General features: G+C 44.6%; 7 protein-coding genes across 12 annotated transcripts; 2 read left to right on the top strand and 5 right to left on the bottom strand.

The window, feature by feature from the left end:
* Positions 1 to 8469: 8469 nt before the first annotated feature.
* Positions 8470 to 10240, top strand: pou3f2b (POU class 3 homeobox 2b). The gene is given in 1 exon segment (XM_036539207.1): positions 8470 to 10240. A coding segment is annotated over 1 exon segment (1329 nt). The 3' UTR covers positions 9799 to 10240.
* Positions 10241 to 23893: 13653 nt separating this feature from the next.
* Positions 23894 to 34114, bottom strand: fbxl4 (F-box and leucine-rich repeat protein 4). The gene is made up of 8 exons (XM_036539395.1): positions 34034 to 34114; positions 31987 to 32583; positions 31289 to 31607; positions 30240 to 30484; positions 28804 to 29017; positions 27494 to 27565; positions 26383 to 26695; positions 23894 to 24358 (listed from the first exon to the last, which is right to left on the bottom strand). Exons 2-8 carry the CDS (start codon positions 32487 to 32489, stop codon positions 24195 to 24197), a joined length of 1830 nt encoding a protein of 609 aa, XP_036395288.1. The 5' UTR covers positions 32490 to 32583; positions 34034 to 34114; the 3' UTR covers positions 23894 to 24194.
* A 14780-nt stretch (positions 34115 to 48894) lies between these two features.
* On the bottom strand, positions 48895 to 57924 carry faxcb (failed axon connections homolog, metaxin like GST domain containing b). The gene is made up of 6 exons (XM_036539260.1): positions 57467 to 57924; positions 54538 to 54673; positions 54234 to 54430; positions 52580 to 52797; positions 52022 to 52138; positions 48895 to 50347 (listed from the first exon to the last, which is right to left on the bottom strand). The coding sequence occupies exons 1-6, from the start codon at positions 57724 to 57726 to the stop codon at positions 50046 to 50048; spliced, it is 1230 nt and encodes a 409-aa protein (XP_036395153.1). The 5' UTR covers positions 57727 to 57924; the 3' UTR covers positions 48895 to 50045.
* Positions 57925 to 59891: 1967 nt separating this feature from the next.
* On the bottom strand, positions 59892 to 68303 carry coq3 (coenzyme Q3 methyltransferase). The gene is made up of 6 exons (XM_036539567.1): positions 68176 to 68303; positions 65514 to 65666; positions 63806 to 63905; positions 62746 to 62988; positions 61130 to 61289; positions 59892 to 60819 (listed from the first exon to the last, which is right to left on the bottom strand). The coding sequence occupies exons 1-6, from the start codon at positions 68301 to 68303 to the stop codon at positions 60584 to 60586; spliced, it is 1020 nt and encodes a 339-aa protein (XP_036395460.1). The 3' UTR covers positions 59892 to 60583.
* A 568-nt stretch (positions 68304 to 68871) lies between these two features.
* Positions 68872 to 76242, bottom strand: pnisr (PNN-interacting serine/arginine-rich protein). 5 transcript variants are annotated; one of them, XM_036539234.1, is made up of 12 exons: positions 76192 to 76242; positions 74449 to 74564; positions 73958 to 74137; positions 73494 to 73726; positions 73177 to 73330; positions 72732 to 72925; positions 72418 to 72561; positions 72197 to 72296; positions 71558 to 71611; positions 70942 to 71136; positions 69700 to 70780; positions 68872 to 69246 (listed from the first exon to the last, which is right to left on the bottom strand). In XM_036539234.1, the coding sequence occupies exons 2-12, from the start codon at positions 74534 to 74536 to the stop codon at positions 69216 to 69218; spliced, it is 2454 nt and encodes an 817-aa protein (XP_036395127.1). In that variant the 5' UTR covers positions 74537 to 74564; positions 76192 to 76242; the 3' UTR covers positions 68872 to 69215. The 5 variants fall into 5 exon arrangements, with proteins under 5 accessions (XP_036395127.1, XP_036395131.1, XP_036395128.1 ...); XM_036539238.1 differs by having other exon boundaries at positions 69700 to 70777; XM_036539235.1 differs by lacking the exon at positions 76192 to 76242 and adding an exon at positions 76045 to 76185.
* Positions 76243 to 80583: 4341 nt separating this feature from the next.
* usp45 (ubiquitin specific peptidase 45) lies at positions 80584 to 116503 on the bottom strand. Of its 2 annotated transcripts, none has more exons than XM_036539129.1 (18): positions 116246 to 116503; positions 114703 to 114814; positions 114352 to 114521; positions 114173 to 114273; positions 111539 to 111639; positions 101293 to 101441; positions 97358 to 97453; positions 96956 to 97086; positions 88967 to 89054; positions 86902 to 86983; positions 86534 to 86625; positions 86174 to 86230; positions 85901 to 86035; positions 84846 to 85419; positions 84449 to 84549; positions 84213 to 84299; positions 83895 to 84036; positions 80584 to 81853 (listed from the first exon to the last, which is right to left on the bottom strand). In XM_036539129.1, the coding sequence occupies exons 2-18, from the start codon at positions 114803 to 114805 to the stop codon at positions 81723 to 81725; spliced, it is 2340 nt and encodes a 779-aa protein (XP_036395022.1). In that variant the 5' UTR covers positions 114806 to 114814; positions 116246 to 116503; the 3' UTR covers positions 80584 to 81722. The 2 variants fall into 2 exon arrangements, with proteins under 2 accessions (XP_036395022.1, XP_036395023.1); XM_036539130.1 differs by having other exon boundaries at positions 84449 to 84546.
* Positions 116504 to 117245: 742 nt separating this feature from the next.
* tstd3 (thiosulfate sulfurtransferase like domain containing 3) lies at positions 117246 to 119441 on the top strand. Its single transcript, XM_036539464.1, has 4 exons — positions 117246 to 117479; positions 117816 to 118001; positions 118291 to 118450; positions 119007 to 119441. The coding sequence occupies exons 1-4, from the start codon at positions 117344 to 117346 to the stop codon at positions 119071 to 119073; spliced, it is 549 nt and encodes a 182-aa protein (XP_036395357.1). The 5' UTR covers positions 117246 to 117343; the 3' UTR covers positions 119074 to 119441.
* The last annotated feature ends 1682 nt before the right edge of the window (positions 119442 to 121123 follow it).

The following is a 121123-nucleotide window of genomic DNA, read 5'->3' as shown; positions in this document are numbered from 1 at the left end:
CACTTTTATCATTTCATTAAAACTCACCATGACAAAATGTAATTACTCAGTAAGCTCTTTTTTTCAGTTTTCCAGAAAGGAAACACAGTTTAATCAAGCCTCTTAAACTCAATCAGAGATTCAGAATGAGGATCACAGGGGTTCTTCTAAATTATTCAAGTGTTGCTTGATTGACAACTATTTACTGCCAAAACAAAACAAAAAAAATGAACATATGACGAGTTTGTGCAGAACTGTCCCTTCACTCCTCAGCTCTGTGAGGAGCCAGTGCCTACACCCCTATGCCAGCTTTCATCTCGACACCTCTGTGTGTCTGTGCTACAGTGGACATGGAGTGGAGTCATCCTCATCTCTGGGCATGAAGATTAATTTTTGAAAATATGGCATTATTGCACATTTGAACACCAACTCCATTGTTACTCCATATCAGACACCCAGTTTCCCAATCACAGAACCTCCGTCTTCAGCAGAACGACCATTTCCCAAATCACGGCCCCAGGTTTAGCTCTGTGAAAGGTCACACACAAAGCTTCCTACTTTACACTGAGGTCATACAGACAATATCTTTGATATCAATCAATCGGTCCATTCAAATTTATTTGTTACTGTGCATTTTTACAGTGAAAAAAATGCCTTTTTCACAGGGAATTGGGGAAAAAAACAGAGAACCCTAATACTTAATATTGAACGCCAAACATTAGCATATAGCATCCATACAGAACACCAATACTAACAATCAATGTTGAACAGCCACCCTGAAAATCACTAATGAAATTCAGAACATAAGCACTGGGACATTGTTATCTTGTGTGATAAATTATATTGCAACTATTATGTAACTGTATATCACTGCAAGCATCAATGACTGCGGGGGCCAAGACCACAATGGTCATAAATAGGTCAGACTTTTGTCATAGGTGTGATGCGTAAAACATGTTCTGCAATTTTCTTAATTACGCATGTAAAGCCCTATGCAGACAGGAGTAGGGCAGTTGCCAAGAGCTGGGGCTGTTGACTGGCACTCATGCCAAAGAGGCATGCCCAGAAGAATTTTCACATGTTGACAATTTTGACTTGCTGGCACAAGTGGTGTTCACACACATGGTGCAAATGGATAGTGGTGTGAGAATACATCTAATGATTTAAAGGTGTAAGGAGAGTGTGGCAGTGCCCTGGCCATGCACCATTACCTTTAAATAAAGAGCCAGTACCAGTTACTTCAGGTGTAATGGGAGATGGCGCAGAACTTGAATACCATATATGCACACCCTGCCGATTTGTTATAGCGAAAATTTATTAGATGAACTAGTGCAATAAATTGTAAAATTGTAAAATGTGACACTCCTCTTGTGAAAGTATAAAGTGGAGCTTTATAAGTCAAAACACAAGTCAAAACACAAAAATGTTACAACACCCCCTCTACTGTGAAAGGGTTGCAGCGTCTTCAATTATAAACATGCAGTGCTATCTCCAAAGCCATTTGTTGATCAATATTAGGGCAGTTTGCATTTTGTCTGGCATGTTCTGACACAACAGGCTTTTTTTTTTTTTTTTTTTTTTACAAAATATTAATATTATCCTTAGCTGCAAATAAATCATTAAACACAAAACAAAACTAAATATTTCTATAATGGATTTATGTAAAATATTCTTACTACAGTAGTATCTGAATGTGGATAGCTCCTCCTCAATGGCCATTTCAGTATGTCCTTTTTGGTCTCATAACAGCCCCTTGTCAGACTTATGCTATTACCAATGCACTTTGCATTTGCATTAAAAGTACCTTTTACCTGGCCAATCTTTTGGACCATTTAAATATTTCTGCTCACTGCAATCCATGCCATATGGATGGTTGGATATTGATATTTCAATTAGAATAATGTCACATACCACAGCCATGTAACGCAGTCAGACTCCAGCCATCTGTTAGGAATCTCTGGTGAGAAGGCAGGTTGATGTGACTCTGATGGAGCTGTGTGCAAGTAGCAGGTCATGTGACTCCGATCGGGGCTGTGTGTGCGAGTGTGGGGCGCTGGCTCCCTCACAAAGCCCCCCGGTCCTCCGTCGCTCTGATCCAAAACGTCCTCAGCGGTGACGTTTGTTTGGTCCTGCTCCTCTGAAAAGACCATCAGTGGGTTACCATGTCAACAGGGGAGGCTCACACAGATGTTTGTGAAACTCTTTAAAAGAGCATCTGAAAAAAAGGATGCAGGATCCTTGCCTGCCGGAACGTTTCACCCTTGGTATCACACAGTGCGTGTCACCATCGTCTGCCAAACACAGAATCGGAGACATAGTTCATTGGATTATGTTGTTAATCTGTTGATGCCATTAAGTAGCATTGCAGATGTTTGTGTGTCGATTTGAGTGGTAATCTGCATTAAACGCTTTCAGGAATGAGCAGAGGCCAGATGCCAATTTTTTTTCCAAATCAGACACTTGCTTTAGAAACAGAGTTTTGAGGGTTATTTCAGTGCTTGATCCAGTGTGTAATGTGATGGGAACAGTGACTGGTGAAATGGTTTAAAAGACCCGTTCACGGTGAGTTCCTTCCTGCTGCAGAGATTCAGACCTGCAGTTTTTTGTTTTTTTTTTGTCAGGAGATAATACACATTTCACCACAATCAAAGTGGAGCTTCCTCGGGATTACAGCTTTAACAAGGGCTTTGTGTGGCCTAATTGCATTTGAATACAGGTCTCTGAGAACTGCTGCTCATCAGTCAGTTCTGAGGAAGGGTAGCCCCCAACACTGAGTCACAAGTCATACACATACATTACGGAGAAGGAAAGAGAAATGTAATGAGAGGGATACAGAGAAACAGACAGAAAGAATGAAACACAGAGATTAAAATGCATACATATGCAGGCGGAGGGTGAGAACCACACAAACAGCCACGCTGAAAAACAGGAACAAGAACAGTTGCACACACACTCCAGGTGCAGGATTAGAGCTGTAATGTAAATAATGTAAAGTATTACGTCACTGTGCACAACGAAGATGTGTTGTGAATAACCGCCACATTGATTCGTGTACATTTACATTCTTTTGGATTCTCGTGCCGGGGCGTACGCAGACAATTTTAAAGTGAGCGGGAATCGCCAAAAAACTGCATTTTTAGCAGAGCATGGAAGGAGTTCCTACTGATGGAAATGACAACTCAGAAATACAGCAATTGTGATGGCGTTGGTTGAAGAAACGAAAATTTGTCCTATTGGACGTTTTCTTGTCTTGTGACAAGTAAACATCGGCTGCTGCGCTTCGGAAAGGAAAACGAAGATTTTTTATATATATATATACGAGGTGCATTAGAGGTTACAATAACGCAAAAGTGTGAATATATGAAATGCTACCATTTGCGTAGTTATATATCTTTTTAGCACCAGGGGGAATCTAAGACTGTCAATAAACCGCTCTTACTAAGGAGTATGCTCTGGCCAACTCCGCCCACGGTCTCAGTAGCAGTCCCAGTGTACCAGATAAATTAAGGGCCCAGACATTTCACATTATGTATCAGCACAGCAAGATTTCACCATAGTGGAAACACAAGTGAATGGAGACCGTTAACAAAGCGTAAACAGTCAGTGCCCGCTGACGGCCTTATCCTCGCGAAGTCAGTGAGCATGCATGAAACCTGATGACGTGTGCACGTCTGTTACCTGTCATTATAAAACACAAATATATGTGTGTGTGTGTGTGTTATTATTGTTATTAGGACCGGTATAATAACACACTAACAGGGGGCTCTTGGGCTGGATAAAGCAAAGGGGGATTGAGATGGGTTTAAACGACCCATAGCTCAAAGTAGGTCTATGTTAACGTGTGATTAGTCATCATTTAAACCGCGCCTCCATAAAGTACAATTAATTCGATTTTACCATATTTGAATATGACCGTGTTTTAGTCTGAAAATTCACAGAGGGGAAGTGGGCTGATGTATGGGGAGACAGTTACCTAATTAGACTGTAAGAAATTGAATCTTTACAGCATACGGGTCATATAATTAATGTTAATTTAACGCTCAGGTTCTCCGTCATTAATTTTTATTCTTTTAAATGTAGTTTGGCAGCAGCTCCTGAGCCGGGGAAATAGAATTTACTGTATGTGAAAGCGCTCTGGTCCTTTGAGTGAATTACCACGGACCTTGCAGTCCAAATAACAAGACTCGCATCGTTTATGCGTTGTTAAGCCGTGTAATTGAACGACCCATAGTTTGCATATTACACTATTAAAGTAATGGGCTTTGTGTTTCTCCTAACACGTCTGTTTAAGCCTCTGCGGCGATGTGGTAATTCTTCGAATTACAGCCTTAATTACCACAAATGTTCTTTTGATTTGGGTGATTTCAGTGTTACGCCACGACGATGTCCAAAATTACGTTGCAAAATTGCCTAACAATTGCTTTAAACTTTTTAACTTTGAGCTTAAGCCTCATGTATTATTATTTAGCGTATTGCTGTACATCTGTAGGCTCCAACATAGACCAGATCTTATTACATCAATTTTCTGCATTGAACAGGATGCATGTTCCCTTACTAATGAACCATATGTGTAAGAATATAATATCGGACATTAAACGAATATATTTAATGCCTCAGTACCCATGTCACTAGCATATTTTTCTGTGGGCAGTGTCGACATAGCAGGGTCATTATAGCTCAATGTGTCTATTTTTTCTGATATTAATAGAGGTAGACTTAGTTTGACCTATATACGTATTACAGTGTGAACGCAAATGATTAGGCCTGTAAAGGAAAGAAATATATTAGCCATATTTTGCACTGGAAGTTGCTTCCTAAGAAGGATATGATGTTCATAACGCATAGTGTCCATGGATCCACGGTACTTGATACAAAAATACTATGGTCTAGACTCTAGAACAATAAATATCTTGTTATTCCTGAGTTTCAGTTTGGCATGCCATCCAGCTGGGCTATGACAGGTATCATTTATACATCAAATTATTCTTCTTTTGGCAAGTTATTGAATTTGATTTGATATTCAAGTATAGCTTGATGGCGTGCCGTTCATGCAGTGATGACATCATTTTAGTGGTACACTCTCGTCAAGATAGTACCGTTGTTTTGATTTTAGGCCTGGTAACTTTGACTCAGTATTCAATCCAACCGCAGTGCATTTTGTCCTTGAATTACAACGAATTTAGTAAAGTCTTCTGTTTTCAATGGACTCCCAGTACATTTCGTTGCGTAAGAAACTTTTTTTTTTGTTGTTTTGCTGAAGCCCCTCATTTAAAAAAGGACAAGGATGGAAGTAAGATTAAACTGAGTTTTCTGATGTTTCTTTTGCATTTTATTTTCATGTATATAATACGTTTCAATTTAATGTCCTGTTTCATGCTCTTAAATTTGCGTTTTCCCTCATCGCCTTTATCGAACATATGCTACACAATAACAGACGTAAAGTTTAAATTGTATGGTACGCTTCTTCCGATCCATGTCAAAACAAACGGTCCAAGTCTTGCGCACAGATTTGTATATAAAACTTAGAAATGAAGTGCTCGTTTTAACGCGGAACTGGAGTCCAAGGTGGTAGCAATAATGAACGATACGCAGACACGGCAGGGGGTTAAATGTCCTTCCTGAATGTATATCAGCCTGTATTTTTGGAATGTTTTGTCGTTGAAAAAAATACTTGTGTAACTCCGGGTGGGGAAAAAATCGGCAATCACAGGCTCCATTCCGACACTGGCAGTCCCAGTAAAGTCTTTCTTTAAGGACCCACACGGAGACTGTGGGTGCGTGCTGGGGTAACTATTTACTCAGGGCCATTCCTAACTCTGTAGCCAGTAATTCCCATTCCTCTCTTTCGCCCCCTTTCTGTCTCTCTCTCTCTCTCTCTCTCTCTGCCTCCCTCTGCCTCTCCCTCTCTCTCTCTCTCTCTCTCTCTCTCTCTCTCTCGCTCTCTCTCTATCTCTCACTACGGCTTTGTCCTGTCAGCGAGCCGTTCAAATGGGTCTTTAGATATAAGAAGAGGCGAAAGCAGCTGTGACGTGAGCTCTGTTGTTTCATTTACTCCTCTCTATAGCAACCGGCAGCGGCCCGGGAAAAATGCCCTTTCTGTGGACAATGTCGCATCCTTCAGAGCTGCACAGAAAGCGGCAGCTGTGGCGTCCCTGACACCGCACAGCAGAACACGTACTGACACGTGAGGCGCTAATACATTTCTCTTTACGGGTGATGTCTTCAACGTTCACTGTTTGAATGAATACATATATGTATATTGAAAACCAACGCAAGAAATGCTTAAACTATTTTACCCCAAAATTTGACAAGTTGAGGTTTAAAACTGGTGAGATTTGTATTTGCGTAATTTTTATTTACAACGTAATTTTATCAGAAAATTGATGAAATGAAGAGAACAGTCCAACATCCTTCCAGAACTAGGAAGTTGTCTAAAACAGCGGCCTAATCTCTATCAATGCAGTAATAAAATCTTTATATTGTAATTTAACTCCTTAGCGTACAGTGACCAATAAAGTCCCTGTTTTCTAATTGGCAAAGCAGCCATGAACAAAATTCGGTTTAAATCGGTTTTTTGACTTAGGAAATATTTAATATTGGGGACAGTTCTGAGGCACTGAACTCTAAGTTAAGTGATAGAACTGAGCATCCATTTAATTTGAGTACAATTCATTGAGAAAATATTAAGAAGCTGGACATATCTTCATTGTCCAATCAATCAGTGTGCCTGTCTGTGTCAAAATAGAAACCTACTTTACAATAAATTATTACCTCTATAAAATTGTTGGGCTGTCAAGCGAAAGCACTTGGCGGACCACCAACGTGGCATTGTGGCCTGTGTTTACAAGGCCTTCTTGACGCATCTGAATGTATTGTGATCTTATTTCATATATTTTATTTCTCCCTTAATGGAATGTGTTGTCTTTAGAACACAACAATGACCTAGCCTAATAAATCAAGGATGACGTCAGTGCGAGCCGTCACTTTACAAACCGGAGCGTTATTCCAGATGAAGCAAAATAACCTTGATTATCTCACTGATGGACATTAAAGTTACGTCTAAAGAATGTAAATTATGTTAACTGTTTTGTTTTAATTGTAATAAAATTATGTGGATAAACGTGATTCAGCAACACTGCACCAATAACTGAATGTTAAAAAAAGATTAACCGCCTACGTACCCAAAAGAAATTGACGTATTCTTATGAAAAATAGTTAGAACATGAATATGTTTGGGGCACAGTTGTCATGGTATTGTTTTTCAAGGGTAGCACAATAAAGTTTTTGTTGGGGAGATTCGTGTAACTGAACCCCCCCAACCAACCCCCCCCCCCCCCCCCAAAACCATCCCAAACATGCTTAAACAAGGAACACGCGCAAACTCTCAATTGGATCAGAGCTTCCAACGATGACATCATCTTTCAAAGCTTTTCTGAATAGAAGACTAAGACTTGTATCACAGATTTTGTGAACTTACTGAGGACGCATGTTCTGTTCTGTTTTTCCCGTCAATACACAACACGAAATATCGTATACATTATCGTAATATCAGTACGCCCATGGGTTTTATCTTCATATTATTTATTATTAGTGGAGAGATAAAGGTGCACTTTTTATAATCCAACGGCGGTCATTTGTCTACATCAAAAGCAATTGTCAGATAACAATTCGATAGGTTATAATTCCTCAGTTGTAGCAGTGGAGTTGGGTCTCCCCATCACCCCCGAAAATAGTTATTTTTCATATTGTATTTTCGTATTTCGCAAATATGACAAGCATAAGTCTCTGCCCCGAAGATCTATTTCCACAAGTCGCTAACCCTTTCGGCGTCAAATCTGAAAAGTTTTGAAGGAGTTAAATCAATGCTTTATCGCTGTGTCTTTCATAAAACTGTTGTTCTGTTAAGCACACTTTCTTTATGGCTAGTGAAATGAATTTCTGCAACCCTAGTTAGAAATAAAGTTTCGATCACCATATTTACAGGTACATCATGTACATCCTCTACAACAGCAAAAATATATGCCACAAAATGAAGGACCGTTTTTGCAAATTTGGCGCACACAACTAAATTGACACTGCAAAAGGCGATTGACATTTAGAAAAGTCATGCGAAAAATTCAGGAATTTGAAATGGAAACAGTACAGGTGCATAGATTTCCAGGTGTCCAAACCTCATTTTTACGCTGGTGTCCAGGAAACACGAGTTATATCCTAACAGTTACGCGAAATCGTACATACTCTACTGCGCGTATTCACTCACAAAACCAATATGGTTTAGTATTGTTTAGTACAGTACCAAGTTCTGTTTCTGTTGTGATGGTGAAAATGTCGCTTTTCTTTTTTCAACGAAACGTTCTTTTTTTCCTGTGAAAAAGACTCCTCTGCTAGTCTCCAGCGCCGCTTATGTTTATCACGTTTCAAAGACGCTGCAGACCTCGCTGTACTGTTGAGGAGAATGGTAGAGGTTTGTAAAGAAATCCCCAGCAGCCAATGGACGGGCAGTTGTGAGGGGCAACAACGTCTATCAACCATTTGTAGCCAATGAATTGCGGAGCAAGGCGGAGCTCAGGTGCGCGCCGCTGCGTCCACTTGGCGAAGAGCCTGGGAGACGCCTGTGGCAAAAAAGTAACTGTCAAATGCGCGGCTCCTTTAATAAGAGCGATCAGTCCGGCTCCGAGAGTCATGGCGACCACAGCGTCTAATCATTACAATATCCTCACCTCCAGCTCGTCCATCGTGCACTCGGAGCCCGGGAGCATGCAGCAAGCGACGGCTTACAGAGACGCACAGACTCTGTTGCAGAGCGACTACTCACTGCAGAGTAACAGTCACCCGCTCAGCCACGCACACCAGTGGATAACGGCGCTGTCACACGGAGAGGGGGGTCCGTGGTCCTCCAGTCCTCTTAGCGAACAAGACATAAAGCCCACTGTGCAGAGCGGTAGAGAGGAGCTGCACAACTCCAGCAGTTTGCAGCACCAGCCGCGACCGCCCCATCTTGCGCACCAGCCGCATGGGACCCACCAGGACGCGCGGGCATGGAGAACGACCTCAGCTGCGCACATACCGAGCATGGCAACCCCTAATGGACAGAGCCTTATCTACTCCCAGCCTGGCTTCAGCGTGAACGGCTTGATTCCGGGAAGCGGACAGGGAATGCACCATCACACCCTCAGAGACTCCCACGAAGACCATCACAGCCCGCACCTAAGCGAGCATGGACACCAGTCCTCTCAGCATCAGCACCAGCAACACCAGAGCCACCACGAACACTCCGATGAGGATACGCCAACCTCGGACGACTTGGAACAGTTTGCCAAGCAGTTTAAACAGCGCAGAATCAAACTGGGCTTCACGCAAGCGGACGTCGGACTAGCTTTGGGCACACTATATGGAAACGTGTTTTCGCAGACCACGATCTGCAGATTCGAGGCCCTACAGCTGAGCTTTAAGAACATGTGTAAGCTCAAACCTTTGCTGAACAAGTGGTTGGAGGAAGCGGACTCTACCTCCGGGAGTCCGACCAGCTTGGACAAGATCGCTGCGCAGGGCAGAAAGAGAAAGAAGCGGACCTCCATCGAGGTGAGCGTGAAGGGGGCTCTGGAGAGTCATTTCCTAAAGTGCCCCAAACCAGCTGCTTCGGAGATTACTTCACTGGCGGACAGTCTTCAGTTGGAAAAGGAGGTGGTTAGGGTTTGGTTTTGTAACAGAAGACAGAAGGAGAAACGGATGACGCCTCCCGGCGGACCGCTCCCGGGTAACGAGGATGTGTATGGAGACACGCCGCCACACCATGGGGTCCAGACACCGGTCCAGTGAATAAATACGCACTGCTCAAACTGTTTTTTGACTGTCTCTGTTTTGATTCCTCCTGTAATGAACTCTTAAGCACTGGACTATCCTGAGCGAAAGCGGGTGCTTTGTGTTTGACTGTACACGGGAAGCCCACAAGCAAAGTGAGTATCACAACAAGGTAAATAACAACAGCCACTGAGATGTTCGTGTTCCTAAAAAGCTAGGACCAGACGTTGTGTAACGATATGCCTAACACTGTGACACCGCACGGTTTTAAGGTGTAGCCCCATTGTGGAAAGAACACTTTGCGTGTGGGAAGTAACGCCTAGAACAGCCTCGAGGTACCTTTACGGTTTACATATCTTGCTTTTAATCGTTGCATAATTTTGTACAGAATCCAAATCCGTGACCTGTTCAGTCAAAACGGCCGCAGGAGCCGCATTCGGTAAATAACCCCCATCTTTTCAAATCAACTTGTGCAAGTAGGGTTGCGCGTTGCACCTGCCAGTCATCTGTCCCTAGTAACCATCCTATCAACCAGAGAGAGAATCGGAGATGCTTTTAAACAGAATGTATTATTATTATTATTATTATTGTTGTTATTATTATTATTATTATTTTATTTTCGTGTTGTTAAATTCAGATTTATCGGTTCATTTCGTATTCTGTCGAGTCGTTCCAGATAATTCATTTCAGACTAGGGGTGCGCAAACACTGAGCCATCGAGTCAAAACAAACGCCAACCTCTATTTCAGAAATATCAGCTCGCACAGTAATAAAACACACAAAGGCTGCCAACGCCGAGCTCCGCGCCACGCGCCAGCAGCTCGAGACAGGTCACGCAGGGGCTACGTGGCGACGGAAACATGGCTCTTTCACGTGCAGAATATTTCACAACACAGAATTTTCACAGAACGCTGTAATCAATTTTGTAAATATTGTATATTTTTCAAAAAAAAAAAAAAAAAAGTCATGGCTTCGTTTCCTTTTCACTGGGGCACTTTTTTTCTTTAAATGATTTTTAAAACGACAGATTTTAGCGATTCGATTATTTTTTTATCCAAAAATGGTTTGACATAATTTTCTATTCGGTTTTAATACATATTTTTTATTTATGGCAATTTATATCAGTAACAGTGCTTGTTATTTCAAGTATAATATGTTGCCGCTGCGGTTTGTTTTGTTCGACTGAATTCCTGAAAAGGGAGTAATGGCTTCTCTGTTAATGCTCCTGTCACTCATATTCATGATACTACGAGGGCATTATCTGTGTAGATTAAATTGTCGTTTAAACCTGAAGTTTACAGAGAAAATGGTAGAATGATTTTCAATGATTGGCAACAAAATATTGATGTAAGAAAGCCGCTGTGTTGCAGTGTATCTCTAATTAAAATGTAAGCGTTTTCAAATTACTCCTTTACAAAAGGAAATATATTTTATTGTATGTCCAAGTTTTTAATGCCTGGTACCATGGTATTATTATAATTATTATTATTTCTTGAATTATACTGCCATTTTACTCATTTTTTCCGTACTGATGCGTTACGCGGAGCAAGTCGTTTTCTGTTAATAAGATTGTAATTTATTTAAATAGCTTTTAGAAGTAAAATCAGGTCCAGTAGGTTGTTACGAAAACGGATTGACCACGAATAGGATTATGAGGGAGTAGGTTTAGAAAAGAGGATCTATTTTCTTTTCCATTGTTACATGACGAGCGGGGTCACCATCACTGCTATGTGTAAATTTGTATTTTCAATCACGCTCTAAATGGTTGTTTGTATATTTCTTTTTTCCACAATATTTCCCAAGGAGATATGTTCATATCATATTAAGGTGACTTGCCTCGTGCTACTTCTTTTAAAGAGAAGCAAAACAAAAGGGACATGTGTACCGTCTGGCACCGGTTCTCTCATCTGTAGCTTTAATTAATTATTCGATTAATTCATTCGTTAAAAATCCTGTGGGTGTATTTTTTCCTTGTTGGTGGTGTTTTTTTTTATTTGTTTTTATTTTTGTTTTGCTTTGCTTTTTTGTTATTTTCTATCAGACTTTGTTTGATCTGGATGAACTTGTGGGGAAATAAAAGTCGCAGAGTCATTCATGATAGATCTATGTTTAAGTAATATTTTATTACATACATGAACCAAGAATTGCACATTTTATGGTCTTGACATTAAAAGGCTTTTTCATTAAGTATATGTGAACTGCATATTTTATTCAAGTGCATAAAGAAAATAGAAATTAAGGACAAATGGTTAAGCTCTGCCATATTATTGTCATTGATATCTGAATTAGTAATATTAACACTGATGGCTGGAATAAAATTGTGATATTGGTGTGACAGACAAAGAAGGAAGCGCTGGCAATGTTAGGTCGACTTTTGACTCGATAACACATCCTGGGTGAGAATTCGGAGATTTTCTTTTATTTGCAGGACAAATAATGTAAATACTATATCCATTTAATTTACTCACCTGCATTTGTACATACACACTTGTACATACACGCACGTATGTATATATGTTACCTTTGACAGTAAAGCAAACACTAGCAACAAACACTATTCCGTGGATTTAATCCATAAATATACCAAATTAATCACATAAGGACGTTGTCATGTTTTGTAGTAAGTTCGTATTGCACTACACATCGTTAAGATAACCTAGAGCAATTTACTGTGCAGAACAAAATGCCTCGTGCACGGCACATTCCACGCTGTATCTCGCCTGCTCAACGGGTCAGATGAATTACAGGGTCAATACTGCAGAGTGAGCTGTCTATGAGGGATCCGATAGAATTGGTCAATACGTCAATCCAAAGGCTCATTTCGAATAAGAAATCAACTGCCCTCTGCCGGCCATAACTTTGGCCTTCGTGGCCCTTCCTGGTTTTGCCTGTTTTCAGTGTGTCGACATCAAAACAAAAATCCAAAACTCCGCAATTCACACACATTCCAGGAAAGGCCGCGTCAATATTCCAGGCCAGATTCAGATCATCTTCGTTATTATCTTCTGGCTCTACATAACAAGATCAACCAAAACGCTTCCATTCTGTGGCTACGTTACCTGAGTCTATTTTCCTCTGACAACGTGTTCTGAAACATATCGTTTACAATGTTAAACTTAGAATGGGTACGATATTTTATATCAGTTTTAAAAGCCTGGTTTTAAAACAAGGAGATGTTTGTATCACCTTTGACAATCATATTTTTACATGTAGAACAATGCTGTATTATTAGAGTATCACTGCATGCTCGCGCGAATGTTTCATTGAATTTCTCGTGCTGTTGCTCACGTTTATAACATTATATTGCACTCGTGAAATGTTTTTGAAAAGTCTATAAATCTGTTCATTTTCAATGCATTTCATCAAAACAATACATTGTACATTGTATGGGCTGCGTGGTGTCTATTCATAGTTCTTTCTCGGCGGAACTAACGATGGTACAAGTGTACGCTAGTCAACATGACCTTATAGCTTTTCAGAATATTTTGCATAGCATTTAAACTAAAATACAAAGCATTGCATTCTGTTTAAAATGTAAGTAAAATTTTTGGAATGTTTGTATCAGTTTGTCCTGTACGTGCCATTAATCTATTTAGGCCTATGTATTTTTATTTCGGTGACACAAGGGTCGTTTTACTCAGCTGAGGTCACTTGCTGCCATAGCATTTTAGTCATAATGTACAGCATAATGCAATGTTGTAGGCCTATGACTAAAATCAAAACTATGAAAAATGCAATACAAATGCAATTCATGTGTAATCAACTTCATATTCACGTGAGGGAATAAACCCTGGGCTCTGAGAAAGACAGGGTGTCCCAGGGTCGATCTGCTGATCGACTTCAAATTGATTTGTTGTTGATAGCTTGAGAGCCTGAAATTGACTGAATATTTAAAATAGGTTCAGGGACAGAGGTGCATATCTACAAGACACTGTACTGTGTCTACGTGCACTGAGCAGGGTTTCTTCTCGCAGACAGTAATAGGCTATCAGGCTTTAAAGTAAGCACTGAGCAGGAGATTTGTCGCGTTCTGTTCGTTCTGCTGTTCTGTTGACTGCACAGAATCGTTGACGTACTGATTAATGGGGTGGGGACAGGTAACCTTATTGCCCCTTGTATTTAATTACTGACGCGTCACTAACTAACATTAAATACACGTTTGTTTGTACACAGTGCTGTGGACATGCAAGCAATCGAGTATTGCTCTAAATAGCAGTAATTGAATTAACTGCTGGTGTGCTTTCAGTTGTTGGGGTTGTAGGTCGCTCACTATGTCAAGCCCGTGCTTTTGAACCTTGCCATAAATGAAATCAAATGCCATTGTTGTTGACAAAGGATATATCATTCTTGTAAATACAACTGAGTCGCTATCCTAAACAATATAGTCATATAATGCATAGCCATTATTTAGGCTATAATGTACACTTATGACACTAACCATTTAAATTAATAAAGGACAACGATTTATGGTTAATCTTAATATTTGAATATTTGTGTTTTGTTGACTGGAGACTGGAGTATGTATTTTGGTGCGTGTGTGTATATATACACACACCAAAATGTTTTATATTTATACAGGTCAATTTTTAGATCTGTTGTATAATCTCTCTAATATTAAACCATGCTTCGGGACATTATGGTTTTAGGTATTAACATGTTTTGTTTTCATTGAAAAGTATTGAGTGTATGTTACTACATTGTACATGCATTGTTAATTGTACATACATTGTTAGTTGTACATACTACAATTGATCTTATTTCTGGTGGCGGTCTGCAGTTTTTTTTTTTTTTTTTTTTTTTGCCCAAAAAAGATGGTGTTGGCGCGCGTTTCTTCTTCAGTTCCGTGAAACTGTCATTTCAAATGTTACAGGACATTGTCGCGGGCGGAAAGACCTGATTCCTCTCCCCGCATGCAGCGATTCCTACTTATGAGAAGTGCGCTGTTGTACATTTCATTCGCTTGACGGAATTAATAGCGCCGCATGTTAATTACATCTTCTTTATTTAGGTAAGTTGAATTTTCCCTTTAGGACTACACAGGACGTCTAAATGACACTGATCCTCCATCGGCAGTCACCGCGTGAGAAATAATGTCCACGATAATCCTTTAGTGCCATCTAGCGACCTTTGAAAGAGGACGCTCTCTGGCTGGTGAGCTAGAGCCGAATGGGACCAGCCTAATGTACTGTTAGTAAAAACAGTTTGGAACCTAACTTTTACTTATTATCCACCGGTTCAGTTAAATGGCCAAAAGTGGCTTCTGCATATTTACGGATAAGTTTACTATCGGCCGATGAAAGATAACACATTCTATAACAACAGAACCCCGGACAAATATTTCTTACTTTACTTACTTTATAGGTAATTGCAGACATTTTCTCATGGATACTATAAACCGGCAGTAATAATTTTATTTTCTACTATTCAAAGCTAGTCCCATTAAGAATAAATATTTTAAAGAGAAACATAAACGCATTGTATCAAAAAATCTCATATTTAATAACACAAACCAACGCATTTTGCAGTTTTACATAAGCTTACCGTGTTATTGGCATTGCTGTTTTTTAACACATTTCTATATCTGTGATTTCTACCCACTTATGAATTGCTATTAATGAGAATCTGCAAACATCTACACCCTATAAATGTTCTCAACTCTTTTTCGCCGAGTTTTTTGAGGCCATGCTCATATATGCACATTTAATTGGTCTCTTGTCTTCGAACTCAATGGAATAATGTGCTGAATTTAATGCTTGATTGCACTTTTAAAAATATATATTTTATGGTACCCATTGTAATTCATTCTACTCTTCCCCGCTCTCTTCTCAAGCTAGCTAGGTGCTCTTGTTCAGAGGGGTAGTTCTTTCGTTTCAGCAGCATATATTCAATTAGCGGTGGAGATCACGTTATGCCTTGAGTTCATTACAGCTGAATAATTTCTCCGCTGTTGTGATATTAAAAATACCCGATTTAATTCACGCTCAAAATTTAAATGCATTTCAGTTTGCAGATGCAGGCGTAAGTCCGAACACCAACGCAGGGAAAATCACAAGTAAACAAACGAGGCATAGTACATAGGGCCTAATTGATTTTATCATTTTCTCAAGAATCGGGTAGAATAGTTCTCAGCTCACAGACGTCGGAGAGTCCGACAGTACCACGTAAATAGGGCGTCGTGGGCATGGGCCACGATCGAATTCACTTTGAGTTGTGTGCAGGCACGTCATTTGGAGGTAATAAAAACACGCCTCCGTTTTCGAGGGCAATGTCAAATACACTTGGAATGGTATAGGGCCTATATGTGAGGACGGACAGAATTGCATTTTGGATTAATTGTTATCCCCATAACTGCAAGGTGCTTTGAGATATTTGTAAAGGGGGGAAGCTGCTACATCATCGTCGTCATAAATAATAGACATATAGACATACATACAATACCACTATGCTATGTGACAGATGTGTATGTATTAAAATGGTTTATTTATTTTCAAGAAAGTGTGTGCTTTAAAAAATATATTTTATCTAGCAGGATAAATTGAGTTCAGTAAACGAATATTTCAATGTATAAATTAAGGATCTTTAATAATATAGCATCATTGGGGCATAAGGCAAAGGACATGGTGGGTGACATGCTTTTTTGATTTTTTTTTAAATTCCCCTAATGGTAGTGGGTCAGTGGCAGCACGCCATGGACGTTTGACAGGCCAGAGAGACATGGCGTGTCCTTGAAAACTATGCATTCATACACGGAGAGGGCGCTTTCGGGGAGAAAGCTCAGCGTTATTTCGGACGGCCCGTGTTAACGGGCAGCGCCACAGAGCGCGGAGCTGCTGATGTCAGCCCCGGCCGTTTGAAGTGCCTGTAACGAGCCTCTCCGCTCAGGTGAGGGGAGATTACTGCAGGCTTTACCGCCGACTTTTCTCCCCCACAACTCTTCATTGACTTTCAAGTAAGGTCCCCAAACAGCAGAATTAATTAGATGAAAATGAACACCCTTTTGGGGATACCGAGCGGATGCTGGAAAGCCGACTTTACTTTCCTGTGATATTCTCCACGCTTCTGGATTCCTTGTTTAATTGCTGCCGTCTGTAAAAATATTTTGGGGTGAAAACACTCCCAGGGTTATATGAGTTCTTCATTTCTAAGGGGCAAACAGCATTTGATGTGTATGTAGTCATAATAATCAAGATGAAGTGTTATTCACTTGATATACCTGTTGTTTTAGAGTAGGAAGAGTATACATCACCTGCCTACACTAAAACAGCTCACAGGTAAAGTGCAAAGATGAAAAGAGGCGTCATCATAAGCCCATTCTATGTTTGAGTGCAGTCTCATGTGAAGTAATGTGTGTTAATCCTACAGTTAAATTGTGGAGTTGTTTGTAATAATCCCACAGGTGAAGAGTGGAGTTTGGTGCTTTAATTCTACAGGTAAAGTGTTGAGTTGGGTGTTTGTATCCCAGAGGCTGCAGTTTTTGCTTTTCCTCCGGTCAAATGTCAGGCTGATGACAGGCGTCTGTCACCCCCTAGCCTCATAGCAGGACTAGAGGAATTGATCCAATAAGACAAACATGCTGATGTGACAGATCATATCAGTCATGTACTCCACAGGGTGTACATGCATATATAATAATCTTCTGTTCAGTACACTTCAAATGAAAATGCTGCACCCCACAGATGCCAGTTTCTTTTGCAAAACAAAATAAATGACGAAACAGCAGAAAATTATAATTGACATGAACAAAAAATTGACACTGGGGATGACTGATCAATCCAGTACTCTTATGCCAACTAAAGCAAGTCTGCTTGTCAGAGCAGCAGATCACTCTGGTTTAAAGGTTTCACTGTCCATGAGGACACATGGCATTAGAAAACATTACAAGACTATATCTGACACAGATTTTTGAGGTTGTTTGGGACACAAACAGAAAGAATTTGAGTGACAAATGAATGCGAAGTACAAACATCTGAACACTTACAAGATAGAGTTTCGGTAAACTATTTAGACTATTGCTTTTTTTCTTCGTGTCACAGTGATGTGCTAATGATTAACAGACCCTGAAAAAGGAGGCCAGAGCAGGCAGCAGAGATCGCACTGGCAATGCATGACAATACAACTATCCTTTCCACCTAGTCTGGGAGGATGCCTGGACCAAGCGGGGGGTGGGGGGGTACTGACCATGAATCAAAGAACCATCACAGTGAGTCAGCCCCCTCCTACACACCAGTCAGACCACTGATGACAGTAACCCCACTCCAGCACACCAATCGGAACAATTCTATCATTGGTAACAGTAAGTTCCCTGTTCCCCTGTAACACCGCATGCAGACTGACTGTGCGACAGCTAATGGGCTGGGGCTGTCATGTAGCAGGGCTTGTATCCCAAAGATTGCAGGTTCACGTCACAGGCTGGCTCTGTTGTTGGTCCCCTGGCCAAGGTAATCTACCCACTTTGCCTCGGTATATGTGTATCTGTATAAATGACAGCTACATGACAAATTTAAAGATATGTAAGCCTCTCTGCATTAGAACATCCACTGAGCAAAAATACTGTGTAATATATAATAAGGTTCCTGATTCTACCACTGTTAACCATAAGGTACTCTAAAACACACACCAATCAAATATTCTACAGCTGATGACAGCTTCACTGAAACCCCTCATACAGTCCTGCAGCTGAGCCAGCAGACACACTGTATGAATCCTGTTTAAAGACAGGTTGTAATACCTCTGCATCACCAAGGGCTCTCAGTTCAGTATTAATATCCTATTGCTGTAGGCACACACACACACACACACACAGAAATGGAAACACACTCGCTTATTTCTGCGCACACGCGCGCACGCAAGCGGACGCAGACACAAGCCACACGGTGACAGAATTGCAAAAGAGCTTTTACAAATCATGTAATTGCACTGTTTAACATTACTGTTTACAATCTCATTCAGATGCATCCGAGCTAATTACAGCCAGCACACTTAAGTACACAAAACGCCCGTGTTCATTCGGTTGTAAACAAGTTATTGTTAATTATAACTTTGTCTGAACTTGGCTGATCAGTGGTCTGTATCGCGTCTCTCACTCAGGCTATAATTGAGCAGGTTGTGCGGGGCGCAGCGCTGGGCTTTCAGTAGGACTATCTCACATGTCGCTGGCTGTCACTTTTTAATAAAGCTTTTCAAGCTTTAAAAGCTCGCAGTTCACAGTTTTTTTTTCTTCTCTGCCACTGAGATAAATATACATTTATTCTGATGAAACATCAGCACCAATTTCCATTCTGACCACTGCAACGAAGCAGAGCTACACACCTGCTCCTGATGGATGGAGGGATGGGAGTGGGAGTGGGTGGCGGGGCTGCCTTACGGAAGCTGCTTCTGTTCAATCACCGGGTTTTGTTTTTAGCAGGAGGTACACAAAATGGCAGCTTACACAGTAAGCTGCTGATGTCTTGATTTGGGCTTCTGGTGGGGCGATTTTAGCCGGTCGGTTACAGGTCATCTTTAATCCCTAAACGGCCTCTGCCAGGGAAAGAGCTCTTTAAAGACCTTCACTGATGTTGATTTGTGCATGAATTTAACATTTCTTTGTTATTATTCTTTTGAATGTTTTGTTCTTTGCAATTTCACCATTTCATCCATACATAATTTCACATTTACCTGGAATAAATGTGCTCCTCTGTCATAGTCTGTGTCCACTGCTGCTGTTTATTCCATCCACCAAGGTCACTGTCACAGTAACATTAAGTCTTATGTAAGAATACTCACAAAATCAAAGAAATCTCACATCAAAGAATACAGATTGCTCAAATATATAATTGTACCAATACTATGATTGTAATATAAGAAAACAGCTCACAAAATAACTAAATAATAATACATTAAATTGCTCATTTTGATAGGTCAATTTTGAGATATGCATGTGAATTTCTCAAGCCCTTGTTTTACTTTGTTTTAAAATGGATGCTTGAACAAACCTTTAAACTAAACCATGTTCACAGACTGCATGTCAGAGTCATTACCATGAGCATGCCAGTTTTGCTGATTTCCAGCTTTAGGCGATATGATTTTCCAGGCACGTTTTTTAGCGCTGAGCAGGAGTTTTGTGGGTTATTCTGTGGGTCAGTCTGTACTTGTGCCTCTTCCGCTGATTTTCATCAATATGCGAGAATGAGTCAGTGTGGTGAATAGGCCGTACCACGGCTGTTAATTTACTCCAATACTGAACAACATTATGGGTAAACCTTTCTCTTATATCGTATATATCTAAATAAACTATCAAGTGGTAAATGATAATGCTATCTTTTGTGCTTACAGGCAGTCATTAGCATTTTGGTTTGTGGGAGAGAAACAGGCAAATGTCAAGGGAATTTATTTCTAGTTATATTTGTGGAATAAAACTATACTGTGTGGTTCATATCCATGAATTTGGGAAGAGGATTGTACAGCACAGTACGCAAGCTGTATGTATTACATAAATACATAGTAATAACACATGTCATGTCATGTGTAATGGTACATATATTGTGCACTAGCCACGTTACACTAGCACTAACACACTTGTGTGATTAATTAAAGTCCTAAGCTTTGGTGTGAAGTTTAGGGATTGATGAGGTTTATGTTAATGACTTATTTGGTATATTCACATAAACTACAACCTTATGGTCTGGATTAGGGTCTGTGTTTACGATATGTATATATAATAGGACATAGATATTATTTATGTAATTAGGGTGAAATCAGATAGCATTCTACTGGTACAATATAAAATGTTTATAAGTGTTTTGCTTTTATGCTGTATGCTCTGTGTTAATGGGCATGTCAGTGTGAGGCTTTTCTGTAGAATGCTTTCTTGGTTCGAACAGTTCTGCTTGTAGAACAAACGGTACAATTTCAGGTATTTATCAGTGCCGAAGATGTTAAAAACATCTATCTACAAAATCAAGGCACCACCCCACCCCTACCCATTGTGCTGCTTCAAAAATAGTACTAATTAAAAAGATTACGGGCATATTTATACTATAACACCACTCTCGTTGTACTGGAATCAGAGAAGACATATAAGCCCACACAATGATGCCTGTCATCTTGAGGTCTGTCCTCGGGCGCGATGGTGGGTTAGGCGTCTGTCTCCACCGTGGTGCGAACGTGAGAGAGCTGCCAAGCTGTCGAGTCCCAAAGATGGCACATGTTATTGTAACTGTGAGGAATACCGGGCCAAACCACAAGGCAGAAGTGTTGAGTAATTTGTCTTTCCCCAGGGTATCTGTTGTTTTTAGTCAGTGAACCATAGATAGGGGGAGAGAGTGGGCAAGAGATATTTTTTTTTTCCCACCAATGCCGGTATTTCTGAAGTACAGTATATACACCGTACACACCCTAATATACAAGCATATTCCACTGAAATAGGTGAATATCTGTTTTATTGACTTTTTTTGAGAAAGCTGATACCATTCGGCTTTGGCTTTTAAATGTTTAAATTAAAGTTATTCAAAGTGGTCTGTGGGGAAAAAGTATATATTGCTTCAATCTGGGACACAATGAGTGTAGAAAGAAAACCAATTATTCACAAAAAAGAGACCTGAAGTTTCAGTCCAAGGCTGTTCAAAATAAATCACAGCTTTTCAGTCACTAGTTTCAGTCTATTATAAAGATATAAAATTTCTTGCTCAGTGTAAATGAACTGGTTGTGCTGTCACCCACCGAACATGGGCTGCAGCAGAATCTGACATGGTTTGTGCAGTACTGTCAGACCTCGACTGTGGCTAATAAAAAAGGTTTAAAAGATTAAAAAAAAGGCAGAAGGCAAATTCTAAGGGAAGCAGTTACCCCACCCTTCGTAACAGAGTATTGGAGCATACAGCAAATCTCATTTAAAAACATAATCCAGAGCATGTTACGCAAATTAAATTTTTCAAAACATTTTACTAAAATCACACCAACCATCAGAATATAGCTGAAGTAATGAGTTATCAGGTCCACTAGAGGTATACTTGTTACACAAAAATGTAACAAATGTTACGCAGAAAGCATTACATGTAGAGAAAGGAATCAATATAAAGCCTTCCTATTCCCAGAGCTCCAATAAGAGTCCTCCCAATGAGCTGTCTCTATAAAACCCATTGACCAGTTAACCAATTATTTTCACATTCCCCAGCCTTTCATTTCTGCTCCAGTAATACTCAAATTATAAATCAAATAACTGTTATATGGAAATTTGGGATTAAGCACAATTACTGTAACAATTATTATGATGCTACTGTTTGTTAGAACATTAGTGTAACATTTACAGTGCCACAGAATATCTGCTAAAACATCACTGTCAGATAATGCAGATGACATTTAAGTGGAAGTATTTTTTGTTGTGTTATTACTGTTGGTTAGAATATTAATAGCACCATTGTTACTGTTGTCACAACTATACATTGCTGTATTTATTTGCTATAAATAAGTGCTTTGTTAGTATAAGTATTCATATATAAGTACTGCTTGTGTAAAACCTTCATACCACACTGATAAGGTCAGTTGGTGTTGGGTGAGTTGAGCACCTTGTATGGTAGTATATTAAAGCTCTTCTTCATCATCATTATCACTGTCACCTTGACACAGATTTAAAACTGACAGGCATGGTGAGAGAGAATGAGAGGGTGACAGAGAAATGCAAACTGAAAGAGTGGAAAACGTTGCTTGCAGAACGTTGCTTGCTGGAAATTATGAACCTGAAGTGAACACAGAAGGTGACCAAACGAAGAAGACAGTGAATATTCACTGAGTCACTCTTAATGAAGACGTCTGTTAAATATGTATTAACTACAAAAAAAAAAAAATGGGTCAAGCACACAAAGATTAGCACCGCTCCTCGAAGAGAATTATTCAAGAGCATGAATCCAAACACACTCTGGTGAGTGACTGTGCATGAAGTCCCACTCCACGCAGACGGGGGAGAGTGCACCTCTTACCCCACGGGGATTGTCTGAGGACTGAATCCAAGAACATCTGCTCCCGAGGCCCACAGAGAGAGGACACGCTCAGAACCTGAGATGCTGAGACAATCGCCAGCCTCCATTTTATTAATACCAACGACGTGACCCCAAAGTTGACGCTCAGCTCTTGAAGTGCTTTTGAGGGTGGACTGCGATGACTGTGGACCATCCTTCATTTGTGTACTTTAAAGTCAAATTAGATCACTTCCTGTCCTACAAATGGCACAACAGATTTTTACACACCCAAAAACATACAAGGAGAGAAATTACAATCATTGCAACAGTGGATATAAATAGAATAAATTTCCCTATTTAAAATCAAAGAATTGTGATCCAATAAAAAAGTTCTCTTTTTATGACTTGTAAACCCATTGATTGCATTTAATGAGTTTTGAACGCACGTATATCTGTGATTTGTGAACCTCTTTGTTGCTGTGTGTGTGTCTGTGTGCATGTGGTTTCCACATTCCTGTATACCTGAGGAAATAAACTCAACACACTCCAGTTTTCTTTCACAACACACTAAAAATGCTTATGAAGTCAGAGGACCCACGAGACAAAGGTGGGACTTCCAGGCTCAGTCTATTCTAATGGACAGTGGTGGAGCTCATTTCTAACAATAATTAGATATCCTGCATAGGCAGTCTGTGATGCCGGTTTTGCATGCTGTTAGCAATATTTTTGTCTGTAGATGAGGCCCTTGGAGAAGTGTGACCTGCCTATTGCTTTGGTTGAGTGTAGGGCAGTCTTGTTGCTGTGTAATGATGACTACAAGCAGACAGAAATACTCCACTACAATCTGTCAGAAATATAAGGCACCAGAACACATCATAACAGCAGGTCACAGTAGCATTTGCACTTCCGTCTCTGTACATAGATGTGCAAGAAGCCATTACAAGATTAATAAATAAACATTATAGCAAAGTGTTTTGTATAATTTCACACCCACTAGGTAAATTATATATATTTAACGTTTTACATTTAATGCAAGTGCTAAATTTCAAAAGGAATAATCACATCTCTGAACTCCATGTTCTTCATCACGTAAAAAAAAAATTGCTGTAAAAGATCAAAGTGTAATGGGTAAACTGACAAGACTCTCTCTGAGAGACAGAGTGAGTGAGGCTGTGTGCTCTGCGTAAAAAAAAAAAAAAAAAAACACAGACAAACAGTAAAAACAACCCTGAGATTCAGATCGGTATTCACTTCAAAAACATGGAGCAGAAATGAAACCTTGGAGGCTGAGCTGCGTGTCCGTGTTGGTGAGTGAAAAAGAGTCAAGTCACCCGGCGTGCTCCTCATCCTCTGAACCTTTAATCAGCTGATCCCAGACTCTGAAACCGCTCTCAGTCGCAGGGGGGGGGCGTGGCTCGGCCCTCCTCAGGCTTCGGGGAGTCCCCGCCTGGTGTCCCTGCGCGGGGAGGGTGGGCGTGGTTACTGCGTGAAGCTCTTCTTGATGGCCACGCTGGGGAAGAGGGTGCTGAGCTCCTGAACGGTGCGCGCGTCGATCTGGGAGCAGAAGGAGACGTCCAGCAGGAGGAGCTGCGGGCAGGAGCGCAGCAGCTTCCGCAGAGACGCCGCGCTGACCATCCGCGTGCCTGTTACACACACAGCCACCAGTAATCATTAATAACAGTAACCAATAATCAATAACACCATCCGCGTGCCTGTTACACACACAGCGACCAGTAATCATTAATCAATAACAGTAACCAATAATCAATAACACCATCCGCGTGCCTGTTACACACACAGCCACCAGTAATCAATAATCAATAACAGTAACCAATAATCAATAACACCATCTGCGTGCCTGTTACACACACAGCCACCAGTAATCAATAATCAATAACAGTAACCAATAATCAATAACACCATCCGCGTGCCTGCTACACACACAGCGACCAGTGATCATTAATCAATAATAGTAACCAATAATCAATAACACGATTTGCGTACCTGTTACGCACACAGCGACCAGTAATCATTATTAAATAACAGTAACCAATAATCAATAACACCATCCGTGTGTCTGTTACACACACAGTGACAAGTAATCAATAACACCATCCGCGTGCCTGTTACACACAGCGACCAGTAATCATTAATAACAGTAACCAATAATCAATAACACCATCCGTGTGTCTGTTACACACACAGCAACAAGTAATCAATAACACCATCTGCGTGCCTGTTATACACACAGCAACAATTAATCAATAACACCATCTGCGTGCCTACACACACAGCGACAAGTAATCAATAACACCATCTGCGTGCCTACACACACAGCGACAAGTAATCAATAATCAATAACACCATACGCGTGCCTGTTAAACACACAGCGACCAGTAATTAATAACACCATCTGCATGCCTGTTACACACACAGCGACAAGTAATCAATAACACCATCTGTGTGCCTGTTACACACACAGCAACAAGTAATCAATAACACCATCCGTGTGCCTGTTATACAGACAGCGACAAGTAATCAATAACACCATCTGCGTGCCTACACACACAGCGACAAGTAATCAATAACACCATCTGCGTGCCTACACACACAGCGACAAGTAATCAATAATCAATAACACCATACGCGTGCCTGTTACACACACAGCTACCAGTAATCAATAACACCATCTGCATGCCTGTTACACACACAGCGACAAGTAATCAATAACACCATCCACGTGCCTGTTACACACAGCGACCAGTACTCAATAACACCATCTGCATGCCTGTTACACACACAGCGACAAGTAATCAATAACACCATCTGTGTGCCTGTTACACACACAGCAACCAGTAATCAATAACACCATCTGCGTGCCTGTTACACAGCGACAAGTAATCAATAACACCATCTGCGTGCCTGTTACACAGCGACCAGTGATCAATAATCAATAACACCATCCACGTGCCTTACACACATAAATCAGTAATCAATAATCAATAACACCGTCTGTTTGCCTGACACACAGACATAGGTAATCAATAATCAATAACCAATACAGAATCAGTAACAAACATATAAACAATCAATGATTAGTGAATAGTCAATATAAAATAGAGCTTGAATAGTGTTATGCTCACACTCACTGGTCTGGGAGTGTTGTGAGCCTGGTCTGGTGCTCGTTTAAATTGAATGGATCCAGTTATGTTCAACTGTGATGGAAGTGGTTCTGCATAAGGGTGTCTGCTAAATGCTTGTAATGTAAAATGAATTATACCATCTACCTGCCTGAGACACAGTAATGAATAATAAATAACTGATACACAGTCCATAACACCAGTCATTCAAGTAACACAGAACAATCAATACTCCACTATGAATACAGAATCAATGACATTCATGTCCTGACGCTTTCAGCTATCCACTTGAAGTGATCATTTGTCAATAATCAGTAAAGAATAACTTCCTCTATGTGTCCAAAATATAGTACTCACAAATCAATAGCCAAAACAAAATTGATAACACCATCCATATGCCTGACACGCAGTAAGCAGTTCAATCAGTGAAGAATCTATACCATCATCTGTGTGCCTGAAACACCGAATCATCAATCGACGATCAGACGGTCAACGCGGCACGTCAACAGAAGCGCCCCCTCCCTCACCCAGGATGTCGAGGTGCTGCAGGGCGGGGCAGTGGGCCGCCAGCTCCTCGATGTCCGAGTCGCAGACGGTGCGGTTGGCGGTGAGGAAGAGCTTGCGCAGGCGGGGCAGGCTGCGCGCCAGCTGCAGGAAGCAGCCGGAGCTGCTCTGCAGGGTGGAGCACCAGCCCAGGTCCAGCTCCTCCAGCAGGCGGCAGCCCGTCACCAGCTCCGCCAGGCCCCGCTCCGTCAGGTTCTTGCAGCGCCACAGGTCCAGGGAGCGCAGCGAGCGGCAGCGCACGCTCAGCATGCTGGCCACCACGTCGTAGTCCTCGATCTGCGGGGAGAGCAGCTGAGCCACCTGTCCCCTGCGTACCTCACGTTGCGCTCACACACCGTTCTGTCAGTCAGGACGGGGCGCGAGCCTGAACATCACTGTTTTACAGTATGCATGCAACACTATGTTGCATACGTGTGAGTGCATGCAATACATAATGGAATGTAATGTAATGTGCGTGCATGCATACGTGTGGGAGTACATGTGTGTGTGTGTGTGTGTTTGTGTGTGTGTGTGTGTATGTATACATGTGAATGAGCGTGTGCATAAATGCGTGTCAGTGGGTGCGTGCAAGTGTGTGAATTTGTATGTTAGTACATGCGTATGTGTGTAAGTGGTTGTCTGTGTATGAATCCGTGTTTTGCATGTGTGAACATGCCTATGTGAACGTACATCCATGTGTGACTGTGAATGTGTGTGTGTGTGTATGTGTGCGTACATGCGTGTGTGTGTGTGTGTGAATGTGTGCGTGCGTGCATAAGTGTGCGTGTGCGCGTGTCTGTGTGTGTGCACGCGCACGTGTGTGTGTGTGTGTGTGCGCGCGCGCGTGTGTGTGTGTGTGTGCGCGTGCCCACGTGTGTGTGTGTGTGTGTGTGTGTGTGTGTGTGACTGTGTGTGCGCGCGCGCGTGTGTGTGCGTGTGTGTGTGCGTGTGCGTGTGTGTGTGAGACTGTGTGTGCACGCGCGCGTGTGTGTGTGTGTGTGCGCGTGCCCACGTGTGTGTGCGTGTGTGTGTGTGACTGTGCGCGTGAGTGTGTGCATGCCTTTGTCCGTGCACGCTTGTGTCTGTGCTTCTCACCATCACGCAGCTCCCCAGGTTGAGGTGCTGAAGTTCAGCGCAGAAGGTCAGGATGCTGAGCAGGGCGGTTTGCTGCGGACAGAGCCGGGCGAGGCAGGCATCCAGGGGAGAGGGCCGGGGAGAGAGGTGCAGAGTGGGACATGCCTTTGTTTGTTACAGTGCTCTGACCTTAAAAACACTCAGTAAAATAAGACTGAGGAATGTGTGCAGTATTAACCATGCTGACAGCGGAGCCATGTTATTTAATATCCTCTCCTGTTTTCATATACAAAATTAAGAGAGAAAAAAAAAACATTGTCGTGAAGCTATGAAATGGTTTAATGTTTTGTGTGGCGTTTGGCACACATGACTAACTAGCTCAAGAGTAATGCGGGAGTATCATATTTCTGCCGGCAGTGTTTATTATGAAACTATTAGTGCTAATTTAGGTCTCAGTTGGAGCACCCAGGAGAACACAGGTATTACGTCTCACCTGGAAGGAACAGGAGAGAATGCCGCTATTGTTTCTCTGACACCGCTGAGCTGGAGGTGGTTTTGAGCACCGCGCAACTTCAGGTGTGACACGCTATCTCTCTGGTGACAGGAGAGGAGCGTGTGACTGTGTGTGTGTGTTTGGGGTCTCGTTCTGGCTCGGCGTTCCATCTTTAAAGAGCAGAAACCATTTTAATTACGGCCCTGACAGTTTAATGACAGCGCGCGGCACAGGGGCGTCGGCACACGCACAGTCTGAGGTGTGTGGGTTTCTAAACCATCCCAGCGATGCTCACCGCAGAAAAACTACACCTCAGAGGACAGCGCCGGTCACCACTTGCCTGCTCGTGATGACACATCTCTCTCTCTCTCTCACACACACACACACACACACACATGCGCGCACACACCACACTTGTGTAAAATGTGTTCTGTTCAGGTAGAGACCTGAGCAGCCTTGGTGTGGACTCACATCAGAATTAAAAGACTACATGGTGTTCCCTTCTGCAAAGAGGGTGCCAAGCCAGTAATTTCATTGCTCCCGCATTAGACAGAACGCTTTTTGTTTTCAGTTTGGTGCGCAGTGAGGTCCATGAGACTTTTCCAGCTGCAAACAAGCTGGCGCAGTGGTGTCTGTGATCTTGGTTCCAGGACAGATCTTAATCATTACATTTGGAGCCGCTGATTGGAATGGAACCTGAAACCCCTGTTTTTATCAGGTGTCAATCAGCTGCTGAAGCAGCATCTCTAGAACCTTCGGAACCTCCAAAACCATGGGGAGACAACAACAGTGCTAGTGTGTCACATATGCTACTCAATACCAAGAAACATGCTCTCACCTCAATCTTAGTGCGGTAGAGGACGAGCCGGCGGAGGGCGGTCAGCTGGGAGATGTGCCCGAAGGCCTGGGGGTGGAGCCGGTCACAGGAGGACAGGTTGAGCTCCTGCAGGCCAGGGCAGGTCTGAGCGATCACCTCTATACAGGCCTCCGACAGGAAGTGACAACACGCCAGCTCCAAACACACCAAGCCTGCGCCACAGGCCTTCACAAAACTGCACCAGCAGGAAGAGGAGAGCAGAGAACGCAACAGCCTCAGCTGTCAGACACAGTGTAGCATAATATCTACAGATTCAACTGTCAGACACAGTATAGTATAACATCTACAGATTCAACTGTCAGACACAGTGTAGCATAATATCTACAGATTCAACTGTCAGACACAGTATAGTACAACATCTACAGATTCAACTGTCAGACACAGTGTAGTATAATATCTACAGATTCAACTGTCAGACACAGTGTAGTATAATATCTACAGATTCAACTGTCAGACACAGTGTAGCATAATATCTACAGATTCAACTGTCAGACACAGTGTAGCATAACATCTACAGATTCAACTGTCAGACACAGTGTAGTATAATATCTACAGATTCAACTGTCAGACACAGTGTAGTATAACATCTACAGATTCAGCTGTCAGACACAGTGTAGTATAATATCTACAGATTCAACTGTCAGACACAGTGTAGTATAACATCTACAGATTCAGCTGTCAGACACAGTGTAGTGTAATATCTACAGACTCAACTGTCAGACACAGTGTAGTATAACATCTACAGATTCAGCTGTCAGACACAGTGTAGTGTAATATCTACAGACTCAACTATCAGACACAATGCTGTATACGGGCTCTCCTGTGAGACACACAGTAATCTAAAGCCCACAGGCTTACCAGTCATACACACTACTATAAAATGTACAGGCTCTACTGTCAGACATTCTATACCATAATATGTACAGGCTTAATTGCTAAACACACTGAACTATAAAATCTACAGACTCAGCTGACCCACAGTATTATCTACAGGCTCTAGACACAATGCTCTACAACAAAAAGCCAGATTTTATCTACATAAAGTTCAGGCAGAAAGATGTTTTTATATGTATTGCGTGATATTATGCCCTAAAATGTTAACTTTGATAAAAGGAATACATTAGAATACTAATTAAGTGGGATCACTCTATATAAATAGACTCCTGCACTCTCACAGAAACTGCCAAGTCCAAACAACCCTCCTCACATACTTATAGTATAGTATAGTACAGCACAGTATAGTATATGATAGTACAGTTCAGGATATACGCCTGCCCACACACACTCACACGCGAGAGACCCCATAGAGAGCACCCCTGAAACAGATCCTGTCTCACTTTCTACAGCTGCAGTCAGGGCAGTGACCTCTGACCCCACTGCCATGGCGTATCCCTGACCTGCAGAAGCCAGTGGCAGTGACCGCTCCACGGTTGCCAGTCCAGGACAGGCTGAGCCTCTGGACGAGGGTGCAGCGGCTCTGGAGGTAGCCCAGAGAGGCGTCCGTCAGCCGGGCCCAGTACGGCTGCAGACTCAGCTGGATGTACTGCAGAGGGTCGTAGCAGTGCTGCTGCAGCAGCTTGCAGCTCTGGGCCAGCCGGCACAGGTCCGGCAGGGTCAGGTGGCTCACAATCAACTGAATGAGCTGCAGTGAGTGGGAGACAGAGCCAGAGAGAAACTTTTACCCAGAATCCTTAGCAGGCAGCAGAAAATAAAGACCGATGTGGTAATGAAGTTGTAAGATACCGTCTTAAGGTCAAAGGGTATCTAGTACACAAGGGACTGGTGTCAGGCTTCACAGGTGAGGTGTGTGTGTAATTGAGGCAATGCGTGCGTGTGTATTCCTTGTGTTTGCAGCACAGTATCAGTAGACAAACAACCTCATTGTGTCATAGACAGCTGTGATTATAGGAGAGCCAAGTGACAGCGGTTTGGAGAGAAAACAAGATGAGTAACACTAGAGGAGAGAAGGAGAGGGAAGGAAGGGGGGAAGGCAGACAAAAAGAGAACAAATTGGATCTGTATTTTTAAAGCTGACTAAGAAAACATGGAAACTTCTTTCTGCTTAATAGAAATTACCCTCGAATAATAATATAAGCAAGACTGTTTCCAGCCAGCACACCAATTCAATTGGAGGATGGTCAGGGTACCAGGGTCAAACACACAAATTGGTAGCACCTCTCAGGCGCTTTGCAAAAAACACATTTCTTTACGTTCGCTTAGTAGACACTAATGCTATCCAGACCAACTTACTCAGCTTACAATTTCTGCATGTGATTCATTTGCACAACTAGATATTTACAGAGGCAATTCAGGTTACATGCCAAGGGTATAACAGCAGTGGCCCTCCCGGGAATTAAACTGGCAACCTTTGAGTTACAAGCCCTGCTCCTTACCACTGCAACACACTGCTGCCCACAGCTTACCTGTGTATGTATGCAGCACGTACCTCATAGGGTAGCTTGTCGAAGGAGCCGTTCCCCGTGCTGTTCTTCTGGCTTCCGGAGTCGGCCACCTCCCTCTCGTCCTCGCTGTCGCTCAGGTCGCTGATGTCGATCATGGGCATCTTGTAGAGGGACAGGATGGGCCTCTGCTTGACGCCCCGCAGGATGACTGCGTCCAGCTCGGTGTAGTACTCCAGCAGGGAGCTGTTCACCTCCAGCCGGATCAGGTTGGTGGCAAAGCTGATCTGCTTGATGCTGGGGGAGAACTGCCTGGCGTAGGGGGTCAGCGCCTTGGACGGCTCCCCTGACCACAGCACCTCCCACCTGCGCACAGCAACGCCAACACTGCGTCACGCTCGGGGGTTACAGGGCCAGGCTTGAGAGGTATAGGGTAATGTAGTGGCCCTACGGGGTAACTCTAGAGTTTCTAAGGGGATTGCTAAAGATATTCTGAATATGGAACACTATGGGTCGTGACAGGCAAACGTTGACCAATGCAAGCGATAACATGACAAAGCTTGATGATACAGGCTGTAACAGAACTATGTCGGTGGACACAGGGTGAGGTTGTGCAATGTAGGTTGCAGCAAGGCAATGCTGGATGATGTAGACTAAAACACGTGACATTGTGCAATGCGGTTTGAAGCAGGGAGGTGTCAGGCAGTCGCAGGCTGTAACAGGCCGCAGCTTCCAGGCGCGATACCTGACATCGGCCGGCGGGTTCTGGGAGAACGGGTTGAGCGAGCAGGCGAGGATCTGGATGATGGCGCCCGGGTGGTAGGTCTCCAGCACCTCGACGGCCGTGGGGTACACGGGCTCCTCGAAGGCCAGCTCGATGTAGTCCTGGCTGTGGAAGGACAGCGCCGTCCGGCGGAAGGGCAGAGGCGCGCTGGCGCACTGCTCCCACCACTGGCCGTACGCGCGGAAGACGGCCGTCTGCGTGAAGTCCCCCGAGCTGGGGAAGACGTTGGGCATGCCCGCCAGGTTCCACATGGTGTAGGACATGCTGTTCTCGCTGCCGTAGTGGGAGCTGAAGTCCAGCACCTCCTTGGCGTACTGCTCCACCTCCACGCTCAGAGGCAGAGCACGCTGGCTGGACTCCATGGCCCGCCGGCTGTTCAGAACCTCTCCCCGCGTCCCGCTCCTGGACCGGCGCCGCAGACAGATATAGTAAAACATGCTCAGAACGGTTAGCATAGGGAACATTGGGCTTGGACCGGGTCGGGTCGAAAGCACCAGCAGCACCAGGCTGGGTTCTGCTCTACACAGCGCAGGCTACAGGCCCAGCCACATGCATGACCTGTGGGTTCGAGGGAGAGAGACACACAGAGCGTGAGAGCAGCAAGACATCTGACCTACATTCTCCTGCAGACAGCAGAGCTGATAACCTGCATCAAACATCAATGTCGCCATGACCCATAAATGTAGACTGATATTTACCTAGATGTGATGTAAGATATGTATGACATTACTAGAAACAGCATTGCATCTTTATCATCATACTGATGATATGAAAAAATTCTTAACATCCAAATAACACAGGAGGTGGAGAGAAAACAATTGCATGTTTCTGAGGTCCAGTCCTGATGATGTCACGGAGGGACCGTGGACAGTAGTACCTACATGACTCAGTTTAGCATTTCAGAATTTATACACCTCTGTTTCATGACACCTGTCACATGTTAGAGACTGTTAATGTAGTGCAAATATCAATAATGGTATACATATTAGGTCAATACAGTGATCTGCTTGTCTTTCCTTTTAGCTTCTTTTAATGCAATGCATGTAATTTTTCAGCTGTCAACCCCCCCACGCTATCAGTTTCACAGCACAGAGGGAATTATTTCAACAAATTAATATCCTGAGATAAAGGCTAATAACTTGCATTTTATCAGACAAACATATTTTGTGCAGTGTTTATACAGTCAAAATGCAAATACCAATATGACACGAACACAAAATATGAAATATCTTCCATCTATCTAACGAAGCAGCATCTCAAAACGGCTACAGCGTGGGACAGATAGCGCCTTATCTCCAGTGCAATTAAGTTTATGCTTTTAGTTTGCTTTTTCGCTAGTTTGTCATTATGTGCATGTTCTTGGTCAGCCAGAAATGAGACATCCTCTCTCTTTGTGTCACAAAGTAAGCACAGAAACAAACTCAAGCATGCTTATTACTTAATTTATTACATAACTGGCTATATCAGAAGGGACCCCCTGAACTCCGGTACTGTCATTTACTTAAACGCTTTGTTTTGTTGTACAATCATCCTTCCAAAAGCCAAAGATGACCTTGCTACTCCCATTGAAATCCCGATAGATGGCCCCACCCATCACAGCTCAAAATCGCTGGCAACCATCAGCTATCTGGGCGAAGTCCAGGAGAGCGACCTAGCTAATACACTGTAGCTAGCTAACTTTGTAGATAGCTGACATACAGTGACTGGCTGTTGCAATGTTAACCAGACTTAGTCGTGTAGCTGTGTATAGATACATAATTACCTAGCTCACGTTAGCTCATTCTGTCCTACTAGGATGCTGAATTTACAGCGCCCGTGCAATCTGTTTGATATGAATACACACATGCACACAAACAAACTCGTATAACCAACTAGCTAGCTTGTTACTGTTCCCAGTTTGACAGCCGGTCCATCCGGGTCATTCTTTGACGAGTGAAATGATGGCCATCTAGTAAGCCAGATGAAGCCACATAAAGCCACACAATGTTTCTTATTCGCTGGTACTTACGGTATTTGAAAATACCCGTTAGAATTGCGAAACTGTCTTCTTGCCATTTCAGAAATGATCTCAGGAACCCTTGTAGCTGCAGGCTCCCATTTCTGTTTACCTCGAGTATCAACATCCGGTTGCAGTCGATTACTGCTGGACGCAGGGTACTATGGGTATTGTAGTGAAAGTATCATCGACTCGTCTCGTAGAAACGTTTTCTCCGCAGATAGCTATTGTCTATCGCAGAATATTGCATAGGTGGTTATACTCATGATTACGGCGCCTGTTTTCGACTGTTTGATGCAAGTATTATATAATTTTATAATGTAAGTACATACATAAACACTTCTAACGCATATATTCATATCTTCTTGTAGATGAAGTTTGTTGTGATTTTGATGTAGGAGTCACTACTTAGTGAGGTCTGTGAAGTCAAAAGGAGATGACAGTGACCTTCCTTAGGGCATGACTTTGACGACAAGGCTTTAGTGAATGCCACAGATGGAGAAGTTCAAACGTGGTGTTTAATGTGCACAAATCTCGAGGCATCATTAACAAGTATTTTTCATATCATGAGTGCAGAAGGTCATTTACTCGGTTGCATACAGGATCCTATACAGTGGCCACAGTGGGGTCCACACTTTCTTGCGCTCTTTCTGTTAAAAGATTATCCAGGTTGTATATAAATATGTTGAATGCTTGCAGCTCTTCCTGCCTCCACCCAAAGGTCCTTCAAAACACCAATAAAATTTAATTTCAGAACACGAATTATCTCTGATTTGGAAAAAAAAAAGAATACGATTGTTTGATTTGTTGAATAAAACATTTGTCAGTCAGTGCAGCGTGAGAGTGAGGCCATGTGACATTTATTCTGTAATAAACGAACGCGCTCCCTGGAGGCCCACTGTCCCCCTCTCCGAGGAAGAGCAGCTCGGGGCGCGTCGTGCTCGGAGGGGGCGAGCTGAAGGCCATCCGTCACACGGGCTCCGCGCTCGCCGCGATGAAGAGCGGACGCGTGTGACCGCTCTTGGCTGGCATTTGCATAGATGAATGATTTGTCCAGCCACTCGCTTCCCCTCGGTGATTTGAGCTGCCATTGTCAACACAAAGAGCATCCGGTCCCCGCGGAGCGCTCGCTGGCCAGTCGTCCATTAGCCGGCAGCCAGTGCCGCGGAGAGAGCAGATAATTACCTTTGAGTAACAGCTCTCCCTCTCTCGAAAAACACCCGCACAGCGCAGGTCCTCTCAACGAGGTGCAGCTCGTGTGAATTTGCTAACAGCCATAAATGTCACGCAGATTTTTCTCTCTAATCACAAAGTGGCAAAAACCGACCGGCTTCTGACCGGATTGTTGTTTCATTATTATTCTTGAATTGAACGTTTGAAGGATTTTGTCTTGCTTAATCGGGTTCTTTCTGATATCTTTAAAGTAACAAAACAACAAGGCTGTACTTAACAAGTGATGACAATACAGGCTACAGAGAATTGCCAGCAAGAACGAACTGACTGGTCAACTCAACAACTCGGAATGTTTTTCAATACATGCATGCAATTTTAAAAGTTGTTTCAAATAACTTTGAAATAAACAAGTGTACAAAAGTATAAAAGTTATATAACCAATATTTGGAGATTATAAACATAAGTCATCTTCTTTATCCATGGTGGAATTTCAGAGGAGATTTGCATTGCCATGTCCAATTAGCATACTATCAGCTGTCAACTCTGAGAAGATTGTACTGATGAATAATCATGAATAAATAAGCAATATTCATTAGGATGTTGAGTGAACTGCATTATTTATAATCAAAGTTGCTAATATTTTCACCAGCGACAGCTTTCAAAACAAGAGCAGACATACAGAAAATGTTTTTTTTAATTAGAATGAAATCTCAAAGTTAGAAACTTGAAAGATAAAAAAGAGCTTGTGCAGGAACTATAAAAATCTAGGCCAATTATTCCTTCTTGAGGGGCATATTCTAAAAGAAATAGCCAATGTCCATCCCATCACAGCATTAATAAGACAAGAAAGTGGTCATCGTTGAGTGTCAGTTCATTTCCAGTGTGGCCTAGTGCCTTGACTGATATATCTTTTAAGCACCCCCTACTAATTCATGTAGATACAGACAGACTTTCTTTCTCTCTCTGTCTCTCTCTCTCTCTCTCTCTCTCTCTCTCTCTCTCTCTCTCTCTCTCTCTATCTATCTATCTATCTATCTATCTATCTCTAACACACACATAAACACAGATATGTGTACACCTTCACCCACATTCACGTACAGGTCCTTAGGGAGACACACATATGTGCAAAGATGTATGCAAAAAGATCCTCATATACACACAAACACACACATGCATGCAACCACAAAAACATGCATGCACACAGACACACACACAGACACAGACACACACACACACACACACACACACGCACGCACACACGCACCGGTACATCACCCTGCCTCAGCCGGTAAAACTGGTGCTAAATAATGAACATGCCCCTGCTTGGCTTTTCAGAGTAGCTGGGTAGGGAGACAGTGTGCAGCAGCAGAGAGGGGAGCCCACCACCGTCCTCATTAAACACTGAAGTCCAGCAGACTCCACTGCTCCACTCACCACGGAGACAGGAGCTTGGAAAGGAAGGCATTACACAGCATACACCCAAACACGCAAACACACACTCCACTTAAAACCCCCAGCAAATGATGTCACAAGCACAACCTTCCAGAAATGCGATATTTGATTAGCGCACAGAACAGTTTATTATTTACTGCAATTTCAAAGGGCAATAGTGTTACCATTACAAAAATCCAATCAAATATGTTGATCGTGTTGATTACCCAATTTTTGTGGCTTTTGTCTAAATGACAGAATCTGCAAATATAATTAGTGCTGTAATAAATAGAGTGAGATAGCGGAAAACCAGTTGTCTCTGTTTGCCATTGTCTCCTGTGGTAAGTCCTCCAGCTGAACTTCAGCGCCGACGTGAATTCATTTAAAATGTATTGCAGAGCTGAATGATTAACAGTCCCTACCTCGATCTTTTCTCTTGATAAGTGCAGATTTTCAAATGCATGCAAATACAGGGGGGAAAGGGCACCTAAAGAACAGTAGATAGCTTTGTTTTGTGTATTCAGGTCTGATTAGAGATGTTTAATTAATGGATCTGCATTGAGGACTTCACAGATAGAGAGCAGATAGAGACAACTTTTTATGCATTTGTTTTACAGGCTACATCTTTCTGCATAAACAGAACAAAATATGTATAGATATATATAGCCAGGAGCCATACCAACTCATGTCTCGGGCTGGGTTCAGGTAGTACTGATTCGGTCTTGGTGTGTACTTCCAGTAATTTTAGGTGAAACTGGTGGATGTGCCGTTGGTATCTAAGTAGGGGGTAGTAATGCCTCTCTCAGTTCCCCAGTGTTGTGATAGAGACATTGTCATGTACAAGAATCCTTCAGATGAGACATTCAAGCAAAACCTTGACTGAATATGGTCATTAAGTCTACCTTGGTCCTCACAAAAATTTGGAAATTCCTCAGTGTCCTGTAGAAATTCCCACTCTTACTCTCTAAATCTGTCGATTGAATCACTGTCCAGTTTTAACTGTGTAATAGATTCCCTTCCTCTCCACCTTAGCTGATGCACAGTGAGCCTTCTCTCATGAAATGGCTACCCTGCCTAAATCAGGTGAGTGTTGAGTGATCATGTTGAGCACAGTGTGAATGGATAACATTGTAACCTATGCAAGTAAGTCTAAATAAAATGATCTGCTAAATGACAATAACGTGATGTAGTAAAAAGTTCTCAATACATACATGCAGACACAATTCATAATGAATGTTAATTTTTTATATTTATTCAATGAAAATCCATGATTTTGCCTCAATATCCATGTTCACATCTCTTTACACAACCAGCTCTTCCTCCTGCTTGAAAATCCTGAAGTTATTCTCCCATTTTATCTCATAAGACAGCAAAGGGGTACTTTGTGTACAGGTTAAGGGAGATGCACAGGTAACATTTACATTTACATTTATTTATTTAGCAGACGCTTTTATCCAAAGCGACATACAAAAGTGCATACAGTAAGTACAGCAACAGTACGGGGACGTACGGGTAACCATACCTCTTGTATATGTAGCTCTTCCTGTATGTTTGGATCTGTAAGCAAGACTGAGTGCTGGACTGGCACATGATGGACTGGCATGGCACACATCAAAATCAATCTGAGAGAAGTGGGCCGATGCAGCTCTTCAAACTGAACTGTGAGGAATGTTAGTGACACCCACTCTGCTTCTCTCTCTTTCCCTCTCTCTCTCCCTCTCTCTCTCTCTCTCTCTCTCTCTCTCTCTCTCTGTCTGTCTCTCTCTCTCTCTCTCTCTCTCTCTCCCTCTCTCTCTCCCTCTCTCTCTCCTCTCTGCAGTCCTGACACGCAGTGCCTTGTGTGTGTGTGCCAGCTCGGAGATGCGCTTATCTCTCTCCCACAATCCCTCTTGGCACTAAGGTCGACTCCCTGTGCCTTTCACACCTCCCGGCATGGCGTCCCAGCGGAGCTGCAGGGTTTTGCACATTCCGCCTCGCGCTGTTCGCCGGGGCGATATCTCTCCCCCCCCCAGCCCTGACAGGGCTGCATAATTCTGCTCCTCATGCATGAATATTTCACTCCTGGGTCTGTGAGACGGTTGTAATGAGAGCCCACACCGCAGCGGTGAGCCACCATGGCAAACAGAGCGCTGCTCTCCCCGCGCCTCTCCTCCAACCAAGTTCACTGGCGAAAGCCCGCAATCTCACATCCCTTGTAAGTTATATGAAAGACATACGAAATAGAACAGGCAGAATGACAACACTATGAGTTCACTGTAAGCAAACAATCCTGTGGAATAGCTCGCCATTTCAACTCCATCCCTTCTCTGTCCCTATAGCTACACACAGGGGTCAGAGCCGTAGTGAGAAGCAATGGTCAGAGCAGCGGGGTTTGGAAACAGTCAGGGCATTAATTCATAAATGCATTATTTAGTTATGACTCATGTATTCTAAAAAATGAAATGATAACCTGCATTATACTACCACTTTCAAAGGGAAGCTTAGCCTACATTTGAACTGTTGATTCAGTTTGCATTTCTGCTATGGATCTAATCTATGTTTCAAGTATTGATAGTCTTAATTCTCCTGTGGATCTGGTCCACATTTCTGGTGAGGATATAACGTACATTTCAGCTGTGGATTTTGTCCACACTTCCGCCACTGATTTAGTCCAAATTCCACCCACGCCCCTTCCTCCTCCCTTTCTTTTAAGGGTTCTGCAGAATATATTCAAATACTGACACCGCCACCCCACCACCCCCACACCCCCCAACATCCCCACCCCCAACACACACACACACACACGTGCACACACCTCTGAGAGACAATGGTCTCCAGCACTAGCCGCTGAGCTCAGACAGTGGAGGGCCCTGCCCTGCTGATTTGCCCACAGCAGAGACCCACTTAAATCTCACTCACCACAAACCAGACGCTGTGAACACAGTGCATTCATTTTGAGAATGCGAGGTATGTGTGATCCAGGCAAGTGCAATGGCAGCATGACTGCTTAACAGCCTCTGGCACTACAGCATTAGTTTTGAGTGTTTCACATTAATAGTGCTTCTTATTTTGTGTTCACACAAAAAAAAAAAGAAAAGAGAAAAGGTTTCCAGTGCGAAAATGTTTCCAAAATGATAACGGTGCTCTTTTTCATATAGCTCTGAGGTAAATAAAATGAGGTGTTTTAAAGCATTCAGGGGACGTTATTTAAATGCTGTCTGTCAGAGAAGCCTCCTCAGAAACTGCTAGTACCAGAGCGCTGCATTTGACAACAGAGCGGCTGTTTGAATAATGCCCCTCGTTAGCTAGCGGAGGGTATTTTTTCACCTGCGCCTGTCCCTGGTCATTTTGCACTGCAGTGATAGAGGAACATCTCTCCCGAGCATGAAGGTGGTCATAAATCTAAACATTCTAAAGTCTGTCCCCATGAGGCCAACACCCTCCTGTTTCCACTGATAGAACAGACTCACTCTGTATCCCGCACAAACCCCACTCCTAATACAGTTCTAAAGAACGCTGTATAAATAAAACTAATCCTTTTTTGTTGGTTTTTTTTTTTTTTTTTTTTTAAAGCAAAACCATTTCCAGTGCCAATTTTCTCGGTCAACAAGTAGAATAGTTTAGCTTTAAGACACATCCCTGTGGACAAACATTGTCTTTCAAAAAAAAAAAGAATAATAGTAGAAAATAAATTTAAAAAGCAGAGATTCATATTTTCCTTGCTCTCAGGAAGCCTTCATGGTTGCCGTGGGAGACTCGGTCGGGGTGTGGGCCCGTCAGCTTTTGTGACAGAGGTGCGGTGGCACGCGCCGGCCCCCCTGCAGCCGAGGCCCCCGCCGACGGCCCATCCGTCACTGCCAGCGAGTGTAAACACGCGGCGCAGAGAGGCGGTCTGCGGGAATTCGATAACGGAGAGTTCTCTCCTCCGCAGGCGTTCGGCGGGAGTGCCCCGTCACAGCTCAATCTTCCTCATCCCTGCTCCCCTCCTCCTGCGCTCCCGCTCTGTCCCGCGTCAGGGGGGTCAGCCTCTGCCGTGAGGATCGCCAGGACAGCCTCGTTACTGGATGCTCTCCTGGCCGCACTTTTGGTGACAAACTGAAGTTAAGCTTAAATAAGCCTTACAGGGTTTTGTCAGTGGGGAACTGGCCTATCTCTCTGTGAACGTGTCTGGCTTCAAAAGTAGGTAAAGTCTGCACTCCTCTTTCATTCTGGTGTCGCAGGACAAAGCAGAAATGAGCTCTTCTGAATAAAGGATAGCTATATGTGAACTGATTTGGGATCTATTTACAGATACCCTGCTGACAGAGAGTACACTATGCCAAATCAATCAGCTGACCATCACCACCAATTTCACGAAGAGCCAACCAGATAGGAGCAGAGTGTTTTATGTGAGGCGCTGTGTCCTGGAATCAAACAGGTGATGCATCAAAATGACAAATCACTTCAAGTTCCACTTGTTGATTGATTCCACCCACAAAATCACATTAGATTTAGTCATCACTGTGTTTGTGCCACTCATTGACCCTCATTATGTTTATGAGAATTTGTTGTGGCTATTTTACCACTTGAACACCAGCATGAAATATAACATATCCTTGTATTTTTTCGTGACAGTTGACAGAGGCTACTATATCTGCCTCTGTCAGGCACACACATAAAACACGCACACATACGCTCTGCACAGACACAAACACACACACACACGGACACACACACACACAAACTCAGGCTGTTCCATGGCCTGATCGGCGCAACATGTTTCTTGAGAAGCTGTGCATTGAAACGGGTTGCTATGGGGACTTGTGTAAGGGGCAGTCGCGGGGCAGAAATGCGCCGATCCCGTTTGCGACCCCTCCCCACCGGAAGTCAGAATTCAATTACTCCTCTGCAGCCCGGGTTTACCCGCAGGAGTAGGATCAGTGACATTTAAAAGTATGATTACTAATAAAACTAATAACATTTTGACTCCTTGGTAATGGACCAGTAGATTAGAAAATTTAGATTGCATTTAACTGCCTGTGGATTCTCATTAAAACAGTTGGAACTAGTTAGAAACAATAGGTAATTAAGAGTTTAATGAAGCATTCCACCGTTAGCGCGAGTCGACTGTTTCCCTCTCTGCTGGGACCCGCTCTTACTTTGCACTTATCCTACAGCAAAGCGACTCCAGCGTCTCGTTTGGGCAATAGGACATATTTAATTAGATTAATGAATTTTTACAGGCTCTCCAAGGATTTGGTGTGCTCCTCGCGATGACAGAGGAACAACAGATTATATATTAGAGGCTGGTGCTGCTCCAGGCAGCCCCGCGCACACTCGCGGGAGAGAGAGAGATGAGCGCGCCATTTGACAGGTACTGAGCAACCTGTCTCTGGAATTCTTCAAATTAAAATCTGGGATTGCATTTATTTATTTATTATTTTGACAAATTAGTATTTTGGGTTTACGTTTTGAGAGAACGCTACACTTGCATGTATGTATTTAAAACTCTGTTTAAAAATTCATGGACCCTTTTAACATGTGATCTTCGAGACAGTCAAGGAGAAGCCACCTATAAGCATAGCAGGGTTTTCCGGCAGCTGATCAGTACCTGCCAGAGACACACTGAAATGGAGTTATTACAGGACTCACTGCAGTAGTCATTCCAGCTTGCTTGCAGCTGCTGACCCGCACTGTGATGTATTCACCGAAACAGCTTCAGGGCTGTAATTTCTGAGTAAAATGCAGCGGCAAATCAGTGGTGCAAATTGATTCATATGTTTAAAACAAGCCGCATTCCGCTGTGAGCCCATAACAGCTTCACTGGAGCACTCGTATTATAAAAAAAAAGCTTTTTGTGGTCGTGCCCCTCTTCTCGAATGACGCGAGAGTAGAGAAACAAAGGCAATTAAAGTCACAGGTAAACCCTCTTGCATGATTACACAGCTCAGGTTCTTCATATAAAATACACAAATGTAGAAAGCACCTCCATTATTGGAAACGATTTTGCATGCAGCTAAAAGTCAATCATTTGTGTGGTCATCATAAGGATATTTTGAGGGAAAGGAGAAGGCACATGCAAACCTCTCATCTTTCCCTGAACCCCTGCTATGGGCAGTTTCTGCCACATGCAGACACACAGAGCACAATGGCACTTGAACATTGCACAACACTTCCCCAGATTCTGTGACTTTCCCCGAGAGGTCATTGTGACTTCATAGGACTGTCAACACAACACAGTGACCCAAAGTGGTTGTGCTGGGGCGGAGGCTGTGGCTATATCAGTGTAATATCTGCTCACTCATCATTTGCTGCTAGACACTAATTAATTACTGTTTTTTCTGCTTTTCTCCCCCTTTTTGACCCTGACTTTGGACTCTCAAATTAAACACATTAAGCTTGCCTCACGACAACATCATTTGCATTTGTGCAGGAGCATTAAAACACAATGAATTCAATTAAGATACACTGGTATACAGACAATGGCCTTTTCTCACTGCAGGTCCCATAATGCATCACAGAAGAGCAAATGCCAGGCATCTACCACTGATGTTACCTGAGGAAGTTAGGGGAGCCTGATGAGCCATTAGAGGGCGCTATTAATCAGTGTGACAAGGAAGCCCTGGCCAACGTACGCCACTCTCTCCTGGCAAAACAGAGCTCATTATGATGCACCAATATGCACTAGTGATCATTGTCTGCTAATGAATTAATGAATGATTTAATTGATTTTTTCCATGATTGGTAGAAATATGGATATTTTATTTAAGGATGTTGACACACTTTGATTCAGTGGAATGGTTCCTAAATCACAACAAAATCGGCATTTAGCTTTAAAAGTACCTCACAGAGTTTGATATCATATACATTTCGCACCTTAGTCCACTGTGAAGGTGAACATAATATTGTAATAATAATAATAATAATAATAATAATAATGTTTTTCCATGAGACTAGTTTTCATGTGGTTTAACACTGCCCTCTTTGGGTCTATATGCAAAAATGCTCAAATACTGTTTGGTTGAGGTACATGTATAAACACTCTCTTGTGTTTATACTCTCTCTCTCAAACATACACACACACACATACACGCACACACACACACATGAACATTTACAGCACTGGGCACCTGCACTGCCGTGGATGTACAGGTGAAGTGCAGGGCTGGTGAAGGGTTTATCAGCAAAGCAGGCAAGCCAGGGGAAACAGAGATAGTTGGTGCATAATAAGTAAGCACAGTGGAAGCAGGTACCAGAACACACTGGGAGACCTAGGCGACTGAGATCCCTGTATCATTATCACAATGATGTAAGTAGTAGAGGGTGTACACCCAGGTATTGATCCTGAATCAGCTTTTAAAAAAAGAAGTAGGAAAGTGTTGGTGTGCACTACTATGTTTACCTAGAATGCTGTAGGAATATTGAGAACTTAAGCGCAACATTACTGTAACCATACTGATAATATACAGATCTGACTTGCTAAACGCCTGTCTCAAATGTTCTAACGATCTACCATGCTTGATAATCATCTCATTGGTACCTCACCACAGTTGTTGATCAGTTACGCTTTCAGTTTTTGATCTTAAGGAAAATATGAGACATTCATATCCTCTTACTAATTGATGGCATCATTGCCTCAGTTTCTGAAACAAAGACATGAGTTGAAGCATTGTTTTCAATGTAAACTTTGAGTCTCCAGAAACAACACAAAGTCAAATGATTTTCTTGTAGTTTACAAACAACTGAATGAATGCACAATCCATGGGTCTGCTGATCTGTGTGTGTACCCAGATTACAGAGGTTCACCAACAATGATGCCGAAAACCTTCCACCAAGGGGCACCCCCTTCGGATGGAAGGGCAGTGTTTGCATGTGTATGTGTGCATATGTGTAGTTGCGCATTTGTGTGTGTGTGTATGTGTATGTGTGACAGAGAGCAAGTGTGTGTGTTTGTGCGTGCTGATGAAGAACTGAGCCAAATTCAAATCCACAGTGACGGGGATGAGTGACAGATGGCTGTGTGGAGATAGTCAAAACTCTGCTCTGAGCTCCAGACAAGGGGGCCTTGCCCTGCCCCCCCTTCCCCCCCAAACTGTGTTGTTGTGCAGCGTGCAATCCGTCCCCAATGAGCCCCGCTTTATGGTGTCCATGTCCTGGTCCCTTTGTCTCACTGTTTCTCATTTCTAAATGCAATCAAGTGTGACATGAACTACTTACCCTGGTGTCTGCTGCATCCGGGAGAAGCGGGCAGAATCTGAGCACAATAATCCAGCCTAATGCCAAGGAGTTTAGAGAGGCTTTGCCAACATCCCACCTTCTCTGAGAGAAAGGGGAAGATAAAGAGAGAGGGAAACAGAAGAAAGGAGCTCTTAAATTCATCCAGTCTCATTGGGATTGCTTAAGATTGTTTTAGAGCAAAACAATTAGGGTATTAAGGTATAAGCTGCCGAAGATCCGCAGAAATGAATGAAAGAGTGGTGGGTGAGATAATGGAAGGAGAGGAAGGGGAGTTATGACAGGAGCGGGAGGTGAGTCTGTCTGCTCTCAGAGCAACGTCAGTGCGGTGTGGTGAGTCTGTCTGCTCTCAGAGAGGTAGCAGAACAGTGTAGTAAGTCTGTCTGAGAGGTAGCAGAGCAGTGTGGTGAGTCTGTCTACTCTTCCTGAGGTACCAGAACAGTGTAGTAAGTCTGTCTGCTCTTTCTGAGGTACCAGAACAGTGTAGTAAGTCTGTCTGCTCTTTCTGAGGTACCAGAACAGTGTAGTAAGTCTGTCTGCTCGTTCTGAGGTACCAGAACAGTGTAGTAAGTCTGTCTGCTCTTCCTGAGGTACCAGAACAGTGTAGTAAGTCTGTCTGCTCTTTCTGAGGTACCAGAACAGTGTAGTAAGTCTGTCTGAGAGGTAGCAGAGCAGTGTGGTGAGTCTGTCTACTCCTCCTGAGGTACCAGAACAGTGTAGTAAGTCTGTCTGCTCCCAGAACGGTACCAATGCAATATGTTCAGTCTGTCTACTCTCCAGAAGTACCAAACAATGTAGTGAGACTGTCTACTCTCCAGAAGATACCAGAACAGCGTAGTGAGTCTGTCTGCTCTTCCTGGGATACCAGAACAGTATGGTGAGTCTGCCTGTGCAGTGCAGTGGGTCTATCCCAGCCCCAGGTCACACAGAGAACCTGCCACAAGCTTGGAGTGATAGCAGGAGCAATGGGCATGAGAGCTGCTGCTGGGCTGCTGAGGTTTGATTAACTGCGCTTACAGGCACGCTGTGCGAACACGCTGCGGACAACCTGCCTCGCTGCTTCTGAGTGAACAGGGCTGACATTCACGACTAATTTCTTTTTTATCGTTAAAATAAACAGTAAATACACAACATTCCAAGTAATGGCCATCACTGAACGATGAAAGATTTAATAAAAAAGGGTTTTAATGCCTGCTATGAGCTGAGAAGACTGACTGCTGAGATTTTACCACAGACAAACAGTCTGTGAACGTGTGATAATAGAGAAGTCAGTCCTGGGTTTAAGCGTAGAGAAGCCGTCTGTAAAGGTTTGACTATAGAGATGCAGTCTCTGAAGGTATGACCATAGCGAGCAGTGTGTTAAGGTTTGACCATAGAGAGCAGTTTGTGAAGGTTTGTCCATAGAGAGCAGTCTGCTGTGAAGGTTTGACTGTAGAGAAGCAGTCTGAAGGTTTGACCATAGAGAAGCAGTCTGGTGGTAGACACTGGCTGTGGTCCAGGCTGCAGGCAGCTGGAGAGGGTGAGGGCAGCTGGAACTCTCTGGATGCCAGTGACTGAGTAAAGATGTAATTAGTAAAGAAAACAGCATCACCTGCCTGCACAGGCCCCCTGAACCCCGCCTTCGCCGGGTGCGTCTGATCCCGGGCGCGCGGCTTCTGCTGGTCCACAGGTCTGCAGAGCCCGTCTGGCAGCAGAAGGCCGGTTCTGCTGGGTGATCAGATGACCTGTAGGTCACAGTGCAGTTGCCCTGGGGGAGGAAGGCAGCGTGGAGCAGATGGAGGCACTGTGTCTGCCAACCAGCCAGGGGCGTATGCACACACACACACACACACACACACACACACACACACACACACACACACACACACACAAACATACAGTGTATGACACACACACACGCATGCACGGACGCATGCACGGACGCACGCACACACACACAGTCATGACAGATCATGACATATACACACACGCACACATATGCACACACTGACGTGTGCCATTTGTATTTTTGCTCGTTAACAAAGCTCTCAGGGTGTATGCAAAAGCATTTAGCTTGACTGATAAATGGTTCACTATTGTGAAGCAAACAAGCTTGTAGCAATTATTTTAATAGTGATAGTTTAGTGAATCCATTCTATGTCAGTGATTTTATTTCATACACCTAGGCTTCTTACAGAATGCTACCATTTCTACATTCAGCACTGCTAACTGACCTTTGACCCCTGAGAGGGAAGGTTGGGCTGTGAGAGAAATAGCAGGAAGATGTGATCTGAAATTTCTGCTGACATTATAACAGAGTAATATCACAGCGTGCATTCTAAACAGTGAAATAAGAGTGTGAATTCTGAGCAAAGCAATATCACAGTGTGAATTCTGAAGAGTTTAATAAGACTGAGTGTGACTTCTGAGCAATACAATATCACAGGATGGATTCTGAACAGTGAAATAAGACTGAGTGTGACTTCTGAACAATGCAATATCACTGTGTGAATTCTGAACAGTTTAATAAGACTGAATGTGAATTCTGAACAGCAAAATAAGACTATACTAAGAAATTGGAAATAGAATGTGAAATCTGAAACACATCAATACCAAATTCCTCATGGACTGGTGACTGAAAAAAACAGCCAATCAATCCCCGGAAACCAACAACAAATCTCCTATCGACAAATTGATCAACTGCCATTTACAAATAGTGCAAGATAATCACTTCTGATTAACCTTAAAACTGATACAAACGTACCGTTTTCTGAAACACTACACTACACACCCCGAGAGCAGGTACACTCAGAGAGTGTGTGTGAGTGTGAGTGAGTGAGTGTGTGAGTGTGTGTGTACACATAACGGTGGCAGTGTTGGTTGCCACCATCTCCTCCAGGCCAGATTGACAGATGCTGCAGTGTTTATCTGTTGACTTGGTGTAATTTGTTTGCTCTAATTTGTTTTGATACCAGGGGACTTTCCTTTTTAATTTCGCTCTCTTTGCCCCTTAGTGCGGAGCTCAGAGAGAGAGAGAGAGAGGAAGGGAGAGGTGGGGCGAGCACAAACCCAAATTAAAAAGAGCTGCAGATTGTTTTAAGCTCTGGCTGCCCTGTCGGGCCCAAAGGCCTCGCTCACAGGCTGCACCTGCTCCGTCCCGCGGGACCCTGGTTCCTGATCCGTGGCCCTCCTTCTCCCTCTCCCTCTCCCCGCGCAGTGCCGCCGTCTCCCGCTCCATCACGCCTCCAGCGCCTGGCAGCCCCTTAATCAGCTGGACCACTGCCATTCGTCAGCATGGAGCCCGGCTCAGAGCGCGCACACACTGCACACACACGCACGCCCTGCATGCTCTAAACACACACACACACAATGTGCACACACGCACACACTACACACTACACACACACACACACACACACACACACACACACACACACACACACTATGCATGCTCTACACACACAATACACGCACATATTCACACAAACACTATACACATTCCACACAGACACACACACACATACACACAGACTTATACTGAGGCACACACATTGAAGCAAATTAAAACACTCACATATACAAGCACTTTCATATGAAGCACACACACATGCACACAGACATAGACAGGCAGACTATAGATCATATACATTCAATCATGCACAAATACACAATCACACACAATCAAACAGTAAAAAGGTAGACATTAGTAATCTCACAATAATCTCACAATATTAAACATATTAAGTACAGCCCATCAGCCGTCAGGAACTATTTTTCACCATACTATTTCTTATGGATAACCTTAAAAACAATAAATCAGTGCGCTTCAGAAAGCAAATATTAAAAACCATGCAGTCTTGGTAAAATTGCCACAGCTATGTTTAATTAAATAGCTACCAGATATTTTTACACAGTCTTAATCTCTGGTTGTGGTACATTCATTATAATTCATTATTACATCTTATCTTACAAGGGTTTCATTTAATGTACAGTTTTGTACACCTATGTACAGTACAGTGCTGTGACAGACACAACACTGATTGTGTGAAAAGGCTCTATAAACTAGTAGACCTGTCATGTACACGATTTGATGGGTGGAAACAGTATTAGAAAGAAGACTCCAGATTGTATCAGCTGCCTCTAACTGAGACACTCACAGGGCGTGCCTACATGACATACAGACATACAGGAACCTACAGGGGTCAGAATAATAAGAGTTCTGCTCATAGGCTCTTAGATTCACAATGAAAATATTTAATATGAAAACATATGCTGTAGCACACACACATACACTCTGATGTTTTTTTTTTTTGAGTGACTGGTCTATCTGGCATAAGGCCTTCTCTCCATCTCATGTCATTAACACCATAGGAGATGGAGAAATAAAACTAGAAAAATATAATTTGAACAAACATTTCTATCCCCAGTGTAATAATGGTAAACTTAACAAAGCGAGTAATTAGCAAATCAGTACATAGAAACACTCTGAGAAGTCAAGTAAAAAGGCAGTTGTATTGACTGGTTTCTGAGGGGTGTGCATGCATGCATCCCTCAGTAGAAACACAGGGGGAAACATTATGGTCACTCACAGTCACAACTAAAGAGCAACATTAAAAGTACGTCGACCCAGTGACTCACAACGTTAACTGCATATTTAATATCTTCCTGAATGTGTGTGGTTAATGTCACACTGAATGCATATTTCACATCATTCTGATTGTGTGTGGTTACAGTTACAGTAAATATAGGGTCACGGTTACCCTACATTTAACATTGTTCTGGCTGCAAGTGTTTCAAATCATTCTATGTGTTTACTCTCACTCTGAAAGTGTGTGTTTAATGTCACACTGACCGCGTTACATTGTTCTAACCATGTTTGTTTAGCATTACACTGATCATTTTCATAACAATACTCTGAACGTGTGTAACGTTACTCTGATCGTGTATGTTTAACTTGTGTTTGTCTCTCTTATGGGAATGTGCCGTATGTTTCACATGCCGCCACATTCACTCTGTGATTCCAGTCAAAGGACTACAGTACCTGAAGCTGTGGAAAAATATCATAATATTGCATCATTTTCATCGTTGTATTAATTTTGCAACCAGACAGCAGTGACCCCTCCTCCTGACCTCTCACCCTGCCCTGGTGTTGCTCAGTGGCACACACTGATTGGCTGAGAGGGCTTGTCCCACCTCTGGGTAAGTGACCCAAGCCCAGTGGCAGAGGGCGTGGCCAGCAGGGGTGGGGTTAACACTTGCACAGATCCTGGTCAGAGCTATCCGTGTCGGTATCCGCGCCGGTATCGGAGTTGGACAGCGACGGCCCGCTGCAGTCTGTGTCCGTCGTGTGGGAGCAGGAGGTGCTGCTCTCCGCCGTCTCCTCCTCGTAGGTCTCAGTGTGAGAGTACAGGTCGAAGTCCAGCGGCCGGGACAGCGCCCCGCTGTCCTCGCTCAGCTCGTCCGAGCAGAAGTCATCGCAGTCCACGTACCACTCCGGCCAGAACCTCCGGCGCATCCGCTCACAGTACATGGACAGGTTTATCAGCTCTCCTGCAGACAGGTGACAGCCGCAGTGCCCGTGATTTTTGCTAACTCCCCGATGTCCCTGTAGGCTAACGAGTCTGCACCAAACTCTACAACAAAGTCTAGAGCCTGTATGGGATACGACTCTGTATATTCAGCTAATCTACAATGAGCTTATCACTCCAGGGAGAGAGGTACACCCTCAATGGGCAGTGTCAGTCTCTTGCTGATCTGTCCATTGCATGAAATGCCCAAATGTTGTTGACTTCCAGCTATTACTGAAAAACTCAACAGATTCCCTCAGCTTGCACAGGAAAGAAGAAGCTCTGCTTGTGCAATTCTCCAGTACTTAAGGAACATGCATCTTTTTGTCTTACCTCAGAACACAGTTTGGGGCTTGGTAGAATCAAGGATGTTTAGACCTTCTTTTTGAGAATTCAACTGTTTTTTTTTAATAGTTTATCTTTTTAATAAGAAAACCAATATTTATTTTAGAGCTTTGATTATCCCGTGTCTCAACATGTATTAAGGACGCTCTAACCGTCTGCCACACACTACTGAACACCACAGTTGAACTAAACAGACTGTTAGCACCATCTAGTGGAGAAAATATTAACCTACACTTGGGCAGAATATGTTAGTCCTCAGTATGACCAGTAGAGGGCAGTTTCCCCCTCGACATCTATTGTACAGGCTATGCACTATACAGTAAAGGCCTTTGGGTATTGGCTCTTTTTTATTTCGGCTTTTTGTAATTTACATTCTGTAAGCAAAAGTATCAAAAACAGCTTGTAATTTTGGAGTCATTTCCAACAAGTGATTATTGTTAGGAGAAACAGAAAAATAGTATAAAATAGTATCTGTGCTGGTTAAAGGTTGATGGTGAATTAGTGAATAGATTAAAAAAGTATCGTATGGTAGGGTAAGTGAGTCAAGTGAACAGGTATAATAGGGAAAGAAGTGAGTGTTGCCACATGGGAAAGCAAGTTAATGTTGTAAGCTAGGGCAAATAATGCAATAAATATATAGAGTAGGACAAACAAAAAGGACACATGAAGCAATAAATATATAAAGTATCTTATGGAAGGGCTGGTGAGGTAGAAAAGCTAGTACATACATATGCATATAAATAATAAGGAATACGTGATGTTGCAGTGTATAGCATAGTGTTGTAGTGCTACCACCAGTAGTACTGCATATGACATGTTACCAGTTCAGTAAGACATGGTGCAGCAGGCTATGTGATGAGGCTGATGTGGATGGGTATATTATAATACATTCTGGCTACATTGGGAGGGAAAAGCCATAGACATGACATGTACATTGTATAATATGCAATATGATACCATATGATATAATGGGTCAGTGTTATAATAGGTATATTCTAATTTTTCAACAAAACTGAATCGTTCTGTAACATGCAGAGTTTCTGCATGATTCTGCAAGATTTTCTTATGGCATTTTTGAGGCATTGAGTGACCTCATTACTGAACAGGAAGTGAAACAGTCAGTGACCAATGGTCACTTTCTTACCTTGTTTGGCCAGCTATCGAAACTTGGTCATTCAACACTTCTATTATTGTGACTCTTCGTATGGCTTTTGCTTGTGCTGTACTCTGCCTCACTTGCAAGTCGCGTTGGGTAAAAGGGCCTGCCAAACGAATGAATGTAAACAGGAAGCGGGGCGGTGAGTCTCCTCACCTTTGATGAGCTGTTCGGGCCGCGTGCCCGGCAGCGTCCACATGGCCTGAGCGAGATGCCCGAACACTGTGGCGTCCACAGTCGACATCTTTGGTCCCATGATGTACTTTTTATCACCTGCAGCGAGAAACACACGGGCAAAATGTCAATTATCCTCATATATCCACAGGACAGGGACATAATAAAGTGTTACAGGACCGGTGCTGTTCATATTGAACTCACTGTAAGAGTTAATGTAGTAAAGAATAAAGCAGCGCAATGATCCATCTGTTTCTATGCTGTGCCTCAGACACAGGCTGCAGTACGCACCTTCCACCAGCAGATGGAAATAGTGGGCAGCTGGGGCAGTCACATACTGTACTGAAGAGTGAAGCATTAACATTGGAAAAACTATCAAGACAGAAAACCCTCGGAACTGACTATGCCAGAAACCGCAGTTCATTAAATCCAACAGGATCCAGGGACCTGTGTTATAGGAGGAGGCCTGGACTATAGTTCTCTTTGCCTCCCTAATCCTGCACCTGCCCCCTATCCCCCCAAAGCCCTCCACCGTCCTACCCAGCAGGGTGGCCAGTGTGCGCATGTCTCTGTCCATCAGGGCGTGGAGCTCGTCCCTGGAGAAGCGGCCGATGCCGTGGCCGTACATCTCGCGCTTCACGATGCCACTGGTCAGGTGACTCAGGACCCACTTCAGCAGGCCGCTGAGGGGCCCGCTCACTGGCAGCATCTTCTGCGTCTCCTCCAGGTTATCCACCCACTGACTGTGCACTATAGTCCTGAGGAGTGCGTGCACACACACCCACACACACGCACACACACGTGCACACACACACACACACACGCACACACACACACACACAACACGCACACCACACACACACAGACACACACACACACACACACACACACACACACATGCGTTATTACCATTCACCCACTGGCTGAAAACTCATACGTATAGTAATCAAGTAACTATACAGAAAAGTTAACATTAATTAAATCAGGAAATACAAAGAAACAAATTGAGCAATTTTGGTAAGGAAGATAGCATGCTGATATACAATGCACACACATGAATAATACACTAATATTGCCTTGGTTGTAATCTTACCATCATGGGCCCATGACAAAATGCTTACAGTATACAAACATGCACTGAGTTACTCAAAGGTATAAATCATATATTCTCCCAGCAGAAACAGCCCTTCCACTCAACTTCACACACACTAAAAATAGCCATTATTCCAAACAAATGTTACCCAAATGTCCTCTACTCTATCAATTAACCAGGACCTGTGGTTTATTGTTCTAGCATCTGAGCAAAATGTGCTCTGCCCAGAGTTCTGTGTCCTGAACTAAGCCTATGGTATGTACTCCACCTATGGTGGGAAACGACATGTTAGTGTTTTTCATCCATGTCCCATGGTCACACTGCTGCTTAATCTGAAACTCAAAAGTCTAAAGTAATACCAGTATCACAGACTAATATTATTACTATTAGTAATAGTAGCTGTTGTAGTTTAGTAGTAGTAGTAGTACATAAAAGGTGCAGAGTGAGACTGATGACCACATCACTGCTACCAGTTATTTCACAAGAAATGTTATAAAATAAATGCACACAGACAGCAAAAGGATTAGCAAAAGAGAAGATCTGCTGATAGAGGAGAAACTCAGCATCAACAACTCACTATATTTGCAGTCCCCGCTATTTCACTTTCTTATTGTTTTCAATGTATGATCTAGCCCAGGGACACAATAGGGCACTAAATTTCAATGTGAAATTTCAAGCAGTCACTGCAACCCAGTAAACCTATAAATAATTCAATCAATAACCATATGTCAACCTAAATATAGCACACCACACGGAGAGACACAGCGACAGATAAATTGCATGAGACAAGGTGACAGAATACATGCATGAAGACATGTATGCAGTTCTCTGTATTAATGACTCTGTGCTGGCATATCTATGATCAGGTAATAAATCCGATGATAACGTCAAAATAAATTTGTTACCAAAGCAACAGAGTCTTCCCCCTGAGCCAGGGTCCAGCAAGAGAGAGAACAGGCCTTGGAATGCCTCCGTGACTCGTCCAGCTCAATTTCACACTTATCAGGTTCCCCTGCCTCTAACTTATATCTTCTCACCTTCTCTACGTGTGTGATTCATCAGTATGTGCATGTGTGTGACTCACCCCTCTGTGTGACTCACCAGTAGAAGTGCTCCTCCACCATTTTGGTGATGGCCCGGGAGATGGCCCTCTCCTGGGGACTCAGGCCCTTGTTGAGGTTCACTCCCAGCTTCTCCTCCAGGAAGTCGATGATGAACTCTGTCCCTGACACCTGCTGCTTGTTGTACTCAATCCAGGGCATCTTACCTTGGGGAGACAGCTGCCCATCAAAATAATTCTGCAGAAAGACAGCACTCTGTGAAATTCCCATGAGATATGACCATGTAAATACAACAGAGATTTGGTTTTATCTCAGTGGTAAGGTGGAGGAAGGTGCCAGCACACCTGGTAGGGCAGGTCTGCCATCCGCAGGTACGTCTCCATCTTCAAACAGAAGGGGGAGAGGCTGGGGGCCCCACTCCTGGGCCTGGAGAACTGGTGGAGGATGATGGCGTCGCTGGAGTCCATCTCCTGCTCCTTCCTGCAGAATAACAGACAGCACAGCTCTCTCAGCACAGTGACAGGAGTGAGAGGGTGAACGCTGTGAAGTTAGTGTTTACAGTAACTGACCACTCCCACTATCTGACTCAATCAATTTCTCTCTGACTGTTTGAAATCAGCTCTGCCTGGCAGCCAGCATTACTTACAGGGCTGAGAGTGACAGTTTGTGAAGTGAACATTATGTGATGACCCATTTGGCTTTCCATCCATGGATAAAAGACCACTTCTCTGAGGACATATCAACAGGATAACCCCCATCTACAAACACACATAAACATACACACTCACAGACACACACACACACACATACACGGACCAGCACACGCACACACACACACACACATATGTATGTATGTATACAGACAAACACATGTGGTAATACATAGTAATACATTGTATACATAATAATAAGAAGAATATAAGAGAAAAAAGAACTGGAGAAAGTCATTAACTAATGGAGATATACCCTAACTAGATAATGGATATATGAACAGTGGCAAGCACTTCCACAACACGATAGTTTATATCAGCAAGGGCTGATGTGCACTCCAAGGGAGATATTACTCAAATGTAGGTGGGATAAAAGAAAGCCCTCGTTACAAACACCAACTCCTTCCACACTGCATTGGCCTTACTCATGATTAAACACTTGTGTTATAAACATTGGTGTTCATAATAAACCTGGTGATGTCATTTGAAATCACAGGGAGCTCTTCAGTTCCTCCACTCTGTGTGTTTGTCCTCAGTAGTTGCTGGTGAATTGAAGCAGCAGACATTACCTTTGTGTCACAGATGCATCTTCCTGACTTTCATGCCCAGTTATCAATGGAAATATTGTGTAAATAAAGAAAACACATTCAACTGCGATCGACCACCTTCTACATGGGGGACCATGGGCTCCCTTTTCTTGTCATTGGTTCCAGTTCCAGCTCCAACTTCCAGACACTCTCCAGACCCCACATTAACTTCTACATGCCCTTCATTCCAGTTCAGACTGCCAAAGTGTCATAGCCCCAACTGTCGAGTTTTACGCAGCACACACTGAAACATTTCCGTGAAATGCCTTCTGTGATATGTTGAATAAACTCAGATTTTACTGTTATCAATTAATTATATTGCTTCAATTTGTTCTTCCAAACTGAGAACAGATGGGGAAAATGAAAGGATTGAACAGTTCTGGCTGGCAGCTGAATTAAGACGATTAAATCAGACAAGTGAATAACTGTAAACTTTGGACTGAAAAACCGAATTGACCGCCACCACGTGGCTGAAGAATGAAAACGCAGCTTAATGTTCACAAAGTGAAATATTTAGCAATGGACCTTAGAGGGTGGAGTGAAAGAGGCTTAGAGCTATATGAGGAGAGCTACTTGTAGAAGCGAGTGTCTAACTGAGGTTGCTGTTCAATGCTTCTCTTTGCTGTGAGGGTACCACTGTCCACAGGACAGTGCGGCGCTGTTTATATGATAATGGTTCTGAAATGTCTCCCAAGGGCTTAGTTTAATGGACAGGTTCATAAACCCGCAGTTGAACATTAAAAACAAGTTAATTATAAAGCTAACCCCTAGTAATGATATTTTTGGGAGTAGAACCATATCCATGTTTTAAATTGACCATGCCTGATATTATGTTTCCTAAAGAGTTTGAGCAGACCTTACAATGAATCTTTAAGAGATGAGACAAAGAGAAGTTTTTACATTTGTTCACCAAAAAAGTTTATAAATGTGGCTCTGAAATGTGTACTTTCAATCATGGTCATCAATGTTTAACCAAGACTTTTTAACCTTGCAAAAAATCAAAAATGTTTCAAATGACTGTCAGTTCAGAGTCAGTGTTTTCATTCTACAGGACTACATAACATTAAACTAAATTAAAATAAATATGGCATAAAATAAAAATGTTCAATATTATAATCTGGTCCATGAAAGGATCTGTATCTAGACTGAATTACCGAGGTGTCGAAGCAAAAGCAATTGCTGTTACTGGTAATTTAAATCCTCCATGGCGTACTGTTGTGAAAAATTTATACCATTCATTAGATTCACAACAGTGTTCAAAATTAACAGCAGATGTCAACTAATCCCAAAATCTCTAAAACCGTTGTGCAGAGTCACTCTCCCAATCTCAATCTGCCACTGTGCACTGCAGTTAGCCATTTTATCTGAAGGACCAGGATTGCTCGCTCGAGAGTTCGATAAAGGTCGCGCTAGAATATTAGACTGACTACACTGCCACCGTGATGGGTACAGCCACAGGTGACATTCCAAAGACACGGGCAGTATTTGAGCTCGTATCCAGACACGTTTAAAACATGATTAGTTCATGGTTATTGCTCCAGCAATTATTACCACAAGTAAACATGTCGGCGTGAGTAGCGATATGAGGCATCACAGAGTTAGAGGGTTAGGTCACGTGACATATCGTCGGTGAATGAAAGGATGGTTTTATAGGAAGCATTTCATAAACTCTCATCCCGACAGTGTCTAGCTGTCATTGCCAGTTACTCCTGTGAGTACACGATGTACCGCTAACCCCCATTCAACCCTGTCAAATTTAGGTATAATCTTTATTACAGAAAATTAGTGCAGATATTATTAGAACATCACTAACTCGTGGTAATATTGACACAGCTGCCTATATCATCTGCTGTAGGGATACAGAATGATTGCATTTAAAATAACTGCACGATACTTCATACTTTCGTAAGATCACACAGAACACATAAACATACCATACGGGAATGCTTATTTGACACCCTCCGTGTTTATTCTACCTGATAGCCAGCAGTTCGTGGAGGAGGTAGGCAGCAGCGGCGAGTAGGGCACCACCGGCCAGATACAGGGTTTTCCTCCACCAGGAGTCGGACCCCAGCCCCGACATGATCCCGCCGTAATCCTGCAGGGGGAAGGCGACGATATACCCGTAAAAAGAATAGTATTCATCGGAGTCACAGAGCCCGAAGGAGAAGCTCTGATTGTGCCCAAGATCAACCACGCACGGCCGGGACGAGGCGAAACCAACTCCCCAGTACATCCTTCCTCTGAATCGCCTCCTGCTTGCGCACGCTGTCCCTTTTCGGCTTCATCAATAGGGCCCACCGGTGTTAATACATACTCGTATGGTTTGTGGAAAAATTAGACTAAGACAGGACAGCGGCTCCCGTGGTAATGGTTCCCGCATCGTGATCAGTGGTCTCGACAGGCGCTCGAAGCCTTTGTGCGTTCCAATGGAAATGCGTGATGTCACCGAGACTGTGCCGGTGCGCACTCCCTCAAAGGGAGAGTGAAGCTCAGAGGAAAACAGCACCTCAGTCTGACAGGAAATCCTCCTGGCGAAAAGCTGAGTGCTTTTTTTTCCAGTAATATCGCATTTTATAGAATAGTAATGTAACATTAAAAGTAGGCATTTATCCAGGCCACTTAGTCTAATAAATAAAGTTATTTAACTCTATAGATTGAATAACAAAAACCGAGCACTAACTATTATTACAGAAAGTACAATGCATAGTTTATATTAAAAAATAACAAGTAGACTGTATGTAATCACCTTCTTCCACGGGATACGGAGCGTGGTGATAGCATTATAGAAGATGACAGATAAAATTATCAAGCATGTCTAATTCGATGGGAATTGGTTCAGTGCAATGAAGTTAGTGTCATACACCACAGCACCATTGAGAAAATACCTTGAATGACCTCATCTGCAAACCACACAATGTTGCCCAGCCTTAATCGCATCATATAAGATTAGTCATACTCACGCGGAAGTTATAACTTCTGAAATTACACCAGGCGCTCATTCTTGGGAGAACACTGAGCGGACCATCTTATTGCCTGGAATAAACTGCACTCATAAAACATTGCGAAACCACTAGTTTGAAGAAGCGCAGGTTTCGTCAGTAACGCCTTAGCATAAGGGCAGTTACATCACGGTTCCCGGCGGAACAGCTTTTCCACAACGAAACACCTGCCTCCGTGCGCACTCGGTTATGATTGGAAATTATATCCCCATATTCCCCACAAATCAATAACCGCACAGGATGGGAAAGGCAATACTTGAAGGTATCCCCTCAGTATTCCATCATTAATAAAACATCTAAACTGCACCGAATGCACCCGCCAGAGTCCAAAATCTCCAATGTTTTAGCGAAATTTAATTTATCGACCTTTTACTTTTTAAAGTGACCTGTCATAGAGTCATTCCAGCATGTCATTGTTTTACGATACACCAGTAATAAAGCAATAAAGTAATTAAGTGTATGGTACTTAGGCTACATAAGCAGAGTAACAACCTGGCGTTTTCTTTCTCATTGAACGTGAGTTGAATACATCACATTCAGAACTCGGTTCTGAACACACACACACACATACACATATGTATATATAGGTATATTGTAACCATTGTGTACATGATTAATATTCAAAACAATTAAACCTGCTTGTGGATTGTGTAATTAACACATTGCAAAACCACCACAATATGAATACAGAGTAGTTACAATGTGAGTACACTTTAAATACACAGATAGGGCCATAACATGTGCAGTGGGACCCAGAAGTCTAAAATTCAGCTGTGATTACAGGGCAGATTCAAATGGTTCTGTAGATGCCAGATAACATCATAAAACCATGACTTGATATTAGATGTAATAGGAGCATCTAAATGAGTAACTATACTTTCCATATCAGATGTGCAATATTTGTTGTATGTTTAAATGAACAATTTCATATAGTAGGTCATTTGTTTCAGGGGTCCCTTTCCAAGAAAAAAAAATCTTTTGGGCTCTTGCTACATGTCCCAAACTTCTGTGGTGATTAAAAAGTAAACGGATTATGAACATGAAAGGACATTTCCACCCTGGCGATGTTGAAAATCCACTCCTCAGTAATCTGACATAGACACTGCTTTTGGGGTGAGGTTTTTTGTGTGTACAGTTTTAGGACAAGTTGTTGAGGTATTGCTTTTAATTATGATACATTATTGATGCCAGTTTTCACACTGATGGTAATGAGGGAACCAGCAATGGGGTGGGGGCAGTTAAAAGAGTCACACTACCTTTCCTCAGTAAGTCTTCTGGAGAAAGAATCCAAAAACTGCCCTATTCCTCTACAAGCATTACTTCATAGAACATGTCAAATAAGTTTTATTTCACCAGATTTCTTGGACAGGAATTGGCTGTGCAATGATACAGTCTGGGGTCCCATTCAACACTTTCCACTGGGGTGGAAAGGTAAACAGCTATAGCATGAAGCGAAACACCTCACAACAATAACACAAAAGTACACCACTTTTATTGAAATCAAGATGAAAATAGGTGAGATTGATTCATGTTGAAACCAAAAGCCCTTCAATACATTCATACCTGATTTTCTGAGGAGCACTCTTTACAGATGTGATTTAGGTACATAAATGGCTGTTACCTGTTTAGATCATTCTGCTGCTGCCTAACGGGAGACATATGCACAAGTACCAAACTCTACCATGAAAACTAACTGGGGTCAGCCGATAAACTGAAGGAAACATAGGAGACGCGTGAGAATACATTCTGATATGCCAATAGCTCAGGCAATGACTGAGGTGGACTTCCACACGCTACAACTGCAACTGGGCACCACGCATTCCAGGCTAGCTGAGCTCCAGTCGGGTACTGACAAATCTGCCCAAACCTTGCAACCGAATCCTCTGGCACCACTGTGGTCTGAAAGGGAAAATGAAGGAAAGAGCATGACACTGGCGTTTCCTCTCCATCACTTCCTCTCTGTCATTTCATCCACGTCACCCGCTTTCTCCTGCTTCCTCTGCGCGGAGCAGAGTTTGGACTGTGGCAGTTTGTGCTGTTCAGGTGCTATGTGGGCAGGCAGTCTGTCTATGGGCACTGGAGAGGGAACTCTCAGTTCTGTCCTGCTCCAGCTGCAGCCCCAGCTCCTGCTCCTGATCCGGTCCTGGTGTCCGTGTCGGCCGTGTGATCCTCGGGGTCGGCAGGAGTGCGGGCGTGGTCGGGCTGCGGCTCCTCTCTCTGCTTGACCGCGTGGAGGGCGTAGTTGATGGAGGTGCTCTGCGTCCAGCTCCAGGATCCGAACAGCGGGTTGAACAGCATGCCGCGGACAGACTCCACAAAGAGGCCATCTGAGACACAGGAGGGAGACGACACAGGCGGTCACAGGATGGCAGAGAAGGTCACAGAATGGCAGAGATGGTCACAGAATGGTAGAGACAGTCACAGAACGGCAGAAATGGTCACAGAATGACTGAGAGGGTCACAGAATGACAGAGGCGGTCACACAACATAACCCAACATAATGTGACCAATTGTAAAAAATGTAAAAATTGCAACCTATGTAAGTCGCTCAGGATAAGCGCATTTGCTAAATGACAATAATGTAATGTAGTGACAACAGGCTCGCAGTCGCAGTGGAGAACGTGGTGCCTGACTCACTGGACTCCAGCAAGCGCTCCAGCTCCACGGGGCTGATGAACTTGTCCCACTCGTGCGTCCCGCTGGGCACAATGCGCAGGACCCGCTCCGCCGCCACGATGCCCAGAGCGTACGACAGGTTGGTCTTGTTAATGGTGGTGATGAAGAGGGACCCGCCCGGCTGCAAGGCCCACAACAAGAGAGGGAGAGAGAATGAGAGACTGGCAGTGCCGGTAACACGCTCGGACCACCCCGTCCGTCCCACACACATCCGCCTGTCCGAGCAGCTCTACCCACAATGCAATGCGACGGCATCAGAGCGAATCTCGTGCAGCTAAGGGGCCCGTTTGACAGAGAGACGGGTCCCGGCGCCCGAAGCTGACTACCAGCCAACCCGGGTGTCAGAACCGATACCAAACAGCACCAGCAAACCCGGCCGTCAGAACTGATTCTGAGCAGCACCAGCAAAGCCATCAGACGGCAGAGGGAGGTGGTCTCCCCGGTCAGGATCAGTCTGCGTGGGCCCTCATAATCCCCTTTAATTAGGCCCTCCCCCTTGCAGCTGCCATCACAACAGGCAAGCCACTTTAAACTCATGCCACGAGACACATGTCAAGGACAGAAACCACAGCAACACGAAACCAACTGATAAAAGCAAGCAGCTACATTAACATTACATAAAAACACATACGCAGAAAATATGACAGAAGGTGTCAGCATTCACATGCTGGCATACTGGGAGACAACAGGGATTATATTTCCATTGATCTGACCAACAGCAGCGGTTACAATGCCGGCAGAGGGAAAACTATTCAACAGGAATCAGAAGACAAATGGAAAACTGATCATTAGAACATCAGATTGGACCAGGCTAATATTACCAAATGAATTTAAGCACTGGGTGACAGATCACAGAGAATCTGCTGGCTTTAACAAGATCAAAGCAAATTAAGAGAAGATTAAAGAGATTTACCCTTTCCTTAGAGAGTTTCCTTCCTGTAAAGCCAACACTGATTCACAGCTAAGTACAAACAACCGCTTCATCTGTACAGACATTAAAGTCCAGAATGAAAACCAAGGACCACAGAGTAATATATGGTAGATCCAAGGACACTGGAGGCCCCTGTCCCCCTTTTGTTATTCAGCTAGCTGTTTTGTTATACTCAGACAGATATGCCCGTACACGCGCATACACACATGGTTTCTCCACAATGGCCCTGAGGGATACAGATAGAAAGCTGTATAGACTACAGACACAGTCAACAAAGCAGACAATCAAATCTTCACAGCAAATAGTAGAAACGATAACAATACATGAAGGACACAGGTGAATATGACAATGTTCCATTTTTGTTCACTACAGGAGACACAAGAGTCCTTTAATCTTCAGATATGAGTGTTACTGAGACATAAAACCATGGAATTAAAAACTCACTTCGACTGTCAATGGTGTTTCCTCTGTCTAGTGTTATATGTTCAGAGGGGAAATTCACCACAAAACACCTGTCATTGTTTAAGCACTATGGCTCTGCAACACCTCATTACAGGTGTTTCACACAACGATTAACTCCTGCCTCCTGTGATGTCAGCTGCTATAAGTATAGCTTCTGTGAATACAATAGAAGAGAGCTGGTCACCTTTAGCACCTGGTTACAGCATATGGCAAAGGTGTCCAGGTCAGCCAGGTGTTCTACCACCTCGGACGCCACAACAGCATCAAACCCCTCCGCCTCCTCCTTGGAAATCTCCTCCAGGGTACATGCCCGGTACCGAATGCGCTCCCGCAGAACCGGGTCGAACGAGCTGTGGAGCTCCGCCGTGCGAATGCTGTCTTCCACTGGGTCAACCCCCACCACATCTGCCCCGAGTCTGCCTAGGGGCTGTCACAGGCAGAAAGGGGGAGAAAGAGAAAGAAAAGCAGAGAGGGAAGGGGGGACAGAGAGATGTGTGAGAGGTGCGAGATGTCTGTATTTTGCAGCTGTTTACCAGAGACGCTACGGCAGACCTCTGACAGTCCCAGAGCACTTACTAGCAAGATACTCAACAGTGTCCCTATCACACACATCTCCCCCTTGATGCTACTGCCCCCTTCTGGGGGGAGGTCAGAACCACAGGCACAAAGTGACACAGGAGGAGCTTATCTCAGCTCGGGGCTGAGCTGTGCAGAGGTGACGGGATTGCGTGTGACATCAGACACAAACCAGCCCTGACAGACGGTGCCGGGCTCGGAGCGTGTGAGCAAGCACGGCAGTGTCTGCCTGAATCACACAGCTCTGCTCCTCTGACTCAAACTCAAATAAAGCACAATAAAAAGCTTTCATCTGGGGGTGGGATGCTTTGTTTCGAATGCAAATACCACAGAACCATGCACAAATGAGGCACACAACTAGCAAACTGGAATTAAACTAATGGTCAATTTGCTCTTAGAGCTTTTGGAGACGGAAGAATGGGGCATGAGAAAAACATTGGGCAATTTTATTCTCCTCATCAACAAAATCTTTTTGCAATTTATAACAAAAGGCTGAGAAGAGGGTGCAGATCTTGTTAATGCATGTACATACAAACACTGACATTCACTAATATACGTGAACAAAAACACACACACAAATGCACATGCACATACACACTTGCTAATACATGTGTGAACACACACACACACACACACACACACACAGTGTTGCGGAGGGCAGACTGTACCTCTGTGAGCAGGCCACCTCCGCAGCCGACGTCCAGTATCCTGATCCCAGACAAGGGTCTTCCCCACTGCCGCCCGCCGTGCACATTCAGCAGATTGTCCCTAAATTCGAAGGTCAAAGGTCACATCCTTTAAGGCCCCGCAGCTGTGCCATTATCCTCCACTGTAAACCCATCCTGGGGAATCTAGACATGGGAACACTAATGTGACATGAAGCGGCAGGAACGAGGAATCTCTGCTTCATGAGCACTGATGTCATGCGCTGCCCCAGAGGGGGGTCAAGATCTCTGCGCCCCACACCTTCAACAGTTAGATTCCTCCTCACCCCCCTGCCCCAGTTGCCCCAGGTTATATACAGACAGAGCTCAGGATGAGGTGAACACGCTCCCCTCATTAATGCTGTCCAAACTGCAGCGTTTGTACCACGCCTGAGATCTGTGACCTCCGGCAGACATGATGAGCGACTCTAACAGGGCTGCTGGGGGGGCGGGGTGTGGGGGGGGGGGGGGGGTTGATCTGGACCTTCGCCCTCCCTCACCCAGCCCGCTCGCCCCAGCCACGACTCCCCTAATGCAGCGATCACATCCTGCACCACTGCGCTTTCTGCATCTCAGCCTCAAAAACAACTCGGAGAGAGAGAGAAAAAAATAACGCGAAACAGCAGCAAGCAGCGCTGGCCTAATTTAAACAGGCCCCCGGGGCAGCTGTAGATCACCTCCCGCTAAACCTTACAGATACACTGCACCTAATCACACACTTCAGCGAGCATGTCTGCAGGGAGGGCGGGGCGCCGGCGCATCGGCATAGGCCGGACCGTAAATAAACACGGCAACGATGATGACGGATCCAGGGGATGACAGAAACATGTTGAGGGCCCACTGGACCGGTGTTCCCACTCCATCAAACCCCCCCACCCCCCTGACCATGCCCCGTTACACCCTCACACTGTTACACTGGCCCCTTGTTACACCCCACTTGTGTGATGTACCAATCAACCTCCTCCCCCACATTCCTTGCTGTCACAGGTTCCATCAGAAGGCACCTATTTATTGTCCTCATTTCTTGGCACCCCCCTCCCCCCCTTTCCTGAATGTGCTCTTCTTTCCTTCTCTCCCCTGGGCCAGACGCACAATCCTTATCATCCCCTCTCTTGCCCTTCTTTCCTCTCTCATCTCGTCTCTCCTCCCTCTCTCCCTCTTCAGCTGGCAGAGATGCCCCGGTAACCCACGCACCCAGGCCTTACAGCGCAATCCGCACAGCGGCCTCTGTTTCTGCGGGGCTCTATCTCTCTCTCTCTCTCTCTCCTCCTGAAGTGCTGACACGCTTCTGCCACAATCCCCGCCGCAGTGAGAAGTATGATACTGATGTATTTCCAAAGACAGCTTCGCAAATGTGGCTTTAAAATGTCACCTCCCATTTGCTCAATTAAGGGACAGTGTATCCCCCCCAGCATGAAATGTGACAGACCACACAACTCATCTGAGCTTTCTCAAAAAAAAGAAAGAAAAAGTGTTGGTCATGTGTTCGGTTGGTAAAACAAACTAATGCGTTTTGAATAATGACCCTGGTCTTCGAATACAGGTCAGTTTCAGCTCACACACAAGCACGCATGCACACACACACACACACACACACACACACATACACACTCTCTTTCTCTCATACATGCAAGCACACAAACACAGATGCAGTATGCTTATATGCACATACCGTATGAAAGGCACCCTAAGGTCATTCATGGAGTGGAGAGCAGCAAATTCCCCGTGCTCATTCCACCACTTGTTGGCGAGCAGCTGGAACTTCTTGGCCTCACTGGGGTCCAGGGTGGAGTGTGACATGGTGCGTATGCTGTGGACACCATGCCTGCAGTAGGAGGAAGAAAAGGCAATCTCAGAAATAAACCAGCATGGGCGCTCCAGTGTAAAGCAGTACTGGCACTCCAGGATAAAGCAATACTGATGCTACAGTGTATAGCAATACTGATGTTCCAGTGTAAAGCAGTACTGAATATGGTAATACTAGCACTCAAGCCCTGGCTGTATTCTGTTATCCATTTCCAATCCACTGACACCAAATCTGAGTAGAGGAAGTACGGAATTTCTATAAATAAACTTCTGCAGACCTATCCATGACAGTAGCTTCTGACGATTCTGTTACAGCTCAAGTTATGAAAGGAGCAGTTTGATATGTTTATACTAGCAGAAACAAGTTCAGTATGGCAGCAATCCGGCACATGTATAGGGAGAGGGAGTGGCTAAAGTCAAAAGTACCCTTCCCTGCCAGACCAACCATCACCATGCCGTTGCCATTTTTTTATTTTTAAATTTGAGCCGCAGTTCCCCAGAAAGTCAAAAATGCAAAAATGACGTGTAACTTATGGGAAAAAAATTGAAATAGTTCCACTAGGGACAGGTCAGCCAGGATTTCTTCATCTTACTGCTCTCAGGCACCTTACGATTTGTCAGGCATCTGCAAGTTGCTTCGATGATGTCAGTGGAGTACCAGTTTCACTTTAATGCACTTTAGGACTTGCAACATGAAAAGTAGCTGTTGCAGGCAGGAGTATCAGAGTATCTTAATGCTTCAGCATTGCTGAATGAATGCAGAGGCTGTTGTGGTTGGATGAGGCTAAGGTACAATTAGCAATGCCACACAGGGCTGTACCAAGAGGCAAAACCAAAAAAAGAGTGGTATCACTTTTCAGATTACCTTAGAAATCACTGGAGTAAACACACAGTCCAAACAGGTTTCTCCAAAGTACTTATATAAAACAAAGTATTAAGATATCAGGACATGGAATGGAAACAAGCTATCTTGCTAACTGGCAATCTGGCTTGCCAAAATAAGTGCCAGTACTGCACTGTACCTAAATATAACATAGCTACTCAGCCAATTACACGTAAGGGTCATTCTGTGTGAACTGGGACTTTGTCATCACCCTCTCAGATTTTCTTTAAAATTGCCTCACAAAGGTTTCATATGGAGACTTAAACATAGTTAAAAGTTCTCATTCATATCACACATAAATTTTCACACAACCATTGGATGAGCACAGTCAACTTCAGAGTGGGACCTATTTTTGTGTATTGGCCAGAGATATTGGCCACATTACGATGGCCACTATGAATCCATGAGAACTCACATTGCACTAGTATTGCAGATCATGTCTTAAATTTTATCCAAATTCTCTTCAGACATGTGGTAGTTTTACCCTGGTGACATAAGGTTTGTGTCATGTCATAACCTAGTTCTCACACATCACAAAAACACCACCACTTCTTGAATATGGTATGGAGAGACCCAGGTCTGCTTCTGAAGTGCTCTGTAAAATATATTGCATGCAACCAAGACATCCCTGTCCATCATATTCAACTGTAACAAAAGCCTCAATGACTATAACAGCTGGCTTTTCCTGGCTAACAGTGGCCACCCAGACAAACTTAGATTCTAAACAATTTGCATATTTTATTCAAACGAAAGAGAACATTTATGTTTCGTATTGGAGAAAAATTAATAGCAACAATTTAAAAACTAACGGAATGGCTTCTCATACATAATTTCTGATTTCACACAAATACAGAACAATATACAAATCCATGTAAAATATCAAAATCGATGTCTCCTGTTGCAACCTCATTTGGATGTGCCTCCAGCCCTCCACCTGCAAGCTATGTAACCTGCCTGTTTGACAGCCAGCTAGTTTGCGAACTACATGAGAAGCATTTGACAACGTTACTGTTGTGTCGATCAATGATAAACACGTTGATATCGAGGAATACAAGCGTTGATGTCAAAGGTGAGTAGTGTGTGTTTGTAAAATGTGAGTGTTGCTTTCAAATGACACAATATTGGTAATGAAGCAATTGGTGCTGCTTTCAAATCGAGCTGTCATGCGATGGAAACGAGTCGCAATCAGTCGTTTGCATGGTCCGTTCCACAAGCCTGTTGCTGATACTGGGAGAGGACTAAATGTTAAAATGCCATTCGGGACCAAAACTGATGTGATGCTACCAAGTCAGGAGCCGAATGACGTGAGCATGCCAGTAAAAGCATACCCTTGGTAATGTCGCCCTAAGGCAGACACGACACTTATCAATGCAACCACTCACACATAGCAGCATTCTAGCCTACCTCATTATACATGATATCGCACTCAGATGCCGACAGGATCCATGCTGTTTGGACAGATTTATATGCTGTTTATACTCTGCAGACCAGCTGGCCACAGTTCGCGAGGACCTCACACACGACGCAACTCCGACAGCACTTGCCATACATCGGAATCTGGCGTCGATGCACAAACCGGACGTGAAATATACCAGTTTTCTTGCATACATATTTTTCTACAAACGCTAGCACTGTGTACATTAACCTCCTAGATAAAGTTTTGGTACAGAGAAGTAAAGCTCCTGTCAATGTGACCGAAGCGTTGCACCGCAATAAATGGTCGACTGGAAACCTCTTACTAAGCACACAATTGTTCCTACTCACTATCGTCATTCTCATAGCGACCAAAGAAATATATACTCCATTTTCCTCGTGTTCTGTTATCTGTTCCTTTAAAATCTTTTTTGGCAAGGAAAAGAAACAAAGGAAAGTGAAGGGAAACTGAAACTCCAGGCTCTTGCCAGCAGCAAGTTGTTCTGGATTGTCATAATCAAACCTCTAACAGATCTTTGTTAGGCACTTGGCTGTTTTTTTTCTATCAGCATGTGATAGAAGAAATCAATCATTTTGGATTCTTGATTAATTTTGGAGCTTTGAATATGCAACTTAATCTGGAAAAAACTACATGATGATGACTGAGATCTAAATGATCATTCCATGACTGCAGCATCTTGGTTGATACTGGAAAAACCTTGATAAACATATTACCCTTTTTAAAACAAAGTATCCAGGTCATACTATAATTCTAACATTTTGCAGGACTGTACACAGTGACCAAAGCACAATTTAGTTTCATGAGGTCTATGCGCCAGTCCTGTAGTGAGTGATTTCCTGGAATGCCTCTGCAGAAATGGAGACTGTCCACCCCCATGGGAAGATTCAAACAAACAAACAAACCAGCCAGAACCACTCATTTTATTGGACAACAATTTACATTAATATGTGGAGGAGTCTTTTTCACTTTTGTGTTTTAAAATGTTACAACTTCCAAGATTCTACTGACTACTAACCCTCGGCTTTGTGTAATACAAGGCAACACCTAGCATTCAAAATGTCCTGTATTGTATTGTATTGCAGACAGCACTTAAAAATATTACACCTATTTACAGAGATTGTGTGGAGGGGAAAAAGGAGAAAGAGGGGGAGGGGGGGGGGTGTCACCTACACCGTTGCCTCTATAATGAGACAAGCCTTTAAAACTCATGGAATTTTAAAATAAGTGCACAGATCAGGGAGGATTACTCCTCAACGCCATCGCCGGGCAGGAGAGTTTGACCTGCAAGAGAGAAAGGGGGAGGGGGGGTCATCAGTGACGTTCAAGGCACCCTCTCCAACAACAGCAGCGTCAACATTCAACACAGTCACACCTGACACTGAGCTCTACTCAAAGACTACACAGGACACGTCAGATCTGAAGGCAATACACTCATATCTGCACCAGGCATCACACATCATTCTGCAGGCCCCAGAGACTGCTCTGCAGGGGGCGCTATGGAGACTTTCTCTTCCTCCTAGAAAGGAAATGGTGCTATGTCGGGAAGTCTTTTTTTAATTATAAGAATATATATATATATTACGTTTTTACAAAGTAGCTTTTACCCTTTCAAACAGCAACAGCAGGCAAAAATGTAATCAATAAATCAGATGGGAAGCACTGGCTATCGGACTTAAGACACACAGAAACACAAATAGCTGAAGAAAAGGAAAATGTAAGAAAATTGAATACTACCTTGATGGTGACTTAGACTTGTGTTTGCGGCTTGCCTTCTTACCAGACTTGTGAGATTTTTCCGTCGATCTTGAGCGACTACGTTTGGACTTTTTGGATTTCTTTTCTTTGCTAAGCTGAGGGGAGGGAGACCTGCTCCTGCTCGACTCGGAGTCGGAGGACTTTCTGCTGGGCTTGGTGGAGCCCTTCCTACTGGCCTTACTATCCTGGCGGGAGAGCTTGGAGGCGTCACTGTGGGAGTCTGTGTGCTCGCTCTCCTTCCTCCGCTTAGCTCTGCCATTCCTCTCCTCCTGCACCGCAGAACTACTCTCCCTCTCCTGCCTCTTTTCCTTCTCCTTGGCTTTCTGCTTGTCTTTCTTCCTCTCTGACTCTTTCTCCTTTTTCTTTCTGTCTTTCTCACGGCTGTGGCTCCTGTCCTTGCTGGCGCCTTTCTGCTTGCGCCTGCTGCGGCTACGGCTGCGTCTGCGCTCTCGGCTGCGCCGGCGGTCCCGGCTGCGGCTGCGACTGCGGCTGCCCCTCGCCCTGTCCTTGGACCTGCTCTTGCGCCCCCGGCTGGAGCGGCGCTCGCGGGAGCGGGAGCGCGAGCGGTTCCTCCGGCGGGCGGAGCGCTCGGCGCTGCGGGCCCGGCTGCCCCGCCTCCTGTCCCGGGCCTTCTCCCGCTCGCCGCGCCGCCTGCGCGAGCTGCGGCTGCGGCTGCGGGGCCGCGCCCGCCGGGAGCCCGAGCGGCTGCGCCGCCGCTTCCTCCGCGGCGAGGAGGAGCGCGAGGAGCTGCGGGAGGAGCCCGAGGACGAGGACGAGGACGAGGACGAGCGGCTGGACGAGCTGCTGGAGCTGGAGCGCGAGCTACTGCTGCGGCCTTCGCTGGGTGTGGCGCTGCCGCTCCCGCCGCCCCCGCGCCCCGCCCGCTCCCTCCCGGGGCCCGCCCGCCTGACCTCGCTGACCTCGGGCTCGCTGCGGGACCTACGCCTCTCTGCGGCGGGCTCCGCCTCCCTCTCCCTCACTTCCTGCTTCTCTGGGCTGCCTGCCTGCTCCTCCTCATACTCCCCCCTGTCCCTGCCCCCTCTCTCTGCCGCCACGTCTTCTGGGAGGGACAAAAACACACACACAACATCCTTCTGTTACATTCCAAACCTCAGCACAGCCAGTCAAGCACTTCTTAAAAGCAGCAAAGGAGACTTAAGACTGGAATCTTAAAGCAGCTGGACCGTACAGCGCGGCCGAGAGGAAGAGGCAGCTTCTTACCGTGTATGCGCGGCCCGTCCTGCATGTATCTCTCCTGCTGCAGCTGCAGCTCCCTCTCCTGGCGGCGGAAGGCGTCCTGCTTCTGCCTGATGCGGTGCCGCAGCTCCTCCTCGTCTGTGTCGGAGGACTCGGACACGCCCGCGCTGCGCTCCTCCTCCTCCTCGCTCTCGTCGGAGCCGTACTCCCCCAGTCCCCCTGCGGCAACAAAGCCCCGCCCCTTTTATAACGGACCGGCGGCGGCACGGACACACCCCCGCCCGCCCCACGCCCCCCGCTGTCTGACTGCACTGATGACACCACGCAAACACGAAATAACCCCCCCCCACTTACACTTACTGTAACATGGCATGCTTTAACGGTCTACAGAAACACATCTACTGCAGGTGAGCCTGACCCTAACTGAGCCGCTGTCGGCTGAACCAAGGAGGACACAGAGGACGTCAGCTCAAATGCAGGGTGAGGCAGTCAGATCATTCAATAAGGCAGTCTAGAAGAGTGTGGGAGAAGAGACAAGCCTGATCTTAACACTCGGTCCCCACCCGCCCCCACCCGCACCCCCCGGTAAGCCCCCCCCCCCCCCCCCCCCCCCCGTCTGTCCGGGCGGAGTCACACTCACCGAGGCCGGTCAGAGAAGCCAGTGCACTTGACTGTGCCAGCTGTTTGGCAGGAGCTTTGATTCACATCAACAACAGGAACAACATGTTAAAACATACAGCCACCATTTCAAAGGCAAGAGTCTAGAGAGGGAGGGGGGGTCACAGATACAGCGCGCGGCACAAACGCTGCCTTACAAAGGAGAGAAGAGAAGATTAGCAAACACAGTCCTGCTCACATTCAGATCTCACAGCGCCCTCCCTGGCAGGGAGGTCCTGCAGCACTCTGTACTAATGCACTTTCACACGCTGCCTGTCTCTGCTCCGCCTGCTCTACAGCAAGTACACCCCAGGAGGAGTCAGGACCAGGGCACTCACACCAGTCACTGGCAAGGCCTCTTCAAGGATCTTTCATGTCTCTGTCCTTTCTGGTCACCAGTCCATTGCATTAGCAGAGAATGGCTGACAATTCCTCTAACTTCACTGACGTTGCAGTACACAGTGCACCAATGAACACCAGAGTCGTTTACAAAGATCAATAGAGTCATTTAAGGTGAGTACAATGTTATGATCTACTTTCTAACACTTCACTGTTGATCAGGATGAAGCTTGGTTTACAGATGAGGCTGGTGTGTGAAGGTCAGTAGGCCAGGGGGACTGACCTTTAGTGGCCTTGCGATGGGTCTCTTTGGCCACCTGGTAAATCTCCTCATTGGTGACCTCCAACAACACCTCTGTCAGCAGGGTTTTGGTCAAAATCATCTGTTATAAAGAAGAAAAGCTTCCTTTTTAGCTTTGAACTTAGATTGTTTTACAGATACCAAATCACTTAAGCCAAGCCCTGCTAATGGTGGGCCAGATGGAGACGGCATGACACACTGACCAGCTGGAACTCTCTCTCCTCCTCCGTCAGCTCTGGCTCACTCTGTTCTTCCGGTGGAGGAGACGGACTCCGGCTCACAAACTCCTGCTTCCTCACTGGAGCTTGCCCCTCTTCCTCCTCCTCCTCTTCCTCATCATCACTGTCCTGTTGGAGTACAGTATGAGATACCATCAGAAGGCTGTGAAGCTCGGTTTAGATTGAAAGCAGTGGAACCTAATGCTCCAGTACCATTAACATAATATTCTGACAATGTTAGCACCACAAATGCTATCCCTCTGGTTGTGCTGTGCATGTAGTATGTGCATGGAACTCACAAATTTGCTTTTGCGTGGCAGTCTGGGCCCATCCCCTTCCTCTTCTGCCAAATCGCCCTCTCTCTTTTCATCTTTGGCCATTTCTGCTCTCTGTCTCTCCATCCTCTCCTTCTCCAGCTTCTTCTGCTTCTCTCTGTCCATCTTCTCCAGGCCCTCTCGGATCCATGCGGGCAGAGTGCGCCGCTTCACTGCGTCTGCAGGACACACAGCAACACCACCGCTGACACGTTGTGTGTGTGTCTCTGTGAGTACATGCTGGTAAGCGTGCATATGCGTGCATGATGGTAAGGAGGATGCTATTGAGAAGATGGTACCAATTGAGTCAGCAGCAGACAATCCAAAAATATTCCCAACCAGCTGTTCACTGACCTGTGGTCTGTGTTTGAGGGAGCTTTTCATTTGTACCATTGTACCATTTGGAATGGAGAGGTGTAGGAGTACTTACCCAGAGCTGGGGGCTCCTGTTTGGGCAGCTGAATGGGGGATCTCTGCCGCTCTCGGAAGGCGGGGGGTCTGTCCCGCCTGTTCTGCGGTGGGCCCTGCTGCCAGTATGGGGGGTGGAACCCCGTGGAAGGGGGGCCAAAGGCAGCGGCCCCGTGCTGGTGAAAGAGGAGGAGCCTGTCTCAGTATCTCACCTCGAGCAACTCCAATTCAGAACCTCCTACCAGACACCACCCCCCCACCCACAGTCCCCGAGGACCAATCACTCAACCTCCTACACAAAGGGAAGGGTGCCTCCCTCACCCCCCTCCCTGACTGTACCTGGTAGTCAAACTGGTTAACGGCCATGGGGGCCATGGAGAAGCTGTCAGGCGTGCCTGAGAAGCCGTGGCTGTTCTGAGGAAACGCCCCGTGTAGGGCATCCGGCCCAAACTCCAGGCTGTCCTGACTGTTGCTGTCCTCAGAGGGTGGGGCCACATCCATGGGCCCGGGCCCAGGGGGGATCCAGGCCTGTTCGGGGGGTGGGGGAGGGGGCTGGCTGTGCATCCCCCATTCTGTGAGCAGAGCAGGAGCAGGGGAATTAGCCCAGTCAAACTTCAGAGAGTTTATCAGACATATTATGTGCCTAGTTAACCAACACACTTCCAAAAGAATTCGGAAATGAGCTTTGCAAGTACTACTTCACAAGAGCAGAGACAGCAGATATAGGTATCACCTACTTATTAATACTATAGCGCTATAGCGCAATATAAATAGCGCTACTGAAGAGGCAAACAATGCCTCACCTGGCTGCCACATCCTCCCGAAAGCTGGGTCACTCTGGAAAGCTCCATGGTTATTGGGCACTGGCTCCAGCCCCTGAACCTCCTGCCCATTGGGCTGAAGGCCCTGCTGTTCCACCGGTGTACCTGTCGACTCTTTCTGAGCGATCCAGGCCTGGGCCAGTGCCGCCCAGTCCACCTGGCCTGCAGACAGACAGACAGACAGACCAAGTGACCTTCAGAAATGCACCACACCCCCGTAACAAATGTGCAGCTGTTCCCTTTGCAGCTGCCAATCACAATGGAACACTGTGACACATTTATTTGCACAAGCAACAGCAAATGTTTACAGTGTTACACTCAAGTCTGCATCATGGTTTAGCTGTCACGGTCAATCCAGGATTATAGCATCCTGTGTGCAGCTGAGAGGTGTTAGTGACTTGTGTGTACGGTCTTTGTGTGTGTCGGCAGCTGGTGAAGATGATTGGCGGGTGGACATCCGGGTTGCCACTCACTTGGATCCTGCTGGTGTTGGAACGACTGCATCCACTGCTGCTGGCTTAAAGGCCACTGTGGCCAGGGTTGCCCACCCTGATCCCACATCTCTCCCTGCGATTCCTACAAATGGGACCTGCACACGACACCAGCGTAAACCATTACAGTGTGCCAAGAGAACAGACACCGGGCAGCCATGTAGTAACTACTGCCATAGGTGGCATTGCTGGGTTCTGTCTGCCAAGGTGGACATCACAGTGGAGAGGGATTCCACAAGGAAATCCGGACTTAATATGCACTCAGCTTTGCATTTCCAACCAGTATCATACATAATATTAGTGCACACATAATACATAATTTACACACATAATACTTAATATCTGAACTACATTTTTGGGTCATAAGAGGACCTGATGAAACAATATTAATATTTCTGCTTAAAAAACATTTACAGCAGGGGTGTCAAACAATGACGTTACATCAACCTTTATGATTTATTTACTAGGTTGACACTCGACTTACACAGGTTACATTTTGCATATTCATCATTTATGCTTCTAAATATTTAGAAGCAACTGAATTTAGCTTATGTTAGCTAGTTTAAGGAACTTGCTCAAAAGCACAAGGACATCGTCTGAAAGTTCAATATGCCGTTCAACTATAATTCCCAAATCGTCGCAATAGACAGCTTTTGCGCCTTAAACAACCTCAAATTTTATTCATGTTTTGCTGAAACGTCGACCAACCCAACCTAGATTTCACATATGAGCTTCTACATACGTCATGAACCGAAGGCAAGTCTGCTTGCGTTCACATCGGTAGATTTTTTTGCATGCTGTATACTCGAGGTATTTGACTAATCGAAATTCTGGGGACTGCTAGGTGCAACTACGTTGTTAGTTATCTTAAAGTTAATACCCAATCACGTCATGAAACCTGGCTACAACAAAAAAAGAGAAGAAAAAAACTATGAAACATTTCAGTACTTATTTGACACACTCCTTGATTTATCTTCTGTACAAACACAACATACCAACCGTTATCCGGATGTCGACTCTCGCCCCCCCCGCTGACGGTAAGATTGCTCCGCAGCTAGCCGGAGAGCCAGTTAACTAGTTAACAAGCTAACTATATGGGTTTTGTTTCAACCATAAAACGCTCATCCATCCAACGAATTACTCCCCAGCGTATTCTCAGTTTTGACTGACGTGTCAAACCGCTCGCCAGGTGATGTTTAATATATGATTTGCTGCCTTGAAGAAAAGATATCTAGTCGTCTGAGGGACGTGTGAAAAACATCTAGGTAACTAGCTACACAACTCAACAGCAAGATAGTTAGTTCACCAGCTCACGAACCAGGTAACTTATTAACTACTACCTTCCTAACAAACTTGTTAAAACCAGGGGATGAATGCAATTCAAGAGTGGAAAAGAGAAAAGCTGGCAGACAGCGACCTATTAATTGCATCTGATGGTAGTTAGCCAACTAAATGGCTAATATTAGCTAGCCAAATTCACCAAAATCTGCAAACAGAGGTTGCTCTGTGTGTCCAGGGTGCTATCGCTAGGTAGCTACCCCTGTTCTGGGCCTCGCCGGCGCATAATGAAAAACATACCGGTTGGAGTAGAATAGCTTTATCTTCAAATAAATATATTTACTCTTGTAACATACAACTGGAGTTGTATATATGTATTATCTTCCTGATTTATCGATACGGACAGAAAATGAATCTTAAAACACGAGCTCGACGTATTTATCCCACCTCTTCCAAGCCGCTTCTTCTCCACCTCGCAGACAAGATGGCGGTAAGAATTCTCGACCCGGAAACACAAAGAGAAAAGGAAATAACAAAGATATTCTACGTGTGGAGCAGATCTTCGTCTTTCCGTGCTTCTAGGTTTAACTTCTATCTTTATTGATATTAAAGCTACAAGTGCACTTTTGCTGGCTCATTATGAATATTCTTGAAGCGGCCTGATGTATAACAGGCAGCCCTAGTCAGTACAGGAACAGAGACAGCAACGGAACCCACATTTACCGACCGGAACCTTTTCTATGGAGAACGGATGGAATTCAGGAGTTGAATATCTGATATTAATAGAATGTCTGTAGAAATAGTCTCGGCTTGCTTGCTGCACCCACTTTTACATCTTTTAGTGTTCATTAATTATTTGTTTTGCGGGTGTGCTAAAGTTCTCTCACTCTGCGTATGTAAGCTATGATTGTATCCCAATATTGACTCCCCTTCACAATTGAACATAATATAGTTTCCTATCATTATGACTGGAACAGGGTCTTGAAGCTTAACTCTTAAATGGCTTTGAGTGAAATCCCTCCTTCTGTTTTTCTCTGACGGAAAAACATATGAGCGTCTCCAAAAATATTGCACATACGTTTTTTTTTCTTCACCATAGCGGGCACAAAACTTAACTGAAATGTTTTGGCATTTGCATTGGGCATGTTACTAAATTGACATTCAGTAACTGATTCATCTGATGACTTGAAAAAATATACTCAAACTGTGACAGAAAACTTGAAGCATGTTGTGTATTTTTTCAATATACACACACACACACAGTTTCAGACCAGGACTACAAACCTTCATTGCCTTCACGTAATGGTAATGAATTTCTTTCACAGTCACAATAACCTATATATGAACAGTAAACGTTTTCATGCGTAAAGTATATCTTAAGGCGTGATATCTTTTCCTAAATTGTGAGTTTGAGTAACTCAAACATTCAGACAGAAAAGCTGGGCATTTATATAATTACAGTGTATCATAATACTTAAATCTGCTGTTGAAGTGGTACAGTGTAATGACGGGACACTCAGGGCCTCTCTTACTAAAATATGGTGAAACTGGCCTGGAATTAAACTTGAATTCTGAATATCAATTTAATTAGGTCTCTTAGATCACATTAATTGTTAATCTTTGTTTCACTTTTGCATTTGTATGCATATTTTGACAGGACTTGATTTCTCTTCAATGAGCCTAACTGAAGGTAAGCTTCTCTGCAGCTGTGCATTACTGAAGACATTTCTCCTAAAATATTTACACAGTCTGGCTCTGGAGAGCACTTCTAAAATTAGAAGCAGGGTCACAGGTATATCCAACCTGAAAACAGAATTGAGCAGAACTGCCACTACCCAGCAGCTGCATCATACATGGCTGCATCAAGCGATGGTGATGAATTCTACCTGCCCGTGATGTGTTATGCAAAAGTGAGGCACAGCACCAAATGACAGTCTGTTCTGTTGATACTTACCATAGTTGCCCACAGCCATCGATGGCATTTTAAACCTCTAAATGCACTACGCTACATTCCACAACTGTGTGAACGTGTATCTTTAGCCATGCAGCACACTTTCTGTGACAGTCATCTAGCTAAAACAATATGACTGGCATCTGGTCTCATGTTCACAAGCACAAAAACCGGGCTACTATCCACTTGTACTATCAACACCCTGCTGGCAGTTTATTGCCTTTGCACATGGATAGTAGCCACATTTTCTGCTGCAGCCGTTTAGTTGTTGTCCTAAATGGAGCTTGCCAGTACAATAACATCTTAAATGTATGCATCCTTCAAGACAAATGCCACAGTTTTGCTCCAGGAGATCTAGCCCAATTTGCTTTCCCACTCTACATTAGGTAGGGGGCAATTCTCATAACCTTTTTCCAAGACCATTTTCCAAAGTGTTATTCTGTACTTAATTCACTTATGGTCTGGTCTAGGCAATTTTGCTTAATCTTCATGAACAGTATTAGAATTGTTTCATTATACTGTTGCGTGGTTACAGTATATCTTAAAATGACCATATTTGATAATATAGTAATGAAGGGGTGGTGATAACAGGGATTAGAAAAGGGATGCATGTTCCAAACAGTGCAATATGTTGCTGTGAGGGGAAGGGATGGTCCCGATGCATGAGACTCACTCTCGGGGCTTGAGGCGTTTATGAAGCTGGCAGGCTCCTGTTCACATTCCTCCAAGTGAGGCTGTACCAAAAGGCTCCAGCTGCATGGATGGAATGTTGCTGAGAGGTGACTTTCCAACTCACCTGATTGGACTCGAACAGCAGACAGAAAAAAGCAGGTGTCCTTCAGAGGATGGATGCCTCACCCCAGCCTCTGCCAGAGACCAGGCCTGCTGCCGGTCATCTACTGAAAATCCAGCAGAGCCCCGCCTGTTGGGTGATGGCATGAGGAAGTGCAGCTCTGATGCTTGAGGGCAGTTTGTTTGTCCAATGGCTGTTAATTCAAATGCACCTGTGTATCCACATGAACATGTATAGAGAATGAGTGGGCCACATGCAGACTTCAGAGGTAATTTAGGACCCTTTGGGACCCTGTATCTCAACAGTATACCCTTTTATGATTGAGCCGTTGATTTATCTCCCCAGACAATAAGGCCCGTACTTTGATGGAGTCAAAGAGACCATAACGCTCACCAGCTATAAACTTCCTCTGTTTAACATGACTCACACGACGGCAGGATCAAGCAGACATTCACATCGCCTGGTAGAAACTCGTTACAACTGCCCCCCGAGGCAAAAAAACTAACAACCTTTTTCTGTTTGTTTTTACATGTCAGGAACATGAGCTGGGAACAGTCTCCAGCTATATCTCTAATGACAGCAGTCACCAGTACAGCTGGGAAGGAGAGGCGTTCACACACTGTCTGAAGACGTGGTATTGCACGCCCCCCCCCCCCCCACCCCCCCTCCTCCCCATCAAGCTTTCATATCTATTCTGACTGAGGGAAGCAACCAGGCTTCACATTACTGAGATTAAATCATCTTTAACCTTCAAGAAAACGTCCCGCGGGGCCAGGCCCCGCTTTAAAAATAGACACATTTCGAAGATTTATTTTTTGGTTTGACACCGCGGCTCAGCGTTAGAGCCTCCTGATTGGGATGTCAAGCGGCCGCGGGAACGTGTGGCAGCCGGCGGGATGGCTTTGACGTTGCCCTTTTCCCGATCCACACCCACCTCCTCTTCACCAGCTCCCCGCCTGCTCCCAAACCGCACTGCTTTGCCTCCGTCAGTCCCGATCGCCACCACCGACCGAGGGGAAAACGGCACCATGCGATTCGCCGTGACAGCACGGGCTAATAAGCCAGGGACTGTGTCTTTGCGCATCTCTCCCCCCCCAAACCAGGGAATGACTGAAATTTCAAGTGCGCCACAACACACTATCTTATGTTGCTTTCCTACAAGATCCACAAGAAGTGGATTGGACTATTTACAATTCAACACAGGAACGCTGGCTTTTTCCACATTGTATTAAGTTATTTATTTTAAAAATTAATAGATGAATGTTTTTTTTTTACTTATTCTAACATAAGAAAACAAGGATAGTTATTCAAACTTAACAATTTCAACCAGAACCCCTTAGGGTTAGGAAAGGCCTCTTAGCCTACTAATGTACCATTGCTGTGGTGCACAACCCATTTCCCTTTACATAGTATTGCTTTCACTGATAAATTATTCTTTAAGTGCATAAATAATATATACTCTCAAAATGAAAGAGGATGTAGATGCTGAATTATAACTTATGAAATGCAACCATGGAAAAAAATGTAGAAAATTCCTGAATGTTTCAACAATCTTCACTTTGTGTGGATAGTCCTCTATTAAAAAGGACACCAAATAAGCAACATTCATAAACCAATTCATATCAAACAGCGATTGTACTCAATTATGAAATTCCATTTTGATAAGTTAATGTTTACGGGAATCTGTAAAAATCTGAAACAAAAAAATTTCACAATTGTGTAACACGATTTCTTCATTTTTCAGGGATATGAATGCATGTTGTCTCCGTCCTCCGTCTTTACACTGAAGTCACATGGGAGAGATAAAAAAGGTACAGCAAGGAGGGCTACAGCACAGTTTAATGTCCAGAGGTGAGGCTGCTGTGTGATGGGTGATTATGGCACGGTCCCTTCACGTGCGGATCACTGTCTGCATGTCGGGTAGCGGCTCTGAAGGTGCGAGGCCAGGGGGCCACGGGTCCGTGCTCCCAGGCTATGTCCACGCAAACCTCTCACGGCCCTGCAGCGGTGCTCGGTGCACGTCTGAATAAAGCAATCCCATCCTAGTTCACATCCACCATAGTGGCGCTACTGGGGGGGGGGGGGGGGGGGGGGGGGGGTGACAGCTGCACCAGAGTCCGGTCCGGCTTTAAAAACATTTAGAACACGGACTGCCACACCGCTCACTCGTGGGCATCAGTTTGGAGCTTGATCTTTGTATAACCTGCATGGGCGGTGAGTAGATTCATACGTCAACTCAATAAAAGATTTATTCATGAATTTTGCACAGCAGCTGCCATAAACCGATGTCCGTGCACAGACAGAATTCCATTTTTTTCCTTCCTTTCTCTCACCGCTGATGGAAACGTTAGTCCGAGAGAAGAGCCGAGATGCTTGCTGGTTTCAGGAGATGCAGGTTGGCACTGTTACTGCTAGCATTGCTAATAAAGCAAAAGCATGATGTTCTGTCACATTATGCAGTTGTCTGAAGTGCAACTATGGCTCGTTATTTACGCACACTTGCCGACCACACAAGAGTTGCCGCTAATTAGCAAGCTACAATGCACAAATAACTATCTTTGCTTCCTTCTTCTGGCAGAACCGACTATTACAGCTGCCTCTGCTGCTTGTAATTATACCTTTTGTGACTTTGAGCACATTCAGAGCAGAAAGGGGAGCTTGCAGCTGAGGTGTAGTGTGAACGCAGAGCCACTGCAGGATATGAGCTGGTCTTTCCTTTCATGCTCAGAACAGGGTCAGAACAAGAGTCATTTTGGCACTGGTTTCTTTCTTCTTCTGAGGGTGGCTTTTTTTCCCTCTTCACTAAATCTTTGGCATTCAGAATTTTAAAAATAAACACACATTTATACTTTCTACAAAAAATATTATGATAGTCATATTTAGCACGTCAGACTGTAAAATATAAATAACTTTACAAAATCGCTCTGCTGTCCTTTTTGTTCCACGTATAGAGTGCCGCTCTCAGTGTTACGCATGGAAAAAGCAATCTCAGGGGGCTTAGTTGAGTTCAGGGAAAAGCTGCATGTACGTGCGTCTACTATCGCTCCACGGGGCGCATCGGGGGAAGGGGCGAGGGCTGCTGGAGATGTTAGGATGCGGTGTATAGCGTTTTTGCCGTGCCGCCGACAGCGGGCACAGAGCCGGGCTCTCCGGGGTGAGAGGAGCACAGACAGCGCTGCGCGGGTCGCTCTCCGCCCCCCACTCCCCCTGATCGGGAGGACGCAGCTCCTCCTCCTACTGGAGCTCCTCGTAGAAGAGCAGGTAGGCCTGAGAGTTGAGGACCCTGGACTCTGGCACGGTCTGGACGCTGGTGTCGCTGACGTACACCCACTGGCCCGGCGGGGCGGCGCCGCTCTCCCTCGGACCTGGAACGAGTGGGACAGAACCGCGGGTTACACGCTGCGGGTCGGTACCCGACCGAGCCGGGAATCCGATTCAGGAAGTGAATCGTAACATTTTGCAATCGAGGGCAAACATCAAAATGCCGACAGGGAGATGTCGATCCCCATGGAAACTACAACAACGAGGTTTAAAGCAAACAAACAAAAATAAATAATAAAAAAAAACTGCGATGATTCGATTTTTGGCACTGACCGTATTTCATCTCTTTACCCTGAGGTCTTTGTGTTCAGGCTGGCTGAGAGAATGGGAGGAGGAGGTTGGTGGTACACCTTGAGCATTCCGGTTTGCATCAGATAATAGCTCAGAGGGCCAAAGGAACCTCCTCACCTCGTCAGGGTGGCTTCTAAATGCCTGTCTGATGATGCAGCCTCAAAGCTCTATACTAGTTAATTACCAGTGAGGACAATTGCTTCCATAGCTCCGCCATTCCTGGCTTTTCATCGCCTTCGACTGTTGACTCTCTTTGAGCGGAAGAGAGAAAATAAATCTGCCGCTGGACAATGGGTTCCCGCCGCTCCTCCACAACATCTTCATGGTTGACACAGGAAGTGCTGGCACATAAAGCCGACGCACGCAATTTATGCACTTTCACAGGTTCAATGGATACGTGAAATAAATGTCTCTGTGTGGTGAGGGAGAAACCAGTAAAAGGGTTCTGTGCTTTAGAACTCAAATACAGCACAATGAAATGCCCCTCCAGATGCTGGAAGCAACGGTCACGCAGCTCCTCTCACCCAGCCGAGATTTCTGTTGCTGTTAATCAAAGCAGCCATGGCTTTACGGCCAAGCAAATAAAGGAAGCAGGGACCTTATCCTGATACCTGAGACCTGACCGGGTCTCCTCTTTCCCTGAGACCATAACCTGACCAGGTTTCCTCTTTCCCTGAGACCATAACCTGACCAGGTCTCCTCTTTCCCTGAGACCATAACCTGACCAGGTCTCCTCTTTCCCTGAGACCATGACCTGATCAGGTCTCCTCTTTCCCTGAGACCATAACCTGACCAGGTCTCCTCTGTCCCTGGGACTCTAACCTGACCGGATCTCCTCTGTCCCTGGGACTCTAACCTGACCGGATCTCCTCTGTCCCTGAGACCATAACCTGACCAGGTCTCCTCTGTCCCTGGGACTCTAACCTGACCGGATCTCCTCTGTCCCTGGGACTCTAACCTGACCGGATCTCCTCTGTCCCTGAGACCATAACCTGACCAGGTCTCCTCTGTCCCTGAGACCATAACCTGACCAGGTCTCCTCTGTCCCTGGGACTCTAACCTGTCCGGGTCTCCTCTGTCCCTGGGACCATAACCTGACCGGGTCTCCTCTGTCCCTGGGACTCTAACCTTTCCGGGTCTCCTCTGTCCCTGAGACCATAACCTGACCAGGTCTCCTCTGTCCCTGGGACTCTAACCTGTCCGGGTCTCCTCTGTCCCTGGGACTCTAACCTGTCCGGGTCTCCTCTGTCCCTGAGACCATAACCTGACCAGGTCTCCTCTGTCCCTGAGAACATAACCTGACCAGGTCTCCTCTGTCCCTGGGACTCTAACCTGTCCGGGTCTCCTCTGTCCCTGGGACTCTAACCTGTCCGGGTCTCCTCTGTCCCTGAGACCATAACCTGACCAGGTCTCCTCTGTCCCTGAGAACATAACCTGACCAGGTCTCCTCTGTCCCTGGGACTCTAACCTGTCCGGGTCTCCTCTGTCCCTGGGACTCTAACCTGACCGGATCTCCTCTGTCCCTGGGACTCTAACCTGACCGGATCTCCTCTGTCCCTGAGACCATAACCTGACCAGGTCTCCTCTGTCCCTGGGACTCTAACCTGTCCGGGTCTCCTCTGTCCCTGGGACTCTAACCTGACCGGATCTCCTCTGTCCCTGGGACTCTAACCTGACCGGATCTCCTCTGTCCCTGAGAACATAACCTGACCAGGTCTCCTCTGTCCCTGGGACTCTAACCTGTCCGGGTCTCCTCTGTCCCTGGGACTCTAACCTGTCCGGGTCTCCTCTCACCTGATAGGTTCCTGCGCAGCTCTGATCTCCGTTGTGGTGTGCGGACCTTGACATATGCAGCGTAGTGGCCACCGCGCATGGATCCACTGTGCTCCACAATACCATACAAGCTGTACAGCACACGCTCGCCTGACACCATGTTCTGCCAAGACAAACATACACATGTTAACACACAAGTACCCCATTACTAATGCCATCTGCCCCGAACACTGCTTTGGATTACTTTTCTGAACACTGTTCCATGCTGTTGTTCTAAATGGTGTTCACTTGGCACAGGTACAGAACCAGACTTGGGCTGGTTTGGGTGGTGGTTGGTACCTTGCAGGATGCTGAGCAGAATGGTGCCAAGTCCAGAATGAGGGGAAAGTCCACATGGCGATTGACCTTCCGCAGATTCATCCCCGCCTGAAAGTCAGGACCAAACACAGCTGAGTAAACTGACCACAACCAGTCACAACCGGTCAGAATCAGTCATGACCAGTTAGAGCCAGTCAAAACCAGTCAGAATCAGTCATGACCAGTCAGAGCTCCTCTGGGACAGGAGGACCCCTCACCTGATGGAAGCGTTTGAGATGCAGAGTGACCACTGGGGGCAGGGTGGAGATCAGCATCTGCTTCCGTGCACTGGTGTACACCTTCTCCACCTTCTTATCTGCTGCCAAAAAACAAAGGCAGTACCCATTAAGACTCACTGCTATTTAATCACATCCAGCATGACACACTGCTGTTTAAATGATTTTTTGTGAAAGTCTGAGGTGTTGCCGTTTTCTGTTACATCCTTTCAGCAACGGCAGTGTGTAGACGCAGACGTTCATTTAGCTCACATGGCTTTTTATGACGTGTTTTTATGTGTTACTGTTCAGTTCACGGACAGGCAGTATTATTTGGTAGAGGTGTTATGTGTTATTACACAGGAGTATCTGAGTTACTGCAGGGCTCTCGCTCTCTCACCAGTCGTGCCGCTCCTTCGCATCCTCTGCTTCCTCTCGGTGCAGCTCTCACACAGTAGCTTGTTGTTCCCCATCAGCAGCTCCACGGAGGTGAACTGGTGAAGGCAGGACTGCACCGAGCACTCCTTGGAGCTGGGCGTGTAGCTGTGGGACAGGGCCTGGAAGGCCCCGTGGTGGTGGCGATCGCGGGCGTTGTCCGTCTGCTCCTCCCCGCGGTGAGCGGCGGGCGGGGCCTCGCCGGGGGCGTGGCCCAGGCCCAGCTTGGACACGGCGCTGACGAGCTGCTCCACGGCGCCGCCCTGCTGGGGCCTGTTGGAGTGCGCACCGGCGGTGTGGGCGGCGGGGCGGGGGACACACTCGCTCTCGGAGGCCTCGCTGTCTGCGTCGTTGCTGCTGTCCAGCGGGCCCGAGTCTTTCTCGCTGCCCTCCGACTGGCTCCCCAGGGCCGCCTCCCTGCACCCTCCCGCGCCCCGCCCGGCCCCGCAGCACTCCTCCTCGGCCCGGCCGGAGACGCAGTCCCCTCCCCGATCCTCAGAGCCCCCTGGGGACCTCCTGGTCTGCTGCTTCGCCCCAGCCTGCAAAACCAACAAATCTAATGCCTCACACACAAATAGAACTGTGCAACAAACAGACACGATCTCTCCATTTCACACTTAGATACACATGCAAATATGCTACATCACACACACCTACACTGTCCCACTCACAAATACACTCTCTTACACACAGACATAGGCAGTCCCTGCTTCACAACGGTTTACAATGTGTCACTATAAATTCTTTTAACGGAACTCTGACCAATTTTTCAATTATTTGGGTTGGCTTTACTTTTTTTATGACAATCCAGTTTACAGTGGACTTTTAAGGAATGCATTAGGTTTTAAAGGGGAGGTCAAATACACACTGTCTTACAAACAGAGCAAGCCACACTGTTTTGCCTGTAGTTTCTTTTGGAAATCTACTTGGGGCGCAGCAGATGTGTGAAGCAGAGAGGGCTGGTTTTCATGGCAGTGAGAAGCATGGGTCAGGTGCGTTGTCACAAAGAGTTGCCCGTACCAGTGCTCCTGGCTTCTTGCTGTTCTTGTTGCCTTGTGACTGAGATGCAGACAGAGCCTCGTTGCCATGGGAGACCAATGCATCTGGCTCCCGGTTGCTTTTACCAGTTCTTCCAGGGTTTGCCGGTTTGGATATCTACATCAATACAGGAAATACTGTTACAAACTATTATGCACACAGAAAATCTGAGTCAGCAACTACAGGTTCAAAATGCTTGTGTTTGTCTAAATGTATGTGTAATATGTAATGCATGTCCAAATAAATTTCTCTCACCCTCTCCTCTATGATGGGTAGGGAGATGTCGATGAACGCTTCCTTCACTGTTGAGATCTAAAGAGCAGAATATAGAGCACATACACACACAGGCAACACAGAGCATACATTCAGAGGGCATCAGTACAACAGCAGCAGCCGCTGGACTTCCAATTTCTGGACCAGCTCTCAAAAATGTATTGACTATATTAAGACAGTTACAGGACATCTGAAAAAATACATGACATTTACTCTAAATATTCCATACAGAAACTTTTATTAATTTCATAAATATGACAAAAACACAGTACCTTTGACACCTACACAGACACACATGCAAACCACACTCATGCACAAAGGCATCCATTCAAAAACACCTACATGTTCACACTCCTCACACATGATGGTGTTAGTCAACTCTCCCACAAAGATCCGGTCCACAAAGTTCATCTTCACCCCCTCCTTTCCGTATGCTGCAAGGACGGAGATAAAAACAATTCAGCCCTGTCATTTATTGTGGCACTGCCAACATTTTATACCAATTCAATGTTACACAATATAAATTTTAAATCTGTATCTTTAAGGTCTAGTGATATAAAAAAAAGAGCTGATGTGTTAAAAGCTGGTTTTTAAATCAGAATTTGGAGACAGAATTTGGAGGTTGTCCCAGCATCAAAAGTTCGCGATACTCAGGGCTGCCACAAGATGGCGATATTGATCCTTTCCTGGAAAAGAGAGGAAACGCAGACCTTTCACTTGGCGTTTGGTCTCATCATCAGCCGTCTTTTCGGTCGGGTTGTTAAACGCTTTCAGAATACCAGCTTTGATGCGCTGCAAAATACAAAAGATTGAAAAGGGGTTAAACAATGGGTAGTGCTGCAACACACGCAGTTTTTAAAAACATGAGATATGATGCTTCTGACTGCAGAGGATTACCATACGAATTCAGCGCGATATTTAATTGCCGCTGATTTTAAATAAACATTTACATAATAAATATATGTGGAAGCAGGTTTACCTGTTGTACCTCATCTGCCCACTATGACCATAATGTCAAGGGCATGTAACAGTACAATATTGAAAGAGAAAAAACGACAGTACGTTTACAGGTCTCAAACTGTTCGACCATTACCTGGACACTGAAAATTAAACCCTGCATTACAGCCTTCCAGATCAGCTTGAAATTTAATAAGAAACAAGTATAAACGTGCACAAGTCCTGTTCTTCAACAGTTTTCTGTGTGTGTGAGAGTGTGTGTACGCGTCTCACTGACTGCTCCAGTGTGTGTCTTAATTTGAAGTGACGCGGTCAGTGACTGTGTCTCCACTGGCCTCTTTCATCCCCTCAGCCCCAGTAAAGTACCAATCAATAGATAATTGGTTGTGGACCTCTCTCTGTGGGCCCGACCAGTCACCCCATTGTTGCATCCACCACACTGAACTGGCTATTTAGGTCAAAAGCCTCATTACCTCCCTGCACCCCCTCTGCTCCTTGCCAATCAGACACCACCGTGCAAGACGCTGATCAGTTACCAGCATGACCTCACCCCCCCCCCCCCCCCCCCACTTTCCCAAAGAAGAAGAAGAAAAAAAGACAATGCTGATAGGCCTGCTGGTGTTACCCCTGTGAAAGGATAGTGTGGACTGTTCTACTGAGGGGGGACCCCTTTCTAAAGAACAGTGTAGATTGTTCCACTCAGGATTATAGGTGAGAAGCTCTGGGACGGAAATTCAGAAGCACAAACTTGAGCTCTCTGAGTGTGAGCATCGGCTAACTTGCCTAATTGGACCTAATTGACTTCAGTCAGTAAGCATATCTTGGCTTTTATTCCCCTTCATCATTCAAAGCTTGCATTATGGAGCAAGTTAAGTGTGAATGGGGAAAAAAACCCATTTGGAGGGACTCTAAACAAGCAGTGTGTGTGTGCGTGTGTGTGTGTGTGTGTGTCAGAGAGAGAGAGAGAGAGAGAGAGAGCAGAGCAGGGTTATGCTGGGTGTGGGACGCATGGCTCTGACACTTGAACACAAAGCCCTATTCAGCAGCTGTGTGGTTCCCAGGCACACAATGACAGTAGTCACGCCACTTGCAATCTACTAAGTGGCACAACTGCCATCGTTCACAGGTTTGAATGGATTCAGAGATGCAACCCCCCCCAAATCACAGAGCCTGGGGGTACGGCCTGACCCAAACAGAGCTACAGTCTCTGGGCAGAGGAACCTGCTCTGCTCAGGCTCTGTGGTTCTGTGGATTTGGGCTCAAAGGCTTCATAATTGGCCCAAACAACATGAAACCATGAGGCCGCCCTTGCATTCCATCTCCAAATGACACTCAAACTACACGGTGCAGATTTTATGTTCTACCTAAGCAATGAATACTATGCTTTCTGGTTCCCATTTAAGTTTTAGGAGCGCCTACTCTAGGCCCCTTAGGGTACGAAACCCAGTAAGTTCAATACTTTGTCTTCTAAGAGTATGCAGCGCAAAAAACAACTGCGGAACCAGCCTGAGCCAGTGAGAGGCAGAGTCACATAGCAAGAGCACTAAAAGCAGTGTAGCATAGTGGTTAAGGAGCAGGACTCGTAACCGAAAGGTTGCCGGTTCGATCCCCGCTGGGACACTGCTGCTGTACCCTTGGGCAAGGTACTTAACCCACAGTTGCCTCAGTAAATATCCAGCTGTATAAATGGATAACATTGTAAAGAGCTATAACCTATGTAAGTCGCTTTGGATAAAAGCGTCTGCCAAATGAATAAATGTAAATGTAAATAAGGACGCTGTGGTGACCAATCAGGGAGCTGTGCTCTCAGGCTCTCACTTTGGTCTCCTCCACCCTCATGGAGTCCAGCAGGTAGTGCAGCAGCTCCTGGCTGTCTTGCTGCTGGTAGCCCTTGAAGCGCGGTGCCCTGTAGGAACACACACACACATGCACAGAAAACAGTCAGAGAACAGGGAACACTGAGAGTGGCACTGAGAACACAGAGACAAATGCATGCAGCTAACACACAATCTACATTCAACAGAAAGGCACATACATAATTCAGCCAGACACACAATCAGGAACTACAGAGGTACACACATTGTGAATGTAGTCAAGAAACACATAGAATGCACTCAGTGGCACAAACACACACACACTCAGAATATAGTTAGACTCACTCTCACACAGACACACACACAATACAGAGCATGCATTCACGTGGCCACATACATAAAGAACTCAAAGGCATACTTAAGTGAAACCCCCCAAAAAACATACACTTCACATTCATAAATGCATGTACATGCACAGAAAAGGTCCTTCTACACATAAATCCACAAAAGCCCGCATGCATTTCATACAGTCAGAGAATGTAGTTTTTCTATCCCAAGGATTTTTCTATTGTGCACCATTTTATTTCTTTCAAACACTGGCCACCATTCTGTGGATTCCAGGACCACGGTACGTTTTTTTCAGTCTCCTCTTTAATGCTCAACCATTAAGGGTCAGGAAAATCTTCCCTTAGCCAAAACATGTTCACATCCTGACAAATTAAGACAATAAAATCATCCAAATAAAAATACATTTTTTCATTATCAGCAAGCAATGTATGTGAAAGAAGATGCAACTCCATAATGTGTGTGTGTGTGTGAGCATATGTGTGTTTGGAGATTCTTTTTAGAAAGTGTGTCATTTCAGTGCAGAATCTGCAGAATTCTTTCAGCATCAACCACAAATTGTTACTTGCTCTGCAACTTTCCTTCCTGCACCCCTCCCCCCGTCTCCCGCACCTTTCCCCCTCTGTCTCCCACACCTCTCCCCCCCCTCTCCCGCACCTTTCCCCCTCTGTCTCCCACACCTCTCCCCCCCCTCTCCCGCACCTTTCCCCCTCCGTCTCCCACACCTCTCCCCCCCGTCTCCCGCACCTCTCCCTCCGTCTCCCGCACCTCTCCTCTGTCTCCCGCACCTCTCCCTCCGTCTCCCGCACCTCTCCCCTGTCTCCCGCACCTCTCCCTCCGTCTCCCGCACCTCTCCTCCGTCTCCCGCACCTCTCCCTCCATCTCCCGCACCTCTCCCTCCATCTCCCGCACCTCTCCCCTGTCTCCCGCACCTCTCCCTCCGTCTCCCGCACCTCTCCCCCGTCTCCCGCACCTCTCCCCCGTCTCCCGCACCTCTCCCCTGTCTCCCGCACCTCTCCCTCCGTCTCCCGCACCTCTCCCCTGTCTCCCGCACCTCTCCCTCCGTCTCCCACACCTCTCCCCTGTCTCCCGCACCTCTCCCTCCGTCTCCCGCACCTCTCCCCTCTGTCTCCCGCACCTCTCCCCTCTGTCTCCCGCACCTCTCCCCCCCGTCTCCCGCACCTCTCCCCCCCCCCCGTCTCCTATAGCTCCCCCCGTTTCTCCTTCTCCCGTCCGTACCCAGCCCCTCACCCGCCTGCTTCTCTCCCATCCACCTCACCCCATGGTGCTCTGGAAAAGCCACAGGGGTCAGGAGAGGAAGAGGAAAACATAACGGTACCAGGAGGAGCGCTACAGGAAGTTTGAACAGGAAAGGAAGCAGCAGACGCAGCAGACAGAACTGGAGCAAAACCAGAAGCAGCAGGAGGAGTTGGAGCAGGAACACAAGCAGGAAGAGCAGTAGGTGGAGCTGGAGTAGGAGCAGGTTTGTGAGGACACATGAGCTCTGGAAAGCGTTGTGGCTGTGCAGGGCTCTCCTTCAGCTGGACCTTGTGGCAGATGTGGGGCCAGATGTATAGCTGGCACTGCAGTGGCGCAACCTGTTGGGCACTGCCAGCTGCACGGTCACTGAACAGGTCCACTTTAAACAGGCGGCCGGTCACCGCAGAGATGAGAGGGGACACGTTCAGGAAGGGGCTAATGCATATATCCTGCCGTTTCCTGCCCCAGCCACATCATGCTCTGTGCCACTTTCACTGGGCCTCTCCTCACAAGCTCTCATTCTGCCACTGGTCAGTCAGATGACCCATGACACACTTCACATGGTCACCCCATAGAAGCAAAAATGATACATGTCACATGTGTAGGACCATCAGCCATGCTACACAGTAAATGGAAAAATGCATCACTGACAGGCCTGAACAGGAAATATAAAATATATGCATTTTAAAAAATAAAGTAATAGTTTTCAGAACTACATATTAAACTGCTTCCTTCCATGAGGCAAGAACACCACATATGATATGCCATGTTTTAAAATAAACAAAACCAATGTGTTATTCTTCCTCATGCATGAACAACACAATTTGAGGCTTGAAAAACAATGATTTGTGGCTGTTGTTTATGGTTAGTTCTTTCTTTCAAACACATATCTTTAGTTCTTGTTAATATGGACCATTTATATATTTGATGCAGGAAACCAGGGAGATAAAGACACTGTTATCCATCTATTTCTTCTTTATGATTATCGCTTTTCAGTCCTGTCACTCAAACTTTGGAACAAGCTAAGGGATAATTGGTGCTGCCAGAATTTTGAATACACACAGATGAAAAAGTACTGTTTTTGACAGTACTAAATCACTTACTAAATTGTTCTGATTGTAACTCAGCTTGTAACTAATGTGGAAATGTGTCAAGTCAGTTTTACTGAAATAAAATGGCTTAGCTCTATAATGTATTATACTCACATATACTCACAGTATATTGTTACTGTGGAAAAATGTCATGCATCAATTAATGAATCAAAGTGATGTACATGTTCACGGAAAGTTTAATAAAAAGGTTTTGTTCTCACAACTGTGGATGTTTTTCACTAACCTAGATAATGAAGGTGTCAAAACCATCATTGACCAACCATACTACCATTCCTCTTCTGTTACCTTACATCAAAAGATATGCATACTGTCATTTGAACCCATAACATGCAGTAGAAGAACAAGCTAGCTAGCTGGATAACATCCAAAAACTGCATGTTTTTGGGCAGCCCAAAAGACTGAACAGATTTGTGCTATTAATCCAAGAAAAGGAAACGACTGCCTCTATTGCTGGTTGAAATGCTTCTTTAAATACATGCTTTCCCTCACATCACATTTTCTCATTATTACCATTCCCTACTCTTTTAAAATAGATGATCTTTTAGCTTAAAATAACTAGCAGCATGTGAACAATTATCTAACTGCCAATTCTCTATCAATGACCCTTCGATTGCTAATAAATTGCCAATATTGCCAATATGCCAAAAATGCCAATAATGGTAAGTAATGTCAAACATAATTACTTTAATATTTATTAATTACTTTAATGTTCTTTAATCTACAGAATACAATTTTCTATCTTTAACGTGCAACACTTTTCCATCTTCAGTCACCCCTCCACCTTTGACTCCTTTCAAGATTCATACTGTTCCCTAACACTAACTGTATGCATTTTAGCAATCCATTTCAAGATCACTCAGAGCATTTGGCCGATAACGTTATACTAAAATTGACAAGTGGCTGGGGACGTGCATTCTTGCCTCACCATATGTGGCACAACATTTTTTTGATGATAAAATTAATAATGGCATGATCAATTTATACAATTCTCTTGATAATTTTTTTGTATAATTTTTACTGTTAAAGCATGGCTAGGTAGCTCGCCTACTAGTTAAAAGCGGTAGATGGGGTTTTAGCGATTCAGTCCCTCATTGGTTAATAGTAGCCCTGCTGCAGACTGATGTTGGGGACCTCATGTGTTGTGCATCCTTTCACTTGGTTCCTGAGGCCACACACATATAAAAAATCAATCTCAACACTTTACCAGAAAAAAGTCTTTAGTATAACAACTTGTAATTTCAAATGTTTATTAAAGTATTGGCGGTTAAATTAGATGGCTAGCTCGCTACTGTCTTTCACTGCAACGCATGCCTGCCGTCAACTGAAAAGCTCATCTCCCTGAACGGAATAAGGGCCTCGGCCAACAGTTTCTTACGTAATCCAATGAATTTTGATGAATTTTGAACACGGTAAATGATGACTGGTGGAACTAATTTGTAGGGGGCGCTTATTCCTCCTGATATCAGAATGCCTTTAGCAAGGAGAAAACACTGAGCAAGGAATTTTACTGGCAGTGACCGGGGTCTGCGGAAACACAAGCCACTGGCACTGCTTTACATCTCTAATGCAGGAGTAAGTAACACAAATACTGAGCGATAGCTTTCAGCATTCTGGGTTAGGGTTGGAGTTAGGGAATGAGGGCATGTTGCTGACAGCGAGGAGAGAGAGCTTTTTCCCCGCTGGCTCCTCTTTCTTCCACTGAGGGAAGCAGATATCTAAGACCTGATCAGCCCGATCAACATCAGACACAAGGCATGTCCATATTTAAATCTGTATACCACTTTCCTTTTTACAAATACAGTGCCATCCTAGCCCTGCTTTAAGAAGTGAAACAGGTCGAGCTGGTATGTGTCGAGCGCACAGTGCTAATTCAGATTAATGTGAGAGACGCAGTCGGCGGTCCTCGGTTTGGGGGGGGGAGCTTAACAGGTCGGTTCAGTCAGAGCGGGGCGGTGCGGAGAGATAGAGGGGCCCTCCAGCCATGGGCACAGTCTGGCCCTGACAGCAGAGAGACAGCTGCAGCGCTAACGCTATTAACAGCGGATGAGTTAGTACCAGACGCCAAGCAGTCTGAGCACAGCGAGCACACACAGATGCACACGCACTAACACACACACACACTTGCACATACAACGGCATACACATGCGCGCACATGCACACACGCAAATACACACATTTGCACACTCACAAACACACATACACACATTTGCACGCTCGCACACGCACACACACACACACACACACGCACACATTCTCACACAAACAAACTGTGACATTTCCTGCAAAACACACAAAGAGAGACCAGAATACAACATGAAAAATCTCATTAATAGGTTGTATAGCAAGTTATTTGCTTCGGCTACGGGCTGCTTCTTTCTTGCATATTGAAACCAGTTGAATGAATGCCTCAAAAGTATATGATCCTTTCTTCAGCGCTCACAGCTTTAATCAAATATGAACTAAATTCAATCTTTTAAAAAGGCGAGGCAAAAATCCTGCTGCATGTGTCTATACATGGGCTCCTTTGTGAGGGCCTTCCTCCAGAACACTGGAGCAGCAGAACCATAGTGCGCGCTGTTTGCTATTGTGTCCCCTTCAATGGTGCTGCCTCACACTGGATCAGACAGGAGAAGGGGAAAAAGGACTGCCACTATATGGGTGAGACCTGTTCAACACTCTGGTCAGGACTTTACATCAAAAGCCAATGACAAAGTTCAGGTTATGTAAAGGGAAAAGGAATGCGAGGGAAAAAAAAAAAAACCTGCACGGACACACGAAACCGACATATGCAAACGCACACACGCACACGCACACGCACACGCACACGCACACGCACACGCACACGCACACGCACACGCACACGCACACGCACACGCACACGCACACGCACACGCACACGCACACTCACACTCACACTCACACTCACACTCACACTCACACTCACACTCACACACACACACACACACACACACACACATAGACATAAGTGCATTGACTTGCAGGGGGATTGCAGTGTGTGGGGGTTGTAGTCAGGGGGACGGGGAAGTCTGGTTACAAGCTGTGCCTCTAACTGGCACCAGAAGTCAGTGTGTGGTGCTGACCCTGGCGCGGCTGGGCTTGGCACCGTCCCGAGCTGGACCGGTCCAGCTGGCACACGAGGCTGGAGAGAGGAGGCAACGAGCCGGCCCGAATTTAGAAGGGCAGGGGATGACTTCCTGGGCCAAGACATGCATCCCCCCACACACTGTGTTAATGCACACACACACATATATAAACACATACGCACACACACACAGAGAACACTGCTAATGCAACACACACACACACACTCATGCACACACACAACACTGTCAATGCAACGCACACCACTCTACTAATGCAATGTGTACACACTAAACCGCATTAACGCAACACATACACACACACACACACACATGCACAGATAGGTCTGTGATGAATACAGCTGCTATGGAAAACACACACCTCTGTCAGGCTAAACCGCACGCAACACACCACGCCACACCGCTAAAGCACAGAGAGCTCCCCCGCGTCCTGCCACCATTACGGCGACAGGCAGCGCTGACACCCGCGCGAGCGCGCTGACAGCGCTGCCGCTGTAAACAGGTGAGCAGCCTGGCAGTGTAAACAGGGCGGCCGCTAGCAGCCGGGTACCTGAGCGCGCACCACAGGTGCAGCAGAGGCAGCCAGCCATCCACCCCCCCCGCGCCCGGGCGTGTGGTCAGGAGCCGTGCCGTGCCGCGGTTATCCCCGCACGCTGAGCACACAGACGGGGCGGGCAGGCCCCGGCAGGTCGCCACCGCGCCGGGCTCTGAAGCGGTCGCCATGGCAGCTTGACTCCCGAGCAGGTGAGAGCTGCGGTTCCCACCCGGCTGGTCGCCATGCCGACCGCCAGGACTATGCTCTGACCTGGGAGGAGAACGGCCGGCCTGTGCACTCTGCAACCTAGAACCTTGCTGCAACGCCACAGCAGCCCTTCTACAATACTGCAACACTGCTGCAACCCTTCTACATTCTTACTCCAAACCTACAGCCACCCTCCTTCTATAACCTTAACCCAACATTATAGAACTCTTCTACACCCTTGCAACAACACTACAAAAAACCTTCTACAAGCTCATGTTAACATTACAGACACCCTTCCACAATCTTACTCCAACACTATAGCAACACTTCCACAACCTTACTGCAACACGTAAATAACCTTGCTGCAATACTACACCAACCTTTCCACCCCCTTACTGCGAGCCATCTTCAGGCCGACCGCAACCTTACATTGACCACTGTCAACAACCTTAATTCCCCTTGGCAGCGAGAACTACAGTCCTCACAGCGTGATGCAAGATGCTTATGATGTGTACTACATCATATGAATATGACTTCACAGAAAGTCACCAACACAAGTATCACTGTCCATACGCAGGAAAGGTCTTTACTGACTGTGTACAACCGTACCAAAGGACTGTGCTATTGAGCACCAGTGATGATACCGGTGGGGTCTGACTGTGCTACTGTGCACCAGAGGAGCCACTCCTTTCACTGCGCAGGCCTGAGCCTGGGTGACGTTACCCCAGAGGTAATGAGGGTTAATTAACCAGAGTCTGCACAGAGCAGTCAGTGGAACAATGTGATTCACATGCACCGGCATGTTATTAAGGTGCACTCCGTTTCTGGATCGGACTTCTACATCGATGACAACAGCATACATTTTTAATGTGAATTCAACTTACAGGTCACACACATGTAAAAGACACGTACAGTACCAGACAAAAGTTTGGGCAAACCTACTCATAGAAGCGTTTTCTGTATTTTTTTTTTACCATTTTCCACATTTTAGAATGAAAGCAGACATCAGAACTATGACATAACACAGATGGAATTATACAGTGATCAAAAAAGCATTAAACAACTAAAAACTTATATTTTAGATTCTTCCAAATACCCACAAATATTTCTTAATTTAAACTGAAATTGAAATTATTTTATTATTATTTATAATAATTAAAAATTATTTTAAATATAAATTTTGGAAAGAAATTCATCAGGCATCAACTTCACTATTTATATTTCATTAAGGAACAAATTTGAAGCATGTAAGCATAAGTCTTTAGATCAAAATGTCTTTGAATGCATGTTTCCCATTATCTTAATCAGGTGTGTCCAAACCTTGGACTGGTGCTGTAAGACAGCTAAAGCTTTACATGGTCAGAGATGTGACTCTTTAAAGGTGTTGCTGTGGGCTATCATGCGAACTCACTTCTGGCAGAGCTGGCTGAAGAGGAGTTTGGGAGAGACCGGACCCTTCCCAGCATCCTTCATGCTGTGGAGGAACAGGAACATGGCGGAGGTGAGGGGCTCGGGGTTGGGGAGGGTGACCGTCAGTGGCGCCTGAAGGCAGAGCAACATGACACACTTTTTGTCATTTTTATCAATATTGTGATGCTTAGCTATGTTTCACTTAAGACAGCTGGAAGAGGAGATAAATTAAAACTATGGAAAACAATAATGTAATTTCATATCAATACAGCACTCTGGCCAGAGGCAAAGCATTTCAACCATGACAGTTTACAGTGTTCTCTGTGATTTATATTTCTTTTGGACACTTGAATATAAGGTACACAGGGAAGTCACGCCCCGGGCAGGCTTGAGAGAGGCCTACCAGACTGGTCTCGGGCGGCGGGCAGATCTTCAGCCTGTGGCCTTTCTCCTTCATCTCCAGGACGAGGTCGTTCAGCATGTGTGTCTGCGACAGGTTCTGCAAGACACCACAAATCCATGGCCCTCCCAGTTCTCGGCTGTTACCAGGGGTTGTTTTTCGTGCAGCAGACTAAGCACCGCACACTTTGAACAAATTGAATATACATCAAAAAACATTCCTGTGTGCTATTTTTGGACGCAAAGTAACATTTTAAAGATTTTTTTTCTTTACCAAAGGTGTGTGTGTCTGTTCATCCATTTCCAATAATTATTTCCAACAATCCCCCATTTTGCTGAATTTCAAATGATGCACACACTGAACTTTATGGGTAAAAGAAGTTAAATGTCAGGAAAAAACTGCAAGGAAAAATCAAAAACTAAAATATTTTGACTTAACATGTAGTCGCATACAAAACTTCATAAGTGCAACTGCGCTGACAAATACAACTGTGAGTCCTTTTGGATAAGTCTCTACAAACTTCACAAAATTTTCCCCCATTCAAGTGGCGTGAGCTTGTGCTTTAGGTCACTGGCCTGCTGAAAGGATCAGTTTTGTCACAGTTTTAGGTCTTTAGCGGAACAAATGTAGGTTTCCCTATACTTTGCTCCATCCGTTTTCCCCTCAAACCCTGCTGACAAGCACCACCCCATTACGTGACACTGCCACCGCCATGCCTGACAGTAGGAACTGTGCTGCCTGGGTGAAGCGCTATGCTGCGTTTCTCCTCAAGACGTAATGCTTTGTGCTTAGACTAAAAAGTTCTAATTTTGTCTTTTAAGACCGCAAAACGTTTTACCACGTTAGCAGTATCACTCGCATGCTTTGTTGCAAACTCCATGAGGTACATGCGATGGGTCTTTTCCTTCATGCCATTCTGCCAAATGGGTCAGCTTTGCAGGGATATTGTTGACTCAATCATATTTTCAACTATCACACCACAGCTCTTTCAGAGTCATTGTTGGCCTCATGCTGGCATGTCTAACCAAGTCTTCTCCACGGCTGGCTGTTTGGTTCAGAGGGACAGCCTGACCTCGGCAGTGTCTTGGAGACACAATACACCACCCACTCCTTAATAATCAATTTTACTGTGCTTAAAAGGATATTAGACAACAACCTTTTCTTCATCTGTGCCTTTCTACAACTGTACTGCTGAGTTTTGAATACTCCACTACCAGACTCTGGGATCTCAAAGGCTGGTGCATTTATTCAGAAATAATATGAACCACTACTATTGTACACAGAGAGGCAGTTCAAATAATTGTGTAACTTGCCAAGGTAACTTTTTGCATCTGAACTTATTTAGATATGCCTCAGCAAAGGAATTGAAGGTGTGCATTAATTTATTATTAAATGTTCTATAATTTTCTTTGAAAGTGTGCAGTAGGTTGTGTAGATCAGAAACATTAAATATGAACCTTGAAGGAACAATATGTAGAAACTTTGAAAGGGGGTGAATACTTTTGCACTGTGTGTCAGTGCACACAGACAGATACACATATTCTCTCTCTCTCACCCAGACACACACACACACATACACACACACATACAGAGTTGTGATGAATACAGTTGCTATGGAAAAGGTACAATGCAGCTTTGTGCACACAAAAGCTACTCTTCACTGACAATAATGTTCTGCTGGCATGTTTTTAACCGTTGGAAAATAAACAAAGCATAAAAGAAAACCTATGTGATGACTCATCTCAATTTTTCTAAACACAACTGGCACCATTCATAGAAATGTTCACAGAAGCAGGCGTAGCTTGTTTTTGGGAAAAGTGCTTACGAAAAAGTCATGCAGGATTCATGAAACCTGCATAAACACCTAATGTTCTTCTGTATGTTGATGAATCCCGATAGTTCTTAAATTAGACACTTGCCTGTTTGCTGAAACTTACATAAGTAAACGCCTCACCAATCCCACATAGGGACACCCTGACTTCCGAATCGCAGGTATAGGCAAAATGAAGAAGGGATATATATTTTCTCTGATTCAGAAAGGCAGACGAGTCTGACTGAGTTAGATGGAAGAAATAATATATATCATATAATGTGAGCAGTGGAGTGTACAGGTAATCAGTAAATCTGAAAATAAGAACAATTTTGGAAGGGCTCCAATGTCTAAATAAGTAATTTTTTGAATAAAAAAAACTTACTCTTGTTGTCTTGTCTAACAATGACAGAAAGTATGCGGGGGTACACATTGCAGATCTAAGCCAGGAGTGAAAAGGTGCATGGTACATGGAATTCGTACCTTCACTCAAAGACGCTGAATTAATTCTAGAATGGGAATGTTGTGTATGTGGTGTCTTCACAGCAGTGGGATTAAAAGCATGTTGCACTTGCAGCGTTAACAGTTAGAGTGCATCGCGAGTGTCACGTCTTAGCACAGAAGCATAGCGAGCACTACAAGCAGAATGTCTTCACAAAAGTGTGAGAACCATACACATGTGACACTATGGTTACAAGTGCAACACATACATAACAGCACAGGCTGATTCAAGTCTGCTTCAACACACAAAGCGTGTTTTCATTAATCTTTCAGCAATCGCTCAGACCCTATACAGTAAATCCCTGTGTGTGTCACCTGACGAAATCATAACCACATGAACGGGAAACATTGTGAAATCTAAGTAAGGTTAAGCATCCTAATTCACTGGCGCACAATCAAACGTGACCCCCGCGGCGCACGGAGCTAATAGGATTTCTGTTTCAATCCAGCGCATCTATAGAAAGAAGACTCTGCAGCGAGCGGGAGGATCTTAAATAAAACTCTCCTTCCCAGCGGTGCATTCATCGCTGGAGAACGGTGAGCAAGGTCACACTGACTAGTGGAAACAAAGACCCCTGTGGAAGCAAGCGCACAAACAAAAAACACACACACACAAACACACGCGCACACCCAGAGGTTGAGCGCTGTACGAGTACGGCCCCCTACCCTTATATTCTGTTCAATTAAAAAGAATTTGCAAAAAAAGAAATCGTACAACTGGGTTTACAAATAAACACAGCTGAAGAGATTTTTCAAGGCAAAATATAAGAGGGTTAATTTAAACAAATAAGTGGAGGAGTAATATAAGTACATATAAAAGGAAGAGTAATACAAGTACCTAAGTGGAGAGGGTAATATGAGCACATACAAGAGGAGGTGTAATATTAGTACATCAGTGGAGAGGGTGACAAAAGCGCATATAAGACAAGATACAGCAAACCAGTAAAGACTATAGTGTGAGTGTGTGCAGTTTACACTGGAGGGCAATTTGTTTGGGTCACAGCTGAGGGAGACAGGATATTATCTGAGGCAGGAGGTTGATGGAGGTCCTTTGATTTATGTGCTGGGACATGACTTCAAATGACACGCCCCTCTTTCAGAACTACTCAGGTGACTACATATGGTACATATGGCCAATTCACCACAGCACTTAAGCCCTCGAACTTCGGCCAAGTCACTTGAAAAAGGACCTTGCCTGCCACCTTGTAAGTTTGAGGCGTGTTTCCACTTTAGGCTTGACGCAGCTTTCCAGTCCCATCTCACGACATCACTACAGAGCAGTGACAGTCCTCTGACTGTTGGCCATCTTTTGACTGTAAACTACCGCCAGCTGCGTTGCTGTTAGCTTATTTACTTTTTCACAAACTTGCTTCACATTGTGATTTATTTCTGTCTTATTAAACTACCCGGGGAAGACTTGGACGGTTGTTCCAAACAATACCATCCAACTGTTTCTGTTTCAATATCGAACCGCACAACTGGCAGAGTTTGAGTGCCCTCTGTGGGTCAAAACCATCTCTGGTCTTGACAACCTTGTACTATTCTTTGAGGTACGCTAGCTAAGAGCATTGTTGTTGGTGTTGGCTTACTTCCTCTTGAAAAGAGGCTGCGCAGAACTGGAACATACCTGCATGACGGCATTGAAGAAGCAGGTGTTTCCGAGGTTGTTGATGCCCTTGACTGGAACGAGCGTGCTGTTGACCGAACTCCTTCCTCTCAGGGACTCCACGCATTCTGTGGGCTCCTCTCGAAGCCGGATTATTTTGGACGTAGCTCCTGCAACGGGAGAGACCGCAAACGTGCGACCAACACTTTCGCTTCATCGGAATGTTATACCTCGTACAGAAAGAGACTGACTATGGGATGTCGGTTTGTTGTGAAAATAAAAAAGAGAGGGAAACAGAGGAAGTAAGGGCATGTATGAGGAAACGTTTCAGGAGTGTTTCAGGAGAAGTTGAAAATGTTGCAAATATGCAAATGTTATTTCTAGATAATTCTGTGTCACAGTTGTGTTTCAGGAGACATTTATGTCACTCTTTCTTTCACGTTTGTGCAAGTGTTTTTTTTTTTTCCCCAAGTGAAGGAGAAGCAGTTTATGTCTGTGCTGTGTATTATGAGATGTTCATTTTGGGAGAAGTTTGTGTCCGTGCTGCCCTCCAGGAGTTTTTTAAAAAGTCTTTGTCTTGTCCGTGTCAGTGTTGGAGGCCACGCAGACCAGGCTTGGGATGACCCCCAGTCCGCCCGTAGGCCGATGCTGGCTACCGTTCCAGGGTAAGTAGGCTAACGCTTTCCAGCAGCAGCTGGGAGCGAGCACGGTCACCTGGGAAAGCCGACGACAGCTGGAGACGTTTGTGCTGGTTCAGGATAACAGCGCTGGACCCAGCTGTTACTAAACATCCGGCTCTGTGAGAAACCAACAGCCTGGCGAACGCACACTCATGAGAGATAAACTGTTCCACAAACCGACACGTGGGAGAAACAACTTCACACTCGCTCGGGGGAAAGGAGCGGCTCTACCCACAAACACTCGTTTAGGTATTCATCTAGGCAGGCCTACAGTGTCTGACTTAGGCATGGGCCACCTTCTGCCTCCATCTCTGTCATCTGTGCCAAAAAAAAGTGCAGCCACCTCAGTCACTGACAACATAATCCTATCTACGTGATGGCCACCAAGACTTAAAACACTAACTACATCACAAGTTAAAACTTCAAACAATAGTCTACTGGAGAAATTATTGATTGTACTTTGGATGATCCAATCAACTATAAGTAGGCCGACAGATGACACTCTGTGAGTTTTATACACTACTAGATGCTTGGTTAACGGGCACACAGACAGTGAGGAAAAAAAAACATCATAAGACTGCCAGCCGTCTCTACAACCGTGCCACACTTGAATCCGAGGTCGACATAACAAGGGAGTGGCCCGCTTCACAACGAATAAACAATTAAAACACTTTCCTCCTCGGCAGCCGTCACTCTCCATCACGTCTCTCTGCGCAGTCTGTGAGGGGGAGAGGCAAGTGGCCTTCCAGCACATTAAGCATTAATGAGCCCAGTCATGGCGCCGAGAAGGACGAGAGGGAGAGACATTTACGGTTCAGGGGAACGTAAACGTGCCTGACCGTGAGCTCTGCACACTCTTCCCGCGAGCCTTAACCAGTGCCCGCTTTCTGCCGGATTAATGAATGGTGCCTGCCCTTCAAAATACCTCATTGATTTTTTTTTTATTAGTGTTTCAAGGGCAACTGCTAGCATCGCTTTGTCTTTACAAAGAAATGAGAGAATGTCACTGTGTGAGAAAGAGAGACAGAGAGAGAGAGAGAGAGAGAGAGAGAGAGAGAGAGAGAGAGAGAGAGAGGGAGAGAGAAAGAGGGAGAGTCTTTCTAATGCTGAAAATACACATACAAGAACAGCCACCCTCCTTCTCATCAATCATTTGACATGCAGTGATTCAAAGTAAAATATTCCTGAAGCATTACTCTGGAAGATACACAGCACTATACATACATATACATACATACATATGTACATGTCATCAAAAAACAGCTCCTGAAAATTCCCATCAGCTCATGCTATGTGTACCAAAGGAGGCAGTAGGACCTGTAACTAACAGCTGAAATATCACCTTGCAACTTCCACAGACAGCTATCAGAGAACTGACGATGAAAAGTGTGCTTGTGCACATGAGATGTGGTGTTAACGCGTGGGGTTAACAGTGCACTGTAATGAGGAGGTGGAGCATGACTAACAGGGTGCTGCCATTCCTGCACATCAGCGCCTTCATCTGAATCATCTCACTTCTACCCGACTGCAAGCTGAGGGAGAAGGGTCTCTACTGCTCCCCCCGTAACATGGCACAGAGACTCCCCTTCACCTTCATCCCTGACCACCAACTCCCCCATTACATGCACCCTCTACCTCCCCCCATCCACAGACACAAAACAGAGCCCTCTGTTTTTTTTGGGTGCTCCCTGACATCCTCCAGTTTGTACCCCTGATGAGTGACCCCAATCAAAAGGCCTGGTAGTTACCCCTCTTCATATGTGGCTAACTGGAAGATCTCAGAGCTAAAAAGGCAACCCCCCCCCCCCCCCCCCACACACACACACAAAATGCCCTTGAGTGGAAGGTCAAATCTGTGCTTTGAATCGGAAAATGAATTGCTTTTCTCTGCTCACCCCTCCACCGTGAGGTCGTGCAAGGTGTGCACGTAGATCATTGGCCTGATTTCAGCCCAATCAGAAAACTTGACTCTGAACTGGTATATATGCAACACTAAAAGCCCAATCAGAGACACCTGTTGGCCGTCGTGTTCATGAATACTTTCCCCAAGCCGAGCCAATCAGAATGACCGCCCTTGACCAGCCTATCAATAATGAAATATGGTGCTCACTGCAGCAGAATCTTTCACATAATCCTACTTTAATTATTCAAAGGCTGAAATCGAAGCCCTCAGCCTCTCGAACGTCGGACACCTCTCACGGGAATCGGCGAGGGCTCAGCGTGACTCGTCCGACTGCCTCATACTCTGCTACACAGAGCTCAAACATCTGTCCCCGCGGAGAACATCTGTATGGCTGTGTGTGTAGGAGAGGCCATCTGTTCCACTGACAGGAGAGCAAACAAGTGTCCCCTCTCCCTCCGAGAGAGAGAGCCAGGGGGAGGGAGGGAGAGGGACAGGGGTAAGAAAGACTGCTGTTGAGGCAGAGCTGCGCTTCTTCACAAAATTTAACAAGTACAGAGAGACTTCCCAAAAATAACACAGACTGACCCATTAACCCCTTTGCTGCAGTACATAGATACAGGTACCCAGCCTCCTTGGAGAGTTGCATGGCACTGGCAGTGTAGCATCTTGCAGCCTGCTATAGCCTGAGGAAATGGAAAGTAGCACAAACACACCTAACTCTCACACTAAACAGGTCAGGTCTCTCATGTGGCAAAGTCATTTTCTCTTTCATATTATTTTGTGTGTACTGTATTATATTTCTATTAGTTTTGACTATCACTGAAAATTATTAGTTACAGTCACTGCGTTGTCTGTGGTATTATTATCTACTGTTGAAAGTCACGACCTGACATGTGCGTGTTTTGGCAACACACACACACGTATGTCATGATGATATATTAAATTAAAAAATATTTTTAAAAATCACAGAAAAGAGAAAAAGCAAAAGCACAGGTGAAAGAGGGAGGGTGATGGACAGGCAGAGAGGGAGGAAGGTAGAGGGATAGAGAGACAGACTCAGTGAGAGAAAGATGAAGGGAAAGGGAGACAGAGAGACAGGCCGGGTCCTGGATTGGGGGGGGTGGGGGGTTGGGGGGGTGCGTAATGGGAATGCCTATGGACACAGCCCGCATCTGGGCCCTCCACTCAGTGTAAACAATGTTCAGGGAGCCATCTGTACGGAAATGGGGAGGGGGGGGGCACAAGCATATGGGAAAGCAGATTTTTCCCCTCCCTGCAGCAGTGAGCGCAGGCCAATGTGGGCATGCACTGTGTCCACGCTTGACTGTGCTGCACTCGGCTGCACCACCTGGCTCTCCGTGCTCAGCCACCCAGTATGTGCAGCAGTGACACTGTGGACCCTATCCCCAGGGCAGACTAAACGATCCCCGTCCTCTCCCATCCCCAGGGCAGACTAAACGATTCCCAAACCGCTCCGCGCTGAACAGGGGCCCTTTCACACAAGTGACAGAGAAGGTTCCTTCAAACCTTGGTCATTGCTGAGATGAGAGGTAGCAGCATTTAACCTCCAGATAACCTCAGCACACCATAGTGCCTTGTACAAACCTCCCAAAAATAGAAGGAGCATAAGAAAACAAAACTGCACACTAAGCAATGACAAAATTTCACACAAAAAACACAAGAAATACCGACAATTCAGACCCAAGTCAAACAGACAAGGAAACTGACTCTATGGATATATTTTAGAGATTCCAGGCAGTCTACATCTAAACCCTATGACACAGTGTATTATTTTTCAAAGCAAGCAACTAAACACAGCCCTGCTGATTTCTGGAAGTGTGACTCAGTTGGATGTTGCATTAAGCACACTGCTGTGGGGTTTGTGGAGCTGAATCTGTTAAGTGCGTTTATTGCGTCCACTGCCGTAGCGTTAGCGTCTAGCTGAATTTGTAACTTTGCTGCGTGCTTCAGGACCAAATGAATATAATTCAGCCTGAACTACGAACACCCACAAGCAAACAAATAACTAACAAAAAGGAAGACGAGAGGAGATGAGTGCAAACTGACATCAGATCGACAGCGCCTGGTATGTTCTTTCTGGTCCTTTTGTCCCAGGGCTTCATCCATCCATGGGCTGAACAGTGAACTCAACAGTGTTGAACTCAGTGCTGCGTGACTACCAAGTGCCTCTGCCCCCCCATGCCCCCACCATTTCACTCAGACAACAAACTGTCAGGAAAAAAAACACACACACACACACACGCACTCTTAAGAGCTTGTTTAAGAAGTGCATTATTAATACACTATTTACGGCGGTGTGTGCTTTTTCCCCCTTTCTAATTAAGTGAACTGATTAAGCCGAAGTGAACGCTGCTGCTCCGATGCTGCAGCTGATACGCAGTCGGGAGGAAGGACGAGCTGCACACCAAATGTCTTACTAATTTGTTGTGACCGTGGGGCATGAAAACCTCGCTTCCTCCACATCTGAGGCCAAAGGGAAAGGAGCCGCTGAATTTCACGCACATGCCCGGGCCTCCGTCACGCGCCGGCCCCGAGATCGGCCTACATAGGAAGGAGCGCGAGAACGGCACGAGAGACTCCGAGAAATCCATTACCGTTCGTAAGGCGCCCAGTATGCTGTGCGGCCGTCAACGTGCGCGGTACCGTGCGGCTTTACTGAAACTCAGCACGCCACTTAATACAGTTCAGTGAGGTTCAGTGCGTGCGGTGGGAGGTTAGGGGAGTTCAGTGTGGAGACCAGCTCGCACAAGAACCTTAACGAGAGAAACCGCCGTCACGTCAACATCCCGGTAACATCGGTTTGGCCTAAAGGCAGCCATGACGCTGTGTGTTTCCACGGTTAAAATGAGATACGCGGCGAAATAAAACATCACAAATGATCATTCAGTGAATTAGGAAAATCAGATGTGAATTGGTATGCGGGCACGACGGCGGGTGGGGCGGCTGGGATCAGGGCGGTGGGGGGGTGGGGGGGGCGGCAGGACACGCGCCAGCGTAAACCCGTCAGGCGCTGACAGGTGGGAGAACTTCCTCTCGCGAATCGACAGATTCCTTTGTTTCTCCCCCGAAAATTCGATTACCGCGACACAATGTGTTTGTTTTTCCTCTTAGCCTGCCCTCCTGCTTGCACGCTGTTCAGCAGCGCCAGCGTTTCATGGAATAATTAGAAAAACTCAATAGGATGGATGAAAAATCAATAGCGGAAAATAATGGCCAAAATGCCTCAGCGCCAAGCTCTGATGCCTATTCAGTGAAACATTTTAATTTCCTCAACAAAGAATCCCAGCTGTGTTTCAAACCCATAGATGTCTCTCTGAGGTCAAGTCTCTTTTTACCAGGCTCAGGTACTTGAGCGCAAGGCCTTGTTGGTGAGAGCACAGTTAATAGATTTTCTTTCTTTTCTAAGCTGTTGATGTACAAAACTATTATGGATTCTAAATTCTTGCTGGGGCTCTTTTGTGCAAAGGGTATATGGGAAAAAACATACAACAATCTGTGCCTAAAACCTGGCCTTCAACAGAAATGCAATTTCACCAGCCTCCTCCGCGAGCAGCAGGCTATTTGGCGCAACAATGCAGACTGTTTCTCGACATGTTTCCAACCATGTGACCAACAATCCTGCTGTAATAATGGCGACAGGTAATTTGACGAGCTGAAGAAGGCTGTTGCCGTGGGGTCCTGGCTGCTCTGCCACCCCCACACCCACCAGCTCAAAAGTGCCCGTCCCCTGCCTGCCAAGGCTGGGGACTCCACGACAAAATAACAAGATTGAAAAGCTGGGGACCCAATAGAATCGGGGCTCTCAAAGAGGGTGTTAACGGCAGAATTCTGTTTTGGCACTGAGTGCGGTACCGTTTGATTTGGAGGGCGGCGTGAACATCCCAGATCCATTTGGAAGCGAGGGGGAGACGAAACCACATGCAAAAAAGAGGTTCCGGTCCTTTAAACAAAGGGGCACTGCATTTTTTTTTTTTTTTTTTTTTTTTAGAAAAGCCTTCTGTGTCATCACAGAAAGAGGTCTCTGCTCCTATTACTGGAAAAAAACATTCTCTTTTGAGTAGAGAGTACTCATGTTTCACAAGCTTTAACTGATTTTTATTAAGCTTTTGTGAACATTTTAAGTGCTATATATTACATGCTACACATTATCATAATGCCGATTGCACTGTCATGTCTACACACTTGCTCAGCGTGATGTGTATCTTGTTAACCTGTATGTATGTCTTTCTGCTATTATGACTGGTACTGTCTACATTGTCATGACCCTGTGGGTCTCTCTGGTGAAGAGGATCTCACTCTCAGGAGGGCAAATCAATTCTAAGACACAGCGTCAAATGAAAATGCATATTTACTTCTTAAGTAGTTCAGGGAGCTGTTACGGTTCTTTCTTTTTTCAATTCTGGTAAACCAGAGTACATTGTATGCTCAGGGCCATGTCATCTGTCTTGACAGAATTGGTCTTTTTCTTCACGTAAAATAAGAGCAGCGTGCACCTGCTGAGAGGTGCTGTCCGATGCCCCGTGCACAGGCTGGCTTCTGTCAGCCCCCACCATGTGCTCACAGCCCGGGCTGCTAGTTGAGCACACGGCGGGGGGGGGGGGGAGAGAGAGCTGCGTGTTTGTGCTGCAGCAGCGGGGTCTGTCCTGTCAGAACACAGCCATCGCTGGAGTGCTTTACAGCTGGAGCCCGGCCACGCAGCAACCCCCCGCCCCCGTGTGGTCAGACCAGAGCCCCGGATCCCACAAGCATGGCCTTGGGGAGGGTCCCAGAGGTGCTGGGGACACGAGGACTGGGATACGGTCTGGACTCTGTACAGCTGCTCCAGTTCTTCAGGGAACCTAGCCAGGGAGCGTCGCTCGAGCGGCTAATGCCATTAATGAGGGCGGCCAGGCGGCAGTAACGTAATTGGAGCGTTGTTCCCGCGCTGCGGCCCAACTGTGGCAGGCTCAGACGGCAGGAGAGCGGCGCGGGGGGGTGGCGGCGGGGGACGGGGGACGGGGGGGGGGCAGCAGGGGAGTGGGCCGCCTGGTGCCGCTGCAGCCCAGCACAGTGGGAGCACGTCCCAGGCAGCATGCTGCCAAGGAGGACCTAGAAGGTTTAACAGTGTCATTGCCGGCCCAAGGCATGATGGGAAATGCCAGAGACTGTCTGGATGCTACTGCCGTTCGGCTAAAGGCCACGTTTCAGCCACGGCTAGGGTTTGGCGATATAGCCGTTGCGATATATCGTATAGCTATTTTTAGCGCAAGAACAGCTATCTCCAGTATGTGCCGTTAGGTTTCTTTTTTTATTCTTCTTATTTTTTCCCTTTAGTCATACCTGATGTGGGAGCACACCTCCAAAGTTCAGTGAAGTGCTTCCGGGGCAGAAAAATGTCACATGTATCTATATGTTGGTTACCTTACCTATTAGCTTTGAAAAACACATAGCATATATTTTCACTCTATGTCTTTGTAGCCATGTGTTTCTATCTACCACATGGAAGCAGCATAGTGCTGTTGCTGTGATATCAACATTGAATAGTTACGTGTGGCGTTTTTTTCCCCCGGAAGCATTTCACATGGCCTCGGAAAACTGGAGGTGTGCTCCCGCATCAGGTATGACTAAAGGGGAAAAATACGGCAAGAAACCTAACGCCACGTACTGGAGATAGCTATGCGATATATTGCGACGGCTATATCGCCCAGCCCCAGCCATGGCCATGGCCAAGAATCAACACCAACAACCAACAACATATTCTGGAGACAGTATTATATGACATACATATTTTACATATGTATGTCATATAATACTTTACATACTTACAACATATTTTAATATATTTCTGAGCCTAATGTCATTACTGTAAGATTTCTTATCTATATATACACATCAAAATGGGCTCTACATTGGTTGCGAATGCTAAAATATTATTTGAAATGTGCGAATATTATCTATCTAGTTATAAAAATATCAAGATAATTAACTGAAAAATCACTACTTTTTGTTAAAACATGTAACACAGACAACAACAATTTTCAAAAAGCAATCATATCGGGCAATATATATCTAATCACAAGCAGAGTAGGAACAGAGCAATCCACCAGGGGGGGCCAATGTGCTGCAGTGAACTCTGTTGCTGGTGAGTTCCCATTTTCACAAAAGAACTCCGGCAATTGGATTAAATTAACCTTACACTGTGCAGTCAACAAAAAAGAGGCATCTCAAATTTAGCATCACAACCTTAAATGACAGAAAACTACACCCCTAGTGAACAGAGACCAGGCTGCTCGATGGAATAAAAAATGGATGCGTGTACATATGTGCAGTAAGCATATACTGTACATCCACCATCACTGAATATCTCGCTTCACACATATGCACTGCAGACCATACCTAATAAAGCCTTTTGTAAACCTGAAAGACCCGCAGACATTTCATGTGAGCTCCATGTTTGCAAATAATTCCTGTATTTTTTCAGCAACATTTATTTATAGTTTAAAACATTTATCACATATTCTGATAGAATTATAATAGAAATATTCAGTATGAAGTTTCTCAAAATAACACTGCAATGGGCAACACAGCAAGCTTGATCCAGAGAGCCATTCTAATTCTATCTGCTTCTCAACAAATGATGCCTCACTAAATTGTGTGCATGGGCATGTGATGTATTTACGCACAGAAATCTCAGCACATGAGACTATTCCTCCCCTTTTTCAGACATTAGTGTTAGCAGGCAGCACTATTATTACTGGAATTTTAAATATTGATTTGTTTATCATAAAATCATTTATTTATTTTGAAGGGAACCATACGTTAATCATATTCTGGTTCTTATATTTTGACTGCTAATAATATGTGAAATAAGTGCTTGTCTGGTTTCATTGTCATGTGTGAGACAGGTATGTGAGCTAGACAAATTCAGAGTTTGCAACAAAGCAGAAATCATCAACAACAGTATTTACTTTCACAAATGGCATAGACATAGGCAATGGCTAACAAACTGCATTACACTAGCAACATCAGACAGCATGAAAGACCACATTAAAAGGACAGAAGGTGTTTGATGTAATCAGTGGAATAGTATGGTGAGGTGGAACTGTTGCACAAGGAGGAGCCTTTTCTAAGAGCAATGGCCTTTCACCTCCACGGACACAAGCGGCCCATACTGCATGACCAGCAGGAGGCGCTGTTGAATTTTCTTCCATGAACTTCATTTTGTGCTCTAATTGTAGGTTTTTTATTTGCAACTCACTTAAAATGTATGCACCGAGTTTCAACTAAAATGAAGTACATCAGGTGGTCAGCATCCCAGAGGCACTGTCTCTGGAAGCAGCGCTGTCCCTGAGGCCGCAGCCAGGATGTTTAAGGAAACCGGACCCTGTCTGTGCAGCACCTGGGCGACAACCCATTACATATACCAGTGTTTCTCAATCCTACTCCTGGTGGCCCACTGTCCAGCATATCTTCTATCTATCCTTGCTCCAAACACACCTGATTGAAATTAGTGTGCATGCTCTTGATTAAATCAGGTGTGCTCAGCTAATCAAAAGTGCCACTGATGAGTTCAGTCAGGTAGGTAGAGCAGGGAAAGATGGAAAACGTGTGGAGCAGGGGGGCCCCAGGAGCAGGATTGAGAATCAGTGACATATACAATCACTGAGCCCAGCGTGGGCTTTACCTGAGGCTGCTTTGAGTGAGTGCTTCTGTAGGAAGTCCAGCGTCTGAGCCAGGACCTTCTTATTGCAGTGAGTGGAGAGCTCCTCGTTACATTCAAAACACCTGTCGGGAACAGAGCAGCCGTTACCATTACATTACATTATTGTCATTTTGCAGACGCTCTGATCCAGAGTGACTTATATAGTTTGGTGGTTTTTTTTTATATGTTATCCATTAATACACGTGGATATTTACTGGGCCAAGTGAGGGTTAAGTACCTTGCCCAAGGGTATAGCAGCAGTGCCCCAGCAGGGAATCAAACCAGCAAACTTTGGGTTACAACTCCTTACCGCTATGTCACACTGCCACCCCAATATGTTATACTGTACAGACACCTATTGCTCTTTGTATAGAATGGGTGGGTGTCACAGTTTAACACATGCTGTTTATTCGGTGTCGTAAAGTCTGATGTAGACATAGCACATAATTTGAGGTACACGCTGACATTATATGACCTTTCAAAGAATGTTATCTAAGATGTTGCCCTCACCAAAACCTCTTGGGCAAATGGTTAAGTTTAGTTTAGTTACAACTGAATATGCACAGTATGTAACTACCAGTCAAAATTTTGGATACACCTGATTACAATACTTGGAAACATGCATTCATAATATGTTGCATAGACAAATATGAACACTGAAGTTGCTTATGTATGAATTTCTTTCCAAAAAAATTTTTTGCCTACGACTATTTTGATAGTCGAATTAATTCATCGAATAATGAGGTTGTTTTAGGCATATGCTAACTAACAATAAAGATGAGAACTTCATTCAAAAATACGTCTTTTAATGAATGGTTACTAGGACTAATTCAGTGAGGGCAGTTGCTTGCTGGGGAGTACAAGTCTGCTTCCTTTGAAGAAAGCCATCCATGGTAGCATTACGAGATCCAACAAACCCATAAACTGTTCGAATTACTTCGAATGCAACCCACATTGGGCACACACGCATAGAAACGAGTTGTAGAAATCTTTCGTGATTTAGAAAGTATCAAATTCTCCGGTGTTCTCTAAACTTGTGCACTCAGCAGCAACACTATCTGTAGCCATAAATGTCGCCATGACAACGATGCAACGTTTAAGCAGAGAATTTCTAAATAGCAGACAGGCTCTGGTTTAACAAGTTAGGGCACATTTGGAATATGAACAGGATCGTTGTGAATAATAGGTTATTATTTGCTACACTGTATGCTCAACGTCATTAATAATTTATTTGATCAAGAGAAAATGTATTTCAAAATGGAAAATGTTACAGCTCATAACGTGAAGTACCATGTCTTTTAACATTAACATTAGCTATGCTAGCTAGCTAACTAACTAAACGAGATGAGTCTTCATCATTCAGAGAGCTAACGTGCCACCTCTTCAGATGCTTGAGCATAACTGATGTGCTCCCATGCCAGACAAGGTCAGGTTTGCAAATGTTGCAGTTCACAACCTTCTTGGCAGAGTTAACCCTTTCGCACATACAGTCACACTGGTGTGATTAGCTGTTTAGCCCGTATGGCGGCAGTGTTGCATAGTGGTTAAGGAGCAGGACTCGTAACCGAAAGGTTACCAGTTCGATCCCCGCTGGGACACTGCTGCTGTACCCTTGGGCAAGGTACTTAACCCACAAATGCCTCAGTAAATATCCAGCTGTATAAATGGATAACATTGTAAAGAGCTATAACCTATGTAAGTCGCTTTGGATAAAAGCGTCTGCCAAATGAATAAATGTAAATGTGAATGTATGCTAAAACCTAGATTGGAAACATTCTAGCTAATTTTAGCTTTGAGGAAACAGTGACTTAACATTAAAAATACAACAAATGCTAACTGAGAACTATGAGAAGCTTAATAACGCAAATGAAAACATAACGAACCATGTAACATAACACACGCGCTACATAACATAAAAAAAAGTTACGAGCAAAAGGGTTAAGAGTGAAATGCTGCCACACTTTTGAGGTGTTTGGTCGTGAAGGTGTTGCCATCTCTATTGTTCACTCCAGTAAAACAACGTAGCTAAGGCTACATGTCTGAGCATTCCGAGTCAGCACGAAAAACACATGCAATGACGTCACCAACTAATCGAGAATTAAATTCGTTAAAAACTAATTTGGTCATCGATTTTAGCCGGCTACGTTGATTATTCATTGATTAATTATTGATTATATACCCCTAGTAAAGAATCTAAAATATAAGATACGTTTTGATTTGTTTAACCCTATTTTGGTCACTGTATAATTCCATTTGTGTTATTTCATAGTTTTGATGTCTTTACTATTATTCTAAAATGTGGGAATTAGTAAAAATAAAGAAAAACCCTTCTATGAGTAGGTGTGTCCAAACTTTTGACTGGTACTATATAAATATTGTGTTAACTCACCAAGCCCTGCAGGTGCTGGGCCTTACAGTATTGCAGAGTGAGTCACTGAATGCATAGTTAGGTTCCGTTTAGGCTGTATCTGCATTGTTCAAATGTTGTGTAAATGTTGTATCTGCTCTAAGTGCTGAGGCTGGCAGCGTTAGAGTGGGATGCTGAGTGCATGTTTAAGTCTAGTTATGGCAGTACGGACATTGTTTAAAGGTTGTGTAAATGTTCTATCGACTCACCAGGCCCTCCAGGTGCTGAGGCTGACGGTGATACAGTGGGACTCTGGGTGCAGGGCCTGCTGGTGCTTGGTGGAGTGCTGTCCCTCTGATTGGTTACAGCCCTGTGTGGAGGAACGCCCAAAACCACATAAGTGTCTCCTCTGCAGTCTACTAACAGCTCTAAAGGCACCAGTCCTCACCTGGAAGCCGCACTTGAGACACAGCAGTATGTCAAAGGCTCCTCCGCTTTCCCCATCATGCACGGTCCTCTCCCGCAGGCACTCAGAGCAAACCGACCACAGACTCTGCCCCACCGCCTTCTTCACCGAGCTCAGATCCACCGCCTTGCTGACGTGCTGACACGTCAACCCTGGGACACAGTGGTTACACCATTAAGCACGGTCGTGTTGAGGTCACATTGTATGACGGTCAGCCAAAGACCTGTACTCAATTACTATCACTCTACACTTACGTCATCTGACTACACTAAAGTACAGCATGGTTTACAAAGAGAGAAAGAGACTGAGACCGTGAGACAGACTGAAACTTACCGCTGACTTCATCTGACGAGTCCTCACCATGCGGTTTTTTCGGTCTGTTTGTCCGCTTCGTCATGTCGGCGGTTTTTAGAGAAAATGGGTCTTTTAGCCGCATCGGTACGTGCTGAAGGAAAAGAGAAACACCTCAGGATGGGTCTTACTTGGGCTGTATCACACGTGTTAAGATCTGTCTGGATGCTGAGAGCAGAACCTGTAACGTTAGCTTAAAAACACACTTACTGAAGGCCACAGGGCAGTATAAACAAAGATCTATCAGATCAGAGATGCCACCTTGGACTGGTGAAGTCATTTGTTATGGTGGCCACAACAATGTCAACCATTTTATTATGGAAGAACTGAAATGAAATAAAGGAAGAGAAGTATTTTCACTTCCAGCACAACTAGTCTGCATTATGGACAGAATAATCACATCATTAAGTTAGCCAATCTCACTGTTTCACATGCTGCTGATCTGATTAGCCTTTCAAACCATCAAATCAAGGCCCTGGGATACGGCATCTTTGTTCCAAAACCCTCTACCTTTTCAGGATGTTAAATACCAGCCACTGGTCTTTCCATTTTCAAAAGTGCTCCTTCTATATTAAAAAGGTTTTGTGACACAGAGGAGTCATGTTATGTGTTTACACTGTCCAAGGTCCTGACAAGGTCCGATTCCGCTGCATCCCAAAGCAGTCATTTTCGCCAACACTGCTGCCAAATTTCTTTTTAGAAAATCTTACGAGTTTTTCATCAACAAGTTATTATGTCATCAAAAGGCTACTCTGTATTTACGCTTCCACGCGTATGGACGAATACAGGCACCAATGAGTCATACAAGTAACATAACTGGCAATATTATCAATGAATTGAGGGGCCAATTAAATTATTTTCTGCTGGGTGCAACATTTCGCCGTTCAAGTCAACGAAGCAACGAGCTTGGTGTGGAATTCAGACAGGTAACCGTAGTCTGGGCTTGCCTTTGAAGCCTTGTCACACCTACGACAGGTTTCGCCCGTTAATACCAATATCGCTGCCACAACTTTTCTTCCACTAGAACTCTTTGTAAGCAGCCAACGTTGTGGTGGCAATAGAGTTTTCTGTATTTCATTTTACCAGCAGTTAGCTAGGCCTCGTAGCTAACGTCAGATAGCTACAGACCGCTTGCCTTAGCTAGCAAGCTAAGTTCAACAATCTCTGGAAAAAAATACCCCAGAACAAGACAGGCTGCCAAATTCTTAGAAGATTGCCTTTTACATCACAGTGATAACACAGATTGGCATAAAATAACACAGCTGTTAAAACTGCCTGCTAAATTAAGAGTTTTGATTCTTCCAGCTAGCTAGCAGGCTCTGTAGAACGGAAGATACCGACTCATTGATGCTAACGTTACCTGACTTTGTAGCTAACCCAATTTAGTCACATGAGCTAGCTAACCATCAGACTCTTGTCAGTGTAGAATTTCGTTTAAGTAAAGTCAGCTCTAGTACTGCATAACACATTCGTTAGTATGGCAATCAATGACTAATTTACTAGCTAGTTGTGGATAGCGGCTTACCTTTCTGGTGTCGCTTGCCTGTTTTTATATTTAGCTGACTGGCTAGCCAAGTTAGCTCACTAGCTTGGTGGGATTCTAATTTAAAACGAACAATTACATTTAATATGCTGGGTCTCTCTCGGTTTTAAATTACGTTTAGAAGTGTATTACAAATATCTCGGAGACACTGCCTACAGAGTGCTGGTTTCTACTTCAGAAATTAATCTATGACTCTACAGCGCTATCCCAGATTACTCACACGGTCACATTGCTAAAGTCAATAAGTGACGCACTACGCACTACGGAAAGCCAAGCGGATTAAACAAAACGCAAACACTTGATAGCGTATTACACTCCCAAACGCAGCGGGCCTTGTCAAATCCACTGACCTCAAGGTGGTCTTTTCAGTCCAGCGGGCAACTCAGGAAAACGTAGTTAATGTAGAAATACCATGCACCCTCAAAATTATTTTCGTTGAAAAAAAAAAGTTAAAATCATGCATTAACTTTACGCTTTTCGCCATAAAATAGTAACATGGATTTTTATCGAAGAAAATACATGGAATTTCAATACACCACACAGCTACATATCTTAAAATGTCTGTTTTGTAAGACTTCTGATAACTGTCGCCCAGGCACTTGAAAATCATTCATTTAAAAAAAGAGAAAAAACGAGCATTCTGTGATTGAAGGTCATTCTGTGTAATACATACTGTAGCAATACTGTGTTTTATTAGCCATAAAAATAGTCAAAGACTAAATACAGTAGCATATCAAAATGTGAGCATTCTTATTACCATTTTAGAGGTTGGTAGATTTTTATTATAAAAAGCAAGGTTCGTGCTGAATATGTCCCACATTTTAACACAATATCATGCATCTTTTAAACGTTTGTAAATACAAAACTCTAAAGGTCAAATATTCGAGACCCGATCTGCCCCTTAATCAAATTCCTCTGCGCTAATGCGCATGCCATGTTCATATCTCTGCACATGCGCGTTGCGTTTGCACAGGCACGCAACTAAAACAAAGTGATAGTGAGTTGTGTATTGCTGGAGGGGCAAGCGTCTGAGCAACTGGAAGAGGACTACATCGTCTCAAACGTTTTCGGCAGTTCAGGATGACTTTAAACGGGTGTTCGAGGCTAATACGAATACTTCCTCGTATTTTGTCCAGCAGGAATCTGTTGACACTCGCGTACGCTAGTAGAGGATCACTATCGCCCTCTCCGTGCAACTCTCACTCCGTAGTGTTATGTGAGTGTTGACATACGTGCCCTTCTTTCAATAGCTAACTAGCTAGCTGTTTGTTGACATTGTAATTCTTTTCAATGGACGTTCTTTTGGTGTGAAAGACGATCGGACCATTATTTAGCTAAGATATTAAAATGTTTTAACTCAGTCACTCACTGTGGTACAGTCTGCAATGGTAACGTTAGCTGGCTTCTCTGGTTTTTAATTCTGGACTGTAGCTATGTAGTTAGCTGTCAGGAAATTGTTTCAATAGAATGTTAAGACAAACACAGCGGCGGATCAAAGGGAAGTTGTAACTGCACATCTAAACTGATGTGAAATGTACTTTTGCCCCTCCAGATTCACGGGTCACCTTTACAAATAACTTGTTGCGTGGTTACTGCTCGGGGTCGGACACAGACATAAACGTCTCCCATGAACAGTTGAAGAAAGTACTTGCTACTAAGTCGGGTGTGGTCATCGATGTCCGTGAGCCGTGGGAACTCAGAGAGTACGGGAACATTCCTGGATCAATAAACGTACCTCGTGAGTGCAGCGCTTTTCCTCTTAGTCAAGCTTCCGCTCCGGCGCTAACATCAGTAATCCGGTATTGAAATGGACATTGAGCATATTTTGTTCCTCAGACAACGGCAATTTTTAGAAACTTTTAGAATTAAATGGCTGTCATTACGATTTCACAACGAACGTTAATGTTAAACAAAATTTTAAAAAGCACCAACACTGTAACGGAGCAATAAGCATGCCCTGCACCTGTTTGGCAAAATTGTCTCGCTGACGTTTATTTCGTCTTATATTGGGCTGTGTGTTGTCACAGTTGGGCAAGTGAACCAGGCACTGCAGCTGGATCCACAGGAGTTCCGGGAGAGGTACGGAGGGGACATGCCCTCAACCACTAACAACATTGTCTTCTCCTGCCTGGCTGGCGTTCGGAGTAAAAAAGCCCTGGACACAGCCGTCTCTTTAGGATACTCAAAGTAAGTAATACCCCGCTGTTGTGGGATTGCAGAGTCATGGACGGCACAAGCAGGACACACCTTTATTATGAATACACACACCGTCACACATTAACAATATTGTGAGCCAGCACCTTGGCACGATTAACACAAAGACAGACCTGTTGCAGTCACGAGCTGATTGAGCCAGGTTTTGCCATTAGAGATACAGTCAATCTGTGGAATTTGGCCTGATTTCAACTAACTGCTTGTAAAAATAAGAATGGTAAATGTAATAAAATATTACATTTTGCAAGCAGCAGTTGAACTGAGCACAGCATTGATGTAATAATGAGAGCAAAGTTCCAGAGATCATGATGTGACTAGACACCTCTGGTTCCTGTGAAAACAATGCAAGCCTTTACCCAGAATGCCTCAGTGTCAGTCTGAATGGCTGTTGCAGAGAAAACTGCTCTTTGTCAGTGTTCTTAGGCCATTTTAAGTCATCAACAAAAGAGCTCTCCTGGATGTTGTATTTCCATTGTTGCAATCTCTTTCTCTCTCTCTTTTTCTCTGTCTTTCTCTCTGTCTGTTACAGTGTACAACACTACCCTGGTGGATGGGAAGAGTGGGCAAAGAATGAAATATTACAGACCAAACGCTGAAGTGTATTTATTTCGCTGAGTGTCAGAGCTTGTCAGCATTGGCATTGGATACAGGAAACTTTTCAAGCTGGTGAAGGACAGCATACAAAGAATCGTTTATTTTTCTAACGGTGTCAGACTTTTGAAGCTAATTTCATTTAATGAAGGTGAACTGTCACAGTTTGACAGTTCATGTGGAAATACATTTTAAGATTCAAAGAGACATTGATGGCATTGATCTGAGTGTCATTTTTTAAAAATAAAACTGAAGTCTCAGTTTGAAGTGTTAAGCACATATAAATTAATCTTAATTTCAATATTGTCAATTATGCTTGTTTAATTCCATTTCAGCTGCACACAAGAATTAAAGAGTATACTGGAAGGATGAATGAATAAATATTGTCGTCTTTTGATCCAACATGCCCCCACTTATGTGTCAGGCTGACATGCATGTCTCTATTGCACTTTGTGTTTTTAATTTTAATTCTGTGTAACTAAACCAAATAATCACCTTCACATTATTATAGTAGTCATGTGCAAGAAAAAAGCAAGAAAAGTGAAAGGTTGTTGCACATTGGTAACAAGGTAACATACCCCCTAATCTTCATGTCTCTCCTACACACCTGCACTCCACATATTCCTACTACTTAGATGTCATCTGTGTGAGTGTTTCTGTTCTGATCTGAATTTGACATCACTTAACAGTTCTCAGGTGCTAATCCTTTGTTACAAATATGATTCTGTTCAAGAGGGTAAGTAAAAGAGTTTATAAAGTAATTTGTTTTCATATGATCCTTTTGAATTAGTTATGCAGAAAATGTTAATGAATAACAATAGCAATAACAATATAATTCAACTTTGATGTAGTTGTTCAATGGGGTGTAGAATCACAAATAGAAGTTGTTAAGTGCAATAGAGACAGATGCATCAGACTTGTTCAAAAGGTAGACATTATCAAAAATATTTTGAGTAAATACCTTTACTCTTTGTGTATATGAGCATAAAACACATCCAAGGGTACATTTCCTTTACAAAGACTGTATATGCAGGGATGTCAAATAAGTCATCAGTTAACGGATTAATGAAACTTAACTATCTCAGCTAGCATGAAAGCCTGCATGGGGCCAGGAGCCACGCCCTGCAAAACTCTACTGCCTGGTGGCTGAAACCAAATAGGACTCAGCTTAGGGAGTACTTGGATGGGAGACCTCCCAGGAAATCCAGGTTACTTCTAGAAGTGGCACTGGTGGGCCAGTAGGGGGCAGTCTTCTCTCTTGTCCAAACAGATATGGTTACTCATTTGTCACAAAAAATCACAAGGAGTAGGGGGTTCTCTGGTGTCTTGGCTCAATTTCTAATCAGGCCCTTTCAGTCTTGCCATCTAGTAATTGCCTCAGTTTAATGGGCTAAGTAAATAATTCCTTTTCTCTCTATCTCAGCTAATGCATGTTGGGTGTTGTGGAGCAAAATGCCGGCCATGCATCCCTCAGGTGGGTGCAACACATTGGCAGTGGTTGAGGCAAGTCTCACTGACATCAGCACCTTAGAGTTTTGAGATGTTTGAAAGGCACTATATAAATGCAGTCCATTTATTACTGTGATTATAATGTCCCTGGAGCCAGTTTAGAGACACAAGGATGTGCATCAAGTGTCAGATTTGACATGACAGGACACTAAACTAACAACCCTTTGGTGTCAGGTGTTGTTGAGGCTGACAGAGGAATTGATCTAATTGATTAATACTCTCAGTGGCTTTAAGTAGTATACATAAACATTGTCAGAATAACTATTGACAATGGGCTTAAGCCTTGATAACATGAGTAATGTACATTGACAAAGTGGCAAAAACTCTCAGATGCAAAAACAGTGTGCAATGAGTAATTGCTATAAAATGCATATATTGCACAAATGAAATATAGATCTAGTTGTCTATAGATCTAACTTTTATAGTGAAAAGATGTACCAAATCAGATGCAGAAAGGAATTTTCCCATGTTATCTCTGATATTTCATCAGAGATGAAAACTAAAGCTGAATCATCTAAATATATTTAACTATGGGCTGTATAGAAA

This window comes from Megalops cyprinoides, chromosome 10, assembly GCF_013368585.1.
Source record: "Megalops cyprinoides isolate fMegCyp1 chromosome 10, fMegCyp1.pri, whole genome shotgun sequence".
Classification (NCBI taxonomy): domain Eukaryota; kingdom Metazoa; phylum Chordata; class Actinopteri; order Elopiformes; family Megalopidae; genus Megalops; species Megalops cyprinoides.
Note: the sequence above shows the minus strand (reverse complement) of the source record. Positions and strands in the feature narration are given on the sequence as shown.

Excerpts from the sequence above, each read along its gene's own strand:
- fbxl4 (XM_036539395.1), bottom strand. The coding sequence starts at position 32,489 with ATGTTCCCTATGCTAACCGTTCTGAGCATGTTTTACTATATCTGTCTG. Across the intron at positions 29,018-30,239 it reads ACTGCCACTGGCTTCTGCAG|TTTTGTGAAGGCCTGTGGCG; the intron begins GTCAGGGATACG and ends CTGCTGGTGCAG. Across the intron at positions 26,696-27,493 it reads ACCTGGGGAGCTGCGTGATG|ATCGAGGACTACGACGTGGT; the intron begins GTGAGAAGCACA and ends CTCTCCCCGCAG.
- coq3 (XM_036539567.1), bottom strand. The coding sequence starts at position 68,303 with ATGACGATAGTGAGTAGGAACAATTGTGTGCTTAGTAAGAGGTTTCCA. Across the intron at positions 63,906-65,513 it reads CTTAGGGTGCCTTTCATACG|GGACAATCTGCTGAATGTGC; the intron begins GTATGTGCATAT and ends CTTCGAATTTAG. Across the intron at positions 61,290-62,745 it reads GCTGTAACCAGGTGCTAAAG|CCGGGCGGGTCCCTCTTCAT; the intron begins GTGACCAGCTCT and ends TGGGCCTTGCAG.
- tstd3 (XM_036539464.1), top strand. The coding sequence starts at position 117,344 with ATGACTTTAAACGGGTGTTCGAGGCTAATACGAATACTTCCTCGTATT. Across the intron at positions 117,480-117,815 it reads CTCTCACTCCGTAGTGTTAT|ATTCACGGGTCACCTTTACA; the intron begins GTGAGTGTTGAC and ends TTGCCCCTCCAG. Across the intron at positions 118,002-118,290 it reads TGGATCAATAAACGTACCTC|TTGGGCAAGTGAACCAGGCA; the intron begins GTGAGTGCAGCG and ends GTGTTGTCACAG.
- usp45 (XM_036539129.1), bottom strand. The coding sequence starts at position 114,805 with ATGCGGCTAAAAGACCCATTTTCTCTAAAAACCGCCGACATGACGAAG. Across the intron at positions 97,087-97,357 it reads CGCCGCCCGAGACCAGTCTG|GCGCCACTGACGGTCACCCT; the intron begins GTAGGCCTCTCT and ends CTCTGCCTTCAG. Across the intron at positions 89,055-96,955 it reads TTCAGCCAGCTCTGCCAGAA|GGCACCGCGCTTCAAGGGCT; the intron begins GTGAGTTCGCAT and ends GTGTTCCTACAG.
- pnisr (XM_036539234.1), bottom strand. The coding sequence starts at position 74,536 with ATGTGGGATCAGGGTGGGCAACCCTGGCCACAGTGGCCTTTAAGCCAG. Across the intron at positions 72,926-73,176 it reads ACAGGAGCCCCCAGCTCTGG|ACGCAGTGAAGCGGCGCACT; the intron begins GTAAGTACTCCT and ends TGTGTCCTGCAG. Across the intron at positions 72,297-72,417 it reads AGGAGAGAGAGTTCCAGCTG|ATGATTTTGACCAAAACCCT; the intron begins GTCAGTGTGTCA and ends TCTTTATAACAG.
- faxcb (XM_036539260.1), bottom strand. The coding sequence starts at position 57,726 with ATGTACTGGGGAGTTGGTTTCGCCTCGTCCCGGCCGTGCGTGGTTGAT. Across the intron at positions 52,139-52,579 it reads CACACTGGCCACCCTGCTGG|GTGATAAAAAGTACATCATG; the intron begins GTAGGACGGTGG and ends TTCTCGCTGCAG. Across the intron at positions 50,348-52,021 it reads GCCCGAACAGCTCATCAAAG|GAGAGCTGATAAACCTGTCC; the intron begins GTGAGGAGACTC and ends ACCTGTCTGCAG.